This window comes from Trachypithecus francoisi, unplaced genomic scaffold (genome assembly GCF_009764315.1).
Source record: "Trachypithecus francoisi isolate TF-2019V2 unplaced genomic scaffold, Tfra_2.0 Lachesis_group16, whole genome shotgun sequence".
Classification (NCBI taxonomy): domain Eukaryota; kingdom Metazoa; phylum Chordata; class Mammalia; order Primates; family Cercopithecidae; genus Trachypithecus; species Trachypithecus francoisi.
In genome coordinates, this window is record NW_022681461.1 from 53,665,548 (window position 1) to 53,809,726 (window position 144,179).

The 144,179-nt window shown below is 38.5% G+C and overlaps 1 protein-coding gene and 1 pseudogene across 4 annotated transcripts; one reads left to right on the plus strand and one right to left on the minus strand.

Annotated features, from left to right (window-relative positions):
- The first annotated feature begins 19,494 nt into the window (after positions 1-19,494).
- Positions 19,495-20,004, plus strand: LOC117099247 (annotated as a pseudogene).
- A 7,367-nt stretch (positions 20,005-27,371) lies between these two features.
- Positions 27,372-106,594, minus strand: ELAVL2 (ELAV like RNA binding protein 2). Of its 4 annotated transcripts, none has more exons than XM_033237500.1 (7): positions 106,238-106,594; positions 103,234-103,477; positions 71,557-71,660; positions 41,955-42,108; positions 38,375-38,600; positions 30,719-30,757; positions 27,372-30,156 (listed from the first exon to the last, which is right to left on the minus strand). In XM_033237500.1, exons 1-7 carry the CDS (start codon positions 106,307-106,309, stop codon positions 29,829-29,831), a joined length of 1,167 nt encoding a protein of 388 aa, XP_033093391.1. In that variant the 5' UTR covers positions 106,310-106,594; the 3' UTR covers positions 27,372-29,828. The 4 variants fall into 4 exon arrangements, with proteins under 4 accessions (XP_033093391.1, XP_033093390.1, XP_033093392.1 ...); XM_033237499.1 differs by having other exon boundaries at positions 27,372-30,159; XM_033237501.1 differs by lacking the exon at positions 30,719-30,757 and having other exon boundaries at positions 27,372-30,159.
- Positions 106,595-144,179: the final 37,585 nt, after the last annotated feature.

Consider the following 144,179-nt stretch of genomic DNA (forward strand, 5'->3'; position numbering starts at 1 on the left):
CCTGAAGAGCTGAATCAAGCCAGGAGACAATCCCTGGAGAATTTAAATTAAAAAAAAAAAAAAAAAAAAAAAAAAGGCCATGTCTGAGCTACTGTCAGCACCCCTTTCCTTAACACTTCCTTCTGATAGTCTGCCCCTCTACTCTCAGGGTGCACAAGCCCTCAAACTTGTTTTCCCTCCAACACGGCCCAGCTGGTCCCTTCCAAGACAGAGGAAACCTGTGGAAACCCTCGCATAATAGGAGGCTTTGTTCATGATCATCGCTGATCACCTCTATAATCTCTCCAATTTTAGAAAATGGCTTAATTGGCTGCTGGAAAGGTCAAGGCTCGAAGGCTGGCAAACAAAGTGCTCCTTTAATAAGCTGGCTTTCTTCGATCTACAGAGAAAAGACAGAGAAATTCACACGTAGGACAGCATCCTTGCCAAGAGGTATCTAAGGGTTAGATATGCTGGACATGTAAACACCAGCATGTTTTTCCAGAGACTGCTAAATAAACTAGCACAGAGGTCAGTAAACCTTCTCTGTAAAGGACCAGATGATAAATATTTTAGGTTTTGTGGGCCATATGGTCTCTGTCGCAACTACTCCACTCTGCTGTTCCAGGGCAAAAGCAGTTATAGAAAATACATAAACGAATGAGCATGGCTGTGTTCCCATAAAACTATTTATGGACACTGAAATCTGAATTTCATGTAATTTTTGCAGGTCAAAAAATACTCTTGATTTTTCTCAACCATTTAAAAACATAAAGATAATTCTTAGAGTGAAGGCCATACAAAAACAGGAGTCTGTAGTTTAATGACTACTGACTGAGAAGACAACTCATATTCTGCATCTTACCACAGAAAATGCAAAGTGCAGAGCTTTTCCTCACAAGCTCGGTTATACTCGATTTATCCCTTTCCCTTCCCAAATCCAATCCTCCAAAATATTCCTCCAAGGGCGTCTGCTGTCTCCATCTCCTTTGTGTCTGCTCCCATCATCTCTCCCATGGCCTCCACCTCATCTGGTACAATAATCTTACCTTCAAAGTAGCCACATCCACCAGAGTGATGGGCTTTGAAAAGAAATGGCAGAAATGGCATCATCACTCCTTAAGCTCCTTCAATAGTCAACAGCCCAACCCCCCCAATATAATCAGTATAAACTCTATAATCTGTGCCAAGCCCTGCAAGGCCCTGCCTAACTTTGTACTCCTCTCCTTGTCTTTGACTCTATGTGATGGTTCATTGTATGTGTCAGCTTGATTGGCTTAAGAGATGCCCAGATATCTGGTGCAACATTATTCTGAGTGTGTCTATGAGGGTTTTTCTGGATGAGATTAACATTTGAATCAGCAGACTGAGTAAAGCAGATTGCCCTCTGTGTTAGTCAGGGCTCTCCAGAGAAAAGAGAACCAGTAAGATGGAGATTATACATATGAAATCTCTGTATATCTGTAATGAGATAAGGAACGGGCTCACATGATGACAGAGGCTAACAAGTCCCACAAGTGGTGCAAATTACAATCTGACGGCCTGAAACCCAGGGGTGCTAATGCTGTAAGTCCCAGTACAAGGACAGAAGACTAATGTCTCTACTCAGTCAGATTCATGTTCTTGTGCCATTTTGTTACAGTCAGGCCATCAATGGGTTGGATGATACCCATCCTACACTAGGGAGGGTAATTTGTTTTCTCAGTCCAATGACAATGACAATCTCTTCCAGAAACACCCTCACAGATACACCCAGAAATAATGTTTAACTAGGTATCTGGGCATCTCTTACTAATATTAGCCCAACTGACACATAAAACTAACCAGTACACACTCCCTAATGTGGATGAGCCCATCGGCTGAAGCCCTGAACAGAACACAAAGACTGGCCCTCTAGTCAACAGGAGAAAAATCCTCCTGCCTGACTGCCTTTAAACTAGGACATTGACTTTTTCTCTCCTTTAGACATGAACATTGGCTCCTTCTGGGTCTCAAGCTCTCATGTTCCTCAGGCCTTTGGACTCATTATTAGTACATCATTGGCTGTCTGGGGTCTGGAGCTTGCAGACTCACCTTGCAGATTGTTGAGATGTGCCCGCCTCCATAATCGTGTGAATCAATTCCTTATAATAAATCCCTTTATACATAAAAACACAAAAATTATATATATTCATATATATATATATATATATATAAATGGTATTTATCTAGATAGAAATGTATCTCCTATTGGTTCTATTTCTCTGTGTAACCCTAATACAACCATGAACTGTCACATCATTTTTCTCAAACTTCTTCAAACACATTAGGGCCTTTGTACATTTCCTTTTTTCATGAATGTTTATCACTATGCTGCTACCTTCTCATTCAAGTCTCAATTTCAGTATCTCCTCCCCTAATATTCTTTGAAAAATGGCTTCCTCTCTCTCTTCACCAATGATTCTCTATCTCAGCCTCTTATTTTTGTTCCCGTTGAAACACTTATCAAATCTATAATTACTTTTATTACTTATTCATGTCTGTCTTCCCCCACTGGAAGGTAACCTTCATGAGGGTAGGCCCCACCTGTGTGTTATTCACTGTATCCTGGAGCCCTAGGGCAGAGCCTGTCACAGCAACTTTTAATCAATGTTGGGGAATAAACAATAGCCCAGAGTTTACAGCCCCTGCCCTCTTCTTTGGCACTTCCATCCACTTTATCAGAAAAGGACTTTCGCATAAACAAGACGATGCTGATGGTGCTAAAGACCCCCCTGTACCCTGAGAGAGTAAAGTGATGCTTGCTCCCCTATACCACTACCACTGTGAAGTCCTCTGCCATCTTTATGCTATTCTTAGTCTCTGGACCCATCACTGAAATGAGGACTTACTCTCACAGGAGCTGTGCCTGACTCCTTAGCTGGGTATTCACACTGGTGACTCGGGTTAACAGTTAAGTCACCACCTCATGTGACTCAAAGCGGGGACCTTTTCCTACCACCACCACCAGGCTACATGCAGCTTGAAGTTCTGAGTCCTATGATAAGTCTTACGGGTTCGCTGAATGAACTGACTTATCCATTCCATTTCCGCAGCAGCACCTAAATCAGAAAAACCCTAGGTAACAATGGTGGATCAGTGGTGGGGATAAACATTAATGGGTATAAACTTTAACTAAAGAGTCTATGCTTAGAAATGAGGATTTGAGAGCTAATCAGCTTCACCTTTCCCTAATAAAAATTATTTTTGTCCTATTATTCATAGCTATCTTTGGCAGATTCCACTCCATCAGTGCTTGCTATCTGTTCTTCACACTGGACCCATGAGGAGAGCTCTTATTTCCACAGAGCAGTGAAAGCAGCACAGTAATTCACTGTGTGGTCAGTTCGTGAAGCTGATGAGCTTCTCACTGTTGTGGTCCCACTGGTCCTCTGATTCTCTCCTGTTTCACAAAAGGCAACAGGAGGAACATCTTTAACTCAGGTAGAATAATCTAATCTTTGGTGCATGCTACAACTTAATTGAAGATAAAATAACCTGTCAGCACTAGTTATGTGAATTTTGTCTCCATGTACCTCAAAGTCCCCAAATGAGGCCAGTCACAGTTATCTAAAACCTGCCAGCAAGCCAGGGAACTGGGTCCGACTAGAACTGCTGTATCACAGGAAAAAATCCAGAATCTAAAAAGATCTTCAGACTGTATATGCCTGGGATAATACTCTGCTCACCCAGTTCTTGACTGCATAAAATTTGACTGGAGTGTGAACTATGTTCATTTCTTGTATAAGTTTTTCTTACCAAGTAAGAAGTCCCCTCATACCTGCTCTACTGAAAAAAGCCTAATCCTTTTTACTTCGCCAATGTGAATTTCATGCTGTAATGGGCCAAGTTTTGGAAAAACAAAGCAGTTATTTTATACCTGCCCAACTTTCTGTTCACACAGGCGAACAGGACTATAAGTGGTGAAATCTCGCCGAGATCTCTTGAAAAAGATCTTTGATTTAACAATGACTGACATCTGCACACTTTTGCATTTGAATATAATTCTCTTCACAAGGCCACACCTTGTGGTATGAACTTTGAAAGAGCAACCAGAGCTAAACTGCAGGCATTCTTCTTTCCTAGCTCCAGATATCCCTATGTAGGCTGTTTATTCTTCAGCTTTCTGATATAATGTTGGGTTGATATGTCTGTCATATGATAGCAAGAAAACCAATTACATGAGTCACGCTGTAAAGTGATCAAGTGCTGGCCAGTGGAGCCAGAGCTGCTTTTGATTCACTAGGAATACATTTTCCAGCCCTGCCCTTTTACCAGGCAATGCAGTTCAGTTCATATTGCGGTTTTTATATAATACTTCTTTATTTGAGTCAAAGTACATATTTATAAGATATTGCTAAAAAGTCACAAAGGGAAGGAGGGCATTAATTGTGCATCTCCTAAAACTTTATTTCCACAATATGTGGTAAGTGCTAGAAATGAAGAAACATCTCAGTTTGCCTGAAAACCTCCAACATGGCTTTCTAATAAGTAGGACTACAGGGTAAAAGCATTCCTCAGCATTTGACTAGTGAAGACTCCCACAGCTGCTAAGATTAGGTTTCTAGCAGGACTTCCCACTCTCTCCTCAATTGCATGAGTGAAAAATACAATGGTCTCAGCTTGATTCCAACTATACTTTATTTCCTGAACTTACACTTTGGTTTTCTTTAGGATAGAGCTGTTTAGAGTCAATTGTAGCAATAAAAATAATGACAATGTCATGAATATTCTTACTGAAAAGCTGCAGCACCGTGCTTAGGCACTGAATATACTGTCAGTCTATCCAAAAATACAGGATCACAACAGCTGACTGATGTAGCAAGAAATGTCTATCTTAACAATCAGAAAAGGTGGTCATTTTCCAAAGTGTAATTCATTATGTGGATAGTAAAAAAAAGAAAAAAAAAAAGTTTTCTATGACCAAATAAGTACAAAGTGTACAGAGTTAAATGATGGTTAAATGAGTGACTTTTCCACGTTTCTGAGCTTTTAATATTCTGACATGTATTATGAATTTAAAATACTTTCTTATTGAATTTTTCCTATAAAGTACAACAGTTTGTAGGGCTAGTGTTCCATGAAGCTTTTTCAATCTTTGGAATAGGCCACTTAAAAGTGTTTGAAATATTTTACTGTCTTTCCTATCTCTGACATTCATATACACACTATTCCACCTATCATATGGATATTTTATATAGTGCCATGTATTTTATATACTGCTATGTGTATCACAACATAGTAAAGCACAATGAGTATGTTTCACAATGCTTTTTGGCATAATTACTATGTTTCCGACCTGGCTGATATTTCAGGTAATTCTGGTAAGGGCCTTTTACTTTCAACACAAGGTGATTTAACGAAAGCATGAATGAACACAAAGAGGGGCTGCACACAAGTGTGACTGCCACATCTGTTAGCAATGCATTTGGTAAGCCTTCCCCTGTCACCATCTATATTCAGAAATAATGACAAAAAATGTAGTTCCTCTGGGCAAATGAAACGGAGGTGCAAATTAGAATCACACCTCCAGTCTCATTTTGGTATCACTTCTTGTCTGGATAAACAACACTTACTCTCACTCTCCTACTCATGGCAAGTAGCCACTGTTAACACTTGCATTAGGGATCAGTCACAACAAATTACAGTTAAGTTTCACACCACACTGCAGGAGGCAGCCTGGGCCCAGGAGAGCATAAGAGTAAAAGCTGGGCCGCATTACCAATTTTGAGAAAACTAGCACTGGGGCTGAAAAGGCCCCTGTGCCTCAGCCACATGAAGTGGTTAAAATTCAAATACTCTTAAGTGGTATCTTAATATTTCTGTGTATGGTGATTCATTATTCTCTGTGGAGAGTAACAGTAGGTAGCTGCTTGCAAAAAGGGTGATTTTAATCACCAATCATTTTCAAGAACACAAGAGATCAGTGGTATTCAACTGTGAAAGCTTTATTATAATGGGAAACTGCCTGTGTGGATTAAAAACACAAACAGATTTCACTTCAAGATGATTGTGTGAGATGCTAAATTTTCAGGATGTGAAAAGTATCTACAGACTATGAGCCACATAAAAGTATCCACGGGGAAGATGAGAAAAATAAGGACTAGAGGCACAGTTCATATATGAATTTTCCCTACCTACTTGTGGGGCAGAAGATAAAAGGGGCTTTGTAAGCTGGATCCCAAGTTGGCTACTTTACTGTTTATTCAAGTAGGGCAAAGTCCACTTTTTTGAGTGAAATACACAGGTGAAATCTCAATAAAAGTTTATAGAATGCATGCAATTAATCTCCACTAACTAACAAAAAGTAAAATAAAATCATAAACCTTTAACAAACAGGGAGGTGCACGGTGGCTCGTGCCTGTAATCCCAATGCTTTGGGAAGCTGAGGTAGGAGGATTGCTTGAGCACCCAGGAGTTCAAGGCTGCAATGAGCTATGATCGTGCCACTGCAACCCACCACCCCAGATTAGATGACAGAGCAAGATCTTGTGTCTTAAAAAAAAAAAAACAAAAAACAAAAAGATTCAGCATAAATGTGAGAAATAAGTAGAGTTAAACAGTCTTTAAGTGAAGCAAATACAGATGAATTCATTCACCATCAGACTTGCTCCTTTTGGAGGCACATTACTTACTAGGGCACCTCTATGAAGTTTTCTGAGGGATCCTGACATCTCAAGATGAGGGAGGAATCAGGGTGCTTTGTGATATTGAGTCAGGTGGTTTTCTGAGATCTGGGAACAGGATTTGTTTGATAATTTAGTAAATTAAGGTGGGGGGATTTTTTTAATGTCCTTCAACACCAAGTGAAACATGATTGGGTTTATGATGACGTAGTTCTCTTTTCCATCAAGTTCTTGTTGATATGATTTAGGTATCTGCCAGCCCCTCCAGAAGCAGAAAAAAAATCATTAGAATCTATCATTTCGATGTCCCCTCATCCATACACTCTGGGACATCCACTAGTGTAGGTGTCCTTTGTGATTTATGAGAAATTCTTATGGGAAGGGCTCCTTGTAACCCAATATCCACACATTGCTATTAATAACTCTCAATAATGGCATCTGTCATGTGCCAAACATGACACTAAATACTGGATATGCATCATTATCTACCCCTTCACAACAAATCTCTAAGGTAAGTTTTATTATGTTCATTTTACAAATGAGCAATTTGAGGCTCAAAGATATAAATTAAGTTGTTTCAGGTAACAGTGCCAAGAAGTAAACAGGACAGATTTAATCCTGGGTGGTTTGATTCCAATAAGCATGTGTGCATGCTTTTATTGAGAAACTACTAGGTATAATGAGAAAAACAGGCACAAATAAACAAGACATATGTAGTCAACGTGTCAGAAGTGTGACCCGCTAACCATAATACAGGCACTACAACAGATTTTAGACCAAGAGGGAAGGATTCAGAAGGTGGTGTTTGAAGTAAAGTGTGGCGGAGAGAAAAAGGTTCCCTTTTATCATTAAAATCCTACTCTCCCTTCCAGGTTCATCAGGGATTCCTAAGTGCAAAAATGACATTTACAATAAAGAAAAAAATGTAACGGGGTGGAAAATGAAGCTCACATTTATGAAACTGCAGACTATCTAGGTTGGCTGAGGTGTAAGCATGTGAAAGGAACCGTATAAGGTAAAACTAGAAAGATGAGATTGAGCTAGTTTTGCAAGCAATAATTCTTTATAACTGTATTAAACCTCTCTGACATCACTGACAAATTCCATCAACATCTATACTTGCATTTTCTTGCAAGTCTCTTCATTCCAGTTCCATAGGTATTTTCCTTTCCTCTCACTTGGCTTACTCCAAAGTCACTTAGCATCCTAGTCCTCTTCCATCTTTCTTGAGTTCTTCTTCAAACACAGCTCAAACCAAGTCACTACTCCTCATCTGCAAACCTGCCCTCTCATTGAACATTCATGGACCTCTAACTTGGTCCCACGCCTTGTCTACCAAGGTCTGGCCCCTATTCATATCTGTGAGCCTTGCCTCTCACTACTCCCTGCCTTGTCCCTAACTCTAGTTCAAAGGAACTACTGGAAAGTTCTTAAACTCTCATATATTCTTTCTTACTCTAAGCCTTTACACAGGACCACCTCTGCACATGGCATGCCTCTCCTTGTTCTTCACATGTGCCTAGCTAATTCCCCCTTATCTCTGAGTATCAGTTGATATGTTACGTCTGTCAAGAAGACATGTCTGTCTTGTCTCCTCACATCTAAGGTGTGATCCTTTGCTTTCTACACACCCTGATACACTCACACTCACCATTCAGTATTGCAAATGCTTTTCTATTTGTCTTTCTCACTTGTTATCTTAAACAGCTATTGAGCGTCATTAAATCCTGCAATCTCACACATGAAAAAATGAACTACTTTCCATAACAAGCCAATACTACTGAATTCACTCGTATATTACTCATTTTTCACAACTCTTCTTCAGATTCTGAATAAAAATACTAAAGAAAAAAACTGTATCTTCATATTTTCTCTACTCTCTTTCATTTATTTCCCCTGCTCTTAGAGATACCTACCTTAGATATTGGCCCCTTCAAGGGCTTAACGAACATCCATCAGTATGAGAGTACAATAAGTGAGTCAACTTAATATACAAATAAGTACAACGAGCGACTGCTCCATGTACCATTTTTTGAGACTATTACATAAATTTCATTAACCTCAGTTGGTACCGAGAAGCATACAGTCCACTGGACTAATATGGGAGAAATTAAGTCAGTATTCATGCCTCTACGTCACTGCATTTCCTCACATTCTCTTTCTTCATTCAATCTTCTCTGTTGTTTGAGAGTAAATTCTCCCAGTGAAGATAAGCTCTCGAGTGCATAAGGCACCATGGCCTTTGATGCTTCCACATATCTCCAACAATGAGAGGTTTAAGTGGGGAGGCAACTAGTTGCCCAATTGTTGACTCATCCAATCAAAGAAAATTAAGTGATAAAGCATGTATAATGTTAATATTGCCCTCCAATCACCTGGCAAAGAGGTTAGTGCCTCTCCCTGCCACATATTCCTGATCACAAATCCAAAGGCAAATACTAGACATATCAAACAGGCATGCACCTCTTTAAACTGGGCAGATAAAAGCAGAACTTTCAGGTGGGCACAATTAGCACCCTCCCGAGGGAGAACAGAGAGAGGGGAAATGATGCAAAATAATGCAGAGACACTTAACTGGTATTCACATTCTAGCTTGCAAACAATTTCTAATTCACTTGCCTAGACAGTTAACCATCAAGTCTGGATGTAAAGAATTCAAGCTCAACCGAGAAACAGGAAGCATAAGTTCTGTCACAAGTGTGTTTATTTTGGTGGCTCACATCTGCAGCTTTTTCCCCCTCAATGTATTTTTTTCAGAGCCAAACGAGGAAGGGAACAAAGTTACTGGGCCTAAATCCATCACTGTGATTGTGATATGCTGAACCACCCACAGCATCATGAGAAGGAAGCTATTAGTTTCATGCTGAAGAACTCCAACCCACATAGGGGCAGAATCTAGAAGTAAAGGAACAGTCTATTCAGCATGATTAACTTTATTCAGTATACCCAACAATGTCTAAGAACCGATCTAGTCATGCTCGGTTTAAAAGCAGCATTATCTAAAGAGATGTGTTCTAATGGATGTTCCAAGGTACCTGGTGTTCCACTAGGAATCCGGCATCAGCAAGAGATCTTTTGGTGTCATCTTGTGTTGATAACATTACTGTTAAATCACTAGAACTGCAAATAGAGACTGAACACTGTGTAGGTGCAGGGCTAAACTATCTTAAACCAAACTTACAAAATCAAAGGGTGTAGACTTCACAACAGCAGCCTTGTTAACTGCATCGCATGAATCCAAATCCTTGGATGGGAAATCTCCTATACAGATTGAGTTCTTGTAATCCAGAGAAAGGGTCAGCAAACTATGGCCTACCGTAGGCCAATTCCTGCCAGCCACTTTTTTTGTAAATAAAGTTTTACTGGAACATAGCCACAGTAACTCATTTAAATATTATCTACTGCTGCTTTTGTGCTACACTGGAAGAGCTGAGTAGTTGTATAGAGATCCTATGGTCCGCAAAGCTTAAAATATTACCTGGCTCTTTACAGAAAAATTTTGCCAATCCCTGGTCTAGAATGGTGGAGCATTCACTAATTCTTGCTCTGCAAAACCTGGTTCTAGGTCAAAATTACTTTGTCTTGATGCTGTAATTCCTCACTGAAGATCCTAGTACTTAAGGCTTTGGGTTGGCCCACAGACATCCCAACCCTCTGCTTGGAAACACTATAGGAACAGGTCCAGGTGGCAACCCTGCAAATCTGAACAGATGCCTATTTTTCTTCTGCCCATGAGACAGATGGTCCTCAGAGAGGGGGAGAAGAATTAGTCCATGAGAGAGAATTCTCTGTGCAGCACTAATTTTGGAAATGTATCCCTGATCCATCTGGCCAAAGAGGATTCCTTAGGAGTACCTTTGCTATTCGGGTTTGCTGAACATTCAGGAGGGGAATCCTAAGTTCCAAGGCTAGAACCTCAGGTATTTGCTCTCTGTCAAAATGTTAAGTAAAGCCCTTGAGACAAGGAGTCTCAAATAATTATAAAAGATGATTATAAGGATGAAGACAAGGATAGCTGACTACTCATTCAGGGACCTCTTTTCAGCGAATTTCTTCACTTTCCTTTGACAGTAAATTTTGCCTTAGATGAAAAAGATGATACTCTGATATTCTGCTATGCACAGAAAGCAGGAAGAACAATACCTTCTGACCGGCTAACAACAGTAGCTCTCCTCTAGATATAACAATGTTTCTCCTTCTCATTAACCACCTTAACTCATCTTTGATATTCAGACCTTGTTATCCTAAAGAATATTTCCCCGCGGAACAAACCATAAATTTGCAAAGTTAATTAGGACTCTGAGCTTAACACATTTTCCCCCATTTCATTCCTAACGCTCAGCCAGGGGTGTCCACGGGAGAGGAATACAGTCGTGGGTTCTTGGTTTCCGTTTCTGGTTGAGCCAATAAAGCCCCTTCCTCATCCCTTTTTTCCGCTTATCACTAGAGATGTAATATAAAAACTATATAAAGATAGAATAGAATGTCTTAAACTCCTTCTCCCTTTTATAGTTAGTTGGCAGAGAGACATTTAAAGTGTGTACATACTTCGGGAAGACACCATGTAAATATGATTTTATCTAGGTATGACATGGCTTCAGGCTGCTAAAAGCCTAAAACAAAACAAAGCAAAACAAAACAGAAACAACAACAAAAACAAAATAAGACGGGTTGGACAACATTGCTAGTATAACAGGAGTGTCCAATATTTTGGCTTCCCTGGGCCACACTGGAAGAAGAAGAATTGTCTTGGGCCACACATAAAATATATTAACACTAATGCTAGCTAATGAGCTTTTAAAAAAAAATTGCAAAAAAAAAAATCTCACATTTTAAGGAAGTTTATGGATTTGTGTTGGGCTGCACTCAAAGCCATCCTGGGCTGCTCCCTACAGGTTGGACAAGCTTGCCGTAAAGGGCTGGTTCTGTTCAGCCCCAAATACGAAAGAGACAATATTAAGATCAGACACAGGGGGAAAGTTAGGCAACTAGAGGCAGAGGCATTAAGAAAAGCAACTGCTGACAGATTCTCATCATTCAATCTTAGCCAACAGGCTTTTGAAGTATGATGGGCTTCGTGTACGTGAAAGAGGTGAGTACTTGTATAGAGAACACGTGGAAACTACCATTTACTACCTGGATAATCTCAGAGTCCTCATCTATAAAACAAAATAATAACGTACTTACTGGTGTTATTATTGTGAGGATTGAATGAAAAATGCACGTAAGTCATTTAATAGCCTGAGTCACAACACAGTAAGTTCTTAATATGTACTTAACAATTATCACTGAGCAAAGGTCGTGCTAAAAGCATAGTTGCTGTTAGAAACAGAAACAAAGGTGGAGCAGAGAAGAAGTCACAAGGGAAAATATCTTTCTTGACTTTCTTCTGAGTCATATACTTGGAGACAAAGGAAAATTCTTAGTGCTTCTGGTCCCAAAACCCTGTGTGGCGATACCTGTGAGCCTGACAAGACCCTTCACCCAGTTTCAGCATCAAGGGGAAGAAGATGCTGCTTCATCTAATGCAGGTCTCTGCAGATGATGCTGTGCCATAGGAATCAATCGAGAGATAGTTACATCCCCAGCACTGCTCCGTGGGTTTTAAAATAAATGTTTCTTATACAAAGAAAGTATAAGTAGCTGAAACATCAGGAAAATAGTATCACTGATCCTAACACGGTAAAGTACTTGGCTTAAATTTAGCCTTACAACGTCTTCTTAAGAATAGACTATTTATTTATTTGTTTACAAAATTTAACTCAGTATTTTTCTAAATTTTTAACACCTTCTACGTGAGGTCCCCAGACACAGGCACAAATTGTAGGAACAGAGACCATGAGCAAATAATAAACCAGGAAAAAAAAGAGTTGATTTCATGATAACCAGGGTGGGAACAAAATTGACATAGGTTTTTATAAATGAAAACCAATACTTGATTTGTAACTAGAAGCAAACGGGCAGCCAGGACAGATGACAGAACACAGCTGCGATGACTTCTAGCTGCTGATAATCTCATAAAGCTCACCTCTGGGGCAACTCCCTGAAAGCAAAACAAGATCAACCCCGCTCCTCTCAGCAGATGCTTCTTTTTCCAAGCTCCATGGGTTTAGGTTATATCTGAGCTCACTTTCACGCATGTTGTGAGCTAATTACAAAGAATTCAGAAATGTGGGAACGAACTGGGAATATTGTAGGCTGCTTCAACAAACCTTAGCACCATCTGCTGAAATATTAAGATGCTCGTTTAAAAAGTTCGCTGTCAGAGAAGGAGGTCACAGCACAGACAGTGGGGAAGTTCTCTTAAATAACTACTCTTACTTCTCTTTCCTGTATACAAGCAGTAGGGCACTGAGCCAAAGGTGAACCGTCCGGAGACAGAAGACCATATCCGCTAACTTCTGGTCCAGGTGCCAACAGGAGATAACCTAAAGCACGTTGGTCATCAAAAGAGAAGAGATATGGTCAAAAGACTGTGGCATGTTTGTGCATTTCAGTGAGCAACAACAGTCATTTGGGAAAACAGAATGGAATGTCTTACACTCCTTTTCCTTTTTATAATTAGTTGACAGAGAGACATTTAAAGTGGGCATATACTTAAGAAAGACACCATATAAATATGATTTTATCCAGGTAAGACAATCCCTTAGTAATCTGAGACTTGTGAGATTTGGGGGTTCCCTTTGTAGATAAGATGTTTCTCAAACAGAGCAGCTGAAAAGAGCCTCAGGTTTGGAGACAATGACTAGGCTAATGGTTAGAGTTCCAAGGGGCTTAGGGAAAGCAAAAGAAAGCCTTGCATCATTTAATGCCAATGCTGAAAGGCCCCAACAGAATCACATATTAATAATAGTAACAGCATCAGCTAATATCTTTCAAGCATGTACCAAGCATTATGTTAATGGTTACATCTGTTATTAAGTCTTCCAGCATTCTCAGGTAGGTACTGCTGTCTCATTTTATAGAGGAAGAATATAGATGCTTACATAAATTAAGGAACTTACAAGAGCATCAGTTTGGAATGGGTGAAGCTGTTATTGAAGCTAAGCTGCTGACTCCAGAAGCTAATTTCACTTGGAACCATGAAACTATACTGACCATGGACTGAGATTCATGTAAGGCCACTTACCAAGGGAGTGTCATCATAAGGATATGAGCGGTAAATCAGAAGACAAGGATCTTATAAGAGCCCAAAAACCTGCTTCAGGGAGACAATAAGTGGAGCCAAAGTAACCAGAAGGATGTCCAGCAGCACAAGTTCATGGGTCTTCACTCTTGCGTATCACTATTACTGACACAGCTCCTCTGCCTATCTGCTTTCCCTTCTATTAACTTGTTTCTGTTCTCTGCAACTGGCCCAAGTCACTCATTGGCTAGGCTACAGATTGGTTGTCCTTGAGTTAGGTACCAATTAACCGAGGCCAGGTACAAGAGCGGGGGCCTCAGGGGCTGCTCAGGGCCCCAACTTTAGCAGAAGTTATGGGAAAGGCAGACACCTATGGAAGGGGCCATAGAACAGTGAGCCCCATGCTGCTCATGTAGTACAGAAAGCAATTCCGCATCCATGTTTGTGCTCTGCCTCACATTTTTGACTTTTACAGAGATTATTTACATCCAAAAGGGCACACGGGATTACTCTCAGTCCCAACAGTCTATGTGTAGTGACTACACGGATAAAATAGTATATACATAGTAGTATATACACCTGGTATATACATATGTGAAGATCTCTCCTACTAGTAAGTACAAAGAGTACTAACAAAAACAAGTTACTTATGAAAGGGTTTCCTCTTCCTTCTTCACTGTTTCAAAGTCCTGTTTATTAGAATTAGAAGGTGCATGGTCCTGATTTCCACTTACCAGGAGGCTGGTCATTTTTCATCATTACGTAGAGGGGTGGCTCCGAGTTTAGCTCAACCATCTGTCGTCCCTCGCAAGCCTGAGGGATTCACAGCAGGACCAGGAGAGTTTGCCAACCCTCTCAAGCAGGCTCTGAGGGCAGGGTTGACAAGTTACTTCCCAAGCCTGGGTGGACCAGACAGGAAGAACAGACCCATACATATGAGTAGACAGAGCCAGACACGCAGGGATAATAGGTCATCAAAAAAGCAAAGTTGGTCTCCAGAAAGAAGAAAACCCACCCTGTAACAATCACTATCAAAGTCACATGTATTCACACAAGACACTTCCATCAAACTCCAAATGTCTCTAGAGCAAAGAGGTTAAAAATGTTCTTGTGGTAAGTAAAACCTACTTTTCATGCAAACAAAACTTAATCACATAAACATTACATGGTGACATATCCCAGCCCTGGGGGCCATCCAACCAATGTGCACGATGTCCAGGGAAAAGACAACTCCTAATATGGGTACCTCAGGCCTATGAAATCAATTTTTGGGCCCAGGAATCTATGTATACATGTTTCAACAGGCCCTCTGGGTCAATCTTAAGCATGCTCAAGTTCAAGAAACACTGCCTCACATCACTTCTTCTCAAACTTTAATATGCATATGGATCAACCTGGGACTTCTGTTAAGATGCAGATTATGACTCAGTAGTTTAGGGATAGAAGCCATTAAACAATGAGTTTGCATTTCTAACAAGTTTCCAAAAGGTATCAATGCTGCTGATCCATGAACCATACTTAGAACAGCATCCAGTGCTCTTATTCTATGTACTATAATAATTTATTAGCAATCTTCTTTGGCAACCAGGATTATGTGATGTTGAAGGCGATAAGGTGGTAATTGGAACACTGTCTGAAATACTGCACATTTCATTTCAGGAAAGTCCATATCCTTCATGTTTATGCACTTCAATTTAGATGGCAAGTGTTACTATGAAATGTATTTGAATACTTTCAGGTATTATTTCACTCATATGATACTACTCAGTTTCTAAATCACAGCTTGGTATGCAGAGGTCTGTGGTTCTAATCAAACAGAGTGCTCAACATTAGTCAAATCAATCACCTTTCCTTTACCAGAGTTCCTCACCTGCCAAACAAAGCTATTTGCATCAACTAATCCACAAGGCTTATTACTCCTTATGTGTACAACCGCATGCATGAACAACAGGAAAGAGCAACAACAGAAATACCCACAACTGCTACCAAGATAATTTTCTACACATAAAAAGCAGTTAAGATCATTGCTTATCTTGCCACCAAAAGAACAAATGTTCTCTTGTCTCTGAAGGCAGAAAAATAAAGATTTTAATCAAAGATTTTAATCTGAACTGGGTTCCATTGAAGCTTGCAAGTTTTCTTACCTCTTGGAGGATCACATACCACAAAACAAAACGGAAACAATCTGGGTTCTACTCCAAAAAGTTTGACCCTGACCATGCTTTAGTCAGGATACACGCTTTAGTCATTTTCTTTCACTTACCTAGAAACAGATAACTCATCTTTCCATCTTGTTCTGTGATGACGAAAGAAGCTAAACCCTAACCCCTTATTCCATTAGGGGTTGCTTTGTCTTCCCAAACCTCAGGTTTTCCTATCTGTAAAATGGGGATAATATGTACCTTTCAGAACTATGAAAATTAGTAATTAGCTCACGGTCTACATTCAGCAAAGGAAAGCAATAATGACAAGACAGTTTTATATAAGAGTCTGACACTAAGTCAGAGAAATATCTGCCTAAGTACACCCAAGAATTCCACATGCACATAACCTCCTGATATTGTTGTATGACTCTTAGGATTCGGCTTTGGTCAGTAAGTGGCATTAGTCAAGCTATCAACTCTAAGTAGAGGATATTCTAGCACTAAGAGTAAATTCAAGCAGGTCAGGTTACTTTCTGGCTATTAACACCATAATATTTCCATCAAAAAGAGGAAAGTTATGAAGTCTTGTATTTATAAGTGTACACTAAATACCACTCACCTGGTCTCCTAATAGAACACCAGACATTTCAACTTTTCTTTACATTTGTCTGATTTATACTGATACACAAACAATACACACACACACACACACACACACACTCACAAACACAGACACAGTTTATATATTGCCCAAGATGGAAGACATTATAATTAACTGTTTATATCACTAACTTTATATGAGAAACATTCACACTTAGAAGACGTTTTTATCCAAGGAGAACAGAAACAACACGTAGCAGTTTACTGAGTGTGTACACTTGCACTTTCTCTTGAAACACAGTAATTCCTTTTCCATACTTTTCTTGGGGTCACTGTTTTATAATTTGGGCATTATTTTCAACCCTGACATACCCTCGAAACAAGCGAATCCAAAATGTTAAAAAACAAAAAAAAAACAAAAAATCCACTACGAATATTATGAGCACTAACGTTCTGATACAGAAAATAAATTTTAAAATGAGCCAGGCCTCACACCCTAACTGTGAGTAGGTAGTAACTCCTCACACTTCACTCTCACCTTTTATGTATCCTACATCCATTCTGAGTGCTCACGATGCTCAAGGAACTGTGGTGGATACAGAGGGAAAGAAACACCAAGCTGACCTGCAAGAAAGGTACTACTCTAAGGGATTTTCCAGTCTAGAAAGCTAAAACATGAGCTAAGTTATATATGTATTATAGACTTCCCCTCACACACACAAAAAGCCCACCTAGACTTTTTTCTAAGTGATGTATTTTCAGCAGTAAAACCAAACCACCTCGCTTAAGGGTAAAAGTCAAATAGTTCTATCAAGGCCACCTACTATTAACCACTACAGTATACTGTGTTAAGATCTCAAGTTTTGAAGTCACACAACGAGTTGCAAATCTAGCTTAACAATTTGCTAATTGTAGTCCTTGGACAAGTTTTTAAACTTCTTTCAGTCTCATCTTATTCCTCTGTAAAATTGGATTAGGAGTATCGCCCTCATAATGTTAAGTGAGACAATGTACAGAAAATACTTAGCACAGTGCTTGACCCAGATTATTTAGTCAAATATAAGTTTTCTGGGTGTCAACTGGTGTAGAAACAGACAACCACAGGGTTCCCGGACCCTGAAGAGAACATAACAGAGGAGGAGGAGGAGGAGGAGGAACGAGCAAAGTAAGAACACCTTAGATTTCCTATACCCTTTTCAGCTAACTCCAACCACTACTGTGTCTCTGCCTTGGCTGAAAAAGCCCCGTGTGTTATAAAACCTGTCTGGGACTTACCCTAGAGCCACTGAATCAGAATCCAGTTGTGTCTGAAGCATCTGTATTAATAAGTTCCAAATGTGAGTTATCATGCATACCTAAGTTTGAGAGCCACAGCGGAAGATAAAATGTTTTATAAGTGTTTCAATATTTGTTGAGACATGATTCAGCTAAGATCTGATGTTTTACTTTGAGCCCAATACACCTGTCCAGTCTTCAAAACCTCGGGAGCATTGTCCAAAATTTCATTCAGGAGTCTTCCTAATGGAGTTCTTCCTGATTTACCTCCACTCTTTGCCCAGGGCTCCTGCTCATTGTGTGGGAAAGGAGAGCATGACACAGAGGTGCCCTCTCTGATCCCTCTGCTCAGAGGTCTGGTCAACCCATCTATCCTCACTCACAGCTCCACATCCTTCTCATCTCACTTCCATATCTCTGATGGGTCCTTAACTAATTTATTCAAGATGATGTTACCACATTGCTTTCAAATACATTTATAATCAAGTCTGAGTATGAAAAAACATTGTCTAATAGACACACTTCAATTCTAATGATTCTAGTGTCCTAGTATGTATTGAATTGGTTTCCAAAGAGATAAAATATAAATTGTCTCAAAAGAAACAAAAAAAATCCATCAACAATTCACACTACTATAATTATTTAATCATCATTAGAAGGAAAAAGGGAAGAAAGTCTTGCATTTGCTGAAACTTCTGTGTGGTCAATTCAAAACACAAATATTGTAGGAGACGATAGTATTATTTAAAAATCGTTATCCAGAGAGACAAAAATATTCACAGAAAAAGTTTTATTAAAATTACTAGATAAATTACTAGATAAAATATACCAGCATTTATACCTCTCCCATTATATGAAAATTTCTATTGCAGGGAGGTGTGATTAAAGAACTACACTACTTGACTTAGTAACAGATCTAAGCTGGCTACTCAAACAGATTGCCATCTGGTCAATCAATTGCCATTTGAAAAGCTGCTCTAAAAATATCTTCATATAAGTGCCTAAATCTCATCAAAATGTAATGACTTCTAATTCATTTATGCTAGCTAGCAGGAAACAAACTTTCAATGTATACTTTAGATTCCCACTTATAATACAATTACCAAAACCCTCCAACATTCCCAAATTATTTCCCCAAAAAGAGACACGGTAACAGCTCCTGATTCCACTTACTATGAAGCCACTATGAACTAGTCCTACAATTAGGGCAATCTCTACCAGCCTTTTAAATGTAGGGGAGTCCATCAATTTACTTTAGCTACAGAATATACAAAATATGCCTTTTCTTATTTCCACAAAATGGCAACAGTGTACAAAAGGAAGCAGGTGCTGCTATTTACCAACTCTTAAGTTTACGTACGCTTCTGTAAAATGGGAACAATACAGAATTCTCTGCCTCACAGGTTGTGAGAATCAGAGGAAAAAACGTATGAAAAAGCATATTGTTTCCCAGGGCCCAGCAAAGGGACCAAGTCTCCAGAGCCCTGACGATAAGCGGTAACACACCAAAATATGGACTCATCTTCCACTCCACCTTCACTGGCCAAGCAGCTGTCAGGAATGAAGGCCGCATCTCCCGATACCTGGAAAACAATTGCAGTATTGCCTCGCAAATCAACTGCTTTGCTGAGGTACTCATGGGCGTATTTGGGGAGACGCTTCAAGAACAAGTTGAAGACTGTCTTTCTATGAGACTGGAGACATTCCATGAAAGAAACCAGATGTCATGAAGACAGAAATGGTTCAGGCAGAGAGAACTGCTGCTGAGATTATTAGGAGGCTGGAGAAACAGGAGTAGAAATGCTTAAAGGTGGAAAAGAAACGCTAGCTGCGCTTGCTGTCGTGTCTTTGGAAAATAGCAGTAGAACTCCAGAGGAGTATGCAAAGATAAGTGTGAAACCCAAAAAGAAGAAAAAGCAAAAGCCCCAGGAGGCTCCTCAGGAGAATGGAATGAAAGACCCATCTAACTATTTCTCCAAACCTAATAAAAGGAAATCTTTTTCCAAGGAGAAATTGGTTAGTAGCCATCGAGAACAGACCACTGGCAGCATCAGTCTTCCCAAGAGGAAGACATCTTCACCCAAGAAGGAAGCAGTTAGTGATCCCAAATTGGCAGGCAACAGGAGGGTCGCTAAGAAAAAGAGGAAATTCTCCTTCAAAGAGGAAGGAGCCAGTCAGTAGTTGACCTGAAGAGGCTGCTGGCAGCAAGAGCAGCTCCAAGAAGAAAGTTACATAAAGTACCCCAGGAAGATTAGAATGCAAATGGACGTTCCCTGTCAGGTGGGGCACATCCTACCCCAAGGCAACATTTCCCATTCCCATTCCCCAATAAAAAATTCTCACACACAAAGCATATTGTGAATCCTAAGGCAGTATGATTATGGATATGCACAGAAATATACACTCCTTCACCAAAAGGATATTCATAGGCAGAAGTACAGACACTAGAAAAATACTGAAACAACTCCTTCATGTGAGCTGCTGTTTCTGAAGTGTCAGCCATTAAACTGGAGCCAAGATTCTCTAAGAAGATACTCTTTCCAAAAGACATAAATCAATGGGCACCAGATTGTATCTGTGAATCTCTTTCTCATGCGTGCACATGCAGATTATCTCACAAAAGCTCTAACAAGTCAAAAGCAGCAAACAAGAAGTAAACACAAAAGGAAAAATTCTTGAGAAAACAGCATAATGTTTTGAGATGAGTCACGTCCAGGTTTGCATGAGGAGGATTCAGGAAAAGGAACACTACATGTTCTTTCTGCACATGCAGCCACAGCCATCCTGGTTTGCACAAAGCAGCAAGGTGTTTAAGTGACTCTGATCAACACAGCATGCTGATGATCCCATTGTACATTTGATTTGGCTCAGGATCGCCCAATCGAATTTGCTAACACAGTAGACTCCAGAAGAATCACCCATTAACAACAATCCAAATACAGAGTCTAAATGTGCATAAGGCCTTTTGTGATCTCCGCTGGAGCTTATAGTATCTAACAGCTGCAACTGTGACTGTTCTAGCTAATTGCTCTCAGCAATAAAAATAAACAATCGCTTCAGGAAGGAGACTGTATCCACCAAATATTAATGAATTTTTAAAGTCAGAAATCTCAAATCTTGGTTTAAAAATCTTGCTACTGCTAAAAAGTCTCAAACAGAGTTAAGGAGGCCCTGAAAGTCCTTATTTTGTAGTTAATCCGACCCTCCCACCCACCCACCTAAACCCCTCCCCCACAGTAAAAAAAAAAAAAAAAAAAGGGAAAAGGAATGTGCCTTGCGTTTGGAAGAATTTAAGCAATCTGAGATATTTTAACTCATGTATAACTTTTTAACATATGGGGGAAAAGAGTCGCACTGATTGGAGCTATTTTTAAAGTGCAGCTCTACCATAAAAATAGACATTTACTCATAAGGATGCTTGAATAGAGAACAGGCCCAATCTACGTCTCATTGTTAAGAAAGGGGTGAAAAAAGGCTGTCGTGCTTTCTGGAGAGCCGTTTATGGTCCGCCTGTGATGTCATGACAGGATCCAGGTGCACTCTAACAAGCAGCTTTCAGTCTCATCAATTCCTTTAAAAGTGCTCTTCTACCATCAGCTACTTCTCTGAGCACAAGCAATAAGGAGCCAGTATTTACCCAGACCCTTGCAAGACAGAACATCACCGCAATCACAGACCCAGGAAGGAGGAGGAAAGATTACTCACCCACAATTGGGTTCATCTTCGTCCTCTCCTCCTGTCCCCATTAGGGAAGGAAGCATTTTCTTTTGCTAAGAAAAGAAAGGACAGAAGTAGTTATCAGTACCTTATGACATCTACTTGCCCTCTGTCCATAAAGAGAAAAAATAGCTTCATACTTCTCTCGCTATCCATGACCCTACTGCATAGCTGATGCTTGCAACCAAATTGCCCACCGAACACAGTGGCAAGTAGTCATTTAGGCATCACTACCCCTAGTGTGGTTTGGAGAGATCTCAGTGTCTGGACTTAATTTGTCTTTAGCCTTTTTAAAAGTTTGGAGACTCAGGCCCCTAATCCCAGCACTTTGGGAGGCTGAGGCAGGTGGATCATGAGGTCAGGAGTTTTGAGACCAGCTCGGCCAACGTGGTGAAACCCTGTCTCTATTAAAAATAGAAAAAAAAAAAAAAAAAAAAAAACTGGGCATGGTGGCAAATGCCTATAATCCCAGCTATTCCGAAGGCTAAGGCAGGAGAATCACTTGAACCCGGGAGGCAGAGGTTGCAATGAGCAGAGATGGTGCCACTATACTCCAGCCTGGGCGATAGGGCGAGACTCCATCTCAAAAAAAAAAAAAAAAAAAAAAAAAGCCTGGAGAAATACAGTTGTAATAGGAAACCACACAGAACTCCTGATTTTTATATCTCCCTGACATATCAGCAACACTCAATATAACAAAAAACAGAAAACAGCTTTGACACGTCTTAAAAATCAGATATGTATTATTTTATGTCTCAAAAAATATTATCCATATACATAAAGAACACAATTAAAAAAGCAAAAGAACTTCATTAAAGAAAAAAGCAAATCTGAACATTTGAAAATGTTGTAGAAAGGATTAAAAATAAAGAGGCAGAAACAAAATGCACTAAAAAATGTTTTCTTTCCATGAAAGGACTGAGTAAATTTTGACTTGTATTTTTTTGTACTTTATACATTTTCGACAGTGACTATGTTATTATTGACTGAAATTATTCTTAAGGGAGGCAAATGATATTGAGCACATCCAAAAATGCTATATGCACTTACCTACGTCCAACTTCTAGATGTTACACATATCCTGAAGGATTTCAAAAATCTGATGTCATAAAAGGACACAGCTTATTAAAGTTAACTCAGCTTGTGTTTTAGTACTTTGATGGTAGGAAGGACAGAGTTCCAAGAGTGGGGAGGGCTGGGTTTAAGTGCCAGGTCTCAGGCTAGCAAAAAATCTTGGAGAACCTTAACGTCTTTGGGTCTGGCTCATATATCTGCAAAATAAGGTGTGCTGAACAAGACCACTGAAATGTCTTCCAACTCAAAACCAGACTGAAAAACAGAACACAAATTAAGTCTTCAGCCTAAATCTTACAACATAGTGACTGGTACAGAGCAGGAGCTTACGTACACTTAGTACAAGGATGGAAATTTTAAAAAAGTATTTAAAACAGAGCTTCCCACACATAAGCCCTGGTGTGCTGCTAGGCCTAGAAGTGGTTGTACGTGTGTGGAGATAAAGGTTCCCCCTCAGGACAGGCACTCATGACATAAAAGAGCTTGGGAGGCACAACTTTTAAAACGTACTACTATTTCAGCAAAAAATAAATTTTCATTATTAGGATTAGGATAAGTTTCAGACGAAATTTATGAAAAGTTCTCACCACCTTTATGTAGGAAAGATCGAATGCTTGGCTTATCATCTGGTCCTCAGGCCATCTTAAGACAGAAAACATAAGTAGTAATTTACTTATGCATTGTATGAATAGAAGGCAGGTACTTCTTTAAGACTAACTCCTGAAAAACAGAATACATTCAACAACACAGTTCTCTACATACAGACCACACACTGTAGCAACCATTCTCGAGAGATGAAATTTCTACTAAAGAACATTTAATACAGTAACAACTGCAATTTCTGGTTCGGCATTTATAGTAATATCTGCTTAACCTTTCTGATAGTAACTCAGGGTTTTTTTTGTGTGTGTGAAAATATGCATTATTTCTTGTAATTATTACTACCTAAAGCATAACAACATTTTTAAAGAAATAGATGATCGATAATACGGATGTAGAAGTACGGGGGTTTTCTTTCAACAAGGTGCTCAATGGTACTTCCTGATAGGCTGCTTTTTTCTTCAAGGTCCAAGGAATAAAGCACTACATCTTCTGGATGCCTACACAGGTTTATGAGTCATGACCTCCCTCCCCCATTCTCATGGCCAGCTGCTGCACCTCTGCCACACTGCAATCAAAAACCCGCAATCCAGATAACAAAGCTACCTTGCCAACTGTGTTTCATTCCAAACGGTGAGTCACCCTAAGAGTGGCTGCTGGTCTCATCATGTCTGCAAGAAAATCCACAGATGGGCGGGTGGCTTCTGAAGCATGCATTCAACAGGACGAGGAGGATTCTCAAAAGGAGCATACCATGAAAATCAGCATTAGAGATAGCATATGGCTATTGACAACCTGTAGGTCAAAGGGCCTTACAGGATTAAAAAACCAGCAAGGTTCATCATTGAAATGGTTACTGAGTTTCCAAGCACCAAAAAACAAAACAAAACAAAACAAAAAACAACAACAAAAAGGCAACCTATCAAACTAAAACCTCATCTTACAAATACCTGAGAAATATTTGAATTTTAATTTTCCCTTGCCTTCGATGAAGGTGATACTTGAGTGATACAGGTTAAGAAGAGTATAAAATACATATCCAAGAAAGAAATGAATCAGGTAGTGTAACATAGAAATAGTATAAATTCTAAAAAATGATCACTTTTATCATCTTAACAGTAGAGTTTAATAGGTATAACAGTGGGAGAAACAGATCAGTATTCCACTGCTGGAGAGATTCTGTTTTTCTTTGATCTTTTCACATATACTGACTGCCTGACACACCCCAAATAAATGTCTCTTTTTTAAAAGAGAGGAATGTCCCTAGCAAGTTCTATGGAACTCCCCAAACCACACACAATCTATCATGGCAAATAATTTTTAGTATTTCAATAGAAATGGGCAAGAAAGCAAAAAGTTTTGCTGTTTCGGTATTTTTTAGACTTAACTAGTCATGGGCACAAAAATGTCCAAGGAACTCGTAAGTCTACACTGAATATGACTTATTAATTCTCCAGAAATAATAGAAGTAGATAGAGGCTTGCCTATGTCTTTGATCACAGGGATCTCTTCTTGAATTGTCTCCCCTGGTATCTTTTAAAATCCCACATACCCTTACTGACCCAGCTCAACTGCTGCCACTTTTGGGTGACTCAGCATTCCCATCCCAGGAACAACCATCTCCCCTTCCTCCTCTTTTAACACACTTTGTGTCCAACACTTTACTGTAGTTACTTGCAGATGTAATCTTCTAGAGCATGACAGGCTCCAGGAGAGCAGAAAGGCGTGTCTTCCACACATTTATGTCTGCAGAAATAGACAGTTTTCTTTTATTTATAAGGTTGCTATAAGGTACTTATTTGAAAAAAACACCTGAGTGTTTTTGAGGCTGAGTACTAATGTAGTCCTCCCCTACATCTTCAGTTACTTAAACTAAAAGTAATGTTAATACTAAGTTTAAGATCCTAACATAGTGGTGAGTCTTAAGGTAGGGTAAAATCCATCAAGTATACTTTCAATATCCAGAGTACTTTACTATATTAGTACATTCAAAATGGTCACTCCATAGATTATGTTTAGAGAGAGCAAGACTATCCAGTCAGATACCTCACACCATCCAATTATTCAGATAGATAGTGTCTTATCGTGTATTAGTAGCTTCGCGTTTTTTAAAGAAAGGATCTGGACAACTTGAGTATGAGAGCATTCAAAGATTTGCAAAACTAAGTGATACCACTGTCAGACTGAAAATTAAACAATCAGCCAATAATTAGTCCAAGAAAGGGAAAGCAGCATCCATAAGAGGAGTAGAACAGGTTTTACTTTTGTGAGTTGTAACTGGATTTATAAAAACTACAGCAAACTAGCTTGACAGCTGCTCCTGGGCTCTCACAGCACTCAGGACTTTGCAGTCGTAACCTGCTGGTTTGTTTGTCCTCCTTTCTAGGTAGTATCCAAGAAGGTAAGAGCGGTATTTTGCTCACTTTTGTAGACCCAGGGCATAGTAGATAGTTAACTATGTGTTGATCAACCAAAAAAATCTGTTTATTTCTATAAGCCAGAATTCTAGAAAGGTTAATTTCAGTAAGGTCCATCCTATATCCACAGGATGCCTGTATTAGTGGTGTAAATATTCAATCTTTCCAACCTGAAGGGAAATGGGCTTACTTTTGGAAATTTTCAGAGGAAGAGTGTGAATATTACTAGAAGTAAAGAAATATGGACTATTAACTGCAATGACAGACTGTAAATGCTCTTCATCCAGTAATAAACTGTCATGATTTTATCAGTATTTATTTGATCCACTGTTTGAGGTGCCAGTATAATAGAGGCATCAAAAAGCTAAATGTTCCCCTTTTTTTCTTCTACCCAATAAAAGGTATATGGCATATTGCTCCATAAGTAGGTTAATAGGCCTAGGTACTACAATTTCAACAAACTTAATAAAAAACACATTTTCTTTGTTCTAGGTTAATGCTGTAAGCAAGTAGTTGGCAGTTTCCACTACAATTCATGCGTAAACCTCTTATAAAGAGCAGAAATCTTGAAATCTGTTTATCTTAAAAAATAGTAAGGTTAAATTGCTAACATTTTTCCTCAGATTAAAATAATTTAAAATGATGTTAACATTAAGAATTTCATGTTCTGACACTGAATTTCAATATTGTTCTGATAATTTCCAAGCACAGGTAAAAAAAGGGAGAAAAACGAAATTTCTCCTCAAACATACCCGTGGTTACTATATCAACTTACTTTGCTGAGAATTTTTCCACTATCTGCTCAATTATAAAAGAACTGCTAACATGCAAACCAATCAAAATACTGATAAAGCATGCAAGAGGAGACAGGTGAGGGGAGGATGTTCCAACATCACAAAATTAGAGTATTAAATTCATATAATAAGAAAAGACTAAATGCATGTTGAAAAAAGAAAGTGTCTTGTCACTCAACTACGCTCTTGACTAGTAGGTTGTGAATTCAGGACAATTACTTTTAGAATGGCTTCTACCAAAAAAGCCGACAGATACAATAAAATTAAAATAAGTCATTTAGTATACTTTGTTTAAAAAAAAGTGTTTCATTATTATACTCATTTGTCTGAAGTTCTATAGAAGTAGAATCCTTCCACAAAAGAACAGCAGGAAATCTTTTTTTCCTTCACAGATCTGTTAAGGGTGTATACAAGAACTCAACTTTTATGCGAAACACAGGGTTGGCAAAGTTCGTGGTTTGTAACCCGTGCAACACACAACAACACTAACTTAATAGAAACTAAGTTTCTGATTTTAGGAAAGAATATCTTGACAATCTAGCATGTGTGCAAAAAAGTTAACTTTTACACACCAACACTTAATCCCATGAGTGAATTAAAGATTGCCAGTGGAAGCTGAGTAAGCTACTTTCCTTCTATTTGGTTTTTAACTCATACAAATGTGTAAGGGTGATTATTTGTGCAAAAAGCTGAAGGTTGAATCCCAGCCATAAAACGGTGTTGATATCCAATTTACCAAACTTTACAACTAGCAGAGGAAAGTATGTTCTCCTGTGAGAATTACTCATTTAGTAATATTTGAAAACTAATCAGAAGGTGTCATTCAGTCCAAAAATTTTTACATGTTCTACTTCAATTAACTTGTCTTTTGGAATTCTAAGAGGTAACACTGCTTTCCACTGAAACTTTGAGGGAACTTCTTTTAACTCAAGAGAGCAAGTCTGCTTATTAGACTGAGCACAGGTGCGCCCGAATTGTGTATAAAGACCTACTCACCACACTGTTCTTTCCCTTCAACTTTGTTTATTGATGTACTGAACATGAAAAAGTACAAAGAATCCAAACACAAAAGAAAACATGTACAGCCTCTTAAATACTCAACAGAATATATTTTCTATTCCAACAGATGTGAATTAAGTCATACTGTACAACTTCAAATAAATACCAGCCTTACATTTTATTAAGTGCTCTGATAAACACTGTAAAGTGAAGCACAATTTGCATGCCCTCTCATCAATGCCTTGGTTTGCTACAGTAGTATAGGAAAGAAGCATGTAGCTGCTGTTTTCCCTTGAGGGAAACCTTATTATTTTTTTTTAAGTATATACATGTATTTTATTTTTTAGTGTTTTTTTTTTTTTTTTTTGTAAACGCAGAAGGTTAACTCTGACAATCTAAATGCACCTAAGGATATGAGAAAGTGCTAAGCCAATTGATTTCTGAATAGCATTGAGTGGGTCAGCATGAAAACTCGCTTATTCACTTTAGCACGCGCCTCACAGTATATGTACTGTACTATACTGAAAAATTTTATAACTACAATTTTAAATAATAAAAAATAAAACTCAAAGCAACCGCAAAGATAATGTACAACTATGTTATGCATAGCACATTGCCTGTTCTAAGGGGAAGCATGTGAGCATCTCAGTTTATACAAAAAGCAGGACGTAACTATATAGTTCTCAGTGCATCCTGATGAAGGCATTTTTGCCTTCAGCTTTTTTGAAAATTTATTATAAGCTAGATGCTAATCAGAAAATATTTTGTATTTTTTAAAATTTCTTTCATACATGGTAAAGACTTATTTTATTATTTCCCCAAATAGTGGTTTAAGCATCATACAAAGTTAAATTTCAATAGCATACAGATATTTATGATTTTTGTATGAAAAATGTAAGGAAATTTGTTCAAAACCTATGGTTATACTCATTTTTTTATACCACAAACATATTTATAAACGAAAATGTAGCATCACCATAAACAGCTGAAGCTAGACTATCTACAGACAAAATTAGCAACAAATCTGATGCACTGTAAATTCAAGTCCTCAGGACAACAAAAGTGATTAAGCAAGACCTCAAGTAACAATGTTAATGCCATTTACAAAGGAAAAAACTGATACAAAAACATTCAAAACCTGAACATCACTTGGCATGTAAGGGAAAAAAAATTAAATTAGCTGAAAGGTTCATAAACACAAGGTCTTATTTACATTACACAAAGCTCAGGTGTTAGCCTTGAACGTAACTTTCAAAATACCTTCAAATATATCCAACTCAGATCACTTTTGCTGATTTGCTGCAGTACAAATCATGTGCAATGTCTTTTTTCCTTAAGACAAAACAATTCTTCAAACAATACTGCAAGTACATCACTAAACACCATGAGCTCTATCTGAAGGGATTTCTTTAGGAAGAACAGATTTTTCCCCCATCTCTTGGTAATTTAAATTTCTTGCCTGCTCTTATATATTCTTTTGTAAATTTTTTTTATTTGTTTCAAAATCACAAATCAATGTGAGCCACCTATCATAATAACCAGGATGATCAGACGCTCCACTGGTGATTACAAAAATGAAACCAGCAGTGTTTCCCCCATTGATTCTACTCCTTTCATACAAAGATCTCAAAAGTATTTTCTACACCATAAATCTTTCTAAATTTTTCAACCGCTGCAAATTTCCTGGTAAATTTTAAAAGCTCACTAGGTGTCATATGAAGAGATTTCTCAAAGTATTCAAGTCAAAATATTTGTTCCAGGACCAGTAAAAAGTTTCTCCAAATTTTCTTTTTTATAAAAATAGATGCTTTTTTTAAACCCACATCAAAGAGGCTCTTATCTCTTTGGCAAGGTACTGCTTTACGAAAAGTTCTCCAGTATTCTTACAATAAGCGTTTATAATGTAGCCCCCCCTTCCCCAACCCAAATCATAATTACAAAATAAATACTGTTTTAAACTTCATAAATAAAAATGTAAACTTCAAAATACTTTTCTTAAACAGACATAACAGCAATGCTTTAAATGTAAACCAAACACAAAGCTAATTAGAAAAAGGAAAAAAAGGGGGGAAAAAAAGACACAACCAACTGAAGAATTACAACACAAAGCCTCAATATTTACTCACAGGTTCAAGGCAGTTATGTAAAAAGAAAAGAAATGTCTTCCCTTAGCTGAAACACTTTAAAAGGTCCACCTTCTTCAAAGAAGGCAATAGAATGCAATGTGACAGGTAAAAACCCTGTACCTCTTGTCCATATTCAAACATAAAAGATATTTAAGAAGTTTTAATTCAAATACTAGCAATAAAAAATCTCACATATTTCTTAGGATGCTAAGTAGTCGTTTTATCCCCATCTCAACACTGACTTACAAAGACATTTACTAATGTATAAAGTTTCTCTTAACTTGCCTTTGTTGTATAGTTTTCATATATAAATGGACTGAGGACAAGAGCTCATTAGGCTTTGTGCGTTTTGTTTGTCTTAAAGGAGACCTGCAGTACTCTGTCTCCCAGACGGTATCCATTGAGGCTAGCTATCGCCATGGCAGCCTCATCATAGTTTGTCATAGTCACAAATCCAAAACCTTTGCATTTATTGGTGTTAAAGTCACGGATGACCTTCACGTTGGTGACAGCTCCAAAAGGCCCAAACATTTGCCACAGGATACTCTCATCTGCATCAGGAGCCAGGTTGTACACAAATATACACCACCCTGTTCCAGGGTGCCCTGGGATATTAATTCCAGCCAAACTGGTCATTCCGTCAATGGTCATTGGAGAAAACCTACTAAACAGAAAGGAAACACACACATACACACAAAAAATAAAAACAGAGGTTGGTTATAGCAATGAACTTATACCTTTTCCATCCCCAATAATTTTAGTAATTCTCCTCCCCCAACAAATACATAAACTACTTGATGTTTTGACCAAGGTCTGTGTGTGGCTTTGCAGTGACATGCTAGACTACTGAGATATTAATCAGTTATGAAATGACCATTATTCACTGTACTAAATATCATCCACAATAGCAAAGAAATATATTTAGAACTGGCTTCATGAATTAAGCAGGATTGGCAGGGGAAGGGATCAACACATATGTAAACATGCTATAACATCATAACGCAATACGAAACAAATGATGGGTTTTTAAGACCAGGTGGCATCCAGTGGTATAAAAATTTCTTGAGTCAATTGTGCTTCTAAGGAGCAGCTTTTCATTAGGTTGCACATGCAAAATAAAACCCAACAAAAACTTATGAGGGGTGTGAACAGCACTCCCAAAAATCAAAGAAACCAATCAACTGTGGAAAGGGATTATGAGTATCATGAACCTCTATCATTACCTCTTTACTCCATAAGCCATATTGAGCAGATTGTCCAACCTGCAAAACACACATTTAGCAAACTTCAGTTTTTAATTTTTCCCCTTGATGTTCAAGAAAGCTGGGCTCATTACTGCCGTCTTCCGAGGGGATATTTGTACACTGATTATGTGTGAAGTCTCAGAATGCTGGGTCTTTTTACATTCTTAAGCTAATGGGCACCAACTGCCACAGGACAGTTCTTCCAGTGAATGGTTTCTCTCTCCAAGCGTCAGTACACGGGACACAGTGACGGTCATCTGAGGATACCTTTCAGAGAGGAAGTGCCAAAGCTCTGGGATAGTTAACTTTCGGGTTCTCATCAGGTGGGTTCAAAGTGATCAACGTACAGCTAACATGTACTTTATACGACTTTTGATTTTCACAACTCCTTTAGTCCCTGCAGATACCTAAGGCACACAGGGTTTAAGTGGCTTGCTCAAGACCACAGGGCTAGTAAATTATGGCATTGATATTCAAACTCTGCAGGTTATAGAATTTCGTAAGTTTCTCTTTCATTTCCCAACTTTGAAGGACTTTCATCTCTTAGAATCAAGGAGGTATAATTACAAGTAGAAAAAAACCTTATAGACAACCTGAGCTAACCCTCCTCATTTATGAAATGTGCTCAGCTGAGGTCTAGAGAAGGAAAAAAGAAAAACCCACCACTCTAATGTGCAACAAAGCCAGGAGTTCAGATCCTGATCTGGAAGCTATATTCAAATTACGCTACAGAAAGTGTCGTCCTACTCAGTTTTCAAACGCCAGGTAGGAAACAAAACAAGCCAACCTGAGCCTCACTTAAAAATGTTTAAAGAAAGTAAATAGGGGTGGGGGTGGGGGTGTCATTACTCTTTAAAACCTTCTACCTTTTTCTTATACCAAAAATTAGTTTTACAGTATTTGATTCTTCATCAGTTTCAAAACATCACTCTAATGTCCCAAAATTTCCACAGTGCTTACCAATTAATTACGTGTTTTGAGGAGGTAGGCATAACTTAATACAATACATAGCCCACAACCACTCTCAACTGCTACAATGCTCAACACTCTCCAAAGACATCCCAGGGTTGTCCCTCCAGGACTGGGGATGGGGGGGGCGGTGGAGAATTTTTTCTTTAACACCTGTGAAAGCTAAGTTTGAAAAAAGTCTCAACCTTATTGCCTAACCTGTGGCATCAAGTCACACTAAAGTATACATGCAAAAGCAACTCCTTTTAGTTCTGTAAAAGCCAAAACGCATCTCATCTGGTCTTTCAGAATGGGGAAAAATATAGTCTCCCCACATCCCTGCCCTCAATCTCCACTGAAAATTTTGTTTTGTAAAGATGAAAGGAACTGAGCTTATGCAAAGTTTAAGGAAAGAGAACAGATCACAATGACAAAAGATCTTTGTGTGTGTGTGTGTGTCTGTGTGTGCCTTGACTTACCACCCTCTCATTACACTACTGAGCACAAGCCAGGGTCACTGATAGTTTATAATAAGTATGTGATGATCAAAAAAAGACAATGAGGTTACCAAAACTGTTGTCAACTTAGTTCAGAATGAAAACTACTAAGAGGATTGGTTGGATGACCTTGTTTGCACGTTAAGTAAAAAGGGTATATATGTGGGGTTTTATTTTTTGCAGAGATGAGTATAGTCAAAGATGCCATGCCTTTATAGTCAAGAATAAGGGTCACCAATACCAGCAATAAAGACAAACACATTGTTAGCATCACCAATCATAAAGTAACAATACAATTTTATCAAATTGCTGGAATGATCAATAAAGAATGCATCTGGCATATGGTACCTATAGAACAGAACAGCATATTGAGGTCTCCAACCAAAGTGCTAGAGGGCCAGAATGCAGAGGCACCTTATCAACTCACTCAAAAGTTACACCATCTATGCCCATGAATTGCATCCAGCTAGGGACAGGTCACGCTTTGCTACCACCCACTCAGGACACCAAGCCCATGCCCAGAGACAGAATTTCCTAAATGAGTTTTCAGAATTTTCAAACAGGGTAGAAAGGAAACCTGCCCCTGAAATGAATTACAGTCAGGCATCGTTTAACAATGGGGATATGTTCTGAAAATGTGTCACTGGGTAATCTCATTGTTGTACGATCACAGAATGTACGTATACAAACCTAGATGGTATAGCCTACCACACGCCTAGCTATATGGTATAGGTTATGGCTCGTGGGCTATAAACCTGTATGTTATTGTACTGAATACTGTAGGTAATTCTAACACAATGCTAAATATTGTGTATTTAACCATATCTAAACACAGAAAAGGTAATGCATTGCACAATGTTAGGATGACTACGATATCACTAGGCAATAGGAATTTTTTGCCGTCTACTATATTATGGGACCATGGTCGTACATGTGATTGACTGAAACGTTGTTATGTGACGCATGACTGCACACGCAATGAGGGAGAAACATTTCGTTTTCCATTCTCCATCTCCCCCACTTCCATCTCTGGCATTTCCAGACAGGAAGTCTGGAATTTTTATAACAGGATCTCTGAGGACCCTCCAAATTATGATAGGGCATCTTATTTACCCTATCTATGAAGTCTTACATGATATCATGATCTTCACTGATTTCTTCACTTCTCTCTCATTTTAGGAAAAAAACCGTCCTTGGAATTAAGCCAAGTTATCTACTCTAATATTTCTTTTTCTCCCATCACCAAAGAGTGTAGGGAGAAGCACGGAACCTAGAAAACAGGGCCCAGGCACTGCTGAAACACCCCTGCCTGTATGCAGCTGGGCCCAGAAGTGTTTCCTAGCTTTCTCAGTGCCACACATCATGTTTCCCATGGCAGCTCAGAAAAGGCAGTGGGTGCTCCACATGGACACCATTCACTCCAAATCTAGTAGCACTTGGCAAACTGTAACGCAGGCAGTTGTAAGAGAAAATGGTGCAGCAACTAAGACACAAGGACTACTACAAGCCCCTAGAAATATGTCTTTGCTGGGTCTGTCCACTGCTCAAGGACATCTTTTATTTATGGTCATTTATAAATGGAAGTCAATTTTTAAATGGAGAACAAACTAGCTGCCTCCAGAGTTATCTCAGGGAGGAGTGTGGATGATAATGTACTACATCATGGAAGGTTAATATTAAAGTATCTATTAAATATATATTTAAAATAAAATATAATATAAAATATGTATTTAAAATAAAATATTTTTACTTGTATTTAATAGATGCACTGAACCCAGTACTTCTCAGTCCTGTGTATCACCTGCCTCCCTGGCAGAAGACTGAGCAATCATCGAAGGGGAGAGGTGGCCAGTGGCACTCTCCCCTGCTCTTTAGCCTGAACAAAATCCATTTTACAAGTAACACAGTAAGCAGATATGGAGGATTAGTCTGGATGACCCGCTTTAATTAAAATGACCTTCATTTAAAGAAAAAGTAACTTAAAAAAAGATTACTACAAATAAAAATCAGAGTAAAGAATGGTACCAGTAAGGGAAATACAAGTAAATAAGAAAAGGGAGAGACGATTATTTCTCCTACTCTTAGTACAAGCTACATTATGAGGTTAGACACAAGATAATCCAACAGGCATCACATGAAGTCAGATGAGAAATCTGAAATGATTTTATGGATCTCGCTTTAAAAGATATTTACTAAGATATTAAGTACATGGAAAATGAAGCCAAGCAGTATAGTAATGAGCAAGATATTTAATATATTTGTCCATCTTTATCCTTTTTTATGTTTGATTAGAGTTTACAATTTAATGAATAGCACAAGCCCATGTACATATGTAGTTTCCGAAAAAGGCACATACGACAGATATGTGTACAAACATTTTTCTATCAACAGGAACACAGCTCCAATTATAACTTGTCAAAATTTTGAACAGAACCATGTATCAGGCAGATCATTCCTATTTTAAAGCTATGTGTTTATAAGTAGAAAATAAAGTACCTGCCTAGTTTCTAAAAAATTTAGCTGAGGGACTATGGGAAGGCCTACATGTAAGTAAGGGAAAATGTGAACCCAATTAAAGTCATAAATAAAAATACGAAGTTATTGATGGGTAAGAAAATATACTTGGAATCCCACAAATAATGATTATCAAAACCTCTCCAAAGTACCAACCAAGAACTTCTTGGAAATTATCCATAACAAGACCATCTTCTTACTACCTTATTCAATTAGATGGTATCATCTGTCCTCTAAGAAAGGGGAAAATTATTCAAGGGGATTGATACCAGTTTCTTCCAAAAGGAAACTGTGATAATGTAACCAGCACATGCCTTAAAGGCAACTCAAGTGCTGATTTAAAAGGCTTTTTAAAAATTGCATAAAGGCTCATAGAAGCAGGCACACAGGCCGTTAGACTAGATCTTATTCAATAAAATTAAAGCGCTCCACAAGAAAAGAACACGTAAAAATTTGGCCTAAAGTTTAATTCTGATATCATGTCCCAAGAATATACTTAAGGGGCTTGAATTACACCATCCATCCAAATAAATAAGGCTTGTCCTATTTTGAAAGCTGCAGTCAATTAAATAAGCATATTAGACTAGCAGTGCTCATATTACAATAATTCTCTAATTATTCACATGGGTTGACTAAGCCATAAACCTCACAAACCCACCTTTAAACTTAACCCTTATTACACGGATTTTTAAGTTTTTTGACCTTAAAAGATATGGCTCATACTTTATGATTATTAAAAGTATTCTTGACTATAATACATATAACTTATATTCCTCAATCTCTCTCAACTCCCAAGGTACTATTACAACATAAAAAAATATAGTGAGAAATTTTCTACATGTCTGCTGAAAGGTGACAAACTCAAGGCAAAAGCAATAAAACACAAATATCAGGGACAAAATATCTGTGCGATGATTTAGACTCGAACTATATAAAACAGCAAAATACCAACAAAAGCAGCAAACCCTTAATTCAAGTGTCTTTATGAGATGAAAGAAGAAGGGGGAGTGGAGCGGAAATCAAGATGATGATAGCCAAGTTCAATACACCGTATTAAAGAGAAGCACCAAACGTCAGGTTAAACCTGAATTCTAATTTCTTCCAACACACCCAATCTAGATCAAACACTATCTCTGACCACGCTAACTCATTCATATTGTATTATCTGGACAGGGATCATGGGAGGAATGAGAAATGGGGTGAACGGGACAACAGTTAAAAATCTGAAGAGAGAGTAACAATTTCTCCCATTTTCTGAAACCAAGTTTCCCTTACAACTGACAATCTCTTATTCTCGTCTTCCAAAATGTTTTTCTATAGGAGTCAAGGAAAAAGAATTTTCAAGTTAATGATAACATATGGTACTAAAAGACAAAAACACAGAATGGGCCAGAAAAAGATAATTAAATCTGACCATCAGAACATCCTGTAAAGCTTTACCCAACCAAAAATAAAAAGCACAGAGCCTACAGAGATGGAGGCTAGGTAAACCTAAGGGCTGACACCCATCAACAACCTAGCACCTGAGTCACCTACAAGCCTTGCCATTTCAATAATCAGGCACTCTCCCAAATCCTGTCTTCTCAGTCCTCCTGCTCAATCTTCCTAAGAACTCAATCTTGATTTCAAGAATGTTGTTTCTTAATAACTATTAAACAAAACTATTGCTTCAATCAGGAAAAAAAAGTAACTAATATAGCTTTCTACTAACAGCAAACATTTTATAACTTCCCAATGTTAAAAACCAACCAACACATTTTGAAGAACTTTCCTCTATCTAAACTCGAGATCATTTTCAAGGCCCCAAAGAGCTCTGAAATTAACTGGACAAGCTGCCTAGGAAATAATCTGTAAAATTCCTCCAGGCTTGTTTGTTCTATGTTTGCAATTTAAAAAAGTATATTTACACATACATTATTCACTTAAGATGTCACAGAGGAAACCTATGTGCAGAGCTGAAAAAGGGCTTTCTGTGTGAGACTTCTTTCTCCACAAAGGCAAGCACCAAGCAGCCCCAGGCATCTCACTCTAGCCTGATCACCAACAACCATGGGAAGTCAAAGGTGGCAAATGTTTGTTTGTTTGTTTGTTTTTCATTTTAAACCAATGCCTTTTCCTCACAGCAGAGCATGAAGTACAAGGCTCAATCCACTGGCAACCTAATAACCCAGAGTTCAGATGTAGCCTTTTGACAGTACCACCTCTTCTCCCACAGCAAAGGCCAACTTAAGTTGAAATTTAATGTGGCATTTATAACAAATTTCCTTCTCATATCTCAAGCAACATAATTTACTATTTTTTAAAAAGAGCTACTTTGATTTTATCTTCACTCTCCTCAGCACTGCAAATATTCCAATGAAAAAAATAAATGCATAGATTTAATCTAGAAAACATAACTCCCTGATCTTATTAGGTTATATTTGTGATTTTTTTTTTTGGTAATTAACTATTCTGTCCCAGGAATTAAATAAAATTGATACACACTTGGAAATAATTTTTAAAAATCAGTGTGGGGTTAGATAGCATTCTGGGTGTAGTATACCATATGGCCAAAAAGGATATTTAAAAATGTCCTGGAAAATAAAAACTGCATGACTTGCTTATGAAACCAAAAACTCTCTGCTCTGCTTAACTTCTTAAAGTCATTGTTCTTCTCACATGCAGATTAGAGATTTTTTCAATGACTCCTGGTTTGTTATCCCGGGATCAGAATAAAACTTAAAAAGTTAGAATATTCATGCCTGTCAATGAGAGAGTGTCCTCTTTGGGCTAAAGCCATGGTCATTCTATGGACTATAGAAAGGTCAGTAAATTACAACCGACAGGCCAAATGGAGACTGCCTGTCACCTGTTGGTGTATGGGCTATATAAGAATGGCTTTTACATTTTTAACAGGTTAAGAAAAAAACAAAAATAAAAACAAACAAACAAAAAAAACAAGACAGACGCAACAGTGACCATAACCCATAAAGTTAAATATTTACTATCTGGTACTTTACAGAGAAAGTTTGCCAACCTATTTGTGAACAATTTTAAAAAGGAAGAGAGGAACTCATTTGTAGAAACTTAATGTAGTCACACAGATTATATATCCTTAACTGTGCACATACTATAAAGTGAAGTAACAGAAAGAGCTTGACCTAAAAACTGACACATGAGAATAAAATCTTTTAAGAAAAAAAAAAGGAAGAGGAAATCTGAAGCCCTGAAAACAATTAAGATGACCCTGGAAATCTACAGATTAGAATTTCTCAATCACAACATTATTGATGCTTTGGGCCAGGTAACTTCTTGTTGTTGGGGCTATGTTGTACATTGTAGGAGCTTAGCAGCATCCCTGACCTCTATCATTAGATGCTAGTAGCACCCCCCACAAGTTATGCCAACATGAATACCTCCAGACATTGCCAAATGTTCCCTGAGGGTCAAAATCACCCTTGGTTAAGAATCACTGCTGTAGGTTATCTCCTTTGGTCCCTACCTTCCAATATTAGCAAAAGACACTATTCCTCAAGTAGATTCTCTCTGTGCCCATGAAGAAGAAAAATTAATAATAATAAAAGCAACAACACTGACAAAAGCAAACCAGAGATCCTGTCAATAAAAGTACTGGACAGTAAACCTGAGGATTCTCTTTCAGTTTAGTAGGTGGGCACAAGAACCAAACCAGACTTACCTAAAACGCTGTGCCTGCTGAGCTAGCGGTCCTGGATACCTTCTGTTTGGAGACTGGTACAGCTGGGAAAGGATGGCCTGATTGGTTTTTTGGCTTGGATTATTAGCAAACTTTACAGTGATTGGCTCCGTGGCACCGGGAGGTTTCTGGCCATTTAGGCCTTTGATAGCTTCTTCTGCCTCAATTCTCTTGTCAAATCGAATAAACCCTACACCCCTTGATATGCCTAAGGTAGATTTGAGTAAAGATTTGGAAAAGAGGGGACAGAAGGAGAAGGGAAGGAGAGAAGAAAGGACACATTAATTTTTCCTTCTCAAGAACATGTTTTCACCTACATATAACATTTGCCACAAAAATCACACAAGGAGGAAACTTTCCTCTTAAGTTACTAGCCATTCAGTTTAGAATCACAATTTCACATTTTCAGAAAAATTCGTGTTGCTTATATAATCTGAGTACCCATTATCACATGCATTCCAATAAGCTAAGACAAGAAAGCACAAGCATGTCCATGTTTTCTCTCTCTCCCACCTCCCTCCTGTACACTCTTTTAATGTCAACAGTATACTGGAGTTCCATTTTTCAAATTGTGCTATTGGACAAGCAGCTCAGAAATGAGGGACACAGTAGCTCCTGTCCTTGAAACAAGGAGAACAGAAAGAAGAATTTGCTAAAAATGCTACAAAGCTATGCTAAAAATACATACACTGTGGTAGAAAGACGCTTCGGTTGAAATTTTAAATAATATATTCAGCTTAATAATATTGCACAGGATATAGGTCCTTTAGGGAAAAAAATGCCTGAGAGGCTCTTCCAGTACTCTGAAGCTCTCTTGTGCTTCTAACTAGCTGCATTTTATTACAGAAATAATATTATATGGAGAAAAAGACCTAGATTTTAAAAATAAATTTCTACAAGTAAAGCATCAAAGCTTTCTGACCTCAGCAGCATCACTCCTGACTCCCTGCCCCACATTCTCCCCAGTGTGAAAGACACAAATGGGAAAGAAGGCTAGCCAAGAACCTTTCCAGATTATGAAAAATTGTAGAGGGAAGCCCAGCTCATTCCATTTAATTAGCGTGAACAGGCCAGTGGGGTGGCCACAGCTGGTCATCATGAGATAAGCAGTGGTAGGGAAATTTTTTTTGGCAAGTAAATGAGTACTAGCAGGACCGGATTAGACTAGTAGCAAGAAAGTATAGATGATTCAGAGTATGTCAGTGAAGAAAAAATAACAGGATTACTAAGAAAGGTATGCATAAAAAAAGCACCAGACCATCATGCTTGGAGAAACTTAAAAAAAAAAGAAGGTCTACTTGCTTTAAAATTAATACTGTATAAGATCAATGACTTAGAATTTTCTAATGTAGATAAAGCATTTTTCCACATATGCATATCTAAGACAGCCCCTATCACTTTACCTTTTCTATTTAAAGTGCATGCATTGCACATTATTACCACCTGATGGCTGAATAAGAAAATTGCAGGGCTTCATTTTTCATTTCAGGTAAATTGAGTAAGTTCACTTTGAAAGTCTTAGGTATGAAGAATAAATAGTGAAATGATAGCAAATATACCCTTTCACTTATCTACTAGTGCCTATTAAGAATTAATAACCCCTAAAAGTTAGCTGTTCCATTAGAAAAGCATTAGATTAGCAAAAAAACAGCCTGTACACAACTTGAGTCACCTATACCAGTGGTCCTCCTACTTGAGCACACATAAGAACAACCTGTGGATCACCCTCAGAGATTTATTCACTAGGTTCTGAATGAAGCTCAAGAATGCATTTTTAGCAGGGTTCCAGAAGACTGCTGATACGGCAGGTGTGGGACATACTTGAGAACCGCTGACTAAAACAAGCTAGGTCCACCTGTGATGGACTATCAGCTAAAAGGAGATGCATTTTGTGTCACAGGTGAAACCTACTCTCAATTCACAATATCTCAGAACAAATGAAATAGAAAGCATGAATGAAATAAAATACATTTTTGTTGCTTTCAACAAATTCATCTGTATTTCTAGGCCTGGATTTCTATTTAACACCATTATTAGTCTATGTGATAACAACACAGGGTAGCAACGTATGAGTATTACGAATTAACTAACACATTTAAGGAAGCTGTATTTTACATATTCTCACTTGACTAAAATATTCTCATGACAGCAAAATCTTTAGGCTATTCTCCCAGGCACGCATATAGTGCAAGCTCTCTCTACTCAGAACTCTAAACGTGGTGCTTCCTATGAAGCCAATTAACAGCACAGAGGCAAGTACTATGGGCTCCTCTGATTACATTGAGATCAACTAAATGGATCTTCACTTGATGAATGAAAAATCTGGCTCGATTTTCTTCTGAAGTCATTTCTTTAAAAAATTAGACACTGTAATATACAACATGCCTCCAAGGTATTATCATTATGCGGGTTGGGAGAGCGAAACAAACAAATAGGAGAAAAGCTACCTTAAAAAAACAAAAACCTCACAAATCTTCATGTGTCTGCTTCAGTCTATGACACTACAGCTAATACTTCCCCCTCACGGTGTTTCTCTACTTTTTTTTAACTGTTTCCTAAAGAACAAGTATTGCTTTTATTTTATTTATTCATTTATTTTTTGAGATGGAGTGTCACTCTTGTTGCCCAGGCTGGAGTGCAATGGCACGATCTCGGCTCACCGTGACCCCGCCTCCTGGGTTCAAGCGATTTTCCTGCCTCAGCCTCCCGAGTAGGTGGGATTACAGGCAAGGCCACCACACCCAGCTAATTTTGTATTTTTAGTAGAGATGGGGTTCCTCCATGTTGGTCAAGCTGGTCTTGAACTCCCAACCTCAGGTGATCTGCCAGCCTTGGCCTCCCAAAGTGCTGGGATTATAGGCATGAGCCACCGCGCCTGGCCAAGTATTGCTTTTATAATAGAAAACTGTATCTGTATTTTATTTTTAAAATCCATAATCAAATCTACATTGCTGGCTTTAACTAAAAGATCTGGCAGAACAGCTCCATTACATTCAAAAGTTTTAATGAACATTTTAGTCTTCCCATTTCAGTTGGGTTAACAGTGGTATCAGAAATAAAATAAATTTTTAACATTCAAAATTTCATACTCTTACATATGCCCATACAGCACAGCATGAACCTGGAAAACAGCCTGAACAGCAATTACCAGTGTGGATGTAGTGTAAGCCTCCCTTGGAGAACTAGCTGCATACTGGTGCATTAAACTTCACTTTTTGACAAAAGTAAGATTGTTTATTAGTACTTTATAAGCAGGATGAGGGCTTTTATCACACAGTGGCTTGGAAATGAAGATTATAGCATCTATAAATTTATTACAAGCCATGAAACAGGCTTCAAACCTGCACCTTCGGGGTGGAAATGACTCAAGCACGCTCACTATACTCCACAATCTATTTTTATCCATGCATATTTATGAACAATTCCAGCAGAAAATTGCATTTTCTGGCCCACATATACCTTTGATATGTTCTAGAGGCAAGACTGCTACATGGAAAGACAGAATATTTCACAATCTGCTAGTCAGAGACAGGGAAAGACTGTCCAGAGTGGATGTCCTTACCAGTGACCTGGTCAACAAGAATACGAGAAGTAATAATGCGTCCATATTGTGAAAAAAGCTGTTCCAACTCCTTCTGGGTCATTGTTTTTGGAAGTCCACTGACATACAAATTTGCATCTCTGATAGAAGCTGAACTTGGGCGAGCATAGGAAACCTGGAAAAGGAAAATAAAATTAAATGTACATGCACGCTCACTCACCTCCCTTTAGAAACTCAAAAACTGCCTCAGAAACTTTCCCACAAAGAGCATAGAACACTGAAGTTCATGCAAGTCAGGTACGTGCTAAATGCTTTATTCTTTTCTGGGAAAATTCTAGACAAATGGGTAGTAGTATTCCCATTCCCTCTCCCCTGGGTGGAGAGAGGAGAGTATCTGTAATATGCTGGACTAGCCTTCTGCGAGGGACAGAAATTTCACAATATACCCCATCCTCCAGATTATTACTAAAAAACGTCAATCGGTCTGGGATCAATTTGCTGAGGTATAGTGATATGATAACGACTGCCTGCTCATTTTAACACTTGTACCCACCTTTAATCCAGTTTTAATTCACTAAAATTTAAAGTTCTTTAAACAGACCAATGGTGCATATAGCACAGTACTATTCACGATAATAGGTTGTTTTCTGTGGGGCCAACCCCCTAGAGCAGTGGTCCTCAACCTTTTTGGTACCAGGGACTGGTTTTGTGGAAGACAATTTTTCCATGGAATGTGGTGGGGGATGCATTAGATTATCATAAAAAGCGCACAATCTAGAGCCCTCACATGTGCAGTTCAAAATAGGGTTTGTGCCCTGATGAGAATCCAGTGCTGCAGCTAATCTGACAGGAGGTGGAGCTGGGACAGTAATGCTGGCTCACCTGCTGCTCACCTCTGGCTGTGTGGACCAGTTCCTAACAGGCCACGGACCAGTACCGGTCCACGGCCAGGGGTTGGGAACATCTGCCCTAGAATAGGGATTTAAGCCCAATCATTCTAAGCTTAAAGATTCCAGATTCATGGAGACATTTTTTGTTTTCTAGCCTCTCCTATCTGTGTGGGTGGTAGTGCTATATTTATTTTAAAAAATTCACCCTTATCATTGTCCATATCATTATCCACAAATTCCCAGAAATTTGAATGTGTGAACAAGCCCTTATTATCCTTTGTTTGTTGTTGTCTTCTCATCCACAGGTCTTTTTAACCTTGATTTTCAAAAGGTCTTAAGTCCCTATAACTAACTTTACCTGCTACTGAGAGTACTTTCAAAAGTTTCATGTCTTTTGAGATATGGTATACAAAATCCCACAAGGATGAAAGACAAAATAGGTCTACATGTACTTTTTTATAATCATCATTCCTCATGTAAACTCCATGAGGGCAGAAATCTTATTGTTCTTGCTCATCACTGTATCCTCAATGACTAGTGAGTGCCTGACATGCGACAGATGCTAACGTATTTGGTGAGTAAAGCCCATCCAATAATACCCCATTGATCATGCAGATCCACAACGGCTTACTGAACCAGAACACTTAAGGGTCAGTTCAAGTCATCCGGATCTCCTGCCCCAATTGTAATTGATGGCTCTCTACCTATCACCTACCTTTGCCAACACTGAGTCTCATGAGCTATTCCTGATCACATTCCCTTTGGTTTAGCTGTCATATTCTGTCTGGACTAGCTTACTTTAAGGGACAGATATTTCACAGCATACCCCATCCTCCAGATTATTCCTAAAAATGGTCAATGGGTCTGGGGTTGATTTGCTAAGGTATAGTGATAACTACTGCCTGCTCATTTTAATATTGGTACCCACCTCTAATCCAGTTAAAAACAAACTTTCCCAATTTACACTAATATTGAAATAACTTTAGGTATGAAACACCAAACATTTTCCCCATAATATGAATTGTGCCCACAGCTCTGCTGCCACTTTTTCTTGGCTTTCCAGAAAAAAAAAAAAAAATACAAGCCAATTTTTATACTACTTTATAAAGACCTTGTTAACTTTCACACCCTTGCCCCAATGGTGTTAACATTTAATATTCCTCTTTATTCAAACAGTTTGCTCATCAACAAGTGAAAATATACCTGTTGTTCCAAAGGCTGTATTTGGAAGTTATATGAGCTCTGTTCTGTACAGAAACAAGGAATTTGGAATAGTGGTGGAGAGAACATACATAACTATTCATATAGTACTTTTTTTTCTCTCTATGCCTAAATACTTAAGAACAATGAAGATGGGGGAACTCAAATGCACGTGAAAAACAAGTGGGCAATTTCAAGTGATATAACTTAGATGGAATCAAATCTTGGGACTGCTATAAACTGATGAAACAAGGCCAATGAATTATATATGCATTCAGCAATATGAATCAATGAAAATCTCATTTCTTTTCTGTTGTAAGATTCTCAATTATCCAGAAAAGCTGAAACCCCACCAGTTAGGACCTGCATCCCTATCTAGGATTCTATGGCTTTATTTCGAGAGGAGGGAGCACTCAACGAGTCAGCTGTTACTCTGTTCCAGATCATGCGACTAAAGTACTCCCATTATGAAGAGCCACGTCCCACGGGCTCCAAGGCAGGCATCTACACATTCTCCAAGGAGGCTAACTTCCAACGACTGATGAAGCAAGCAGCAGCAGGAGACAGGCTCTGCATGAGATAGGCTCTGCATGAGATCAAGTGTCACAGGAGGCAGTGAAAATGTGGTTAAAGGTAATGGCTGATCAGTGTGCCTGGGCTCAAAACCAGGTTTAATTCATCACCAGTTCTGTGAACTTAGAACTAAGTTCTTCAAGTCTATTACCACAATTTTACCTTCTTTATATCGCTATTAGGAATAATTAATTTATAATCCACATGAAAAGCTTCAGAATCTAAAAACCTATGTGACTACATTATAAATATTATTTACCTCTACATGCACCTGAAAATTTAGGTAAATATCCAGCCCATTAAAGTAGAGAGAAACCTGGGTCCATTACAGTGTTCTAGAACAATTTACTCATGCAGTGACATTCACCGCTTTGTACAATTCAGATGAGTGTAGGTGGTGTGTCTTAAAAGTCATCCTAAAATATATTTAGGAAAATGGGTTTATATTTAGTGCTTATATAAAGGCTTTGAAAACATACCTAGGTCAGTTATGTGATTTTTTTTTCCAGTGTCCACTCTTCAGTTTATATTGCATCTTTAGTTCCCAGTCACATTAAAAAGTCTCCAAGACAAACCTTCTCAAAACAGTGTCTTTCAGTAACATTGTCAAAGAACCATTTTCCACTACCAGAGGCAGCACAGGAGTGATTAGATTATATATAAACTTATGTTGGTAACAATGCTTAATGCTAAACTTACGTTTAGGGGATTATGAGACTTCACCATCTACAAGGCATTTTCACAAACTACAGTATTTTGTCTGTGCCTCACAACAACTCCATGAGGTAGGTAGCATACATTTTAGCATTTTTGCAGCTGGGAAAACCAGCATAGACAAGGTAAATAACATATCTAAGGTTATACACAACTAGTGTTGAATTCTTGGGTCAAACTCTGATCTTTCTCATTCTGTGTCCTGGTCTCCTCATCCAGTTTTCCTTCCATAATACTATGGTAAATGAATGTTTCAGTTCACTTTTTCTAAGAGTTAGGAAAAATTAAATGAATCTTGGCTGTTTCTTAAAGGCATACACAGAAAAACTGGCCGCAGACAGAAAACAGGATGTTGCTAAAATTAGTTATTTTATTACACTTTGTATTATTATTATTATTATTATTATTATTTTGAGACGGAGTCTCGCTCTGTTGCTCAAGCTGGAGTGCAGTGGCATGATCTTGGCTCACTGTAACCCCTGCCTCCTGGGTTCAAGTGATTCTCCTGCCTCAGCCTTCCAAGTAGCTGGGATTAAACGCATGCACCACCACACTGGGTTTTGTATTTTTAACGTAGACAGGGTCTCACCATGTTGGCCAGCCTGGTCTCGAAAGCCTGACCTCAGGTGACCCGCCCGCCTTGGCCTCCCAAAGTGCTGGGATTACAGGCATGAGCTACCATGCCCGGCTCCATTAATATTTTTAAGAATAACTTTTTCTAAGAAAAGAGAAGTGGCCACTAATTAAGATTAATCACACAAACTACATATCATCATTAGAATTTTTAAATTAATTTTTGTTACTTTCTAATCTCAGGAGTAAACAATGCTATTTCCACTGACTTTCAGGAAATAAAGATGTAAGAAAGGGTAATTGCCTTCTCCTTCCTCCCACACTAAGGCTCAAGGTTCCACCCCATCCCTTTATTTACTGTTCTTGTAATTAAAACAGCTTCCCTTCCCTTCCACTATCAAGGATATCACTGTCATCAACACCCTCCCTTCCTGGAAAACACTTCTTCTTCCATCTCAAAAGATAAACAAAAAATGTATTTACGCCAAAGTGAGAAGAAGGCTGATGGTGGAATAAGGACTCACACTCTGGAGACTCAAATCAGTTACCAAACTAAATTTTGTATCTGACAGTTATCAGCAACCTTCTCCATTCTGATTTTTTTTTTCCCCTATGGATTTAGGTCTTCTACAGGCGCCTTCATACGCACCTAGAGAACCATGCAGGGGCTATCTTCAGAAAGTGTTCAAGTATCTTTTTGGTTCTACAAGACTAAATTCCTTTGAAGACCCAAAAGACGGTTTGCTTTAAATGACAAATTCTATATTAGAAATGCTTAAATACAATGGACCTCTAGCATATGTCCTACTGAGGTGAAAATAGCCTCTTTCTCCACTGCAAGCTGTTCTCCATTCTACATTCGCTGGATTAATATACGGGTTTGGATTTTAAATTTTCACTGCCACTTAAACAGGTGAATATTTAATGCATGAGGAGCAAGGTTATGAAATGTCAAAACTACTAAGTGAAGGATCTAATTTAAGAGGCAGCCAAAGAGTCTGCAATTTAAATATTTAAAGATGATACAGGGAGTACAACACTGAACACCAATCTACTCCAAAGATAGCAATTTAAAACTCAGGTTTATTCTGGAATTTCTCACAACCCTACAAGTGATATAATAAACAAAGACAAGCAATACTGACATTATATGAGAGAAGGTGAGGGACAGGGAAGCAGTAAGTACTTGCTACTACAGGTAAGTAAGTAAATGGCCCATGGCTTCGCAAATTGTTCTTCACAAACAAGACTAGACTGGACAAAATAAAGATAGAAATCTATCTATCTAATTACGTCAAAATGGAACAGCTTGAAATAGTGTATTCCTTGAAATTAAAAGCGCATTTCTTCATCAGCAGCTAAAACTAATTATTCATTAAGCATGCAAAGATGAGTAACACATGTACTAAGAGTGGGCTATCAAAACAAAAGTTAATCAAAATATACAAACAAACAAAACCATCTTATGAATTAGTACTTTATTAAATATACATAGCGATGTTTAAAATCCCAGTGCATCACTTTCACAAGTCCCTCTACATGGTTTTGTCCAAACACACAACTGCTCTCGTTTCTCGGATTCATCAATGGAAAGATCAGTAACAGTGGACATTAATACCAACAGATTACAGTGATAAGGTCCATAAATGAACAAAAAAGTTCCCTCTTTTTTAAACTAAGAACACTTGAGAAGTCACCCACTGACAAGATCACCATCGAACAACTTTTATCACTTGTCAATTACTGACCCACGACTACAAACACTAAACCTGAAAATTAGATACTTGCCACTTCAGACTTTTTTCAAAAAGCTCCATTCAATCTCTCCAGCTGAAAGGTCACAGTTATGCCTATTTAAAAGGAAAGCTAATTGCTGTTCATGATGGAGTCTTCATGGGACTATCTGAAAAATGACACTATAACTGAATAAAAGTTAGCTCTAGCTCTAAGTAAGCAGTAGCAAAGGTCTTGTGACAGCATCATAGATATCTATATAGTTGGCTACATCGGACCCTCCGAATGAGCTCAGAAGCACAGTACACAGAAGAAGGGGATCTCTAACCACAACTCAGGCCAGAGACCTCAAAATTCACCCAGAAGAAAGATGTGTACTTTGATCCGCTTCTAAATACAAAATCCTACCAGGAACAAGTCTCAAACACACATCAAGGCATACATGTATCACAGTCCAATATTAAGTTTTCAATAAAGAAGGGCATATTTCATAATGGGTCAAAAATGACTAAGCCTAAGATAACAATAAGAAATTAAGTATTTGCTCCAGCAAAGTTGTTAGAGCTAAAAGAAACAATCACATCAAACAGGAAATTTTATAAAAGGTATTAAAGGTTAGGGCAGTTATCTTTAATGGATATTCCAAAATACAGGATTTAGGAAACTATCAGTGGAAAATACATACAGAACCTTAAGTTTTATTTTGACTGGATTTGTTGAATGTTTTAAGACTAAACAACTGCTTTAATTCAAGTGAGAAGTTCAGAGATACCATGGAATATATTTGATAATGTCATCCTCAACTTAAATTCCCTAAAGGGCTCCCTAAGACTTTCAGATAAATTTTAGAATTCTGACTCCTTTATGATCAGAGCACTGGCTACCTTTTCTATACAAGCATACAAAACCTTCAGTAGTTTTCCAAGCTTCCTGTTCTCACTCTTCTGTGTGAAAAATAAACTGCTCTCCTTCCAATCAGCTAAATTTCAGTCATTTCAGACACCTCATGGGTATCACCTAGTCCCTAAAGTCAACACTGATCAGTCCTCTCCACTAGAGTCTGAGTTAGGTACCTCTTACCCATACCCACACTGCATTATATGCCTTGTTCTCTTAAATACTGACTCTCTTAACCCCGTCTTGTGAATGACTTAATCCCTCGAAATAAGAAACCTTGTCATCATCCTACTTTGTACATTCTGGTACCTACCACACACTTCTTGTAATGAAGATGATTTATAATCACATACTAAATTGAGAGTTTATTTTTGAAATATTGTTTAAAAGAAAGATGGCCGAATAGGAACAGCTCCAGTCTCCAACTCCCAGTGCGAGCGACACAGAAGACCGGTGATTTCTGCATTTTCAACTGAGGTACTGGGGTCATCTCACTAGGGAGTGCCGGACGATTGGTGCTGGTCAGCTGCTACAGCCCCACCAGTGGGAGCTGAAGCAGGGCGAGGCATCACCTCACCTGGAAAGCGCAAGGGGGAAGGGAATCCCTTTTCCTAGCCAGGGGAACTGAGACACACAACACCTGGAAAATTGGGTAACTCCCACCCCAATACTGCGCTTTAAGCAAACGGGCACACCAGGAGAATATATCCCACACCTGGCCAGGAGGGTCCCACGCCCACGGAGCCTCCCTCATTGCTAACACAGCAGTCTGCAATCTAACCGCAAGGCAGCAGCGAGGCTGGGGGAGGGGCACCCTCCATTGCTGAGGCTTAAATAGGTAAACAAAGTCGCCGGGAAGCTCGAACTGGGTGGAGCTCACAGCAGCTCAAGGAAACCTGCCTGTCTCTGTAGACTCCACCTCTGGGGACAGGGCACAGCTAAACAACAACAACAAAAAAGCAGCAGAACCTTTGCAGACGCAAACGACTCTGTCTGACAGCTTTGAAGAGAGCAGTGGATCTCCCAACACGGAGGTTGAGATCTGAGAACGGACAGACTGCCTGCTCAAGTGGGTCCCTGACCCCTGAGTAGCCTAACTGGGAGACATCCCCCACTAGGGGCAGTCTGACACCCCACACCTCACAGGGTGGAGTACACCCCTGAGAGGAAGCTTCCAAAGTTAAGAATCAGACAGGTACACTCGCTGTTCAGCAATATTCTATCTTCTGCAATCTCTGCTGCTGATACCCAGGCAAACAGGGTCTGGAGTGGACCTCAAGCAATCTCCAACAGACCTACAGTTGAGGGTCCTGACTGTCAGAAGGAAAACTTTCAAACAGGAAGGACACCTATACCAAAACCCCATCAGTACATCACCATCATCAAAGACCAGAGACAGATAAAACCACAAAGATGGGGAAAAAGCAGGGCAGAAAAGCTGGAAATTCAAAAAACAACAGCGCATCTCCCCCCACAAAGGAGCACAGCCCATTGCCAGCAACAGATCAAAGCTAGTCAGAGAATGACTTTGACGAGATGAGAGAAGAAGGGTTCAGTCCATCAAACTTCTCAGAGCTAAAGGAGGAATTACGTACCCAGCTCAAAGAAACTAAAAATCTTGAAAAAAGAGTGGAAGAATTGACAGCTAGACTAATTAATGCAGAGAAGGTCATAAACGAAATGACAGAGATGAAAACCATGACACGAGAAATACGTGACAAATGCACAAGCTTCAGTAACCGACTCGATCAACTGGAAGAAAGAGTATCAGCGATTGAGGATCAAATGAATGAAATGAAGCGAGAAGAGAAACCAAAAGAAAAAAGAAGAAAAAGAAATGAACAAAGCCTGCAAGAAGTATGGGATTATGTAAAAAGACCAAATCTACGTCTGATTGGGGTGCCTGAAAGTGAGGGGGAAAATGGAACCAAGTTGGAAAACACTCTTCAGGATATCATCCAGGAGAACTTCCCCAACCTAGTAGGGCAGGCCAACATTCAAATTCAGGAAATACAGAGAACGCCACAAAGATACTCCTCCAGAAGAGCAACTCCAAGACACATAATTGCCAGATTCACCAAAGTTGAAATGAAGGAAAAAATCTTAAGGGCAGCCAGAGAGAAAGGTCGGGTTACCCACAAAGGGAAGCCCATCAGACTAACAGCAGATCTCTCGGCAGAAACTCTACAAGCCAGAAGAGAGTGGGGGCCAATATTCAACGTTCTTAAAGAAAAGAATTTTCAACCCAGAATTTCATATCCAGCCAAACTAAGTTTCATCAGTGAAGGAGAAATAAAATCCTTTACAGATAAGCAAATGCTTAGAGATTTTGTCACCACCAGGCCTGCCTTACAAGAGACCCTGAAGGAAGCCCTAAACATGGAAAGGAACAACCGGTACCAGCCATTGCAAAAACATGCCAAAATGTAAAGACCATCGAGGCTAGGAAGAAACTGCATCAACTAATGAGCAAAATAACCAGTTAATATCATAATGACAGGATCAAGTTCACACATAACAATATTAACCTTAAATGTCAATGGACTAAATGCTCCAATGAAAAGACACAGACTGGCAAACTGGATAAAGAGTCAAGACCCATCAGTCTGCTGTATTCAGGAGACCCATCTCACATGCAGAGACATACATAGGCTCAAAATAAAGGGATGGAGAAAGATCTACCAAGCAAATGGAGAACAAAAAAAAGCAGGGGTTGCAATCCTAGTCTCTGATAAAACAGACTTTAAACCATCAAAGATCAAAAGAGACAAAGAAGGCCATTACATAATGGTAAAGGGATCAATTCAACAGGAAGAGCTAACTCTCCTAAATATATATGCACCCAATACAGGAGCACCCAGATTCATAAAGCAAGTCCTTAGAGACCTACAAAGAGACTTAGACTCCCATACAATAATAATGGGAGATTTCAACACTCCACTGTCAACATTAGACAGATCAACGAGACAGAAAGTTAACAAGGATATCCAGGAATTGAACTCATCTCTGCACAAAGCGGACCTAATAGACATCTATAGAACTCTCCACCCCAAATCAACAGAATATACATTCTTCTCAGCACCACATCGCACTTATTCCAAAATTGACCACATAATTGGAAGTAAAGCACTCCTCAGCAAATGTACAAGAACAGAAATTATAACAAACTGTCTCTCAGACCACAGTGCAATCAAACTAGAACTCAGGACTGAGAAACTCAATCAAAACCGCTCAACTACATGGAAACTGAATAACCTGCTCCTGAATGACTACTGGGTACATAACGAAATGAAAGCAGAAATAAAAATGTTCTTTGAAACCAATGAGAACAAAGATACAACATACCAGAATCTCTGGGACACATTTAAAGCAGTGTGCAGAGGGAAATTTATAGCACTAAATGCCCACAAGAGAAAGCAGGAAAGATCTAAAATTGACACTTTAACATCACAATTAAAAGAACTAGAGAGGCAAGAGCAAACACATTCAAAAGCTAGCAGAAGGCAAGAAATAACTAAGATCAGAGCAGAACTGAAGGAGATAGAGTCACAAAAAACCCTCCAAAAAATCAATGAATCCAGGAGTTGGTTTTTTGAAAAGATCAACAAAATTGACAGACCGCTAGCAAGACTAATAAAGAAGAAAAGAGAGAGGAATCAAATAGACGCAATAAAAAATGATAAAGGGGATATCACCACCGACCCCACAGAAATACAAACAACCATCAGAGAATACTATAAATGCCTCTACGCAAATCGACTAGAAAATCTAGAAGAAATGGATAATTTCCTGGACACTTACACTCTCCCAAGACTGAACCAGGAAGAAGTTGAATCCCTGAATAGACCAATAACAGGCTCTGAAATTGAGGCAACAATTAATAGCCTACCCACGAAAAAAAGTCCAGGACCAGATGGATTCACAGCTGAATTCTACCAGAGGTACAAGGAGGAGCTGGTACCATTCCTTCTGAAACTATTCCAATCAATAGAAAAAGAGGGAATCCTCCCTAACTCATTTTATGAGGCCAACATCATCCTGATACCAAAGCCTGGCAGAGACACAACAAAAAAAGAGAATTTTAGACCAATATCCCTGATGAACATCGATGCAAAAATTCTCAATAAAATACTGGCAAACCGGATTCAGCAGCACATCAAAAAGCTTATCCACCATGATCAAGTGGGCTTCATCCCTGGGATGCAAGGCTGGTTCAACATTCGCAAATCAATAAACGTAATCCAGCATATAAACAGAACCAAAGACAAGAACCACATGATTATCTCAATAGATGCAGAAAAGGCTTTTGACAAAATTCAACAGCCCTTTATGCTAAAAACTCTCAAGAAATTCGGTATTGATGGAACGTACCTCAAAATAATAAGAGCTATTTACGACAAACCCACAGCTAATATCATACTGAATGGGCAAAAACTGGAAAAATTCCCTTTGAAAACTGGCACAAGACAGGGATGCCCTCTCTCACCACTCCTATTCAACATAGTGTTGGAAGTTCTGGCTAGGGCAATCAGGCAAGAGAAAGAAATCAAGGGTATCCAGTTAGGAAAAGAAGTCAAATTGTCCCTGTTTGCAGATGACATGATTGTATATTTAGAAAAACCCATCGTCTCAGCCCAAAATCTCCTTAAGCTGATAAGCAACTTCAGCAAAGTCTCAGGATACAAAATTAATGTGCAAAAATCACAAGCATTCTTATACACCAGTAACAGACAAGCAGAGAGCCAAGTCAGGAATGAACTTCCATTCACAATTGCTTCAAAGAGAATAAAATACCTAGGAATCCAGCTTACAAGGGATGTAAAGGACCTCTTCAAGGAGAACTACAAACCACTGCTCAGTGAAATCAAAGAGGACACAAACAAATGGAAGAACATACCATGCTCATGGATAGGAAGAATCAATATCATGAAAATGGCCATACTGCCCAAGGTGATTTATAGATTCAATGCCATCCCCATCAAGCTACCAATGACTTTCTTCACAGAATTGGAAAAAACGGCTTTAAAGTTCATATGGAACCAAAAAAGAGCCCGCATTGCCAAGACAATCCTAGGTCAAAAGGACAAAGCTGGAGGCGTCACGCTACCTGACTTCAAACTATACTACAAGGCTACAGTAACCAAAACAGCATGGTACTGGTACCACAACAGAGAAATAGACCAGTGGAACAGAACAGAGTCCTCAGAAATAATACCACACATCTACAGCCATCTGATCTTTGACAAACATGACAAAAACAAGAAATGGGGAAAGGATTCCCTATTTAATAAATGGTGCTGGGAAAATTGGCTAGCCACAAGTAGAAAGCTGAAACTGGATCCTTTCCTTACCCCTTATACGAAAATTAATTCAAGATGGATTAGAGACTTAAATGTTAGACCTAATACCATAAAAACCCTAGAAGAAAATCTAGGTAGTACCATTCAGGACATAGGCATGGGCAAGGACTTCATGTCTAAAACACCAAAAGCAACGGCAGCAAAAGCCACAATTGACAAATGGGATCTCATTAAACTAAAGAGCTTTTGCACAGCAAAAGAAACTACCATCAGAGTGAACAGGCAACCTACAGAATGGGAGAAAATTTTTGCAACCTACTCATCTGACAAAGGGCTAATATCCAGAATCTACAAAGAACTCAAACAAATATACAAGAAAAAAACAAACAACCCCATCAAAAAGTGGGGAAAGGATATGAACAGACATTTCTCAAAAGAAGACATCCATACAGCCAACAGACACATGAAAAAATGCTCGTTATCACTCGCCATCAGAGAAATGCAAATCAAAACCACAATGAGATACCATCTCACACCAGTTAGAATGGCAATCATTAAGAAGTCAGGAAACAATAGATGTTGGAGAGGATGTGGAGAAATAGGAACACTTTTACACTGTTGGTGGGATTGTAAACTAGTTCAACCATTATGGAAAACAGTATGGCGATTCCTCAAGGATCTAGAACTAGATGTACCATATGACCCAGCCATCCCACTACTGGGTATATACTCAAAGGATTATAAATTACTCTACTACAAAGACACATGCACACGTATGTTTATTGCGGCACTATTCACAATAGCAAAGACTTGGAATCAACCCAAATGTCCATCTGTGACAGACTGGATTAAGAAAATGTGGCACATATACACCATGGAATACTATGCAGCCATCAAAAAGGATGAGTTTGCGTCCTTTGTAGGGACATGGATGCAGCTGGAAACCATCATTCTTAGCAAACTATCACAAGAAGAGAAACCAAACACCGCATGTTCTCACTCATAGGTGGGAACTGAACAATGAGATCACTTGGACTCGGGAAGGGGAACATCACACACTGGGGCCTATCATGGGGAGGGGGGAGGAGGGAGGGATTGCATTGGGGAGTTATACATGATATAAACGTTATGCACATGTACCCTAGAACTTAAAGTATAATAAAAAATAAAAAAAGAAAAAAAAAAAAGAATGCTAACTCCCTTACTTTTAACTTCAGAAATGAGCCTGCATTTATTTGGCCACATAATGTTTATAAATATTAAGCAATGTGAATAGGCTGCAACTGAGGCAATCATGAATTAGCTTAGCACCAGGAAAAAAATAAAATAAAAAGCAGAAGAGAATACACTATAACTGGTAAAGTTCTGGCCACTACACAGCATACTATGAACTAGTGGTTAGGATGGAATGTTTGGACCAGAACCCTCCAATGTTAAGGAGTAAAAATGGTATGGAGTCACACAGAGCTAGGTCCAGGTCTTGGCTCTGTCACTTACCAGTTAATCATTTCCTTAGATCTTCTATCTCTTTATTTGTAATTTGATGTTAATCACAGTACTTACTCATGGAAACCTTACAAATATTAAATGGAACAATAAAACGATTAGCACAGAGCTGGGGAACCATAATAATGTTTTAATCATAATATCATTTTATATACATACACAGTAAACAATTCAGATAATGATAGCTCCTAACATTTATTAAGTGTTTACCATGTGCCAGACACTGTTCTGTATATGTAACATATGTTAATTCAATTGTTCCTCCCAACAAGTCTATGCATTGGGTATTATCATCATCCCTAACTTATGGGACAAAAACTCAAGGAATACTATTATCTTTGAGGTCAGGAAAGATGACACAGAGGAGGAGACTTGGCACAATAACAATGTATGCACTCTAACACCGAAACAGTGCAAAAATTACATATATAAGTGAGGCTTCTTCCAAATCCATGGTGATAATTATTAAAGTTAATTCTTGAATATTCCAAGTATTTTGTAAGATGACAGCAGATGAGCGTGCTGGGAAGCCTGCAGCCTGGATGGAGGGAACATAAGGAAGGAGCTGTCTTACTGACATACAGAGAACAAATATTCAACATCTTTAAATGGGCCAACAGTAAGGCCCCAAAATTTCATTTCTCCCATCAGGCTGTTACATATTAAACCTCCCATTACCTCAATTCTCTTTTGTACAGATCTATTGAACCTAAGCTAGTAAAGTAAATGAGAAATACTCTTTTGGATAGACAGTAGTAGAAATATAAATGAACCTCATGGAATAACTTCTATCTTCAGATGAAAGTTATGTGTATGTTTCTGCATGTGGAATGTGTTACAAGCTACCATGCAATTGGCCACCTGATGATTCAATATGATTTCCCAGTTAAAAAAAAAAATACTGAAGAGGCTACACTATCAAGTACCACTATAAAACTTTCACTTTCATTAAATATACTATGAATACATTCGAGAGACTAAAAGAAAAATCTCAGTACTCAGTAGTCAGTATTTAGATGGTTTTGAGCCTTCTTAAATATGGCCAGAGCACAAGACTGCCTCAAAGCTTCCTCCCAAGTTAATAGTATTCCCATTCAAAGCTTTTATATTACTAGGTTTTATACTTCTAGAGGGTTGAAACTAGTTTTATATGATGCCTATCTCACATAGTCCCACCCACCAAGTAGGGACTCTAATACCTGTTGAATGTATATATTCCATGGCCTTGTAAAGGAGGGTTTTTCTTTTTCAAGGCGGAGTGTCGCTCTGTCGCCCAGGCTGGAGTGCAGTGGCGTGATCTTGGCTCACTGCAAGCCCCACCTCCCGGGTTCACGCCATTCTCCTGCCTCAGCCTCCTGAGTAGCTGGGACCACAGGTGCCTGCCACCATACCCGGCTAATTTTTTTGTATTTCTAGTACAGATGGGGTTTCACAGTGTTAGCCAGAATGGTCTCAATCTCCTGACCTCATGGATCTGCCCGTCTCTGCCTCCCAAAATGCTGGGATTACAGGCATGAGCCACCGTGCCCGGCCAGGTTTTTCTGAAGTACCTCTCAAGCAAGATGATTAGAAGTTGTGGCATTTGCCCAAGTAACCTGGGCTTTTGCTGCTTCACTGAAAACAATGCAGGCTAAATTGGCTTACAGAAAATCAGAAGTACTCATCTAATTGTTAGAAACCCATTCTCCAGCAATGGCTTACGGATTCTTTCAAGATTCTGAAACTTGACCAAATGACATCTCCAACAGATGCCATACTATCAAGATAACCATGGCAACTTTATCTCCAAAAATATACTTAAGATATAATTTGTATAGTATCTGAATACCTAGTATGCCTAAGGCACTGTCAACAGATTAAAATGCTGAGCTAGAATGTTAAACTAAAGAAGGACTAGACACTGGCTGGCATAAATAAACTGCAGGTGTCTTAAAAACCAACCAGTACTGGTTGGTAATGTGAAAAAAGAAAAAAGGTTCTCATCAAGCCAATTTCAGTGAATTAAACATTCTAGGACTTTCATTCACTTCTTCATCCATAATCTGACAAAGAGAAGTACATGAAAAGGAGAAATGGATAAGAAGAGACGGGCAGGTGGACATTATGCAGAAAATCTCACATAAAGGGATACCTTTACTTAAATATTTGTTTTTGTATGAAACCAAAAAGCTGTTAAGTCCTTTACATATCTTTCATTCAACCGCATCTTCAATGTATAGTGACACCTACCAAGAAGTTTTGAAAAACACACCCAAAGTTAAAAATGGCATTAAAACAAAAACAAAACAAAACAAAAAACCTCCAAGAATTTCAACTTTTAATTTCACTTAAACTGTGACTTTTTCCATCTTTGAGCACATAGAGCAGGTCTTCACTGTCTCTTATAAGCAACAGACAGAAGTTTCCTCATATAGAGGTTATAAATAAAAACATTCTGTAAGTTGCTCTCCAAAGACAAAAATCTCGTTGCCCTCAGAGAGCAGACCACCAAATAGAAGAAAAAGGTAATGTATAGTGAATAAATTTTTATCCACTTTATTAATTTATTTTATGGCCAAATAAAACTTTGTAAATGACAGGGGTAGAGGGCCATGTAGGCAGAGAATAATCCAAGGCAGTGGAGAATTAGGCTTGTATATTGAATGATGAAGAGCCCAGGTAAGCCAGAATAAAAGATTTCTGTAGGACACTGACAACACCATAACAGTGAGTTGAGGGCAGAGTCTAGAGCCCTTGAATGTCAGGGCAAAACTTTCATGAGCAGAGGAGTAACAATCTAAATGTTTGTAAGTATTATCGGATAGAAATGTAAGGAAGGAGAATATAGAGACAGTTTTCCATCATAACCCAGGTGAGGAGAACAGTCAAAATCAGTATGGTAGTGAAGTTAAATGTAAATGCCATCTACAGTTAAGTTTCTGTTTGTACTATAACTAGAAGAAAAACTGCTTTGCAACAATGTTCAGAAACCCAAGTCTTCTTTGACCTACTTATATATACAGTAATGAAAATATAATGATCATTTCCTCTGTGTGTACACTAAATACTGCTTAGACAAACTTCATCTTGATATCATTTGTAAATACTTAAATGAGTCCCATAGGTCTCCATGGATCTTTGCATAGCAAGGCAAATATGTTTCTATGAGCAAATTACTTGATCTACCCAAAATTCATTCCTATAGATTCTCTTATAAATTAGGTCTTCACTAAAGGGGGATAAATGTAAAGTATAGGGCTAGGTTTAATCAAATTTTCCTGCCAATCATTTTTGTAGAAGGTTATTACTTGATAGAATAAGTATACTTTATGGTGTTCAGAGGTAAGCTTCTCCTAAAAGATACACATCACGTGAAGGCCTCTGTGCTTTTGGATGAGACATTCCCTTATGTGTAATATATGTCTTCTTTCTCCACCCCATAAAACCTAGCTTGTAAAACACTATCACCTCTGAAATCATCGCAGAGGCCTCTAGACAGCAAGTGGCATATCCATTTTCATTGTATTTTGCGTTCACTCATCATATATCCAAATAACGGTCATATAAACTAAGTGCTGTCTCCTCTACGACACAATGACATCAAGGACAAGGCTACCTCGTTTTATTTTAATGCTGTTCCAACATTTAGCAAAGCTAACTAGCCCACACTAAGCACTCATAATGTTTCTAAAATATTTAAGTACAGATACTCCCTGTCCAACACTGTATAGCCAAGATTACATGGTCTCAGTAAAACAAAAAAAAACCTGCAATTAAATACTTTTCAAAGATTTTTACATTTGTTCATCCTGGCCCTTTGTTTTGTGGGCAAGGTGAGGATCACATACATCTTTTAAAGCTACTGACCTTCCCTACAAACTTGGAGACAGGCCTATTAGTCTTGTACAGTTCCATATAATATAATAAAGTCCTAAGGGGAGGGAAGTCTTGAATATAAAATAACTGCTTCTACTAAATCTTTAATGTATTTAAAAAATATTAGTCCTCAAACACCCAGAGAGAAACTCCTAACAAATAATCTTCCTCTTAAAGGATGTTTTATTTCAACAATCCTCATTCAAACACCTGTTTTAAATTTAAAACACAATCTGCAAGCCGTATCTACATTACAAGTAAACCATACACTATCCAAGATTTAGTGTTTTGGGCCCTGATTTGACCCAATTGTCAGGGATCTAAGGTATGTATAGAGGTATACATATACAAAAAAGTTAGGAAGCCAGCTCACTTTCTTTCAAGGGCAGCCTGCCTTTGGTAAGCCTCAATCAGTAGAAACTGTACCAGTTTTTAAAAAATTTAAAAAGCAGTAACAGCAAACACTGCAGATTGCTTATGGCATTTAACAGGCTGAGATGGAAATTTGTGTGAGGCACGTATGATAAAGAAGAAAGCAAGGAAAAAGAATAACAGAAATGTTATTAAAAGCCCTCCCCACAGAGCCAAAGGAAGTTTTACCTACACATATTTTGTGGAGCTAAGTTATACAACTATGAAAAATTTATTCAATACATAAGGGGATAACCCCTGAAACATTAGTGAGTGTTTTATGACTTTAAGTCTACCAAGGTATTTCTCTCACAACATGATTAGACATTAGAGAATGACCACAGGGAAAGCTTTTTTTAAATGAACTGATTTGCAAGACTAATAGTCTCATTCAAAGACAATCCTTCATTCTTCAAGTATCTATTAGACACCTGAGCTGTATATTTCCCCTAACAGCTTTAACAAAAAATAATTACTGTATTCCTTAAACCCTTTGTGTGACAGTTGTGCAGATTTCAAAAGAAAGAGTTTTTAAGGAAAACATGGACAACCTTCACTGTACACAATAAAGAGACCATATCATTGCCATCTATACAACACCTGCAGAAATTCACCAAGACAGGCAGCAAGGAGGGGAACAACCACCTTTATCTTTGTTCTAAAACAAAGTGTTCTCCTGCAGAAGCACCTTGAGAATCCCATCCTGAGGTATTTAATTACACTGAGTGATTTGGCACCAGGCCCTTTCCCTGGGTCTTGCTGATTGACAGCATCAATAACACTCACTGGCTGTAATTAAACCACCAAATAGTATCCCCTTTGCCACTTGGCAGATCAACATTCTTTATACCGCAAAGAACAAAGTACAAAGGTGAGAGGGGTGTTTTTACCCCTCACCTTCACAGTTCATTTGACTTTGTGCACCAGGATATACTATAGACAATGCATATTTGACAATTCCCCCCAGACATTGCTTAATGAAGAACATGAAGAAAAACCCTTGGTTTCTTATTCATTTTTGCAACTCGGAGCAGGGGGAAAACATTCTAAGCCTTTGGCAAAAGTATGCACTGCTTTCATGTAGCTTTGGGGCAACATTCAGTTTACAGGTCAAAAGGTTTCTAAATTAAGGTTGCATATAGCAAAAAATTTTTTCATTAAAAAATTATAGCATAAAATGTGTGAAAGCTCTTATAACAGAGCAAATTCCCATTTACTGAGGCCCTGGCTAGAAAGTTCAAGTATCAAGACACTGGGTAGGGAAGGAAGAGGGGTTTGGTTGGCAGGCTATAAATGTAAGACAAATTTTTATTAAATTTTAAAAGCCTTTTTTTTTTTTGAGACAGGAGTTTTGTTCTTGTTGCCCAGGTTGGAGTGCAATGGTACGATCTCAGCTTACTGCAACCTCTACCTCCCAGGTTGAAGCAATTCTCCTGCCTCAGCCTCCCCAGTAGCTGGGTTTACAGGCACCTGCCTTTGTATCTTAAGTAGAAACGTGGTTTCACTATGTTGGCTAGGCTGGTCTCAAACTCTTGACCTCAGGTGATCCACTTGCCTCAGCCTCCCAAAGTGCTGGGATTACAGGCGTGAGCCACCGCGCCTGGCTCAAAAGCTGCTTTCACAATCTAACATCCTGGATCACAGAACTTAACTCCCAATCTCTATGAGACACTCCTTTTTTTTTTTTTTTCGAGACAGAGTCTTGCTCTGTTACCCAGACTAGGGTACAGTGGTGCGATCTCAGCTCACTGCAACCTCCACCTCCCAGGTTCAAATAATTCTCCCTGCCTCAGCCTCCGGAGTAGCTGGGATCACAGTCACCCGCCACCATGTTAGGCTAATTTTTGTACTTTTTAGTAGAGATGGGGTTTTGTCATGTTGGCCAAGCTGATCTTGAACTTCTGACCTCAGGTGGTCTGCCCACCTTGGCCTCCCAAAGTGCTGGGATTACAGGTATGAACCACTGTGCCCGGCCAAGACACCCATTTTAAATGGATGGGCCCTAAAGAACCATACTGAAAATTCTCCAAATACTCTCAGAAGCAAATAAATTATGCTAACATAATTGTAATGTTGAAGTATTTAATGACACACAAACGCTTTGAAAATGAGTAAATTGTGTGTGAGAGTATATATTATTTCTTAGGTAAATCCAGCACTATATTCATTAAAAACACATTAGTGAATCCCAGCCATTCAAGATAGCTTAATGTAACCTACAAATGAAAATCCTATTATTTACAAGTAGACTTGTTTTAAAATAAGCACCGCAGACCTACCCAAGTGCAAATCATTAAGATCCACTAAACAGTGCTTCTCAGGTCAAGCCACCACCCACTTAAGAATCACCTGTGGTGGCTGCTGAACTACAATTTCCTCAGTCTCTCTCTGCAGATACTCAGATTCATTAAGTCTTGGTTGGGGTGTAGAAATCTGCATTTTTTATCAACCACCCCATCCCACTGATTCAGAAAAACATTAAAGTGTTGGCAGTCTCTTGTGTAAAGGCATTTGAAATAATCCTCAAAACTATGGGCATATTAGGGTTTCCTAGATAGCTCATAACAATCACGGATGCCAAGCCCTTTTCCTTGCCATCCACTGATTGTTAGTTTATAAGTAAGACAAATGCCAGGTAGCCTGAAAGCAAAGCATTTAGGAATATAAACCACCTGCAAATGCAAAAATGCAGACGTAAAATAAAGCCCACGAAACTCATCCAAAGCTATTTCCAAGAACCCAGACTGGCTGGATGTGGCTCAACTGGGTTAGTCTCTTCAAAAAGGCCACTGTGCTTGATTCTATGAAGTTAGGAGCTTCTCTCAATGACTCTTTCTAGGAATATGAACAGGGTTATTTGGTTAAGGCAGGCACAAATTTCTAGATAGAAATTTAACAAAACCGGAAACTAAACTTTTTCTGAATTATCAGTTTCCAGGACTACATGCTTGTTCTATTTTTTCTTGTCCTTCCTGCAGCTCACCTGATCAAGAAACCAAGAACAGAACACAAATCCAAGACTTACACCTCTCCAAGTCCTATTGCAGCATTCAAAAGAGTTCCTCTCAGAAGGAAGGAGAGGAGGCAGACACGTATCAGACTGCCTGTACTGTTTTCAAAATACAGATGACCCTGGAACAACATGGGTTTGAACTGTGTGGGTGCACTTAATATGGGATTTTAGACCAACTCCTCCCTCTTCCTCTGCCTACTCAACATAAAGATGACAAGGGTGAAGGTCTTTATGATGATCCACTTCCACTTAATGAACAGTAAATATATTGTGTCTACCTTATGATTCTCTTAACATTTTCTTTGCTCTAGCTTACTTTACATTGTAAGAACACAATATGTAATACATGTAACATACAAAATATGTGGTAATTGTTTATGTTATTAGTAAGGCTTCTAGTCAACAGTAGGCTACTAGTAGTTAGGTTTTTGAGGAGTCAAAAGTTAAGACTTTTTGCTACATGGGGGCTGTTACCCGTAGCCCCAGAACTGTTCAATTGTCAACTGTACAGCCCTGTCTCATTGCCCAAAAGCAGCAGGTCGAGACACTTCTGGAAATAAAACATCCACAAGTAATTCTAATGTAGTACACACAGCTGAGAATGCACACTAAAAGTAATGATAGGAAAGGCTGGCAGAAGTGAAAGTAAAAGAGAATGTACCATCCATGCTTTTTTAAAGAGTCTGTGCAAATTTAAAAAGAGACCAATGTTAATGCACATTTCTGTAACTTTTAAACTAGCATCTAAGACTTATATGAATCTACCAGAAAAACATTCTTGAAAAATGGGTAGCTGCCGAAAAAACAAATTCAGGAAGTTACTACTATAATAATAATTTCACTGTTCATTACAACTGAAATAACTGAATCAATGTTAACTCACTTATCTGCTAAGTATGACCTCCAAATCCAGTTTTCTTCTCAAACTCTATGTCTGGCTGTCTCAAGAGCTCACCCTGAAAGAGGGCAGAGTTCTTCACTCCTAGGCAAAGACAGTTCCACTCCCTGGCACTAAGAGATCTAGTCCAGAAAGTCTCAAGACAAAGACACTCAAAGGCCAAATTAAGGCCTCTATTAGTTGGTTTATTTAGAGTGGTATCTGAACAAAACAGTTAAACATCAATAATGTGAAATGGAAAGAAAGCAACAAAAGCTACGGCATCAGCCAACATGATACTGCATTTCTGATGCCGGTAGTGCTTATTAGCTATTTCATTTTGAACAAATCCCTTTAACCTGAGCTTTATTTCATCAAATGGATTAAGTATTTGCCTACCAGAGACTACTGCTCTTTCTGCATGAATTCAAAACAGTAAAAAGATAATAATCATATGAAATTTGTTTGAAAAGTAGATACAACAAGGAATTAAGGGCTCTTTCTTGGGAAGTTAACACAATCATCTTAACTTTGCAAGCCAGCTATGTGGTAGAATAGACTGAAGCCAAACTGACCTAGCACCACTTTTCCCAGGTCATAAATGAAAGAAAAGCCCTACTCCACATTCCCCTTAAAAAGCAGTGGAGAAGTAAAGCAACAAGGGCTAGCGGTGTGATGTTCACGTAGAAAAGATTTTTGGCCATCCCGATCAGTTTCAATTTATCTTATCTCACTGTTACCTTAGAACTCAAACTCAAACAGATTTGAACATGTGGTTCAACTATTTTCAGTGTCTTCTATCATCATGCACATGGTTTGCTTGAATCTCTTCCTCAGCCTCATTATTATTAGAAAACCAATTTTGCACTTAACATTCTAGACCTGTGAATGAGGGTCCTGCCTCAATGACTCAAATTTCTGATAGACAGTAAGTTTCAATGACATCCCCACCACGTGAACCTTTCAATTCCACACGTGCACACACACACAGACAGCAACAATTTCCTAAACTTATACAAGTTATTACTTCTGTGGCTTTCCCCCTGCCTTACACAGAAGCAACACTCACAAGGAGGCAGTTTCCAATGAAGGTCTTCATGAAACCTGAAATTCTCCATGCTGGTTACAGAAATGAAAGAGCCAGGGTTTTCTGGTATAGACCTCACTTAGCATAAGTTTAAGCATCTGCCATGAAGGGCTATGATACCCCTGTGGAGCATGCTTAGGTAACAAAATGATCCATCAATTCCAATAAAGATGGGTTGAGACTCTTCCAGCATCACTACCCAGTGTGTGGCTGACAGGCAGGAAGTAAGCTGGGGACACTGCCACCAGGAACCCTGTTCCTCATCCTTCCCTCTTTGTGGGCTCTGCCTCTGCTCCAACAACTGTGAGAAAATCTAAAGGAAATCCATTGGAAGAATGCCTAGTTATTGCCCTTTGGGAATTCCAATTAACTCTCACTTTGGAGGTAGCTAGAAGGAACAGATGTAACACAAGCGGTCTGAGGACAGGACATTCAAGCTCTGGACCTTACTTGGGCTACCTACCCACATTCCCTAGATCACACTAGGTGAGTAAGAAATTTCTGGGGTTTTTGTATGAAAAAAATTAAAGCTGAAAAGAGAGTATTCTACAAAACACATGAAGGGCATTATACAAATAACAATAAAAAAGTCATCTGTCACTTCTCACTTCAAGTAAGGACTATGTAAATATGAGTCAATATAGATAGAAGAATTTTATCTAAATGTATTGAAGAAGTGCTGATAATAGATGTAATATACTGTTAAAACTTGACATGTGGCTGTGGAAATTTCCAGAACACAAGTTAACAATGAAGTTAGGAAAACATGTACTCCGTCAGTCTGTATTCTTTAAAAGGCAAACAAACAATTTACTCAATGTTTCCATTTTTACCCCACTCCTGATATCTTTTTCAATTTTTTTTTTTTTTTGTCCAGATAAATGACAGTTATTAGGCTAACATCTCATAAATAGGTCAATTAATTTGAGGCCTGGCCTTCAAACTATTACTTCTAAATTTTCCAAAGCTGCTCAAGGTAAAAGGGAAATAATGGTATATATCCAAGTTTTTAAATGAGGGGTACTTTGTAGAAGATGATTTATAAATTTCTACCCTTTGTACTATCACAGAAAATAACAAACTACACAAGCCAGAGAAACACTAGGGTGGGCTGAAATGCTCAGAAAGATGTGGCGTTTAAATACAAAGCAAATCTTCCTCTCCTAATAAACACTCAAAGTCAATCCCAACACTGCTCTGCTCAAAACCCTCCGGTGCCCCACCCTCACCTACAGAACAAAACATCAATGCCTTTACATGCGCACCCAGAACACACTTCTATAATCCATAACTCAGGCTCATTCCCATATTCGCCTCCCATCCTGCTTTCTTTCTGGGCAAATTCTGTATGGTTCCCCTATCAACTGCTTTAAACCTTCCATGCCCTACAAAAGCCATGAACTCTCAGCATTATGACTATTAAAAGAGCCACTCATCTCAAACACAAAATTGTGCTGCAGGTATTTTAACAGAGGACCTACTGGGTAGCAGGCCCTTAGCATAGCTTTACTTACACTCCTGCCTGCATATTCCCTTTCCTTCTTTACAGGGGGGACTGGTTTACACAGCATCTAAGAATATTTCCTCCTGGTCAGTATTAACTTTTATAAAAGAATAAATTATAATGATAAAGAAAAACCACCCCACTCCCAATAATCCTGTTGCAAAAGGAGTTTGCACTAGAAACTCAAATCCCAATATAAAGTTTACAGTGGCTGTTAAACTTTCAAGAGTGAAAGAGGAAAGCAGTTAAAATTATTCTCTCTTCAGGAGAGGGTGCTGCCTTTCATCAAATCATTCTATACAATAAACATGAATTCATTTAAAAAGTTACGTTTTTTCTTAATATGCAACTTGGCAGACCATCAAAAGCTTTTTTCCTCTCCTAAAAGGCAGGTAATGAACATTCTCAGTGATGAATAAATTATTTTAACGATATAAATGGAAACTTAAATGGTTAAAAGCTCTGTCCAAGATTATGCAGCCAGTTAAATCATTTTAGTAAGGTAATTTAGACAGAGTAAGACTTCAGAAATGTAGCTCTATATTCCTCCTATGTTAAGGGTCAAGTTCATGCTAAATAGAAAAAAAAAGTATAAATATGACATTTACTAATGAGAAAAGGATAAACTAGTTAGAAAAAGGTATAAATTTAACAAAAAGTTAATGGCAATACAGTAGCTTAGAATACAGGTTTCTTAGCTTTGCTTAATCACTCAAACTGAACACAACAAACAGATTATACTATTTATAATATTCTCATTTTTATAATATTTTCCAAATGTGGTTAAATTGTGGTTTAATTATTTCAGTATAAGAAATTTCATATGATTGTATACGAATTAATAACTTTTAAGCAAAGGTAAATTTTAGCGTGGTCTATAGCTGAGTGATCAAGGAAAATTAATCAAGACAAAAATCGGGCAGTTTTTCTACGGTAGTAGTTCTAGGCAGAATTTTTTTTTTTTTTCTTTTGAGGGGTTAGAACCTACCAATAACAATAAAACATTCTATTCCCTGAGATAATAGCTCCTTCTCTCCCGATAAATCAACCCCAGTTTCAGGAAAAATAAAGCATCCTAGGCCCATCGTAGGGGAGGGAAAAGCTGAGAGAGATGCTGGGAGCCATGCATCCATTTCACTGTTATGTGATAATCATCTATCCAGAGTTCTTTATGCAGAGGAGGGAGGAAGTCTATACATATTCTCGGAAATGAATGACTTTAGCTTGCTAATCATGAATTTCAGTCTGACACTATTAACCTAACAAGTCAAAAGTATTAGCTTTAAGCCATAAAAATTCCACATACTATTTAGATTTTTTCAATACTTAATACCCCTAAAAATAAAATGAGTAGAGAAAGAGCATGAAGACTGAACACAGTAGGTACAACCACTCGCCTCATGTATAATCCACCAAAGGAAGGATTCCCATAGGGACCTGAAGGCTTTTGGTGAAAAACCTCTCTTCTCATCAGCATACAATTTGACACTTCCATGAGATTACTCCCCCACTCCCATGCCTGAACTGTACACATATTACCTTTTCACTACCCTCCCTAATGAGAATTTTAAAACATTTTTGTAATATTCACACTTTATTTACCATGTCAACACTGGGGGACAATGTGGGCAGGCTTAACCCAAAACAGCTGCCTCCCATGCAGTACAGGGATGATGTGATTTCACCAGCAAGGTATGCCTCTGGGACATCTCCTTAACCAGGGAAAAAAGTGACCCTTAGGACAAGAGAACTACTACCTTGAGACTTTAACCTGTATCTGGTACTACTTAAAGAGCATCCTACTATGAGGTGAGTATGTTGTTTTCAATTTCTATGCCATGTTTTTTAAAAGCAAAGGCTGGTGAACCACGTTGAACTCTGAATGCTAAATGATCACCCAGCATGCTCAAGAAAAAATATTAATATTTTGGTTAATAGAATGAACCACAGGAGGATTATTAAGGTAAAATGCTAGAAGACAAACTGAACTTTGCACAAAAAATACCAAATGTATAGAGAACTGCCAAACATTTTTGGTGATTCCTAAGTGCTAGGCCTTAGACCTGCTGTCATAAATTACCTGGGAAGCATAATAAAAAAACAGAACCTTGAATCTCTCTTGTGGACAGCGATCTAGCAGATCTAAAGTGGATCCCAGAAACTGCGTTTCTAACCCACTTCTCTGGGGATTAAGATGCAACAAAAGTTTAGGAACAACTGCTTTACGTCCTCACAGAGCCTGAGGGACTTCACTCACCACGGAAATACTGAATATCTGTCATTTATTCAACACACCAACTACTGTACAAAACCCTACTGAGCTAATGCTATTAGGGAGCCCCAGGAGAAACTGCTACATAAACCACCTTTCTCAGCACTTGATTCACTGTTTCAATATCCCAATAACCAGGAATTTTACCAAATGCATACTAAATGCTAAGAGTACACAAACACTTGTATGTACTAACCAATCTTCTATACCTTTCTAAAGTAAAGCACAGTGTCCTGGCAAGAGTTTTGATATAACGATCAGAAGACAAGGGTTTGTTTTGAGTCACAGCTCTGTCTTCAACTGCCTGGTCTTGGCTGAATTGTATGACCACCAAGCTCTCCACTCTGACTGGGGACAGAGAGCAGTGCTTAAGCCTAAATTACATATGGGTCCCCCTGTAATTCGAAAATGTCTGTGATTCCTCAAGGGTAAAGAATATAGACTTCAAAGAAGGCGGAACTCAGCAGGAGCTGGAATAACCTGGCAAGACAGAAGCTGAAGGACAGAATTCCTTTAGATGGGCTCCAAAACATGAGATGACCACAGCTAAACTAAATATGAGTGTGAAAGGGTATACCAGGAAGTAGGAGTTGCAAAAGAATACGCATAGACATTGGGAATAAGATCAGCTTACAAGTAAAGAGTCAGTCTGACTACAGTGGAGAACAGCAATAGCACTGGCGTCACTGCTACAAAGCTCAGCCAGATGACAGGGTAAAATAGGAGAGAAACACCATAGAGTTTTGAGTGAGCAGTAACATGAGTAAAGTGGTGCTTTGTAAGAAAGTGGTGCTGACAACCATCACCAGTATAGACTAGAGGAGGGAAAAAGACTTATTTATGGAATAGTATCCCAGGAAATAAAAAGGCTTAACTCAACTTCCAAAACATTCTTAAAGCTGTGAATACTAGAGAAACTTGGCTCAAGACATTGTACAGGAACACAGAATCTGCCTAATGGAAATAAGTAAACACAGAAAGAACAAACAGGCAAAGGGGATGCTATATACTTGGGGGAAATGGTTTGCTTTGCCTGTTAGACAAATCTGGGCCAAACTGAGGATACCAGCTGTTATCTGGTATTTTTACAGGAACCAAATAGGGGCAGGGAAAGTAGTAGCCTGCTATTTACCCATTACCCTGACCCACATCTCAGAAAATCAGAAATTGATGTCACAGTATAAAAGCCACAAGGCTTTACTGTCCTTTCTTCCACATATTCAGCCCAAGCAGCTGGGCCCTAAAGAGAAAAGGCTGGATTATGAACAGTAAGGAAGCAGCTGTCATCAACTGTCTCCTTGAAGGCCGCAGGCATTTCTCCTATGAAGACCTATTTTCCCCTGCATTTCTCTCTTCTTTTGGATCTTAGTGCAGTGAGGATATATAGTAAAATAACTGACACATTAGAATGAAATAAGGGTAATTATTTCTGGAATGGAGAAAAGGATAGTTCCTGGGATAAGCCATCCTGACCATCTATTCCATTTTCTTCTCAACCACAACTCAGGACCTCAGAACTAGGACAAATTAGCAGCACCCCTGGAAATCAATATAAATTGAGGTAGAGAAATCTGCAAAAATCTGCTGTAGGATAGAGAGCACATGGTCTGAAGGTAACTGAACACTGGAAGTCTTTTTAAAGAACACTTGTTACTTAATAGTACTAGTAAAAGATCGCTGACACAAATAAAAAGTATGCAGAGAAATATAACCAGAAAAAGTAGTTCAGACTGAAAAAACTTCAAAGCAAACTTAAGGCTTTGTCTTAGACTTTATTGGAAATCTGATTTTTCCCTTCACATTTTGATAATATACAGTAACCAGTTCATTTTCTGATTGGTGAATCTTTTCATAGGACATTTTCTTGCTCAAGAAATATCTAGAATTCTTGGACCTCTCATACCCTAGTGTATTTGGGAACCACTATATACTTTCCTTTAGGTAAGACAGGGGTGGTAGGCATTTTTCTTAGGGGCCAATAAATATAAAGAACGATATGTCAAAACCACTCAGGGCTAATAAATTACCTTAACTGTTAATTCTAAAAAAGCAACTTTAAAGCACAAAAATGACACTGCATTTCTAGATACTTGAAAAAAATGAGCAAAAATCTTTTAGACGAGTCTCTAAGCAAGATGGATACTACAGTCAGCACTGACTAACTTCCCCTTACTACTTCAGGCTATAGCCTGAGCTGGTTTCTTAAATCAAGGGTGGAAAATAGGTTCACACTTGAGTCAATTGATAGAGGTTGTCTGGAACACTATTTTGAAAAATATTTGGGAGTCACATCTAGCCTCCGTGAGAAAGAGTGCCATGATTGATTGGAAATGTCTGCACTGGGCAGGAGAGAGCAACTTGATGGCACATGTACTAAGAATTTGCTAGAGGCAACATCCCTCTTATTTTCTAAAGGAAAAGAAATCTATGCTGTGAATTGGATTAGCTCCCTCTCCAGAGAGAATCTACATAAGAATTTCAAAGATTCACAAAAGCAGCAAAATATCTACAAAATTATTCACTGTATGTCTTAAAAAGGAAAACAGAAAAAATAACCTGTGTCACGTAAGTTCCTCCAGTCAGTCTCCTCAAAGCAAGCTGAATTTGCTAGAACAAGCTACAACTCAAGCACCAAATCTAACCTGCCACCTTTTTGTATAATCTATGAGCTAAGAATGGTTTTTACATTTTTTAACTTGGAAAAAATAAAAATATTTGTAATACATAAACATCTTATCAATGTCAAGTTTCACTGCCCATAAATAAAGTTTTATTGGACCACGGCTGCATCCATTTGTTTATGTAGTGGCTATTACTGCTTTCAAACTGTAAAGGCAGAGTTGAGAACTTGTGACTGACTGCATGGCTTGCAAAACCTTGCTTGCTTACTACCCATACCTTTAGAGAAGAACAAGTCTAAGGTTTCCCCAAGTTATAGGGCAAGTAATTCTCTATAAGGGAAGGAGATTTGATTCCATAGGCTTACTAAAATATTTATATAAGAGTTGTTGCTCTGTCCCTTTGCGAATACACGAATGATTATATTTAGTATTCTTGAACAGTTTCCCCCATCATGCAACAAACACCAAAATTCCACTATGTCTCCCAGGTAACTGTTTATATGGGCCCACAAGGAAGAAAGGAAAAAACTACCAGTAAACCTTAATTTTTTAAAACTTCTGTTCTACAAGTAGATATAAAAAGTTTTTTAACATACTTTTATTGTTTTGGTTTGAAGTCTCAGTCCATTCAAGGTGTTGATAGCTTTCTCTGCATCCTTGGGGTCAATGTAGTTCACAAAGCCATATCCCAAGCTCTGCCCTAATGAGAGGGAAGGGGAAAAAGGCATATATTAGTTCTAAACTGCTGACAGAGATCAACTTTCATTTTGGCATGTGGTCTTGTCATTAACACCAGCGTATTTCCTCAACAGTAAAAATAACTCTATTAATTCTAGAAATATACATGAAGTCTTTTTGTTTCCTGTCTACTACATTTGCAAGTTTTAGAACTCAGCAAGCAGTGCTGTTTAGGAAAAAAAAAACACACACACATCCCCAAAGAATTCCATCATACATGCCCTGCCTGAGCCAGAGTATACCAGCAGCAAGACAATGCTCAGCTCCAGAAACTGTGGGGATAAATCTCTGTGCTATGGAAAGGGCTTAAGAGGCAATACCTTTTCAGCTTCGGTTTCCTTAGCCATAAAATGGGAAGACAGAAAACATCAACCAAGAATCTGTCAGTGTTCTGTAAATTGTACCCTGACACATTTACAGCCTTTACGAAGTACAATTATGTCGGAGTCTAAAATGGTGAAGAACCATGTGTGGGCGTGTATACGTGTAAGTTTATTTTAGAGGAGGGTTTATCTTCAAATACACTCAATCAAATTTCTCCAAAGAGGGTTTTATGATCTAGATAAGAACAGGGAAACATGAACACAGAAGATTTACAGTGATGACACCAAAGACAATGAGAACATATAGGAAAAGAAGAAATAGAACATAAACAAAAATAACAGGAGAAAAAAATTCTGGAGTATAAGTTGCTTAAAAGTGTTTGTTGTTGTTGCCACCCTCCTCCAATCATCTAGGCCCTCTCACTCCTGGCTAAGTGATGCCCTAAATCTCAGAAAATAGGAGCTATCAAAAGCAGCTCAATCAATGGAGTGCAAAGATAACTAAAGTCAATTGCAAAGGTCTCAATTTTTCAACGAAGAAAGTTTCTCCATTTGAAACGGCAAGAAACATTATACAGGTGACAAAAATGGGCATAAGAAAAGTTTGGTCTACAAAAGTCAAAACAAACTAAATGATGATTTCCCAGATGCCCAAGGACAGTCCAAATGCTTTTACTAAGTTCTACTGTTGCATCAATTTCATAGGGAAGTGAGGTATTTGTTCTTGATGGGGCACCGTAGGTGCGAGTGGGTTTTTAGGACAGGTACTCTGGTTATCCTAATGTGGCTACTTGTTACTATGTAAACAAAAAGAGAAGGCTAAATATAGTGCCCAATATGAAAACTGGTGATTATATTTTGGGACCACAACCAGAATTTTGGAAAATCACTGCTTGTACTCTCTTACCAAAATGTATTTTTTCCTGTGTGTGTTTTTTTAAAGAGAAAGGAATAGAGAGCTAAAAACTAATTAGGTTAATTTTATCTCACACTAAAATTGAGAGGTTTTATTTTATAGTTCTAGTGAAGAGTCACATGTGAAGCCACTGTATTTTTAAGCATTTAGCTTTTCATTAATTCAGCATTTATCATGTGTCTACTGCATGCACTGTGCCCCTCTTATGAAAGTATGTTGCAGTCTATTGTCATTAAGTAGAATTAAATAGGCTGAATGTAACAAAATCTGCTCAAAGAACCAGCCTACAGTGGAAAGAAGACAGACTTCAATACCGGTTCTGGTGTTTACTGGCTCTCAGCTGTGCAACTTTGAAGAAGCTACTTAACACCTCTCTGAACCACAGCTTCCTTGTCTCTAAAATGAGGATAATTTCTACCCAACTAGGTTGCTGAAGCAATGATGAAAATACTTATTAATGATGAAAGTGGATCATCACCCTAGTCAAAAGATAACATGAGAAAAAAATAACATGCTTACTGTTAAAGATTTTAAGTGTATTCATTTAAAGTTAAACAAAAAAGATGCTACAAATATAACAGAAAAAGAAAAGGGCAATACAAACATATCATAGTTTTGCCACACTGCTATTCTATGACAAAATAAATCAATTATATCCGCATAGTCTAACTGCCCTTTCTACTGATAGATACTACTACTCCTGCATCTTAGCAGCTTCTAATTCCAGTGCATTCTCAACCCTGACTGCAATGGAATCATCTAGAAAGCTTTAAAACAAAACAAAACAAAAACACCCTGATCCCCAAATCCCACTTCCAAAGATATATATACACACACATACACACACACACACACATGTCTACATGTACATGTATATGTGTATGTATATGTATGTATATGAGATGAGATCTCACTACGTTGGCTGGGCCATGCTTGAACTCCCGGGCTCAAGCGATCCTCCCACCTTGGGCTCTGATTTTATCAGTCTGTCATGAAGCAGTGGTACTAGCTTTTTAAAACCGTGGTGACTAACGTACAGTCGCCATGTTGAGAAATCACTGCATTTAATGGTGAGAACCACGGTGGGGCTACAACGGGGCTACTGGGAGGTCTAAGAAAGGTCTTGTAGGGATGACTGCCGTTTCATAGCCGTGTTGTTTAGATACATATGGATGTGTTTCTTCTAAAATCTTCAAGTTACCTATTACTTCAAAGAAACAGTTTACTGGCCTCCTGAGGTCAGTCTGGGGCACAGGAGTGCCCACTGAGACTAGATCAGTGGGTAAAGTGAAAAACATGTCTTGCTTACTTCCTACTTAGCCATTTCCCACTCTGGCCTCTGAACTCTTACTCGGGCCTGTTGTAGGCACGCTAACGTTTGCTAAATGAAAGAATGAGAAACTTACTGACGTTATTTAACCAAAGGTATTATCATCACCACCACCACCACCAGAGGACCCAACCTTCAGATGTGTCTTCCACGTGACACCCTCAAGCAATCATGACTGGCTATAATGAGTCAAATATCTAATATATGTTAAGTTGTTTGTACTCAGAAATATGTATCCCCAAATGACTTTGCCTCCTTGTAAAAAGTTTCTTATTTGCCTAGTGGTATTATTAGGATAAGTGCCACTCAGAATATGTTTGAGGTAAGCAAAACTGTATTATTACCCTAAGCAAAATAATATGAAAGGGGGTGTCTGCTATTAAAAGACTATATTTCTAAACCTACCGTCGTTGGTGTATTAAAATGTTGGCACTGTAACAAAAGGGAGTTAGAACTTTAAATTACTTTACAGTGAAAATCTGTAGTCAAGGCAGCAAATATTTATTGGATGTTTAAAATATATTAAGGGCATCACAGATGATACCAAGATAGGCAAGCCTCCCCATTCTCACCTTTTAGCTACATGGTATTTTACTGTTTAATTGTAGCTTCACATTAACCATGTTCGGTATTCAGATTCTTCTCCTACAAGGTAGAAATGATATCTGAAGCTTGGCAAGGTCAATCAGCTTCTACAAATCAAAAAGGCAGGGAGGAAGTAGTAAAGTCAGGACTTAAAGTCAGGACTCTCAAATGCTGTGCTCTTCTCCACTCAATAACTAGTTTATACCTGAACTGAGACTTCAGGCATATTACATATAAGCCCAGGACTAGTCTGTACCCAATATGCCTGAATAATAATGTAACCAGGCACTTCTGACACTTTTACCGCAAAAGATGCTTCTTGGCTATTATCTCAAAATTCTGTACCTTTTGTACAAATACCACTTTTACTATATATGAGTTTCTGTGCCGTTATTCATTCCTATGACAACATAAATTACATCTTATTTATATAGTGCATATTTCTGGTTATGAGACCACACAGTTTTTAAAAATAAAAGCAGTAGCAAAGCAAACATTAAAAAAAAAAACCTAACCTACCCCTTTCCCACTCTTGTACTCATCAGTAACAGTCATGGGCCACAATGGAAGGCTTGGAAACCAAGCAACATTTATCCTTATCATCCAAACCTATTTTTCAAGTCTCTCTGAATTTAGAATGTGCATACTGATAATCCCCAAACTAAGACTCATTTCTGTAAAAAATTTTTATAAAATGCTCCATTTAAATTCCAAGTGTAACCATTATGGAAACCAACATGATTAAAAGACTATTCTGACCAAAATGACAAAGCTAAGGCTCTTCAAGAAAAAAAAAAAAAAGTCTTTAAACGCCAAAAAATTTGCCCGGTAACTGAACATAAAGAATAGGGTCAACGCCATGTGTCCTCAGCTATTCTCAAAAGCTACCTGTGGTCACGTGTTCTTAAGAATTTTCGAACCATTAATCCAAATATTTTTTCTTTCGAGACAAGGTCTCTCTCTCTGTCGTCCAGGCTGGAGGGCAGTGGCACAATCTCGGCTCACTGCAACTTCTGCCTCCTGGGTTCAAGCGATTCTTCTGCCTCAGCCTCCCAAGTAGCTGGGATTACAGATATGCATCACCACACTCAGCTACTTTTTGTATTTTTAGTAGAGACAGGGTTTCGCCATGTAGGCCAGGCTGGTCTCAAACTCCTGGCTTCAACTGATCCACCAACCTCGGCCTCCCAATGTGCTGGGATTACAGGCGTAAGCCACCGTACCTGGCCCCAAGTCTTGATTCTAATTGCTTTGGTACAGATTCTAGAACTTTGCTATATTCTGTGCTGCACTATCGTGTATGAATGCCTTTGTTTTACACCCTTCTTTTTAATCTAACATATATGCCACAGCAAAGAAATCCTTCTTCACAAGAGATAGAAAAATGGCTTATAAAATGCTCCTGGCACAAGGAGAACAGTTATAAACAGGCTGATAGAAATCATGGTCCAGGGATCTGTATCACAGAGCTGAAGCACTCCACAGGCCTCTGAAGAGGACCAAAGACTACTGAGAACAGGGGTCAGAGCAAGGAGAGGAAAACAGGAAGACAGCCCGTTTAGTGGCAGAGTGCTACTGTGGGAAACCCAGTAATCACCAATTTATCCCAAACTGTGCGTAATTCAAAGCATCAGCCATTCCCCTGCCACCTACATTGCTTTTAATACCCTACTTTAATTAAAATTTTAATTGTGTATTTTAATTAGAAATACACAATCTTCTGGACCTGTTTCATTCAAAGGTCACTTTATTTAGTATTTTCTATTTTAAATTACTACCAATGTTCAGAAAAATCAAATTACCCCCTCGGGTTTAAAGGTAAAGGCAATAGACTACCGTCATTTTATTTTATTTTATTTTATTTTTTTGAGACGGAGTCTTGCTCTGTCGCCCAGGCTGGAGTGCAGTGGCCGGATCTCAGCTCACTGCAAGCTCCGCCTCCTGGGTTTATGCCATTCTCCTGCCTCAGCCTCCCGAGTAGCTGGGACTACAGGCACCCGCCACCTCGCCCGGCTAGTTTTTTGTATTTTTAGTAGAGACGGGGTTTCACCGTGTTAGCCAGGATGGTCTCGATCTCCTGACCTCGTGATCCGCCCGTCTCAGCCTCCCAAAGTGCTGGGATTACAGGCTTGAGCCACCGCGACCGGCTACCGTCATTCTTGATTAAAAGATACATTAATTTTATCCAACCAATATTAAACGAGACCCTCAACACAAAATTGTGGAAAATAAAATTTTGTATTTAAAAAAAAAAACAAAAAAAAAAACAAGAGTCACCCTACAAATTTCTCATCTAAAATAAGCATTCAATAACTATGGGAATCATACTTTTTGCTAGGCCCTGAGAATTCAAAAGAGAGAAAGTTCTTTCTCATAAAGCCTATATTCTGACAAGGGGAGATACAAACACATTCTACAGGGTATTAGAAGAAAATAGAGCTAAGGAGAAAAAAGCAGCAGGGAATGACAGCGGGGAGGGGAGGGGCAGGGCTGCTGTTCAAATACAATGGTCAGAGAGGGCCCCATTCTGCAGGTAACATTTGATCCAAGGCTTGAAGGAATTAGCTCAAGTCGGTAACAGTGAAGATGTGCAAGACTTATTCCATTCCAAGTTCTGCCACACATGCATCACATTCTGCCAGTTCTACCATCTAAATCAGTCCTTTGTCTGCATTAGCATTGGATCTGTATTATCCTGGCCCTGATTATTGCTACACTATCCTAATAGGACACCCCTTGCTTAGACTCCTGTTAATTCCAAAAACAGCCATCCTCCACCAAAATATTGTCCAGGAGAACTTCCTAAAACACAAATCTAACCATACTCTGGTTTCCAGTCACTGTCAGTTTTGTGTTCACTTCTACTTTTGCTCATCTTCCACCACTCCTAAACATACACCCTAGGTCTGGAACACAGCTCTCCAACTAGCCAACTCCCATGTATCCTTTGAGACTCTCTGAAGTCATTTCCTGCCACAACTTGCCCCTTCCCCGATGCACACTGTTCAGTGTTCCTCCTGCCTAGTCCTCCCACAGCTTCTTATATTATCCCGTTATCTTGTTATGTATATCTGGGGTTTTGGATGCTCCCTCACTAGACTGCTGAGCAAGGGCAAGCAGAACATAGTTCCTCACAAACAGGACCCTAAGACAGATCATTAAATGTTCTGTGAATGACTGAATGAACAACAAATGAAGGAACAGCAGCACCTGCCTTCCAGGAGCCTGTGGTTTAGGACAGAGTTGCCCTTATAAACATGTTCCTCATGTCCCTACATTGTACCAGATGGATTACAGAACATGTGGAGGCAAGATGCTGAAATGTTATAGTATTCTGCCTTCATAAGGAAGTCATATGAGTTTTAAATAGTTCCTGTAAAACTGTTCATATGAAAAGTTTCTACAAATACCATTAAGATGAAGTCTCAATTTTAAAAAATGTCATCTAGAGTAATTTGATAGATTTACATAAATCTGTTTCACAAATCTGTAAGTATGAATTACGGGATGTCAGCATATAATTTTGTTGAAAGTACTTTTTCACTAATATAATTAAGTCTGCCGAGACTATTCATGTACAAGTCAAATAAAATGCAGAGTGAATTCTGTAAAAACCTGGTAGTTGAATCAACAATAAAAGGTGACTACACTGATTGATGTATATCTATTATTTCATTTAGAGCAGTAGTAATGTTTTATGAAATAGAAGAATAAAAGCAGTGTGGGTCTTTTTCAAATCCCACAGTTAGCAGAAACAGGTCACTATGGTCCTCTCTGTCAAGCAAGACTTGCAACCTGAGGTTTAAAAATGCAATACTTTTAAAAGCAAAATGGAAAGATTCACTTTCTCCAAACACAGCCCTAATACAGCATAAAACTGTATGCCTTAACAACAACAACAAAAGCAAATAATTTGATTTGCAAAACAAGTTTTCATTACAAGGGGAGAAAATTTTTGTTTTTAATAAAGACCCTGTTCCTTCCTAATATCCTTCTCTCTCCTCCCTCAAACACACAATAAAGTTACAAATATGTTGTATTTCTTCCGATGGACTTACTGTTCTTGGGCACTCATTATGTGTGTCTGTTCAGACAGGCTGTGCACTGCAACTCTGGCACCAAAGCAACTTGCACCAGACTTTGCAAAGGAGCTTTCTTAATATCTCAGATTTGATACACAGCAAAATCATGTGGGTATCACAGAGCAGGGAAAAGGTTTGAGAGAATCTTAGAACAGAGGGATGCAATTCTCTCTAGACACGTTTTTCTCCACATTTTAATTCCTGACTTAACCCGAGTCTCCTCAAATGTAGCATGCCAGATGCAGCAGGTCCTTCCATTTAAACACTCAAGTTAACATGGGTCAAGTTAAACAGGTCCCCCTTGCTGCCCTCTGATGAGTAAGATCAAATTGTGAGATGGAGGGCTGCTGAGATCCTATTACTACAGTCCAAGCCAGCCTTCCTGAAAGCTGGGAGCATTTCTGCCAGCTTCCCAAAGGACATTACCAGGGATTATCACAAGGATGGAGAATTCAATCTAGACGCTCACATAATACAGAAAACAGATGGCTCACTCGAAGACTCATCTTCTACCCAAATGCTAATAAAGCTGGCCTGAGACTGAAAGGCCCCAATGTTTCTAAATGATTTTCAGGACTTTACAGACACACGGAGCTAATACACAAGAGTTTAAATCATAACTTTTCTGCTGAAATCAAAGTTGTAAATAGTGATCGTTTGGTAAATATTACCTAGGCAGCCTAATTCTAGAGGGAGCGGTTAACGTCCTCAGCACCAGGGCATTTTCCCTTCAAGTTAATTTTCATAGCCGTATCTGTCCCGATTATGCAACTGGTAGAGCTCTATTTTCCTATAGTTCCAGTCCCAGTAATTATGAATCTGCTGGCAATGCAGCATGACCCTGCTTAAGTTGGCGAAACTGTGGGTTCTTAATATATCACATTTTCAGACAACATTAAGAACTCCCACACAATTCAGTCTTAGACTATTGAGAACAGAAACAGCATATTAAATCCTCTAAATTCTTGCCAAGTATTACACCGGGTACACAAAGATGTCTTGCATCCAAGACCAGGAAGATTCGGAAAAATTATCTGCAGTAGAAAAATAAACCAATTCCTCTACAATACACAGGATGAGACTCTACCTGAAGGCAGGTTTTCCAGCTTGAAAGGAAGTGACTGAGATAGCGTAAGCTCACCACAATGAAAACAAAAGGCGGTTCTCATTACTTATTGATGTAGGTAGTTTCTCTAAAAGGTCAGCAGTTCTACCTTCAAACACTGAAGCTGCCACCAGGATAGAGCAAATGCCAAAATACCTTCAGATAGCCTGAAAGTCACACCCGACAGTTCAAAAAAGGCTAGAACATTAACAACTCTGGGCTGGTCCAATCTACTTTCAGTTAAAGGTTTGGGTCGCTTCAACTTTCTCATTTCTTTGTTAATTATAATTGACTCCATACAGATCCGCCACCACCCCCAACACCCCCCCCCACACAGAGTCTTATATTATCTGCTTTATCTTGTGTTTACTTAAAAGACAAAGGAGTTGTTCAATTAAGTATCATTTGGGATGAAGGCAAAGGAACTATATTCCTCAAAACAGTATTGTGGTAGAGGAAAACGTTAACTGGGGTAGTAAAAAGGGCATCTGCTGTTGCTTGTGCGACCAGCTGGTGTCAATCTTCACAAACATGCACTCTTGCTTGTGCCTGCACACACACACCCCACTAAGCAGTACATCAAGAGGCAGTATGGCTTCTTAATGTATTTTTCTCTCTGTAAGAGATCATTTTTTAATTCAGATATGAGAAAAAAAAATTAAAGGCCCTATGCACTATAATTAGATCAGCGCCTGTTTTAAAACGATGTCAGAGTCCTGCAAGCCACCATGGAGAGCTCCCCATTTTATCAAGAACGGAAAACTATAAAATCAGACTCTACCAAACTCATCAAGTCCACGTGATAAAGAAAATTCTTGTTAGAGATAAATTTTCTTCTTGAACACATTTTTCTTAAAAAAATCACTTTCTCACCCAAAAGTTAAAAGTTCACCAGTCCAAACCTTCCAGTATGAAAAGGCAAGTCTGTTGGGGAAAAATGCCCATTCCCACTGCCCCATAAATGCTATGTCTACCTGTCTGGAAGTCAACAGGACCACTGCCAAACTAAACTATCAAGCAACTATGAGCCTTACATTTTCATATATCACATTTAATTCTCACCACAAGACTACATGTAAATACACCTGTATCCATTTTACAGACAAAGCTGGGGGTTCAAAGTCACTAATTCAACTTGCTCAAAGGCACGCACAGCTAGCGCAAGGGAGCAGTTAGGTTTTCACACCACAATCAACCTTTCCAAACTCAGTCTTTCAAAAGTGTACACTTTACTGCCTTCGGCCATGTGTGGAAATTACTTTGTGGCAGAATCCTGTACATCCAAAGCTTACAACTTTCCAATCAGAATATTTATAATCTCCAAACACATCTGTATTTTTTCTTGTTGTCATGAAATAAATTGACTGGAACTTCAATTCTTTCTTAAGCCATCCAAGAGACTATGAAAGGGAAAAAAAAAAAAAAAAAAGACCTGAAAGAAAAGGAAGGACATCCTGCAGGTGCACAAACCACTTAAGCCCCCCAAACAAATCCATCATTACAAAACAGATAGATGAGAGGTATCTGCATTATAAAAAGATCCATTTAAAATGGGCCTTGATTTACATACTCCTTTTCCAAACTCAGAAAGCAGTTCTTATGGCTAAAGCCAAACATGTTTGCTACTGCCAAAACAGTCTCCCACACAAGACACTTCTCTCCTCAGCAGATTGCATTAAAATGCTTTCATACGCATAGCATGATTTCATAGCAGTGGAAAAAAGATGGGATCAATACCACATGGTCTCTGCCCTCTAAGATGCTCAAAAATTTTAAGCCCTACACAGTAAACAAGGGAGACACAGGCACCTAATGAACGTGAAATACGTAAAGTGCATTGCAGGGGTTTCAGGCTTAACCAGGAGCAGCCTGAAAAAGAGAACTCTTTAGTGTGTTCAAACAGAAAAGATGAAATTCAGGTGTTTCCTGACAAACAAATTAAGGAAATAGGAACATGGAGAAGAACAAATATGTAAAGAAGTATAAACGAGACAGACCAAAGACGTACTACGCTGAACATAAGGCGTCTATGTAGAGGTAAGCAAGCTGACCCCCTCATCCTGGGAGTAAGGCTGGCCCATGTGAAGGTTTATAGCAAACTGTAGGATGCACCAAGCACTGAGGCACAATGAGGAAAGAGGCACACAAGGGACCCAGGGACAGTCACCTTAGTGGCCTGGTACAATCACTGAGCAGATGCAGATGTAGGACTATAACTAGGGACACCTTGGTGTTAGATATCACCTCCTTTTCTTTCTTCCCTCCCCTCTCACCTCTTCATTCCTTCCCTCTCTAGACACTCCCCTCAGGCAATCCATGCTTATCTACCACACTCTTAAGAAATCTCAGAGGCTGGCCGGGCGCGGTGGCTCAAGCCTGTAATCCCAGCACTTTGGGAGGCCGAGACGGGAGGATCACGAGGTCAGGAGATCGAGACCATCCTGGCTAACACGGTGAAACCCTGTCTCTACTAAAAATACAAAAACTACCGGGCGAGGTGGTGGGCGCCTGTAGTCCCAGCTACTCAGGAGGCTGAGGCAGGAGAATGGCGTAAACCCGGGAGGCGGAGCTTGCAGTGAGCTGAGATCCGGCCACTGCACTCCAGTCCGGGCGACAGAGCGAGACTCCGCCTCAAAAAAAAAAAAAAAAAAAAAAAAGAAATCTCAGAGGCTAATCTTAAAACAAACCAGGAAGAGAGTCCCCACTGCAAAATCCTCATGATTAGGAGGAGTCATAATTAGTCCACCACAACGAACCAAAGTCAAGATAATGCCAATCAGACCCTCAGACATCCAAGAGAACCACTGAACAAGACACACAGTCTTCTGCATGTCTCCCATACCAAATTTCCCTTTGAAAGCCCTATGGTAAATTTTTAAACTGAAGATGGTACTTTAGAATGTTAGTCTACCATCTTCTCAGTTTGCTGGCTCGCATTAAAACTGCTTTTCCTTCCACCAATCCTTGCCTCCGGTGTTCTGGCTTTTAAGTGGCAAGCAGCTGAATCTGGGTTCGGTTACAGACCTTCTAGAGTAATGGCCAGGATTGAAATCTAGCAACTCCTTGCGTCCCAAGAGGATCCATATTTTCTTGGCATGGTAATGTCTTGCCTTTGTAAAAGTAACTAGAATGCAAGAAACCCTTTGAACCATAATACCCAGAGATTAATACAACACACCAACTCAGCAGCCTTGCAAATATTCTTGCACTATAAAACTGAGATGGATAACTCCAATCACCAAAAAACTACACCCAAGATGACTACATCAGGGAGGGCTTATGATTTCCTGAGACCTCCTTTACATAGCTGTAAAAACAAGTACCTGAAAACTCTTTCTGCCCACCCCCTCACCCGGCCCAGTTAAGCTGCTATTATGAGTGGACAAAGTATTAATGACTACCATAAGTGGGGAAAAACTACTGCAAGTGTTAACGAACCTTATTGTTAACTCTGAGCTACAACTGCAAAATTACACATGCCTTGTGAATGCACGCACATACCCATGTCCTTCACATATAATATGGTGACATCAAGTTAGAAAGGAGTGAGCAAGGGAGGGAAGCTGAGTCATTAAGAAGGGAATATTGGGTAGCATAACATGATCAGATGTTTCAATAAAGTAAAAACACATCACCTTATGTGTACTGATCATAAAGTATCTGCTATAAAGTGGTATGTACAACCCTTCCACTGGGGGGAAACAGTCCACTGTAATTCCTTTTATATCAAAAAGAAAGAGCAGAATTAAATTAGAGATATTTTTAGCAAAGACAAAGAAAGTAAATTTCCAAAGGACATCCATCGTCCCCAGTCGACACAAGGATTAAGTATAAATAAGATTTTCCTTCTCTTGGTACAGGACATGTTGCTTAGTTTATAGTTAATGAAGAGGTAGTTAATCAAGAGGGTATGAGGAACATTTTTCTGTCCTTCCTCTAAACTTAAAATAGTCACACACAGCACTGACTTTTATATGCTTAGGAAAAATCCCCAGACTGATGGTGTTTGGGTTGGTGGGGGTATAAATGCTGAGCATAAAGGAAACCTATTTAAATACTACAGACACAGCTTCAAAAACCTCAAGAACACTCACTCTGAAGCAATAAAGAAAAGGAATCCCAATGGAACACAGTCCACAGAGAAAACTGAGCTGTGTATGGTTAAAGTTGTAAAGGCTGTGGGTCAGATGGGAACCATGGCTACGAATTAAGTCAAAGAGGTACCCTGACAGAAATAAACATCAATTTTGCTTTTGCTCAGGGACAGCTTATGCTACAGCAAGCCACTCTGAGACCACGGGGCAACCTGCCCACCAATGAACAGATGGCTCCTAAAGAGAAGTACAAAATGGTGCAGCTCCCACAATTGCCACATTCATATCACACATGAGCATTTCTTCCCAAATCACCTCATTTAAAAGTTGAAGTGATTAGCTATTGTAATCCTCCAAATTTAAAATTCACGGACACTTTGAGGAAGACTTTGCTAAAATGATTTTACCTAGACAATGCTTCACTGCCAAATGAGCAGAGCACAGAGGCTTGTCTTTTACCACTGACTTTAAAGTATATTAAAAACAAACTATCTAAATCATATACCCAGCAACTTAGTACACCTGACCATTGCTGCTAATTCTGGATAGGTCTTTCCTATGAAACAGGAAGATCCTAAACACAATTTTAACATATTACCATTTTATTATCTCAAGTGCTCTTAAATGTATATAACAGGGTAGAGGGTTAAAAAAATCTTGTTCAACAACACTTCAATTTTAATTCATCTTAAAAACTTTTAATGTGATGCTTTCTTTAATCTGCTGTGACTGAAGTTACTCAATTTGCTTATTCACATATCTGAGACCCACTCTTGGGGAAGGCGCTATGTTTTTATGGCACCAGATTAAACAATATGAAGGACCATCTGATGTGGGAAGTAACTTCTATACACAGAGCTTCTCAGCTATTTGGGCCACATTACATGCCCACTTGGCAAACACATTTTAAGATGAAGGCAAAGACAAGTAGATTAGAAGAATCCATCTTATTACCACAAAGGAGGCCCTAAGGCAAAGGAGGTTAGGAGTTTAAGGCCTCCAGCTAACTAGTCTTATGAATTTGAGATTGATATCTCATCTGTGGGAAAAGAAACTACACTAAAGGTACTCTCTGATGCTCGCCCCCACCTATGATTCCACCATCTCCACCTTAAGTTTCACAAATAGATTTGGATCTGCGTGTTAGAATCAGTCTTGTTAAAGAGCTTCCTACAATGTACAATGCCATACAAAATGTTAGGTATTCAATTACAAGTACACCACTTGAAGAAATGAGAGTTTCACTAAACAACTAGTTTTTCAGCTCATTCCAATATTGAATAGTCTATGCTGTCAAGAGTTTTCCTATTTTGTTGCTGAAAACTTCTTCCTTCCTATTTATAATGAAGGAACAAAATAGTTATATATTATAAACTAATCTCCTTTATTTGGGGAAAAACTTGAAATATGTATGCTGCCAGATCACTTACTAGCCCCTATACTCAAATAGAATATAACCTATTAAGTGCTTATTCTAGTTATCCTAATTGACAACAACATCATTAAGGTATTCTACTTAGATTACTAAACTTATTTTTCTCAAGCAAGAGTTATTTTCTAGCAAGAAAACATATATATACTGAAATGGATCTTAACACAAAAGCCTACTATACTATTTTGGGCTTCTTTATCCTTCTTGTGCACCTCCTTCCAAAAAAAAAAAAAAAAGTAATAATTAAATCTAATACTAAAGGAATTAGAACTTATTTGATCTCATTATTCCCTACAAAGCTAATTTGTTCCTTTATTTGCATTCTCTGTCATTGTAATCTAAGACTTAAAGAAAATGAAGCAAAAAAATTATTTTAAAAACAAACAAACAACAACAACAACAAAAACAGGCCGAACACAGTGGCTCCCAAATACCAGCACTTTTGTAGTCTGAGGCTGGAGGATCACTTAAGCTCAGGAGCTCAAGACTAGCCTAGGCAACAACAGGGAGAACCTGTCTCTACAAAATAAATACATTACTGGGCATAATGGCACATGTCTGCGGTCCCAGCTACTCGGGAGGCTAAGGTGGGAAGATCACTTGAGCTTGGGAGGTTGAGGCTTCAGTGAACTGTGATCACACCACCACACTCCATCCTGGGGCAGTGACAGAGCAAGACTCTGTTTCAAGAAACAAAATACAAATCAAATAACCAGGAGCTATGGTAGATTTTTACAATCCCCAAAGTAGTATGTTTTCTGAATGCAGAATCTATAGCTATATTAAGATGTTATACAAAGATTTTCTGTGTAATCCTCTATAACCTGGTAGTATCTTGGCCGCGTCATTCCCTTGCCCTACCCACCACCACATTTTCACTTACAGCTACCTGAACAGATATCCCATTCAAATCCTTTAGGTGTACACAAATATCTTAATAGGCTGCAGAGAAGAACATAAAATTGACTAGATTCTTTTCTGAACAATTACATTTATGATTCACCATCAATGACTTACTTGCTGGGGAAAAAAACAAACTGTAAATAAAGGTAAAACAAGACCCTGAATCTCTTCAAGGAGAACCAAAGACTGTCCAAAAACCTAATGATGACATATATTTCTTATCCCATAGGACACAGAAATTTAATGCCTGTAAGCATACATACGTCCCTACATGGCTGGAAACCAAAAGGGTTTTAAAGAAATGACCACTAAATAAGCAGAGGAGATAAACGCAAGTCATTCACAGGCAAATCTGTTTTTCCACAAGATATATGGCTCTCCGTAGTTACTAAAAGCAATGGGAGTCGCCAAACATTACTGACCTCTAAAGATTAAAAGCTAGAGACGAAACATCCAAAAAGACCTGCTGTGTGAATGCTACTGCTGGTGGTCATTTCAGTCATTCTTCAGGTTATTCTTGCTCATACTCAGGGAGCAAAGTAGTGCCCAAGAAACATAATCATAAGGGGGAGGAAATCACAAGAGGTGACTTGGAAGGGAGGATCAGTATCTTCACTGTACCTACTATTTTGCATAATTAAATTCAAACTTTGCTTTCCCCCAACATTAACAATGTGACACAAATATGAGTAAATTGTTTGAAAGACACTGACAAGTGACTTTATTTACAAAATATGCATACATACGAGTACATACTCTCAAAACAAACTCCTTTACCAATAGCTATGGTGAGTTCACAACAGGGTCTTCTAACTAATTACAAAAGTTATTCTCTTATAGTCAAATTGAGGCCAATAAAAATTAATAAGCTTACTTTTGAGTTGAAAAACATTGATAGAAAAAGATAAAAAATATGAATTACATAAAAATTGTTTCAATGGAATTCTAGATTGTACACTGACTGTAGCTAACTGGCACAAAGAAACACATTGGAAGAGTCACAGAGGGTTTTCAGAATGAGTAAGGGCTGGGAACCAGACTTCAAGGAGTTAAGTAGTAGGAAGTAAAACTACCCCCACCTCAGAACAGAGAGGTGAGTCATCACCACCATCTTATCCTTCTGTCACTTCCTTAAAACCCTGGGTCCTGAGAGAAAATGCCTAATTGACTATACCAAAGAGTTGCTTACTGGCTGCTTGCCTATAGGAAGCCAGGCAGAGAGAGGACCAGCCCCACTGGCTTCCAGAATTAGCTTTTTCCCATCGGCAATATACTAAGAGATTTCCCCAATACAGAAGGACCCTAATGAAATGAAAGACTGAGATAAGTTTGTCTTGGATCCATGAACATCCTTAGAAATCTTTCCATGCAAACCGAAAAAAAAAAAAAAAAAAATGCCTCTCTTTCTGTTCAAATAAATGATTGCATCACATATTAACCATCAAATGAAATCATCAACAAATTAGCGAACCAGACTATATTTCTACATCTTAGCTCAACAAAACAAGCACCAATTTAGAACATCTTGCATTCCACCTTCACAGTATGACAATTCCCTCCTTCTCTACCTCCCTTGAACCATGAGGTGCACCACAAGAAGTTCCACTAGCCGAGTACAGTAGTCCTCCACCCCGGACCTTATCCTTGGGGGTTACAAGACCCTCAGTGGATGACTGAAACCACAGATGGTACTGAATCCAATATAACATACACCACTTTTTTTCCGATCTGTTAATCAAGATGGACTCTAAGTGACTGAAGGACAGGGAACATGTACAGCCATGGATAATGTGGACAAAGGGATGATTCACATCTTGGGCAGGAAGGTGCAAAATTTCATCACGATACTCTGAAAGGTGAGCAACTCAAAACTTATTGATTGTTTATTTCTGGGATTTTCCATTTAATATTTTAACACCATGGTTGATGACAAGTAACTGAAACTGCAGAAAGCGAAACTGTTGATAATGGGAGGACTACTGTATTTCATGACATAGGTTCTCTTCAACAGTCACCACTTGAAATCAAGAACTTAACACTGGCTGATATTCTCCAGCACACCCAAAGCTCAAAGACTGCTTAAGTTAAGCTTGAGTCATCTTTAGTCAAGACAAGACCTTACAGCTCCAGAGGTAGAAGACCTTCCTCATCTCAATCACAGGCTTTTGGAAACTCCCTACAAACATGAGTGCAAAGTAGGCAGTGGGGAGAAGTCCACACAAAGCTTGCATTAAGACTTTAACCACGAAGTATTCGCCTTTTTCATTATTTTAAACTCTTACAACCCAGGGGAGGCTTTCTGTTAAGCCCCAACACAGGAAACTGCTATTCAGTTGTCAATAACCAACGTCTGAAAATAAATCCAGTCACTAAGTGTGGAATGATGTACTTGCAGCCAACATGCATTTGGCTGATGCCAACAGAGAAGGCAGGAGGCCAAGATATAAGACCTAAATTTTTTTTTTTTTTTTTAAAGGACTGTTCTACTCAGTAACAGAATCTGAAATAATGCAAAGGCAGAAATAGGCCACAAACCACCTGCCTCTAGCTTCAACATACATCAGCATCTGTCTCCCAAGGTTGCTTCAGAAAGATAATTAACTCTTCTCTAACGACAATAATTGTTCTAGTGGTCTAAAAAAAATGGCTCTGTCCTGTGGGTTTTTGGTTGGGTGGTTGACTGTTGTATTCATGGGGGGTTTCTTTGAGGGGTAGGGGGAAAGAGTACTAGGGAAGGGGGAGAAAAAAATGGAAGAACTAAAACTACAGAAGAGAATTTCTAACTCTTCGCTCTTTGACTCTGATTGAGGAATAGCTTTCTGCCAAGATTTTCTTCAAGTGCTCAGCAGAGGATGAAGTCAGGTAACAAGAAGTCTGGGGATGCTGCACACTGTGTCCTGTGTCCCAAGACCCCACAGGGATGTTTGTCCCTGGATGCTCTGACTCTCTGGGAGAAAAGAGCAGAAAAGTATGAAGGCAGGGGAGACTTCCAGGGAGCAAATTACCTGGGTTCTTCTTTCTGACCTACCATACTTACACCACTGCCTCTTCCTCCAGGTGACTTGCCAGTAGATAGGGAGTGATATAGATTGAAGGCAATTTTCAAAAGAAGAAAATAAGCCTGAAATCAGGCTGAACAACTACAAAGGGGGTAAGATGAAGTCCCTGCAAGTAGTCAGCAATCTGGCAAAATATTGTACAAATTCAGTATTTTAATTGGATGTTTCTTTTATAGGGAATGTGGCATGAACTAAATTTCAAGACAGGCTATTTATTTCAGGGGGAGGGGTTGGTCGCTAAAGCCACTTAGGGGAAGGGAAATAAAATATACAGAAGAGTCTATAGCCCAAGGGGAAAAAAACTAGTATCTCCTGAGAACAATCATCATAGTTTACTTTCAAAATACTTTGGTACATCAAATGTTGTATGATTTCATTTATATGGGGTACCGAGAATAGGCAAATTCAGAGAGACACAGAAAGTATAATGGTTACCAAAGGCTGGGAGCAAAGGAGGTGGGTGAGGAGTTACTGTTTAACGGTTACAGAGTTTCTATCTGGGATGATGACCACAAGGTTCTGGAAATGGAAAATGGTGATGGCTGCATAATACTCTGAATGTGCTTAATGTCACTGAACTGTAAACTTGAAAAGGTTCAAATGATAAATTTTATATTTTGCCACAATAAAAACATTTCTTTTTAAAGTTTAGAATTAACCTGATGACATGTGTTCAACAGCCATTTAGGCTTTAATTCTGGGTCATCTAACATACTATCATTAATGCACAATCCAGGATTAGTTAGTATAATACAAGTAGGCTAAAATTCAAGTGACTAGTGTAAGCCTATATATCATCCATACCTAAATCAACAATCAATTCTCTGCTGATTCACCTAATGGACGTCAAAATACGGTTTTGTTCTGTCAACCAGTTATTTGTTAATTAGTATAATGCGTGTTAGAAATGGGGTCTTACTGGTAAAATTAAAGGAATTCAAGACATGCAGATGGGTTAAATTACTTTAGAGACACTTCCCACCTTTGTATAAACAGGGCACAAAAATCCAAGGTGGCATAATCCAAGGTGGTTATATCTTTACGGAAAGAACCCCTAAATATTAAATGGTCCTGGGTTTCAGTCTTTGTTTAAAGGGATTTCTTTTTGCATGATGCAAAGTGAGGGTGCAGAACACGACTTTTGGGATGTTGTCAGCCTTCGGTGAACATTTCATGTAAGGTGTGTTCAAAGCACTTAAAAGAGAACAGAGAAGTGGAACTTTACCAAGCTCTCAGAAAAGGCTTATCCATCACTTTGGTCCTGCTTGCTAGATAGAGGTATCTATGTGTGGTGGGATCTGGCCTGAGACCTTCTTTCATTATAACCTATAGAGCAACTAAGGTTCACCCCTCCTCCTTTGGTGCCTACTAACAACTACCCAAAATTATCTAAGAGCTGTTATTCACTATACTAACATAGGTCCATTTAATACATCCAGTCTCAAGCAGTCACTGGTCATGAACACAGTGGCCTCCGAGGGTTCTGTCTTAAAAAGGGGGAAAAAAAGAGACTCTTTAAAAGTTCGTTGTCCAGCTATGAAGGCCAGGAAAGAATATTAGACATCCTCCTTACTTTGATGGCTATGTCCAAATATACTGTTTTCTATAAACCTTCAGAGAACTAAAATATCAAATAGAGTAAGAAACTAATCCCAGAAGATTCCCTATTCCACTTTTAAGTATCACATCAGGATTAGTTTTTAGTGTTCTAGAGCTGGGGATATAACGGAATGCTATCATGCCTTTTTGCAAAGGCTCCCAATTTCCAGCACTTAAAAAATACATATATTAATATAAAACACAGTAATAAATCGGTATTAACAGTTCTGTATTTTAATTCTACTGCAATATGTATAAAAGGGTTTACCCCTATAAAAATAAAGGTCCACAAATAAAGAATATAAGAGTCTAAAAACAAACCTGGTATAACATTGTGAGATTTTAAGATCATTCTGCATGCACTGTCTGCACCATATACGGCAAAATCACTTGGCACCATGTTTAAAAAGAGCTCACCTAATACTCAGGTTCACAAAAGAAAGAAAAGTCACAATTTTAGAGGTAGGATTTGGGAAGTCATTTAGGCGAGCCCTTGTCTACATGAGAAGATGCCGATTGATTTGATACACCATAATCAGTCTCTCATTTCTATTCACCATGTTTGGATACATTTAAAGTAGAATAAGAGCAAACTACAATTCATTTAAGTGGAATGAAAAAAGCTCCCATGGCCTAGTACTAGGGTTAGAAAGAAGGATTCATAAGACAGTACCCTTGGAGGCAACTCCTTAAGACTGGATTTAAAGCATTAAAATGTTAGGAAATAAAACTGTTCTCTCAGGCTCCAGTGACCTTGAAAACAGTGCAATGATCCTGATTTACCAGTTTATATGCAGCTATGCCTCCCTTAAACTTTACTTTAAAAGGAGGATTTGACTTTCTCAATATTAAGTCCAAAGGTCAAACAGGTTGTAAAGAGTCAAGGACACCACCAGATCTCTCTACAAGGTAAAAAAAATTTCAAGTCTATCATCCCTCACCAAGAAATGCAAATTTTTGTTGAGCTAGAGAGTTGGGGGTGGTGGATAGAGGACTTGTACGCCATACACATTTTTCCTACAAAATCGAAGCAGTATGTACAAAACAGAGTTCCAACAAAAAGTACAATGATGAGAAAAGAACTCATTAAGAGCTAAAAATAAACTCTAATTCACAATATGCATAAGGATTTAACAAAAAAGGAAAACAAGATGTAAAATTGCATCTGCTAAGTTAACCTACCCTCATAGAAACTGCCCCCTCCCCCATACACACAAACTGAAATCTGTAAAGTCTGTGATGACTGAATGAAGCAATGCTTTAAATGTTTTCAATGACTATTTCAACAGAAAAGAAAACAAAGGGAATTCTTTTCCTCAGCCTTCTGATCTGCTAACACTGCAGGAACACTAGGTTTCTGAAGATCCCAAAACACAGGTTTCTGTACATCTAGACTTGAACATCTTATTTGATAAAATGAGAATATTTAGTATAGTATTTGCATTTTATATTAAAGGGATATTCATCTTAAGGAAGATGATGTCAATAAAAGTAAAAATAAGCCACAGCTTTTATCTAACCAATACTTCATGGCTCAATTTAACAACTTGCTGACCTTCGAAGCCCAGTAATAGTTCACCAGGAAGCTCACTTGAGAGTGCCTTCATATATTAAGTCAAGCTAATTCATTCTGAAACATTCACACAATACCACATAGAGCAATAATTCCACACTCCAGTGCTCTAATTCATAAAGGCTGGTGTAATATCATTAATCATCATTCTGGGCTCCCAAGTCTTGCCTTGTACTTTCTATTCTTACTTTGTTCCACCCCTGGAAAATCAATTATGTTGGTCAAATAACCTAGAAAGCAAAGAATGGAATATGAGCTCTGCATTCTTCCCACATCATGACAAACTCTAAGAATTCTAGGACAACAGATCTACTTCAAGATGTTTTTCAAAAACTAGTTTATACCTATGGGGGGAAAAAAAAGTCTGCAACAGTCATGCAACTCAATGGATATTAACTATTAACTGGTAAGAAGACAACAGGAAAGAGAGACAGTACCCGTGTGCTACGTACTTTATGAAAGAAACTGAAGTTTCATAAAGTTCACATAGGCCACGACACAAATTAAGTGGCTCAGCTGGAATCTGAACCCAAGTGTAACAATACTCTAAGCTAAAAGCTGTAAGATTACTTTCAGTAGGCTACCTTCCTAGCAGGAGGAAGCAAAAGTATTTTGATTCAAACTTAATCCCAAGAACTTATTCCTAAACTAAGTAACAAACCTAGTGTGCATAGGGGTTTAGTAAATTCTACTACCCACTTAAGAAACCTTTTTTGGTTTTTTTGAGATAGAGTCTCACTCTGTCACCCAGGCTGGAGTGCAGTGGCTCACTGAAAACCTCTGCCTCCCGAGTTGAAGCGATTCTCCTGCTTCAGCCTCCTTAGGAGCTGGGATTATAGGCACCCAGCACCACACCCAGCTAATTTTTGTATTTTTAGTAGAGTCCGGGTTTCACCATGTTGGCCAGGCTGGCCTCGAACTCCTGATGTCAGATGATCTGCCCACCTTGGCCTCCCAAAGTACTGGGATTACAGGCATGAGCCACCACGCCCAGCCAAGGAACTCTTTTTTTTTCTTTAAGGAAGGAAGGGGTTTATTTGGCCGGGGGCATCAGCCAAGAATTCAGTCTCGAGAGCCATATAAACACAGCTTAAATACTTCCGTCTTGCTTTTTTCCCCCTTAAAGGAGGCATAAGGTAAATCTTTGTTCTAATTTAGAACAATACAGAATGATCATCCCTCGATTACCTAAAGATACACGGTGTCAGAGATCACCGAGTAGAGTCTGAAAAGATGGTTTTAACTGAGGATCTGTTTCTTCACAATACTTAGAGCAGCAAATGCTACTCTGTAATTTATAGCCCCTCAAAAAATATTTGACTACATTTACCATCACCAATAAAAGTGGCATCCAAGGGTGTTGAAATACTGACATTCTAAAACTTTAAAGAGCCAAAACAAATACCTTAAGGACTAAAACATGCTAATTAAGCCACTGTATAGACCTGACAAATCGAAAGACACTCACAAGTAAAATGCCAGAAAATATCTGTTAAAGTTGACCTTTTGAGCTGGAAAAGCTCGCTCTGAGGGTTTCCACAGCTCTCAACATTCTGTAGCAGCTGTGTACTCAGCTGAAAGTCAATTAACTTAGAACAAGCTCAAAAGAAGTTGGCAAATTTTGAAGCACAGTTTTAGCTCCAATGATCAACTATTCTGTTCAGGAATATTTGAAAGGAAATGTTCCAACAGGTACAGAATAAAAGTGTTTCTCTCTATTCTCAATTTAAACAAAGTAAAAAAAAAAAAAATAAATAAATAAATAAATAATAAATAAAAGGCTGGTGGCCAAAGTTGTGCAATACTTACAGTAGTGAAATAGAATGAAAACTGTCAAAAACAGGTTGATTTTGTACATCATAAAATTGGGGGGTATAAATCATTTTCATACCAGAGAAGAAACTATTTTAAAATTCTATAAATTACAAAAAAAGAAGCAACAAGTTTTATCACAATTTAACTTTTTTATCTCCTAATTTAACTATCTTCATTTTACTTCACCATCTTCTTTCTCATCTACTTTTTCCATCATTCCTATAAAAAGCACTTAAATTGAGAATGGTTTCTCTTCTATACCACCAATCTCCCGATGCAAAGTAAACAAAGACTACCCCCAAGAAAAGGTCTAGAACAGCAAATAGCACACATGCACTCTTATGCTAAATTATAAAGGGGCAAATGTTACAGGAGACTTTCAACTGTAATTTTATTTTCTATGAATTTGAATGTATTTACATAGTTTGTGTTTTCTGTCAAACTAGCAAAGGAACAAAGAGAAAGATACTGAAGACTATTCCTCATCTGGTAAGGCAAACATGGCTATTCTAAAAGTTACTCTGATAAGGGCTAGGAAAGCACAAAATCAAAACTCCTAAACGTCATTTACACCATAGATTCAACCTTATTTTCCCAGTAAACATTCTAAGAAAGCTGTTGGAAAACTGTGTCTCCTGGGAGTGACACATTTTTTTTTTTTACATTTTATTCTAATGGACCAAAATACCAAGTAACACAAATATCAGTATCAGGAAATCAGAGAAACAAATCTGGATGATTAACAAATTACTAGAGAAGAATACTGTTTCATATTTTTCTGTATCCTCAAATAGATGTTTCGTCTTCCTAGCAACTAGCCATTAAAGGCTTCATTACCACTGCTTATCTAAAGAAGCAGCTCTTTGATTTATGAAGAGCTGTTAACTGGGAATTAACTTACTAAATGGTGAAGAGGTCCAGATTTGCCACCCCAAAATATTCCACTTTGGCGGTTTAAGTTTTTTTTTTGTTGTTGTTGTTTTGTTTGTTTTGTGAAACGGAGTCTTGCTCTGCCGCACAGGCTGAAATGCAAGTGCGGTGGCATGATTTCAGCTCACTGCGACCTCTGCCTCCCGGGTTCAAGCAATTCTCCCACCTCAGCCTTTTGAGTAGCTGGGAATACAGGTGTGCACCAGCACATCCGGCTAATTTTTTTATTTTTAGTACAGACAGGGTTTCACCATGTTGGCCATGGTTGGTCTTGAACTCCTGACCTCTGGTGATCCACCTGCCTCGGCCTTCCAAAGTGCTGAGATTACAGGTGTGAACAACCGCACCTGGCCAGCATTAAGTATTATTTTAGACTGAGGAAAATGAAAAATCAACAGATGCAAGAAGAGTTCTCTGCCCTCCCCTTTTCTCCCTAAAAGCAGAGTATTAATTTCCCATAGGAAGGTGTCCCTCTGTCCTGCACCAGTTCAGAGGTAAGCGACTCATTACTTGAGACAGTTGACACCAGATTGTTTATGCATACAGGTCTGTATAAACCAACCTTGTTAAAATTTCTCTTATCTGTCCCCTTACTATTTTCTCAACACTTCCTCACAATTTTCTATTCCACAAAGTCCAAACCTTTCCTTTGTTAAAATGGTATGTAAGTCCCCCAACCTTGACCACTTGAGTTTTATAACACTTTTCTGTCAACTCCCAAACATATAAAATACTAACAAAAATTGTGCGCCATTTCTCCAATTTCTAAATCCCCAGGTACTAAAGAGGACGGAAGTTGTTTTTCCTAACAATGATAAAGAACTGTACTGTATTTATTTCTTAAAATGTTACAAATTTCTAGTTTCATCATCCTGTAATCTTTCAACTAAACTAATCAAGGCTCACACTGAAAATTGTTCTATAAAAATACCCAGGTTCAAGCAAAAAGTGAACCTAGAAGAATAAACTTTAATGTCTTTCTCCAAAATTGTATATGAGGCTTCTAGAGTGGTAACACCAAATGTTTTAAAGGACTGCATGACCTTTGGCAAAGAAACAAGATATAATGAAAAAATAATTAACTTTAAAGACACATCAGTTAAGATGCAAATAAAGTTTCTCCATTACCTTTTACCTATGAGAGATGTTCCAAAAATAGAGGTTCCACAAACTTGACACAAATTTCATTTTATACAAACCTAGCCACTAAAATCTTAAAACAGATTCAAACGTTACTATATTCCACAGCTAAGGCACTGGGGACCAAAGCATTTTACGTATCTTCTTTCCTACAGACCCTAAGAACACACACAGCCTTTCTGCCATCTTTCTAATTAAATAGCATACAGAGTTTGCAAAATGAGGTGTTTATTAAGTTATAACCCACTCACCCACCCAATCGCCCTGCTGTTTCCAACTACTAGTCTGCAAGAATCAGAATTCTTGACCTCTTGATACTATGGACATTTCACAGGCTCACTGTATAACTGTAACTGACATACAGAATCACATTTTCAAATTAATGTTCATCAAAACAACTTTGTGTTCACTGTGATTGACTCATAGGAAATAAGTGCTATTAAAGTTGAAGGTTCCCATTAGTCTAATAAAATCCCACTTATCTGTTTCAATCCTGAGGAGCTAAGATTGTATTTGTTTAAAAAGAAGAGAATTCTATGCCATTAAAATAAACTTTGGAAATCACATTATTTTGATAGATAAACAAGGATCAAAACTAGCTTTAAAATTCTCAGCAAGCAGAGACACAAGACAAACCTAGCTAAGAACACTCATATATTAATAAAAATGATTTTAAGATCCTAGCCATAAGGCGTGCTGGGGCATGGCAGGAGCCTTATCATGCAAGGCACTACCTTGTAAATCAACATCTCTTTGAGCCCCCTGGAATTTATATTTGGTTTTTTCTTTTTTCCCCTTTTGTCAAAGCTTCTGGTTAGCAGTTGATGAGATCAGTGCAAGACCTACCTCAAATAACTCAAAGAAAGAGTGAAATACTCATTACCTGAAGTCTTCCACTAACTACTACTGTAGCCATTCTTTTAGAAGGAAAAGTAACAGTGAAAGAACTATCTACCCTGGTGTTTCAAAAACCTAATTACTATCAGATCAGTAAAAACACAGCCTAGTGACTTAAACTCAACATCTCTAGTTCTGAACCCTAGGAATTAATTCAGAGACCAATGCTGAGGAGGGGAGAGCACTTTAAACTTAAACTTTCCAAGGAATAAGTACTGCAATTGTTAACACCTCTTTAATAACCCCCTAAATCTAGAATTCAGGTAAACTTGGAAATCCCTGGTTCAATCTCCCTGTGTAATGTTCAAGACTGGATAACTCCTAGTTAACATTCCAGGTCACCCCTACAGATTCTGATTCAGTAGGCCTGGACAGGGCCCAGGACCATGCATTTCTGGCACTCATTACAAGTGATTCCAATGCAGGAATCCTAATGACCATACTTCAAGAGACACAGTCTGATTCCCAAAACTTTTTGGGCTTCAAAATCACCTAGGAAACTCTCTGACAACAGATTCTAAAACTCCCTTAGGTGAGGATGTAGAGCCAAATTTGGGAACCACCAGGCTAGAATATCAACTCCACAACCATTGACTATGTTTCTAGAGAAGGACAGATGTTCTTGTTCATTTGGTGTATTCGTCAGTCTTTGTCAAAAACCTTCCACTCCCCTTCCAGAGAAGACACACTTACCAGAAGACGCCCTCTGGATAACTGTAAAAATTACCTATCTCTCTATAAATTCATCAGCTGGCCCTGTGCTTAATCTTTAAAGAGTGAGGTGAGGTCTTGCCTCCAACAAGAGGCAAAGAGGAAACATCCAGGTAAAGAATAAGATAATCAGAATTCTGGTCCCTACTCTACCGCTTAATAGCTGTGTGGCCTTGGACTAGTCATTTCACAAACCTAGGCCTCTCATCACCTATGATGTTTGGTGGAAAGAAGGGAGAGGGTTGGTTAAGGTCACCTCTAGGGCTTTTCTGACTGTAACGCTTTATTATTCATTCCTTGCATCACAAAATCCATTTTGCTCATCTAGAATGCAACATCAGCAGGTGTCAAGGACTCCGAAGTCCATTTAAGAATGCAAAGGGATGGACCAAAGTCAGCTAAGCTGTACAAGCAGCAGAAGCTTCTCATGATGAATGCCTATAGATAGGAAACAGGCTGAAGCATACAGCTGGGCAAAAGCCCAAAGAGACGGACCTGACAAGAAACATAATAAATAGAACTTAGTCTAGAGAGATTATTGTATTTGCTACTGAAGACATTTCTTAATGTACTTCCGTAATCCTCACTCGATCAAAATAGTGACATTAATTTGCTAACACTGACAGTCTAAAAATTATACACTCTCTTCAAGGACTTAAGAGGCACACACTTTCCTAACTACATATTTTTGTTCCTCAGATACACTTTCCTAATTCAGCATTAAGTAAGATTTAAGAAAAGGGAAAAGGAAACATTTCAAATCTTCCTGCAGAGTGACTCCAGAGTTTTCCTGTAACCCAATTAATGCTCATGCTCCTACAAAATCAGAATACAGAAATGGGTCCCAACTGCTCCCCAGGAGGCAGAATAAGCTGGTAATTAGAGAAGGACCAAAGAACTCTGGTCTGTACCTAAAATGCTTACTGAGAAACTGCACAAGAAGTGCTACACATCACAGGGCAGCGTCCAAAGCTCCACAATTCTTTCAAAACCTTGCTAAGGATACATTAATACTACTTCTTAGGAAGTGTGCCTACTTTTCAAAGTACAACCATTCAGAACCCAATTTTAGATACTACTATTTTCTAGACTATTTTACTCAATATAAATATTTAGTGAGAAATTCAGAAAAAAAAAAAAATCCCAAAGCAGTTTATGCTTAAGCTAAACGAGTGAGATCCTTCTAAAAGCCATTTTAACCCATTTTATAAATAAGATGTCAGTAGTCCAAATCAAACCAAGATTACCAGAAGTTGAGGTACCTAGTGTTCAGATTTACCTACTCCACTTTTGACTTTATTATCATGTATGTTTCTTTTAGGAAACATGCTCATATGTTATTGATGTGAACAGGTTAAACTGGTCTGATAACCAGTTAATAACAAATGATTTCAAAAGCTTTTATAGCACCATGTTCAGTGGAATCTACTGGCAGGGAGATGTACTTACCCTTCCAACAGCCCCCAAATAGGTTATATGATCAAATAAGACTGGGGACTATAAATCAAACAGATTTTCTTTACTGCTGTATTTTTCATAGTTCTTAATACAGTGATTATCGAGTATGGATCTTAAAGAACTACGGAGTGCAGCACTTCCTAAACTTGTCTGTCAATACAATACTTAAGAAATAATTAGGCCGGGCGCGGTGGCTCAAGCCTGTAATCCCAGCACTTTGGGAGGCCGAGACGGGCGGATCACGAGGTCAGGAGATCGAGACCATCCTGGCTAACACCATGAAACCCCGTCTCTACTAAAAAATACAAAAAACTAGCCCGGTGAGGTGGCGCGCGCCTGTAGTCCCAGCTACTCGGGAGGCTGAGGCAGGAGAACGGCATAAACCCGGGAGGCGGAGCTTGCAGTGAGCTGAGATCCAGCCACTGCACTCTAGCCCGGGCAACAGAGCGAGACTCCGTCTCAAAAAAAAAAAAAGAAATAATTACTACTATCTCACAAATCGAAGGTTGAAAAACATCTTTCAATCTTATATACTATTGTGGGAAGGCAATTAATACACTAAATACACTAGGAAAAATGGTATGAAAGTTCCTCAAAAAATTAAAAACAGAACTACCATATGATCCAGCAACCCCACTACTGCATGTTAACCCAAAAGAAATGAAATCAGTTTGTCAAAGAGATGCATTTTTGTTGCAGCAATGTTTACAATAGCCAAAATATGGACTCAACCCAAATGTCCATCAACCAACAAATGGATAAAGAAAATATGCTCTATATACACAATGAAATACTATTCAGTCACAAAAAAGAATGAAATTCTGTCATTTCCAGAAACATGGGTGAAGTTAGAGGACACTATGTTAAGTGAGGTGAGACAGCCAAATACCACATGATCTCATAGGTGGAATCGAAACATGCTGATCTCACGGGAGCAGAGAGCAGAACAGTGGGTACCAGAGGGTGGAGAAGAGAGGAGGAAGGAAGGAGGGGGCTAGATGGTTAATGGGTACAGGGTCACTGTTAGAAGAAATAAGTTCCGGTGTGCTATTCCACAGAAGGGTGACTACAGTTAGCAATATTGTATAGCATACTTCAAAACAGCTGGAAGAGAGGATTTTTGAGCACTCTCAAAGAAATTATGAATGTTTGAGATTTGGAAATGCTAAATACCCTGCTTGATCATTACACAATGTATATAGCATCAAAACATCTCACTGTACTCCACAATTTGTTCAATTATGCATTAACTATATAAAAAATATATACTATATATAATATGTAGTGTATACATATGTGTATATATCATATATAATATGGTGTGTATATACATATATGTATATATGTATATGTATGTATAGATATGTATATATACACACACATATATAAAAATGTTACATCTTTATAAACATCTTTCAATACTCATGCCCACTGTGGAATTTCTTGGGGACTCGACTTGCTTACCAAATATTTTTAATAGAAATTTTACCACAGTGGACACCTCCATTACAGCCTTCCCCTCGAGCCACTGAAAAGACAATAGGCAGGGGTCAGAGGTGAAGGAAATGAACGAGAAATATTTACACAATTTTTTAGTATCTAGCCATGTATTAAAGAATGCCCATGTGTTGTGCTTCTATTACCACTGTCTACCACACTAAAGCTAGAGAGGCAAAGGAGATGAAGATAAAGAACTCAAATTTATCCCATTTTGTCACATAACAGCTCTAAAGATTTACAAAAGAATAAGATTAATTCATGATTGACTAGAGGTTAGATGTGAGAATCTGTAAGATGTCTCCTGCGGCAAGTGCCTAATATGAAAGACGTATGATTTTTTAATATTTTCATCTTATAAAATGATAAAATGTATCATAACAGTTTCATAACAAAATATGACTTTCGTGCTCTGTTCATTCATCTTTCTTTTTAATGGTTAGGGGAACTCTACTAAGCAATCAGAAATCACATGACTTGTGTCACAGTCCTCAAGTCATTTATCATATTTTATCTTTTATATTAAAAAGGTTGCAAAATCCACATGTAAGGAATGTTGTTTTACTTTAACAAAAAGAAAAAAGATAAAATTCAACATCAGGACAGAGACATAAGAGCAGCCTTTTGTTCTTCACCTTTTTTAACTTATTAAAAACTCTATTAAATTTCACATATGCCTATCACACTCATTTTGGAAAAGAAACTCAAAAATCTCATCCATCTGATTATCAGACAGATGATCTTATGTTCAGGAACATAAGAACCACTTTCCTAATATCATAGTGAACATTTAAGCAACATAATTAAAATAGAATGGCCATTTGATATGGATCAATGACAATCAGTTTGTACTTAGTTTTTAACTTGATGTCAGTAAGTTCTCTCTGTGAACCTCAATCTGTAGCTTGAGGAAGTACAATTATGAGGCCAATCCCAGGGGCTGGCTCTAGAACTCACCTGTAGCGCTAATAGAGAATGAGCCCTAATGATTAGCAGAATAGCTCAAAGTCCCATGTATGAAAAAGTCAAAAGTGAACTTAGAAATGGCCCAGTGTGAGCCCCTTTTTCTCTGCCTTTTACCTAATTTTGCCAATGGAAACCAGAAGTCTAGAGCTGACTTGTCTAAGGTCACATGACTAGGTGAGAGTTCAGACTCCTGGTCTCATTCTTCACACTGTCTTTAAGTATATTTTACTCATTTCAAATATTCCATTTTACAGTTTTGGTTATAAGCTTTGTAAAGCAATTTGGTATACACCATCAATCAAATTTAATTAACATGAAAAATCCTCGGGGTTTGTCTACCTTCATATATTTTTAGTGTTTAACTTCATATATATGTCTAACTTCATATATTTTTAGTGTTTGAAAACAACTCCTGCAGGAAGCATTAACCTTTCTATCCCAAGCACATGCTCCTTAAATTAGGTTTTGGCTTACTCTAAAAATTTAGTCAAATCTTAAAAAATACTAAGAAGATTGTCAACTACCTAATATTCAAAATGTACTATAATTAAGGCCTTATCTTTCTGACAATAAGGACAATCATATACCATGTCATCCTTTCCTTGTTAAGGAACAGAAAATAAGATCTCATTACACTCGGTATTGTATCAGTGAAAATGTTTATACACTGACAATGTGAACATTACCATTTATTTTATCATATATAAGCAAAAGGATTATACTAACATAAGAAAAAGACACTTCAAGATTTTTTTTCCCTCTCCCAAACACATATTGTATCTCACTGTTGAAATGCTAAATTAAATACACTCTGGATACTAAAAGATAAAGGTTAACATGACACTTGCTATCCCAGATATACATACTTTTAGAACATTTTCCAAAGATACTGTCCAGATCAGAGTACATTAAAGTCCAGTTAAAATATATACTATACCAAAAATAGTTTATGCTTCAAAAAGAAAATTTTAAACTAAGTTTCATATTGCTGATGTAATAACAGAAAGAAAATCTAGGTAAGTAAAATCGCAGCATGAATTATTTACAAGCAGTAATCTTATTTTCTCATATCTTGAGACACGATCCTTTAAATATGAGTCATCTACATAAAACTGCTTACCTGTTATTTTGTCTCTTACAAGCTTACAGGACTCTATCTCACCAATGCTCCCAAAGAGACTCTTTAGTTCCTCCTGTGTCATGTTCTGAGGAAGGTAGTTGACTATTAAGTTGGTCTTGCTGTCCTCTGTGTTCCCAGAGTCAACTGGTGACGAGCAGTTGTTGTTTATGGTAGTTGGACCATTGGCTGTGTTATTGCAAGTTGGCCCATTAGACAGTTGTGTTTCCATGGCAGCAATTACCTGCTAAAAACAGAGAAAATAAGAAATGTCAGAATTCATATTTCACAATCTATTAGAGACTCCATCCAAGAATTTAAACACTTGTCACTAAACACAGTTGTTCTACTGAAATTACAACAATGCTTCAACAAAAAGTATAACACCTACACTAATTTTTACTTCCTATTAACCTATTCATCTTAAGGTTACAACTATATTTCCACATACATATTCCATACATGCACATAAGCACAATTTAAATCTTAAACATTTTCTAGAATCACATTCTGCGTCTATTCACATATCCTTACTCACCTGCAGTGTCCACAGATGAGAAAATTAAGTATCAAAGGGCACAGAATTGAACCCTAACTAAAAATCATACTAGAAAATAAAAGTGCTTAACATGCTACAACAATGAACAAAAAAATGACCTACCTAACTCTGAAGAGATTTTCAGTTAGCCTAAGAGGTTCAATATTCTAAAGCTGACAGATATCCATTAACTTAAAAATCAAAGAGCAAGAGTACTTTTAAAAACATAAATTTGTCAACATGTACTGTTTTGGTTACATATTGAAAATGTTTTTGATGGACAATATCATCTACCATTGGTAAGAAAAAAATAGATGCTATGTTTTAGGGAGTGGAAAGGAACTGTAAGGTAACTTGGGAATGAAGCTATGAATACTTTGTCTACCTGGTAGAATCTAATAGGACACTCTCGTCAACCTTGGCAGCTAAAAATCAACAAGGCAACTGATCTACAGCATCGAAATAAAATCCCCAAACACTTCGATATGGTGTTTTTCCTTGACTCTGCTTTTTTATGAGAAAAAAGAAAACCTATCCAGTCAATGAAAACAACAATATGAATATATCAACTTTTGCAAACAGACCAGCCCAAGGAATTCTCATTTGAGCACATAAGCCTGTTGAAAATGCAAGTAACAGGGTATCTATAAACTCCAAACACCAGATAAAGAACAGAATTGGGGAAAATGGCCTCAAACTGTTCAGGCTACTCTAAAAATCACTTATTAAGCAGTTTTAATTCTAGTTTCCTTAAACCAATCCTATGCCAAAGAGTCACAAACCACAGCCCCATATTTTCCAAAAGCATTTTCCAGTAACTACCTAACTTTGGACGGCCAAGACTGTGGTGGAATCTAAAAATCAAAGCATCACTGAAAGGATCATCCTTCATATTGCATACATCTCTCACCTCCACAAAGAACTACTTCTCAAAACTGACAATTCTGAATTGACGGGATGCTAGCTTTAGGGAAGTTTTAACACAGAAAAGGCAAAGAACTTGAGGCAAAGAAAAAAAGCAAAGTAAAGGGAAAGAGGGTTACAAGGAAAGAGAAAAAACTGTCTTTTAAAACGCATATTGCCTAAGAAAAACAAAAAGGCACATTAGCAGATAAACATATAGGAAGAAATCTCTACTGCCAGATGTTAACAAAAGAAGGCAGTGTAGGACAGATTGAGACTGGTCAGACTGGACAAGAATCAGTGCTGTCATGATTAAAAAAAAAACAAAAAAAAAAAACAGGAGGCAAAATCCAGAACAGCTTTTGAAATATCCAACAACCTGTAACCCCTTCATGACTTCATTTCCTTGTCAAAGAAGTGGGTATTTATTCTATAAGCTGCAAGCTGTTTCTCTTGGGTATGTAAGCTTTCTCAGGGAATACTTAAAGGGATGAGGGAAAATAAACCTTTGGAAATCTGTATTTAAAAATCTTAAATCAAGATATGGGTTTTATTATAACTAACAAATCTATTTGAATTTGAAAAGGGAAGTTTCAGATTTCCTAATTAAACATAACTGTTCTGGTTTGTAGAATATTAGCTATGGGTCACTCTTTTCACAGCAAAATTCTTCTGGGGTTAACCCTTGCCCAGCAGTTATGGAAACAATGAGCTACAAGATTCAAGTGGCCAAAGACACATAAATCACTATTGAAAAGTTTGGATAGGTGTAGAAACTATGAGAGCCCCAAATGGGAGATTCGGTCTAAAGCTCATTGGGATAGCATTTGAAATACAAAGTGTTCATTGACTGAAATTAGCAAGATTTAGAAAGGACAACAAACACTCCTCACTTAATTGCACATTTATTTCCATGTTCAGGTGGCAAGAATGAGCTCCTAAGCCAACATTCAAGTGAACAGCTGCAGTAGGCTGTGTGCGCTGAAAATTACAGCATCTCTCTGCTATAGGACCATCTGCTCAGAATAAAATGATACTAATGTGCTATATTTTACAAATAATGCATATTCCATTGATAGGCTCAACACAACTGTTCACAGAATGCAAACTCTTTCAACAGTTACTGGGCAAATAATTTTCAGCTAGATTTACAATTTCAACTTTTTTTTTTTTGGAGCATCAAGAATTTTAAGTAACTTCAAAATTTAGTAACCAAAAAAATACATAGTAAACAGAATGTATAGAATTACGGTAACTTAGTATTCAGACCATACCAAAACTTTTTTTGTTTTTTTAAAAAAGCTTGTCACTCTTTTGAGTCTGCGCTAAATCCTAATTTAGATTATAAAAAAATTACATACGAGAGCATGGTTCTGATGCTACGTATACCACTATAGTTAAAATTGCAATGTGCTTTAAGTCCTAAAGATGGCCATACCACAATAGGTTAAATCTAAGAATAATTAGTACGCCAAATGAAAGATTCAAGTGTTTGGTATGGCCTCAGCACTCCTGCAACATGCTAAAAAAAAGTAGCCTACAGAATTTAAGAAAAATCCCACAGACCCCGGTCCAAGGCTCTGCTGCCCACGAACCACTTCTAAGCAGAGAAGCCACATCACACAGTCTGACTGCCATGTTAGTTTGGAGTTGCCGTCTGCAATATGGACACAAAAAGTACCGTATGTTAGATGAGCAAGATAATGCAACAAATCAGTTTGTACAAAATTTACAGTGATTGTATTGATATTCCCAGCACGTCCATGCAGTGTGGCTTAATTGACATTGAGGCAATTCCAATCTAATCTTTCCAAATTCATTTCAACATGTAGTTTTCTTGCACAAATATAAGCATTTTAATTAAGAGCCTGATTTTAAAACAATATTAACTAGTTATCTTGGCATCTATTCTAAAGAACTAATTTAAACCACACCTCAAAAATTTAAAAAATAAAGTAAAATAAAGCAAAATACTGCAGGCTATCTTATCTCTTCAGGATGTGGGAGAAGGGAGGAAATGTGAATGAAATTTTATAGTGGGAAAAAGTGATCATGCAATTCCTAAGTGATTGCTTTGCATAAAAGCACTCTTTCCCCAAAATATCAGAAGGACATTAAGAGAAGCTATATTTGCCCACACTGTTACATTATACTACAAATGATCCTTAGTCCTGGGACTTAAAATTAAAAGTGAATCGAAACCCTGTGAGGTTATTTTGCCACTACAGTCAAACGATTTCTAACAGTTTCACTGAGAATTGTTCAGATATACTAAGAGGCAGTAAACCAGCATCTTTCAATTGAAATAATTGGACCGATAAATAGGATTGTTTGTAGTAATGCTTGCATAGGATGTCAGCTTTGTCCCTGAACAAAATCAAGTGAACATTTTTCAATATGTAAATTGTAAACCCAGCACGATTTGAAATTAGTGCTGCTATGAGGCCTCCAGTATAGTTAATGGGCCATTTACCATTTATTGCAACTTGCCCAAATACCAAACAGAGCCATGATATTGGCATAAAAGCCAAAGTTTACTTTTTTTTGCCATATATGCAGATGCTTCAAATGGTCAACATAATAATCAGAAAACTTAGTTTCTAAAAATAGACAGTGAATAACAGAAGAGGTCCGAAAATGTCTTTTATTTATTTATAATTATAAAAATTTTACCCTGAGAGGCAATCCTGGCTGTAAGTGATTTACTCTTGATATTAGCAATGCTGCCAGTAACAATGGATTCCACTTTCTGGCATCTACCAAAAGTGGTTAACATACTTTTTTTTACAGGATGCCATGAAAATGTTTTACTCTTCTTCCGTTCTCCCACTGTAACAAGAGAATTCGGTCTGATCCTATGTTCTTTATTTTTCAAAAAACTACTTATAGTTGAACTGAACCTGTGAAAAAGTGCTTTACACCCACGTAAGACTTTTTATAAGAACCCAACTGTAGTTAGACTACATGAGCAGGACCACACCCAGCAGGGTAAAGCAGGCATAAATGTATGTCCTGAATACCCTCAGGAGTTCAATCTAGACATTCCTCAATACATAAAACAGATTTTAATTTAACTGCCTTAGTCCCTTCTATTCCATAGGAGGAGGACACTAATGAGCTAATCTGTTGACACTCCTCTTTTTGAAAGCCCCAGGGAGGTGAACAATCACTTTATTGCACCAACTAGATAGGAAGGCTGTGTATGAAAAATGATTCTACTGCACTTTTACATTTCAAGCACCCCAGACAGTCTCTCCGCTTGAGGCAGACACATACCTTTATGAGAAGTTATAAATAAGTTGCTCACATGGCCCTTACCTTTATGCTGGCCAACAATTCAGTTACTAAAAATGTAAAGCTACTTCCCCTTCACTTAAGGACAGGCAATTCTGTTCTACTCAATCTACCACAGACAACTGGGCTGTGCACTATTTATAGATTCCACTGGCTCTGAAACTCTTCGGAAAGAAAAAAAGGCCATATTCCAGTGAAACAGAGCCATTAATTTTAAGGCTTAAAAAACATAATGTTTCAATATATATTCTCCTCTTAATTTAGACATCATTTGTGCCAATTCAGACTGCTTTTCCTCCTGTTATTATCCAAGTAATAATTTATGAAAAGGCACTTTAGCATAGATGAATCCAAAATATTCTAAACTTTGACTGGGCTCCAAGGTAAAATGGTTGTTACTTTGGTGAAAGCGTAGGTTTTATTGGGAAATAGAAGATGGTCTCTACTTTTAGGCACACAAGTACTTCCAAAAAGCCATAAAGACTTTTAAACTTTTTATTTAAATGGTTCTCTATGAATATTAACATCTACTGTTTTCACAATAGTGGAATTTAGAAAATAAATGCTTTAGTTCTCGTATCTGGGAAGAGTTAAGAATCTGAGAAGTCAAACTGATCCAATAGTTTCCTGGTCACATGAGAGAAAAGTAGTCTATATTTTCTAATCTTACAATTAAAAAATTCTGCAAACTAAGGTAATCAGTTTCTTCACTATTTTCAAACCTCTTGCAGACAGTCACCAAACCAGATAGTTAATTAAAAGCATCTTAAATAGGCCGGGCTTGGTAGCTCACGTCTGTAATCCCAGAACTTTGGGAGGCTGAGACAGGCGGACCACCTGAGGTCAGAAGTTCAAGACCAGCCTGGGCAACATGGTGAAACCCCGCCTCTACTAAAACTACAAAGTATTAGCCAGGTGTGGTCTGTAGTCCCAGCTACTCAGGAGGCTGAGGCAGGAGAATGGCTTGAACCTGGGATGTGGAGGTTGAAGTGAGCAGAGACCATACTACTTCACTCCAGCCTGGGTGACAACAAGAGACTCTGTCTCCAAAATAAATAAATAAATGTATCTTAACTATATTCTGAGAATTTTTATGAGGTTCACTCAGTATAATGTTACTAGGAGGTAAAAAGGTACCATAGCCTAGAATAGAAACCACCTGACTTAGGGGACAGACTTCTGTGGGTTAAAGTCATAGCAGGGCTGCTGAAAGGGCCAATACAACGACCCCTGGTGAGGCTGGTCCTGTTGCTCCAGGCATGGTCACCATCCTGACCTGGACTCTCATCTTCTTCTGGACCACCAAATTAAAGCCTCCAAAACGTCCCTCTCTCCTCATCCTAATCTACCCTAACACTGTTACTGTTCCCAGGAAGACTTTCTAAATCCTCCCACAGCTCCCTGCTGCCTATCAAATTAAGTGTAAACCACTAGGTATCAACAGAGATCCTGTACAACCACTTTTACCAACCCACTTATTCAAGCACCTTAAGATCTGAACTACTCCTTGTCCCTCAGACAGTCCAATACCTTCACTCTTCTAGCTTTGTTTATGCAGTCCCATCTCCCTTATTCAAGGCTCCATCCAAACCCACCCCACCTCCATTTCAGGAGTTTGTACAAACTAAGCATTTAAAAAGGAAAGGGCAAGAACAGTTTCTTAAAAATTGGAGAATGAAAGAGCAAATCCCCTCCCTAAATGTGTACAAACTTGGTAACTTTTTTTTTTTTTTTTTTTTACTTTTTACAAATAAATTTAAACTACAAATTAGAAGCACAAATAATCATGAGTGGCTCTAACTTGTTTTTCTATCCCACCAAGTATTTCAAACCAGAATTATGAAAGCGTACTTTCAAGTTTTGGCGCACTCCATCAGCCACCCTCACCCACTGAAATTTAAATTCCTGTTATATGGCGAAACAAAGGAAACCATTTACCTTTGTGAACAGTTGTGTACTTTTATTTCAACAATCTATCACCCCAACTACAAAACCCTGGAAGACAAGACAAATCCAAGCCTCTGGCCAGCAGGGTTATAGATACGGGCATGTGGAATTTGGGTCCAATTTCAGGAAAATAGCAAAACCAAAGGTAAATGCAGGAAAATTAAACAGATCTTGAAGAAGACATTTAGAAGCACATCATGATTAAGTCATGGATCACAAGTGATCTTGATAGTAACTAGAAAACTTTAGGTAAATAGAAACGATAACGTCTCTAAAAAGAATCATGGCTAGCAGTTAGAAGCACATCATGATTAAATCATGGATCACAAGCAATCTTGATACTAACTAGAAAACTTTAGGCAAATAGAAACGATAACGTCTCTGAAAAGTATCATGGCTAGCAGCAAAGACAAGCATCTCTCTCAAGGCTGGAAAGGCCCAGCTTGAATAGAGTGAACTTGGTCTCTACACTTATTGGAAACTAGAAGGTATGAATACCCTGAGTATTCAAACACAGCACACCAGCACAGAATCAGCCCAGTGCAAAGGCCTTCCTTCTGACCATGACAAATCTCTCCCTAAATGCCAAGTTACACACGAACAGAAGACATTTGTCTCTAAAGTTTTAGAGCGAAACCTGCCAAAAAAAAAAAAAAAAAAAAAAAAAAATTCCCAGGCAGCACAACCTTTACCACACCATCCTTTGGGGAACTTGCAGCAGGGACAAAAGCACTCAAAATAATTGGTGAAATAAGTAATACGAGCTTATAGATGACAGCTGGATAGGCAGTCAATGGGGTCATCTGCCTGAGACACAGCATTCCTACAGCAAATGCTTTATCTTTCCCATTCAAATCACTAAGTGGTATTTTCAGGATATGTTTCTGGCTTCACTTAATTAAGCAAGAGAATAGCCAACCACGTGCTAAAATCACAAGGCTAACTATGTCAGTTACAGGAATAAGCCATTAGTTTGTTTTCTTTAACTCTCTTTGCTTTGTGGTTCCTAAAATAAAGGTTTGTAGCTTTAAATGTCAAAGGATTTCTTCAATCTAAAATCCCTATCAATTCTCCAGACCACCCACATACCAAGTTAGCTGTCTCACTAGCTCTACGAATTCCTCAAACCCACATTTTTGGCCTTGGGGCTAACAAGGGCCCAAGAACTTGCAGAGACAATGCACTGAACAGCTGCAGGCTGTCATAAGGAGAATGTTCTTTGGCAGCAAACACTAACACTTTTCTGTCTCTTGGCCCTTTATGACTTCTACAGATGAAGTACAGAGTCTCCTTCATGCCAGTCTTTCTGAGGTTTTGTAGTCTGAGAGCTGCCAGGTTTAAAAGCTTTGAGGTTAGAGAGGTAAGATAATGAGTTTAGGGTCCCAAGTCCTTCTCTTCAGTCTAGGTCCATATAGGTACCCAGGTTGAGCAATGGGAAAGTAAAGATCTGGCAAAAAAGATCTGCTTAAGTTTCATGTTTTGTTCATTCATGCATTCAACGAACATCTCCATGCAGCTCCCACAAATTCAGGACAGTCCTGAGGTACAGCAATGAAGAAGTATCTTGGAGTGCTGATTTGCTGTGGATGGTGTGTGCAGAACATATACAAGTATGAACATATAGAAGAAAACAGTAGATTAGCAATAAATAAGTGTGCTTTGGAATACATACAGAGAAGAATAAGGGGGGTCGAAAATGTGAAGATGAAGATGGGTAGTTTCCAGCATTAAACAAGCAGGCCTCAATGAAGAGGGTGAGCTTTGAACCAAAGTTTGAAGGAGATATGGGCTGGCTGCTGTGATAGGTAGAATAATCCCCTTCCCCTCAATGTCTACATCCTACTCCCAGAAGTGTGAATATGTTATGTTACATTACAAGCGGGAATTAAGATTGTAGAATTAAGGCTGCTAATCAGCTCACCTTGAGAAGAGGATTATCCTTGGTTACTGAAGTGGGCCTAATGTAATTACAAGGTTCCTTATAAGTGAAAGAGGAAGGTGAGACAGTGTCAGAGTGATGAAGCATGAGAAGAATCGAAAGGACATTGCTGGCTTTAAATGGGGCCACCAGCCAAGGAACATAGGCAGCCTCTAGGAGCTGCAAAAGGCAAGGAAACAATCTCTTATAAAGACTCTGCAAGGACTGCAGCCCTGCTAATACTTTCATCTTAGCCACTGAGAACCACTTTGAACTTCTGATGTTCTTCGGAATTGTAAGATAATAAGTCTTGTGTTGTTTTAAGCCAATAAATTTAAAGTAATTTGTTATAGGTCTAAGAGGAAATAAAAACAGCCCCCATGGAGATATCTAGAAGAAAAGATTCTAGGCAGAGACCTGCCAGTGCAAAGCTTGTCTGTTGTGCAGAATGACAAGGAGATAACAGGGAGAGTAGGAGGAGATGAGTCTAAGAGGTAATGAGGCCAGAACACATAGGGTCTTGAAGGCCACCATAACAAAAAAGGAAACTATAAAAGGTTTAGAGCAAAAGAGTAGCATGTGGCTACTGTGAAAATAAATTGTGTGTGGGTGTGCAGGAAGACTCAGTGAGTTTGGAAACAGACCAGTTAAGAAGCAACTACAGTAATTCAGGTGCAGGATGACAGTGACTCCCACCAGGGTGAAGTTGGGGAGAAGTCATCAGATTCTGGATATACCCAGAAGATAACACATTACTAATGTGCTGCACTTTAATTACATCAGTACACTGTTTAAATCCATTGTCAAGAAACTGGTTTAGATTCTAACTGCTCACATTCCTACAAACCACCAAAACATTTACTATGCTCTGGACACTAAGAACACATGATGAATAAGCAAAGGAAGGTATTTTATGGACAGTTGTGCCTTAAAAGAAAAAAAAAAAAAAAGGAGATATCTATATCTATAGATATATAGAGGAAACCCAACATACAAAAATTTGGAGTTTGTAAATATTAAATCAGAAGTTATTCACTTCATGGTTGGATAGTCACTATTCACTTTGTATTTGCTACTAAAAGAATCCACTGCCAGCTTCTTAAAAGAATCAACTGATTCATTTAGGAGCAAATATAAAGTCAAAAATCAGTAGCCTAAAAAATGCAACTACTCAACATAGTACGTCAGAAAATTGATTTGTAATCTATTTCAGCCCCCTTAAAACTTTGAGAATTCAAAATAAAATATCTCAAAGCTCCCCACACTGAGAAGTTTAAAAAAAAAAGTGGATGAAGATGAGATTAAGTCACATTTTGTGAAACGGGATTAAAGTTTAAAATCTGTATTTTTCAACAGGGTCATTTACATACTTCTACAATAGTAAAGGTTAAGCCATGGGTTAACTCAATCTTGGTTATAGGCTGGAATACACTAAATCATTACCTTCTGGTGATGAATCATTCCAACCTCAGTAGACCTAATTAATTTCCATGCCATTATTTGGCTATAGAATCTAAAAAGGGATATGAGTACAATAAGAATAAAATCAACTACTCCCTCAGTTTTGTAGCAGAGGTTTTGTTTGGTATAGGCAGATAAATCTGAATTGCTAAATTAAGGCAGTTAACATAGCAATCAACACAGAAACTGGATTAACTTCACATGCTTCTACAAAAGTTACAGCTATCGGGAACCCCCTCAGGGTAGTATAAATGGTGAAAGGCTGATTGGAAATCCTCAAATTAATCCCAGTAGTTGAGTGTTTTCATTAGGTAGGTTAAAAACACAGCTCCTCTGTTGGATACAGACACTAAAATACTGTCATGTACAAACTCCAAAGCAAAAAGAATGACTCATCTTAAAGCGAATATAAAAGACAAGGAAGGTTTATGGATACAAATAATGTTTTTTTAACTCACAAATGTTAGAAAGTGCCACAATACTCCTCCTGGCCACTTAGGTTAACATTTTATTTTTCACTGTTATTTAGCAGGACTTATGAGATAGAAAACCAAATGCTATACTGTTTAACCTCAAGCAGCTTACACAAGAAAAAAAAAGCATCTAAAATGTCAACTAACAAGACTACTGTCCTTAGTAATGTCAGGAGGCTACAAATATTTCTACAGAACTTCAGAGAAACTGAAAATAAAGGGATGCCATCCCAGGGCATATAAATATCTTATAATTCATTGATGTATTGTGGAGAGCAAAACAAGGAGTCTAAACTCTGATCAATACAGACAGCTTCCTTCTGCTCTGAACTGTGGATCATCTCAATTACTGGTATTCACCTATGAAATGTATTTTTCTTTACTGTTGATGTGTAACATCCTGAGATTCCCAAGACATGTATACTTGTGATTTAGAGACGTTAACTATGATTTATTTACTATGGAAATTTGAGGCATCTTATAAAAACAAAATTCACACACTAAGATAGTAACTTTATTTTCTTTGGTCCACCTCTCTTGCTCCCCCAAAGACAGCTTTCTTTAAGAACAGACATCCCAGCTAGAACAAAAAACACCTAGGTACATCTGTGACTTTTTATGGCAATTAAGCTTCTAGTTATTCACTACATTTCAAGAAAAAAAAGTTGGGGAGGAGGAGAATTTACATTCAATGCAAGTGTTATTTTTATTCGGTGATTCCAAAGTGAGGAAAAGGTTGATAAGGGAGAGTAGTATCTCAGGGAAATTTCTTGTTAATCTGCTACATAAGAATGTATTTAAGAGTTAATAACGTTTTTCAAAAAAGTTAATGCTATACACTGTAGAACAGGTAAGGCCCTTCTTAGCCTCAGACCTTATCCACTTACGTCCACAGCAGGCACATACACCCAATCTCGAATAACCTCCTAACAGAGAAAGGGGTCAATATGCTTAGATTGATGACCTCTCACCATCTCACCCAGAAAAGCGCTTCCTCTCACTCCTACTTTAGTCAGACTTCCCACTTTGCAAGTTATCTTAGTATCATTCAAGTGAAGCACATTTGAAACAAACATTTAAGGGTTTCAAAAAGTACGTGGGGCAAGTACCCCCATGTTAGAGATGAAAAATGAAGCAAGTGTATGAGCATATATGTATATATAACCTGTATATACATATACATACATATTCCCAAGTGTTGATGAGAAACATCTATCCCCCATAGGCTGAAGAGGAGAAGGGAGCACATACGCAATTACAGGCTACATTTTTAACAGGTAATTATTCTTAAGACTCAAACCACAAAGGCATTAGCCTTTGAATTATTTCCACTCTGGGAAGGAAAAGAGCAGGTAAAGGGGTCTGTTCTCTTTAAAAGCTTTAATTACATACACATATTTTGTCTGATAGTGTCAAAGCACTTTACAAACTCTAAGGTACCAAGTGAATAGAGGGTATTATCATTATTGCTGGACAACGAAGATGTCTCTTAAAACGTTAGTATAGAAAATTTGCTTATCTGGGCCTGGTGCAGGGGCTCACACCTGCAATCCCAGCACTTTGGGAGGCCGAGGCGGGCAGATCTCGAGGTCAAGAGATCGAGACCATCCTGGCTAACATGGCGAAACCCCATCTCTACTAAAAAAACAAAAAATTAGCCGGGCTTGGTGGTGGTCACCTGTAGTCCCAGCTACTTGGGAGGCTGAGGCAGGAGAATGGTGTGAACCCGGGAGATGGAGCTTGCAGTGAGCCAACATCGCACCACTGCACTCCAATCTGGGCAAAAGTGCGAGACTCCGTTAAAAAAAGAAAGAAAGAAAGAAAAAAGAACAAAGAAAATTTGCTTATCTGTCTTTTGGATTAAGCCTATCAGTTTTTCTTCCCCCCGTATCTAAATGGACAGCAAGGCTGCAGAGTTGTGTTGCAAGCTTTTTAACATGGAAATGAAATGCTGTGGACAGAAAGTACAGTATGCAGACTTTTCCTAATCATGACTGTTAGTTCCTGTCCTGGACCACTGAAGCAGATGCTATGTTAAACTACATTTAGCACAGTCACAAACGGTGACTAAGGAAGTTAAAAATTTTTACTTGCAATGCTGCCATTTTTAACCCCAGACCTCCAAAGACTATGTTTAAATATACATAGTACCAACAGCCCAAGCGTTTCACATTAGAATTACAGCCTTGTCTATTTTACCTTACTTTTAAAAGTGTGTGACCCCCTCTCCAACTCCTCCAAAAAATATACATCTCCCATCCTCTTCGAGTCATCTTATGCTCAGGCTCTTGGGATTTGAATAAGATTAGAAATTGTGACCTCCCTATTCTTGCTAAAAACTCCGAAGATGATCCAGGCATCTTCTACTTATATTCAGATTTACAATACAGAGAAAACAAGAGTGTAGAAATCTAACCCACGATTATACCCTAGAATCTCGATTGATAATGTGCACATTATGAGATCACATGGGATCAAGTTTCAGCAATTAATGGATCAGGCAAATGATCCATGTATGTACATTCATACAAAATCATACACTCTCCAATCATCTTTCTCCTATCATGATTTTCAAAATGACCTGAATTTAAACTGTGGCCTTAAAATCACATCTAATTAAAAGAAAAATAGAAAAGGAACTCTCCATGGGATTTGAGTATCTTTTGCTACAGTAAAGAAGTTCAGATGATCTCCCTGCCTTCTGTAGAATCCAATGAATCCTACAACTAAAAGAGAGTAAAAATAAATAGCAAGGGAAAGAAACTAGCATTTATTGATTCCTCATTCCATGCCAAGTCTTAAGCTAGATATTTTACAAAACAAAATCTTATTTGATCCTCTTGTGGGGCAGGCAAACTGACTCACGCTTGTAATCCCGACACTTTGGAAGGTTGGAGGTGGGATAATCACTTGAGCCCAGCAGTATGAGACCAGCCTGGGCAACATGGAGAAATCCCATCTCTACAAAAAATATGAAAATTAGCTGGGCATGGTGGCATGTGCCTGTACTTCCAGGTACTCCAGAGGCTGAGGTGGTGCTCTGGAGGCCAAAGCTGCAGTGAGCCATGATTTAACACCACTGCATTCCCAGCTTGGGTGGCAGAGCAAGACCCTATCTCCCAAACAAATCTTATGCACTATAAGCTATATTACATTCTCTTTAATTTACAAATGAGAATTTCAAAACTTCAGGAGTTCATACAAGTATTAGTGAGAAACTGGGATTTGAAATCAGTGCTGAGACCCCATCTAGAGCTTCCTAGCTGACCTCTCTGCTTCCAGGCTTGCCCCTTTCTCCAATCCTTCCTCCATCCCACGGCTGTGGAGATCTAACTAAAAAAAAGGTCAGCACTCCACTACCATCTCTTTTAAAGCTCTGCTGACTTCACGAGGCCTATGAAGTAACATCTCAGGTCCCCAGTGAGGCAGCTGACAACCAGCTCCTACGTCTTCATCCACATGCCCAGCACTCCCCATCACATACACAACCTCCAGTAGTTCTTCCCACTCCCAGTGCTTCCCAGTGCTACAAAACCCGTTTTCTCCACCTGCAACAGCCTCACTACCTTTCATCTCCTGCCTCATGGAAACATCCTCAGCACAGGAAGAGAGCAGACAACACCTCCAGGAAGCCTCTGTGAACCACTCAGTTGGACCAGATAACTCTGTGTGCTCCTATATGCCTGACTTACCTTTATCTCCCCAGTAATAAATATCAAGACAGATCCACGAAGAGAATGAATGTCACAAACTGTGATTCAAGGTGGCAAGTAAAAAACATCCCCTTTACTTATCCATGTGGTTTTATGTTCCCTGCCAAGTGGTAAAAATTTCCATTGCAACCCTGTATACCTGGAGAAGACGGCCAAAGTCATCTCAGGTTGTTTATAAAGAGGAAGGCAGACGTCAAGGTTGTTTATAAAGAGGAAGGTAGACTGTCAAGTGGAAAAAGGGGAAAATGGGCTGTCAAGTCCTACCGCTAACACACACCTCTTTCCACATATAGCTACTAATTCTATATTGTAAGCTCAAACTTCAAGTGGAATCAGCACTTTAAAATTCCTAGCTACAAGACTTTGTTAAAACAATATAAACCTCAGGGAGGAACCAGGGACAGTTGTGTTCCATTGTCACCACCTCACAGTTTAAAATAAGCCAATCTCATCACCAATGTGTAAAATCAAGAGGAAACTTGAAGTTTATACTCTCTCCCCAACACAGTCAAGGTCTGGTGTGTAGAATAACACCAAAAAGAGAAGTAAAGAAACTCCCCAAGGCTAGAAAAGCAACATTCCTGATGCACTATAGGTACCAGGCGCTGTGCTCAGATGCTGGAAAACAAAGATGTACAAAACCCTACTCATTCCACCCCTCATGGAACTTCTCCAGAACATACCTGTGCCCTAAGAAGGTGTCCAAAGAAGTCAAATGCACATAAGGAAAGCTTTAAGAACCCACAGCCAGAAATAATCACTTCTCTACCTGACCTATGCTAAATATTTTGCTATCCAAAAAAAAAAAAAACAACAGGCAAAATCACTGCTGCTATGGAAACTACCACTTCTAACCTCAACCTTTGAGTTTGGACACGTATTTGAAAAGAAATGAGGCATTTTGCTTCCCAATGTTTAAAATGCTAGACAATAGGAGACTGCACAGCATTGATACTGAACATTAAAGTGGACTTCTGCCTCACTAAGAAAATTTTAAATTTTAAAGAAGAGCAGGCTGAAGTTTTCCTGATTTAGAATTGCTCAGCGTTTCTGGGTACCCATTTCCTGTTACAACTTTATCCTATGTAAAGTTCAAGTTTCTTTAAAAGAACTCGCAGAGTAGATTTAACATGTAAATTGTTTAGCAGTAAATAGTCTTTGTTGTTCAGACTTTCAGGAAGTACCTACTAAGTACCAGGCAATATAGTATAGAGCAGTTAGGACTGCAATCTCTTTCAGATCAAGCTAAAAAGAAATTCTTACTATCATCCACTACTTTAATCTGAGACAGGTATGAACAAAAAGATCCTTAAACCACTCTTCTAAAGGGAACCATGACCCTGAACCCAAAGTTTTCAGTTCTTCTGTGAAGAGTGTAGATCTACTCAAACGCCACTCTATCACTCTGTCTTAGACTATTTTAAAGAGTTCCTTGACGATTCTGAGCACCAATCTCTAGTTGAGAATCACTATAAGGGAAGTAGATGGTTTAGAAACGTGCTCTTTCTATACCTTTCTGCCCCACCCAAGCATGCTTTCACATCCATCCTTTGTCAGGCTAAAACCCAGGATTCACAACAAAGATCTAGAGACTACAGGCCTTGGAACTGAGTTGAATCATCAAGACACTATTTTTTATTCTCCATTTCTAAGGAGCAAACGGGGGAAAGGGGGAATATCATGAGGTAGAAGCAAGAATAAATATAAACTGAAGAAAACTTCCACTGCATTGGAACAGTAATTAGACCAAATTTCACTGCCATCAGAGTAAGAAAGAACAACTGCTCTGCATCGCTGGCCACCAACACAGCAGTATTTCTCTGAAGTAACTTCTTGCTCTAACTGGAAAATGACCCATACCTTTATTTGCCAAGAGTAGACAGCTGGCCTCCTACATTAAAAATTACCAAAATGGAAACAAGTGAATCTTCTTTATCCACCAAGGTTGACTACACATTAACTAAGACCTATTCTAATAAACATGGCCAACATAAACAGCAGCAGCCAGGTGGCCACTCTGAACATTCTTCCTGATACAAAGTACATCATATACTTAATGGCATGGTGAACACGACCCCCCAGAGTGGCTATGACCAGCATGAAGAAAACATTGAGGGGGTGGGAGTAAAAAGTTTACTTAAAGTATTAAGCATTCAAGTAAATGGCAGAATCTGAGGGCCAGCTGGTAAAAACAAAAAAATAAAAAGACAACAATGGATTCTAATTAAATAAATCATGTGGGAAGCTGAAAAGAAGGACAAAGAAAAAGTGGCTACAATAGACAGAAACAAGCAGACCTGTAACACTCCTCAATCTCCAGGCCAAAGTTCCGACTGGCAGCTAGAGGGTAGATTTAGTCTGAAAACACGTTATGTGGCCTCTCCAATGTCCTTTTAAGTAAAAAAAAAAAAAAAAAAAAAAAATCAGTAGTGTTCAACATTTAAAATTTCACCAATGTAGCAATTTCACATTTATAAAAATACATTTCTGATTTTGCTTAATAAAGAAAGTTTGCCAAGAGTTCACACTCCCAGAGCTGCTAGCCAGCAGGTTGCCCTATAAACGGGGCGCCTTCTTTCCAGTTCTCCCAATACAGCCTTAATGTTCCGGCGCCTGCAAGGGCTGGATTTTAAGTAAAAGAATATCATAGCCTAAATGTCAAATGTGCTAAAGACTATATGCTTTTCTACCATGATGGAGAGGTTCAGAATGTCAGAGTACTGGGGAAGGGAGGGGGTTTTCAAAGGTCATCTAAACTGAGGATCTTTAATTGTAGACCTAATCATCTGTGAAAATATTCTAATGAATATGCATAACAAAAAATGAGGCAAAAAAGCATCAAGTCTGTGTTACTAAACATCCTAATATGACTGACTGCCACAGACATTCAAAGCACTCTAACTCATTCTGTCCTGTTCATACTACTAGGGATTTGGATTAGAAAGTCATCTTGTCCACAAAGAATTGGGTATATCCTGTCTTTTCTGGGGGCTGAGGAGAAAGTTAATTCAAACCTAATCAAATATTTTGCTATGAGAAAGAAGAGGAGAGGCCCATTAAGTGCTTTATCCCCAGGATGAGGCAGGGAGTAGGGCGGTACACAAAAAAGATAAAAATCACCTGGCATTATACCAGAAGCCCTTGAATTAACATTAAATTTTCAGGTTAACACTCTAAAAACTGTCTCACGACAAATGACAAATTATATTTTGGAGGTAAAACAGGAGGTAACTGGGGAAGGAATGGAAGGGTAAATAAGAGTAGTCTTACTTCACACTCTTTCTGCTCCTTTTGGTTTACCCCAATAGAATCCCATGAAAACCTGCTTCACACTGGCAAAGTGGGCAGGCAGAGGAACAAAGGCAATTCCAGGGCCTGGAAAAAGTCTTTAAAGGCAAGGGAAGAAAGCAAAAAAGCCCTGCCTAAACACTGGCTATTTACAGCACAGCAATGGAAGATCTGGGAGGTGGCTGAGGGAATATGAAAGCTAGAGAGTGGGTGGGCGGGCTTCCTTCTGGCTTCCTTAGACTCAGAAACTAATGCATTCTTCCATGCCTCCAAAGCTGCTATTTTGTTTCCTGTGTAAGTTTTCAAAATACTGCAACACTGTCCCTAGGCACATTTGCCAATATCAGAGCAATTACAGTTTGGTTTCAATCTGAGGATAATCAACTCACCATTTTTTCCTATTCTCTAGCAAAAGGGGCCTGAACTCTCTACAAAAAGAGGCCTGAACAAAGAGGAGGAGACACTACCACCCAATTCATAAGGATGGTCTCCCAGAATCCCCTGAACTTTCACAGTGTGGAAAGTTTCTGTGATTTCAGGCAGAGACCAGGAGAAACTAAACTTCTCATTAACTAAAAGCAACAGCTAAAAATAAAAAGTTGGAGCAATTCCAAAATTGTGGGTTTTATAGGGCACATTAAATCATTCCTTATCAACTGCAAACCCTTAAGGTTGCAGAGTATTATGTTAATACTAATGGCTTTTTTCTTTTTCCCCCAGAATTGGTGATAATTTTCCTCAAAAAATAAAAAAAAATAAAAATAAATCCCCATGAACTTTCAAGTCCAATCTCTATTACAAGGTGAAGTACGGGTTCCTAAATCTGCTGAGCATATCATCTATTCTACAAAACCTCACACATAACTGAGGTCGACATCTTTTCCAGGACTGTATTATAAAACATTTTGCACTGAGAACAGACCAACAATTGGTATTAAATAATAGTAAACTATAATAATCACTTTACACTTGTTTACTAATCTAGTGCGTGAGATTCAAAAATAAGAAAACAGTCTCACAATAGAGAACTTTCTAAACAGAATGTGAAGCTCTCATATTTACTTAAATATAAACACTAAAAAGTGTTTAGGGTTCCCCCTGGACATTCAATTGTTACTAACTCTTAAGATAAATTTCCAACTTAATATACTTGGAAAATTGCTTTTTAAGCATATTTTCAATTTGTTGAAAGTTTATAATATTGAATCCTATGAGTCTTTTTATAATTATTTTCTTAGGAAATTTGTGGTCAATTTCCTGTGACCTTGGTAAAACTTAAATACACCTCTTAGCTCACATCCATAACTACGGTGGCTTACACCAATATTCTTATATTCTTCATTAATGGCCAAGTTCCAGAAATAAGAGTATTTGGTCTAAACTCAAATCAAATGATCACGTGTAATACACAGCAGCACCCAAAACACAGGCACTATTTTCCATATCTAAAACATCAGAACCTAAGGCATCCATTTATACTAAAATGAAGATTTCAGTTCAGCTCTTCAGGAGAGTAAAGACATGGCCAGGTAAATTAAGGCCAAGAAACGACAAGTTGCAACACTATGTAGCATTCAGGAAATCTGGAGCAAATTTAAGCTTTCACATAAAACAGAGTCAGTGTTAGGAGTGGCCTCAGAGAGGCAATTATCTCCTTCCCAAGTCCCATGCTAACAAACTAACAAGGATATGGAAAAAAAGACCAGAATGAAGGTAAAAGCCCACATAAAGTCCAAAGACAATCACTACTGGTCCTAAATCTATTTCCTAATGGTTCTGTGACCCTTAAAAAGTTTACCTTCATAACTTCCCTCTTCTATTAAGAACAGATTTTTCTCACTTTGCTAGCAAACAGGGTTATTAAAAGAAATAAGCTATAACAAATTACAGATAAAAGAATGGCTTATAAAAAATTTCGGGCACTATACAAAGTAGGGTATTGTTCTCAAGGCACTAATCTTCTTGAGAACTGTTTTCTGCTTTCATGCTCTCCTAAAAATACATCTCTAATTTATGGTAAGGTCAAGCTGCCATTATCACTGCAACCTGAGAAATTCAAATTAATGGTCAAAGACACACATACACACACACACACTCTCTCCAGACTTTGCTTTCTTCTTTCCCTCAAAAGGTCATTTTTTCAACAAGCAGATCAGGAACTCTACTATATACTATGTTCCAAGTACCAAATATTTAAGCCACCAAAACATATAGCAAAATCGCATATTTAAGAGAAGTTTCTTTTTTTTCTTTCTTTCTTTTTTTTTTTTTTTGAATACAGGGTCTAATTCTGTCACCACCCAGGCTGGAGTACAGTGGTGTGATCACAGCTCACTGCAGCTTCCTGGGCTCAAGGGATCCTCCTACCTCAGCCTCTTGAATAGCTGGGACCACAGGTACACATCACCACACCCGCTAGTTTTTTAAATCTTTTGTGGAGATGACATCTTGCCATGTTGCTCAGGCTGGTCTCAAACTCCTAGGCTCAAACGATCCTCCCACTTCAGCCTCTCAAACTGATAGAATTACAAGCGTAAGCCACCACGCCCAACCAAGAAGTTTCTTTAACATAAAAATGTCCAAGCAGATAACCAAGTCAAAACACTTTATTACTGAACAGCAGACGGTGATGTTTAGTTGGCAATTTAAGAATCACACACTATAGCTATTCCTAAAAAATCAAAATCGAAGTACATGGTGAGCATTCGCTCAGAGGCTAGCACAGTGCTTAATGCAGAGTCTTAGCATTCTTAAAATGCAAGACCAGCATTTAAAAACGTGCAAGAGCAGCCTGGGCAACATGGTGAAACCCCAGCTCTACTAAAAATACAAAACTTAGCTGCATGTGGTAGTGCACACCTGTAATTCCAGCTACTCAGGAGGCTGAGGCATGAGAATCACTTGAGCCTGGGAGGCAGAGGTTGCAATGAGCCAAGATCCTGCCACCACACTCCAGACTGGGCGACAGAGCAAGGCTGTCTCAAAAAAAAAAAAAAAGCCCAAACCAAACCAAAAAACCATGCAAGAGATTAAGTCCTCTTAAAGAGCTGCAACCATGAACTAAGATTAAGCCTGAAGACAATTAGTGTATGTTCCATCCCATACCAAGAAAAACACTTTATATGCTCAAATACTTCTTGGTATATTCTTCCAAAAAGGCAATTCTACCTGAATTTACTAATAAACTATTTACCAGTCTGCTTGACCACCAAGATCTGGTAAATAGACTTGGGCACAATGTGGAAGCATAGCTGAGGATGGAGACCCCAGGGCACAAGAAGTGAACTGATGAGAAAAACCAGGAAGGAGGTTAAATTTCTTTGATAGGCCCTTCTCTTTCCAGTCCTAGCTTCCCATCTCAATTGCTCTTTGCGCCCTCACCCCCTTCTCCCATTTGAGAGCTCAGCTGAGTCCGCAGATATCCCAAGATACTAACTGGTAAATATCTGGCTAGAATGAGAGCCCACTTTATTTTCTATGCATCCAATAAACTCGTATCTCAAAAGGGCAGTAAATATACCTGGAATTTATTCTAATACCTGTGAAAGGTAGCCAAACTCTACTCTCCGGAGGGGTGAAGTCGTCATACTTCCAGATAAGATAATAAGCAGAATTATCCTTACCTCATCTGTTACACTTCAGTCCCCCAAATTAAAAACAGCCAAAGAGAAACTAGCTTGTAAAAAAAAAAAAAAAAAAAAGGAAATATTCAAGGTGCCAAGGCTGCAAGACAGCAAGATCTCACTGAGCTCACAGTCTGAAGCCACTTAAATGGAGTAACTCCAAGCAAAACCAAAAGTTAAACTGTTTAGAAAAACACATAACTTCAGAGAGCATGAAAAACTGGTACAATTCTGCACAACTACAAAGTGGCCATGCACCAACCTGAAAACAACGAGGCTCATTATTGAATAAAGGCAACAGGAACTCTTGAAGATGGAGCTTTCAAATAAAGCTTTAGTCACCACTAAAAGGACACAGAAAAAAATAGATATGCCTCAAATATCAACACATTCGAAGGACAGACATCTGCATTCATTCTAATATGCAAATCCTATGTGCAGGGCACTGTGCTGTATATCCAAGATGACTCAGATAAGGAGTTCCCACTTACTGTCTAAGCAAAGAAGGGAACACATGCAGAACCACAACACAGGACACAATCTGGTAAGTGTGAGAAGGAGGGATTATATCTGGATGACAGATGAAAAAAAAATCAGGCTCAGAACAGAAAAAAGCAAGTGCACTAGGTTCTCTGTTGTCATAGGTTCAAATAAAGGGTGAAGTACACATAGTTGCAATTTTTAAAATGCTGGGCAGAGAGACTATAACATAAACAAGACAGGTACTAAGGGAACTTAGTAGGAGAGACATATTAAACAAGCCAAAGGATAAAGCTAGTGTTTAGAACTGCAGTTCATGCCATGAAGGAAAAAAGGATGCTGTGGGAATAAAACTGGGACAGTAATCAGAAGAAAAGCCTTCTGCAGATTAAGTGACATTTAAGCTGAGCGCTAAAGATAGACATGACTAGATATATGTAATACCTGGTCTTTGGAAGGTAAAGGAAGGTGCCACACACATACTAGGTAGTGTGGGGGGCAGTGGGACTGGTGAATAAGACACAACTTGTACCCTGAGGAATCTTATCCTAGGGATGCAATTACATGCAGTATGTGGAACCCAGCAGGCAGAATTTTACAATTACGGATAAAACTTAAGCTACACAGATCTTGAAACCCATCTATCCTCAACCATTCCTTTTATCAAATGAAGGAAATGAAACCCAGAGACTGGCTCGGTGTTTCTGAACTAAGTAGGTGCAGAGGTGGGGCACAACCTGTAACTCCCATTACATCACACTGCCAATTAACTTTTTAATCAGAATTTATTTGGCATGTCAGAATTCAGTAAATTGATCACATACAAGAAACAATATCCACAGGGAAAAATAAGTAGACTTGGGCCTAAGTGCCAAGCACTTCATTAGACATTGTGGGGAAAATATTATTTGGTTCCAGGCAAAATAAGAAATGTAATGAGTATTTTGTAAAGTGAAATATATTCAATTTCTCTTGGGAAGTTACGTGCATCCTAGTGTGGGGCATCTAAGCATCCAGGAAATGACAGTGATAATAGATAATGTGTCAGATGGTCTTAAATGCCTTTCCTTGGCAAAATAGAGTTGACAAACCTATTAGTTCCCTCCCACAATGTACAGTTTTATTTCTTATTGTACTTCCCTGAGAAATACATGTATCAAGGAACGACTGTTACAAAGAGGGTTGAGGCAGTAGGGGGAACCACTCACAGAGTTCACAGCAGCACTGTTCATCAAAGCACAAGAAATGAAAACAAAGTGTTTATCAAGGAAGATGAACAAGAAAGATAGGAAGATAAAAAGTCATACAAGTTCACACAATTCAATGTTCTTCAGCAACCAAGAGCCCACAGATAGACCAAAGCACATTATAAAATGAGCATTTTGATGATTTTAACTCAGTGTTCTGGAGGATAAAAAAGGACTTATGATCTTTTAGTTATCACAGCTGCACCTACAAGTCAAATATAGGCAAAAGGAAACATTTTTAATCAGATGTCCCAAACTTTGCATTACTTTAAGGATAGTGTGAAAACAAAAACAAGGGAGGAAAAAAATCCCCTTCAAATTGAAGCCACTATAGCTCAATCCTGTCTCATGTCTGTTAACCTAAAACTCCCAGTATCAGTACTCATTAGTTACAACATAGAAATCTAGACCTATTCTGCCAATGAGCAGCTGCTCCAGGTCTGCATCAACCTGAAAACAGGTATTTCTTAAGCATATGACCAGCTCCAGCCTGAGCAGAATAACAGATCAAAACTGGAGAGGACACACAATGGGAAAAGTGGTTGATCGGTTTGATAGAGGAGGAGACACTGGGTCCCTCTCAAAAATAAAGTATCTCAGCCTTTTCACTGAATTTCTAGTCCCAAATAATAGATTGTACACTAAGTAAGAATTCCAGACTTGGGTACTTGAAGGTCACTAGGAGGTCACCTGGAATAGTGAGCTATTGGAAGAACAGCCTGACGTGTTCACTGATGCTACATTCTACTTTGTACACTGTCTCAAGCTAGCTGAACTTGAGAGATTTCTAAGTCTTTCCAAGGATATTCGAAACATTTGTGATAAATGCAGAGTATTTATCTCTGTTAACAATGAAGAAAAGTCACCTTCCAGAAGAATTGCAGTGAAAGCCTACATCATGTGCACTATTATTTAAAAAGTAACATAGAAAAGCAGTTTAAAAACAAAATTCTATTATATACCAGGAAAGCCGAGAATTGTAAAAAAAATGATAACCGTAATACCTAATTTCATCAAAATGATGTAAGCAATAAAGATCTAATTTATATTGAGATAAACTATATAGGCTCACTCAGATTATCCAGGCAAGGAACCAGTAAATGCTTATTTCATACTGAAATTTACAGGACATGAATGATTTAGCAATATACATTGACCCTAAGCTACTGAAATAATGACAACCCGGCCGGGCGCGGTGGCTCATGCCTGTAATCCCAGCACTTTGGGAGGTCGAGATGGGCAGATCACGAGGTCAGGAGATCGAGACCATCCTGGCTAACACGGTGAAACCCCGTCTCTACTAAAAATACAAAAACTAGCCGGGCGAGGTGGCGGGCACCTGTAGTCCCAGCTACTCGGGAGGCTGAGACGGGAGAATGGCGTGAACCCGGCAGGCGGAGCTTGCAGTGAGCTGAGATCCGGCCACTGCACTCCAGCCTGGGCGACAGAGCGAGACTCCATCTCAAAAAAAAAAAAAAAAAAAAATGACAACCCAAAGGTGATTACTGATATATCAGAAGAATAACAATGAAAGTTGAGGGTCAGAGTCTCTTTCACTCTTTAAAAAGCAAAAAAAATGCAGTTCAATAAAAATGTACCTTTTAAAAATAGAAAGACAGTTATCCTTTTCAACTGGTGTTGATCTGTCCTTTATTATTGGAGACAGAATGTATCACCCAGAAAGTTACCCTGAAGCTGTAAGAAGCTTGGAGGAAAATATTAAACTTCAAGGTAAAGATAGGACCAGGAGTCTGTTAAGACAGAAAACGAAGACATTAGTGTTCAAAAAGTATATAAGCAGGAAACTTGTAGTCTCAGTAACAGACTTCAGTGGCCAAAAGAGAGAGAGAGAGAGAGAGAGAGAGAGAGAGAGAGAGAGAAAGGAAAGCCTTTTAAAAATCTAAGCCACTGAAATTTTAAAGTGACACCCACATGACCCAGTTTACTTTTCTATTCAAAGAAGTTCTGATGCTGTTTCTCTGTTTCTCTTTGGAAGTTTTTCATGTCTAACATATCGCAGAAGGTAAAAGGTACACTTTTATTTAAGCACACAATGGAATAAAGCATCACAGAGGACCTTGGACCTGTAAATAAATTTTAATGGGAAAGACAAGAATTCAAACATAAGGAAAGGGCAACAGATATATATACGGCAAACGTGAGGAATATGAGCATTTGGAAAAGGAAGACAATATTGTTGGACAGGGTAGGATGACAGCTATTAATTTAATTTAGGATGTGCTAGGCCATGCTCTAAGCCCTTTTCAGGGGTATTACCCCCCATGTGATCCTAATAACTTAATAAAATGGCCACTTCATCCCTTTTTTTCTTTTTGAGATGGAGTTTCGCTCTTGTCTCCCAGGCTGGAGTGCAACAGCATGATCTCAGCTCACTGCAACATGCCTCAGCCTCCCAAGTAGCTAGGATTATAGGCACCCGCCACCATGCCCAGCTAATTTTTGTATTTTTAGTAGAGATGGGTTTTCACCATGTTGGCCAGGTTGGTCTTGAACTCCTCACCTCAGGTGATCCAACTGCCTCAGCCTCCTAAAGTGCTGGAATTACAGGCATGAGCCACCACGCCCGGCCTCATCTCTATTTTTCAAATGAGGAAATAGGCTTAAAAAAAAAAAAAAGATTACCTTGTCCAGAACTCACAAAACTTGCCAATTTGGGTCTAACAAACTCCAAAGCCCATGCTCTTCGCACCACACATCAATGAAGCAGCTAAAATAACCAGTATCTTGCTGCACTCCAGACTAATTAAATAAGAATCTCTCCTAAGGCAGATACTGGCATTTTTATAAGCACCCGATTTCATTCTAATCTGCAGGCAAGGATGAGAGCCACTGTAAAATACTTTCGTAAGACAAGTGGACTATCAGTTGGGTAGTGCCAAACAAATAAGAGTCAAATAATCAGAGCCTGGGGAAGTCATCCAACTTTTAGGGGGAAAACAGAAGTTCAAAAACAGTGGAGGTGCTGAGGCAGAGCTGATCCAGAGTAAGTTCAAGGAAAGTCTGAACACAGGCTTTACTCCAAGTTGTGATTAAAAAGGCAGAAAAAAAAACAGGTTGGAATCATTTTGCCAAGAGAACAAAGTACAGGTTAGAAAATCTTTACTTTTAAGACTGTAGGTAAGAAGGGAACACAAAATGACTTTTACAGCTAATGTAATCAATGGGTATGAATTTTAGAAAAATATGGAACAAATAACAGTTGACTAACCTAAAGCCAATGAACCAGGACACAAAATGTAAGAAGTGAGCGACAATAAGCAGGGCTTGCTGAGCAATCAGATATAGCCTAGTAGTTACAACTATCAACTCTACGGCATTTGCCATCCTAAGTCTTGATTTCCTCATTTAGGAAATGTAGAAAATAATCGTGTAATCTCATTCAGTTATTGGAATAAATCCATGAGATACGGCAGTCCCTTTTCAAGCATCCAAAAGCCCCAACAGATGCCTGAAACTTCAGATAGTACTGACTCCTACCATGTTTTTTCCTACACATACTTATGATAAAGTTTAATTTATAAACTGGGCCCAGTAAGACATTAACAATAACTAAGAACCGCTGTAACAGTACATTGTAATAAAAGTTATGTATATGTGATCTCTCTCTCAGCATATTTAGTTTTCTTTAAATAGAGAACTTTCACCTTTTTACTTAAAGGGAACATGGAACACTTTAACACCCTCTCTTTGGCATATCAGAATTGCCAGCATCACTACTCTTGTGCTTTGGGGCCGCTGTAAGTAAAAGAAGGGTTACTTGAACACGAGCAGTGCAATACCTCGAAAGTCAATCTTATAACTGAGATGTGTATACTAAGCGACTAACAGCATGGATACACTAGACAAAGGGAGGATTCACATCCTGACCAGTCAGTATGAGGGTACATCACACTATTCAGAAGTACATGCAGTGTAAAACTTGTGAATTGTTTATGCCTGGAATTTTCCATTTAATATTTGTGAACCATGGTTGACTGCAGGTAACGGAAATCATGGAAAGTGAAACTGAGGGTAAGGAGGGACAACTGTCATCCAAGCAAAAGAAAAGAGACCAAGAGCTTCTTTATTCTTATACAGGGCAGTGTAAGAATATAGTCCCCCAATTTTTTCCTTCTTACCATTAAAACTTTAGATGGCCTTCTTAAAGACTCAGTAAATGCAGAATAGAAGTTTTGCCTGCTTATTCAGTTCCTATTTTCAGTAACCTTCTACACATCAGTCTAGGCCAGTGCCCAGACAAGATGCAGCCACAAGAAATAGATGCAGACAAGATGAAGTCACAGGAAATAGCATATTTCCTAAGTGGTAAGGTGAAATGTATGTCCCCTACCCCTACTGAAGTGACTGTCATTTCACAAACAGAATTTATATATTAAGTGACTTATTAAACTTATGTTATATACAAAATTATACATTAAATTGCATAGGTGTCCTCAACTGAATTCTTGGGACCTAGTATTTAGGAAACAGTTCAAAATAGTAATAGAATTCGGTAAAACTTTTAATTATTACTCAAAAGAATCCACACAACTTAAAATCTGACACCTGCTGAATGATAAAGCTTGGTCATCTGCACAACTTCCTATTCAACTTTCATTTTCACAACCCTTATTTTGTCTTAAGATGATTTCCACACACTCAGTAGGGTAATCTTTTAGCTAAATGATCCGAAACCCACAATCTGAATGGCAAGAAATTGCTTCCTAAATAATTTATAGTATTATACAAGCTATCATGTATCTCCCTTCCCCCAGAAAAATAAACATTCTTAAAGGGAGCCGGGAGGAACAGAGTACAGTTGTAAAAGAGTTAGCTTCTTATATCTTTCAAGCCTTTACTAAATATCACTTATAAATGAGAAAACATATTTAAAGTTTTAAAGTGTTCTATGCTCTTTAAACCCTTTCCTGAATGTATAGAGGTAGAACACTCACAGGTAAAGTAAGGGGTAATGTAATGTAAAGTAAATTACATTAATTTCTAATGCCTGAAACCAAAGTTTTCAAAGGGCTATAAATGCTTGAATAATCTATTAAGATACACACAAAATGACAGTTGATGGTAAAAAAGGAAAAAAAAAAAAAACAAAAACCTTTCAACAAATGACAAATTTTCTCCTAAACCATTCTTTGGTTAGAGGACCACTGTAAAAGAAGTGGGTCCAAGTGCTGTTTTGTACTGGAAACAAAACAGATGTAACAGGTGTAATGAATACCAGCAAGAAACGAGACAGAAAATCTTAAAATTAAACTTCTGTGGTTGAAAAAAAGAGAGGGGGCACAAAAATATACAGAAATACCTGGTTGGATGAAAGGGCAGTAGATATTTTAACCAAACCATTTAAATCCACATTATCAGAGACCCCCATACCCCCTTTCCCATTCTGTGACTGCACAGGTAAGACCAAAACATATTTTCTGCTTTGGAGTAGATTTTCTACTTAGGATTAATTACAGGCATATCAGTTGCTCTGGGAATTCACTTTCAAATAAAATGAGGCCACACTAAAAACTTGAAGGAACTGAAATAATATCCTTCATCTCATCTGTCACCCATAAATCTCAACCTAAAGAAAGCTAAAAGGCTCACTGCAGTCCCTCAAGAAAAAGTTAAAGGTTTGGCTCTTTGATGATCACCTTGGATAGACAGCAAAATTAGGCTGGAGCCAATAACTATAAACTGACTAGCTAATGTAACTAGGCATTAGCCATTCATCTCAGAGCTTTAATTTTATGTTTTATATATTAGGGTTCCCCTGGTGATTTTCCACGTACTTCATTAAGTTCTGACTTGAGGATGTCTGCTCTGGATAAGTACACATAGCAACACAACACAAAACATCCTAAACCTCACATCTCTTAGCATTGCCAACACAAACATCACAGGTTTTCTGATGAACACTTAACCTCTACATGTTCTCTAAGTAGAGAGTGCCTAGAGTCTCAGAGCTGCACAGACACCAGCAGACATTCTATGAAAACACTGTCAAGACCCTCTTGACATCTGTGGCAAAAGCATCGTGTCTTCTAAATATACGTCCTGTTTAAGTGGCTTTTAAAGCATAAGCATGGTGCCTTTAAAAGCAGTTAGAAACAAGAGGTCAAACTATAAAACTGAAGAGGTTAGAGAAGAAATCAATTGTGTATCAATTGTCAAAACTCAACTTTAAAAGGCAGAGGTGCTCAGAAACTACGTTACAGACAGGGTAAATGGAAAAGAAATCTCCAGGTTGAAAACAGCAAATGCTAATCGTGGGGGTGGGAGCAAGGAGTCTTGACCAATCGTAAAGATGAGAAAGCATTTCCCTTCTGCAATGAAAAACTAAAACTGTAGATCAGGCATTCAGGGGAAAAGAATCATTTCTGTTCATGCCTGGAGAAATTAAATACCCTTACCCCTGTTAGAGAACTGAACTGTGTCTCCCAAAATTAACATGTGGAAGCCATAATCTCCAATGTGACTATATTTGAAAACAGCATTGTGTAGTTTCAGTAGAAACAGTACTTCAAGTAACTACACAACCACTCTGCTTTTCACTCTCAATATTTCCTTAATTATTTCAGGAAATAATTAAGGCTAAATGAGGTCATAAGTGTAAATAATTAAGAATAAATGAGGTCCCAAGTGTGGGGCCCTAATCCAATAGGATTGGTGTCCATATAAGAAAAGGAATGGATACCAGTGATTTGTCCTTCTTTACATACCCAGAGTAAAAGCTAAGTGAGGACACAGTGAGAAGGTGGCCTTCTGCAAGCCCGAAACAGAGGTCTCACCAGAAACCAACACTACCAGCACCTTGATCTTGGTCTTCCAGCCTCCAGAACCACGAGAAAACAGATTTCTGTTGTTTTGGCTACCCAGGCTGTGGTATTCTGTTATGGCAGCCCAAGCAAACTAATACAACCGCACACCAATTCTTAATCTCTCAGTTGCCTTTTCTTCCAATTGCTGCCACCCAATCTTTTCCTGGAATCTGAACTTTAGGTATACAGATAGTCCCCAACATACACGGTTTGACTTAACAGTTTCTAAACTTTGCAATGGTGCAAGATTGATACACATCCAGTAGAAACAGTACTTCAAGTAACTACACAACCATTCTATTTTTCACTTTCAGTATTCAGTAAATTACATGAAATATTCAACACTTTTATTATAAAATAGGCTTTGTGTTAGATGGTTTTGCCCCATTATAGGCTAATGCAAGTGTTCTAAGCAGATTTAAGGCAGGCTAGGCGAAGCTATGATGTATAGCAGGTTAAGTACGTTAAATGTATTTTCTACTTAAGATATCTTGAACTTAAAGATGGGTTTGTCAGGACATAAGCCCCATCATAAGCCAGAGAGCCTTCTTGTAGCCATTGAACCATGCCCCCTTGCTTTTGAATCAACACTGTCAGCTATCCATAACTGCTAATTTACCTTCACTAAAATGAGTGTCTACCAATATCTACCCCTCGTCCTCCAATTCCGATGACACCAGGGCAAGCCTTTATCATCACATAACACACTGCTTCAAATCTGTCTCCTCCACCAACATGCTCATCTTTATATAATGGCTAGCTTCATCTTCCCAAAAACATCTCATGCTATCGCCTGCTCAAATACCATCAATTTTGTCTACAGACAGACAGATCTTCATTTAAGGGCCTTTTCAACTTTCTAATCCATCCTAATGTTTTCTCCCAACTTCTCAAGCCAAAACCCTGCATAAGGTCAAAATGACCCATAACCATTCTCTCAATCTGTCACATTCTTTTATTTCCTTTTTTCATATTTTTATTTTTTAGACACAAATTCTTACTTTGTTGTCCAGGCTGGAGTACAGTGGTGTGGTCACAGCTCACTGTGGCCTACAACTCCTAAAATCAAGCAATCCTCCCCTGTCGGCCTTCCAAGTATCTGGGACTACAGGCGTGCATCACCAAACCCAGGTATTTATTTTTTACTTTGTGTAGAAACAGAGTCTCACTATGTTGTTGAGACTGGTCTTTAACTCCTGACCTCAAGCAATTCTCCCCCCCAAGGCCTCCCAAAGCGCTGAGATTATAGGAGTGAGGCACCACAGCCTAGCCTGTTTCCTTGCTTTTATTCTTATTGTTGTGACAATTTGGAATTTCCTCTCTGCTTATTTCCTTTCTAAATGGGAGCTGGAAGAAAGAAGTTCTGAAGAACATTACACAATCACAAGGGGCTTGTTATGGCAAAACCTTCTGCCCTCAAATGATGCTCTGCCACATACTGATTTTATTCAAATAGGCTTTTAGCTCCACCAAATCAAGCCAGGTACTTACACAGTATCTGAAAGATGGTACCAATTTCAGCTCCATATAAACAGAAAATGGGAAGATCTGACACAAATGAAATTGAGTGTTCAGAGGCTCTCATTTCCCCCTAAATATTATCATCCTAAGTAAGGTCTAGAGACCATGAGACACACCTACAGAATTGATCTGAGCTGAATCAGTTCTTCTCTCAAACCCTCGACTTTTTTTCTAAAATTGCCACCTAAATCCCAGCAACAAAACTAATAGAGTCTCTCGGATTTTCCCAATTTTCAACGATCCCCTCCCCTATCATTCCTCCAAAGAACATCGTAACAAGCCTCTTCAACACTCTCTTTATGAGAGCCTAACTGAGCTTCATAACGTATACTGCATCCTTATTGATTTTCATCATGTGAGTGAGAAAACACAGCAATATACTACGATTTCCAACAAACTGAATACCTGGCTCTTGATTTTTTTTTTTTTTTCGAGACCCAAGTCTTGCTCTGTTGCCCAGGCTGGAGTGCAGTGGCGCGATCTCAGCTCACTGCAAGCTCCGCCTCCCGGGTTCACGCCATTCTCCTGCCTTGGCCTCCGGAGTAGCCCGCCACCACGCCCGGTTAATTTTTTTTGTGTTTTTAGTAGAGACGGGGTTTCACCATGTTACCCAGGATGGTCTCGATCTACTGACCTCGTGATCCGCCCGCCTCGGCCTCCCAAAGTGCTGGGATTACAGGCTGGCTCTTGATTTTTATATGCCCCCAAAATAGTCTCTGTCTCACTCAGTGGACGTTCCACCTCCAAACTTTTCTAACTATTTTCTCCACTCATCATCTTCTCCCTACTATTCCAGTTTACACACATGCTCATTATAAGCTTTGCTCACCTTCTCTAATAAATTTTGCTTACCCCTTTAAAAATAGTCCTCCAAGAGCTCCGTCTTGGTAACTTAGCATGCACTGTATCATACAGCCATTTGTAAGGCCCCATCAGTGACTCCACCTGTATGTGGTCATCTTTATATAGAAACCCAACCAGAATGGAGACTTAAAATTCTAGAAGAGCTTTAGTTCTTTCATCACTCTGATCTAAATCAAGGGGCACTGCAGTCAGCAGCACCCAGAGATACTCCAATGTCACTAACTAGCATACCAAGAGCATTCAAGCTGCTTCGTGAGCTTATCTTTCCCCTTCTAACTTTATGGGTGGTAGGGCAGAGAAATGACACCAAGCACATCTACAATCAGGCCTGAAATCAGAAGCAAACTGATAGTGTAACATTCAGGGACTTCAGTGACACTTTCCTGGAACACTGAGTGCCCAAAAGGGCTGGGCCATCAGCTTCCCCTCAAGAGGGGAAAAGAACCACCCACTTTCTACAACAGATTGAGTGTTAAACACATGTACAGCAGGCCTCTTGCAGGAGAAAAGGCAAGCTGTCCTACCAGAGTTCCTAAAAGCTTCTGAGGATAATTTTTCTTAGGGAGTGAAAAGATATATCCTAATCCATACTGGATAGATAGTCTCCATTTTTCAAATTCAAGGCTGAATAAGATACATTCAGTTTTAAACATTCCTAGAATTTGAGAATTCCAAAGTATCAACCATTTTTACATCAAATAACTACATTAGTCAAACCAGACTAATTATTAAAATTACACAAAGCTTGTACAAATCAATCCTTAATGTTTAGGAAAATCATTTAAAAATTTGTGTGGCTAAACCAGTCTAATCTTTCCAGAGCCAGTACACCAACCACTTGGCAATGCTCCCTACAATCTGGAAAGATTTCCTGACCAGTAGAAAATACAGATAAAATATGGCAGAGTATGCATTAATGTTCCCATATTCTCTTGTTTTAATAATATGTAGAGAGCCAGGACCATATAAATTAGGTATATACAGCTCCTAGAAAAATAAAATTTAACTAAAGCTAAAGATTAACACTTCTTTAACCAAATTTCCCGCCTTATTTTATCTTATGCACGCCTACAAAACATCTGTATACATGCCTTATAATAGCTTTTGATCAACTGCTATCAAAACAAACCAAAGGAGTAAAATAATATTACTGCTCCTTAGACATTAAAAAAAACACATTTCGAAGCAATATTTTCAAAGTCGACAACTTTGAAAAATTAAGTCCCTACCTTTATAGGCCACAGGCTCGTTATCATCAAGTGGGTAGTTTGTTTATATTTTATATAAGACTCCCTAAGAACCTAAGATCCTGCCAGTGACTAAGAAATGGAGAAAATGTTGGGCGTGGTGGCTCATGCTTGTAATCTCAGCACTTTGGAAGGCCGAGGCGGGTGGGTCACCTGAGGTCAGGAGTTCGAGAACCGCGTGGCCAACATGGTAAAATCCCATCTCTACTAAAAATACAAAATTAGCCGGGTGTAGCGGCACATGCCTGTAAGTCCCAGCTACTCAGGAGGCTGTGACAGAAGAATTGCTTGAACCTGGGAGGCAGAGGCTGCAGTGAGCCGAGATCACGCCACTGCCCTCGAGCCTGAGGGAGACAGAGCAAGACTCCATCTCAAAAAAATAAAAATAAAAAATAAATGGAGAAAACAATATTGTAAGTACTGGAAAATACTATGTCCATAGTCATTAATATATAAAATGCCTCAAAAATAGGATTGTCATAAAATACAGAACCTCTTACAGAGAAGAAATTTTAAGTTGCCAATATTAAAACAGAATTTAAAATCTCAAGATTCCACGTATTTAAGAGCGAATATTCCTTTGTTCATCACAAAGCTGAGACAAAAACAAGACATTTAATGGCAATGTATCTCCTCCCTCAAAGCTGATTTTATTGATATTTAGAATTTCCAGGAAATAATTTCTAAGAGCTAAACCATCGTTTTTAATACTGACTCCTCTTCACAGCCTGCTCCGCAGCACATCACCTTCTTACAAACCAGGGTAAAAAGCGCATAAGTGTATGTTTAAATGACTTTCTTGATCAATATCGTTTCCCACCAGATTTTGGAATATTATGAAAATGAAGTGTACCCATTTTGGTCCTTGGACCTTTGATTGTTTCATAATTTTTATGAGAAACAAAAACTTTAACAGTAACATACTTCGGCAATCCAAAGAAGAATTAAACCAAAAGACAAACGAACTTTCTAGGGCCTACTATAAAACACTAGAGTTCAGAAGGCTGATCAATGTTAACATATAACTCTGGGTCAAGCCCTGGTTATGGGGCTTTCACTGGGTTATTACAGTTCCTGTTATTTACAAATGTGGAAGCTTATTACATATAAAAGCTCTTAGTTCTAATAAGCTTTGGATAACTTGCAATCTCCATTTAAAAAGCCTCTTCCTCACAATTACCATCCATTTGAAGAGCGATTTGACCCATACTCTGTCCTTTGAGACATCACATAAAAGGACTCTCACCTACTCAAAAATCAATCTTTTCAGTCAGATGAAATCTTAATGAAAGCTGAGATCATCTTGAGGAAAGCAAAATACTGCCAAAAGGCAAAAACGGCTTCACACTCTAACGGTAAACCCACAAAGTTGCCAGATTATAATTCTGCTGCTTAGTCATTATGATCCAAAGATGCATGATTTGCCTCACTAGGGCGATGGCTCTCTGTAAGATATCCAGGGTTTACCATCCTTACAGAGAGCCTTGACACTATTATTGCCAAATCTGTATGTAGAGTTAGTTCCCTGCACAAGAAGGTATTTAATCATAGCTCTATAATTTTTTTCAAAACAAAGAGTAATATCCCAAATATGTAAAAGATATTCTGAGAACTGCCCTTGCCCTATGTCCTTTGTATAGGTTATTCTACTGATGCAATATCACAGTCATGGAATATACTAGAGAAAATAGATTTGGACTTGCTTATCTATTCATTTTAACCCCATTTTCTTCATTCCAAATAATAAGGATGCATTTGAGAGATAGCTAACTATAAAGAATGAGGACAGGGACAATGGACTGCAAAGCTGGTTGATGCAGTCTAACTCACAAGCATGACATGGTAGCCAATTTAGCTAAATGGACACAGGTTGAATTAACCTGACCTTTATGCTTCAATGTCCTAATTTGTACAATAGCTACCATCTGCCCAGCTGAGTCCTGAGCAGCTAACAATAGGATTTGAAGAGTTTAAGATTCGAGACAAAAACGAACCAAAATCCAGAATGAATTCTACTAATTCTACTTAAGCCCAAAAGTAAACTTCTATCCTCTGTTTGAAAGAAAAACACAACTGTTTTCAAAAAAAATACAACCAGTAAAGGCACTACAAAAAGAGAACGACTTTCTAAAAATCATTAAACTGATCTTAAATTATAATACACGCTAAGTCCCTAGTACATCACAGGAACAGGGTAAATATAAACACAAACTAAATGAAGAAATGTGTAAGTCATCTTCATGTTATCTGGTAAATCTCATGTAAGATACACTTCAATAAAATCCCCAAAGGCCATGTATTGGGAATTCAAAACAGAAAGGGTGCTTGGTAGCAGGGGGGCATGGGTGGCAGATAATGACAGAAACAATTAAAGGTAGGGACTGAGAGATTTTTTAAAGTGCACCATGTGTAGGATTTAGGGTTGCCATAATGATATACTTGAGTGAATAAAAAGTATAGGATGCGGGCGTGGTGGCTCACGCCTATAATCCCACCACTTTGGAAGGCTGGGGCAGGTGGATCACCTGGGGTCGGGAGTTTGAGACCAGCCTGACCAACATGGAGAAACCCCATCTCTACTAGAAATACAAAATTAGGCGGGCGTGGTGGCACATGCCAGTAATCCAAGCTACTCAGGTGGCTGAGGCAGGAGAATTGCTTGAACCTGGGAGGCGGAGGTTGCGATGAGCCGAGATCATGCCATTGCACTCCAGCCTGGGCAACAAGGGCGAAACTCCACCTCAAAAAAAAAAAAAAAAAAAAAGGTATGGGATAAGAATTCATGGGCCATGATCAAGAGAAAAAGTTATTTGGCTACTTCATGAAGTAAACATTGCATCTGGCAAAGAATGGAGAACTCTGAATGCCTGAAAGTGTTTGAAATCTGTTCTGTAAGCAATAGGGAGCCGCTGAAGGCTTCAGGCAGGAAGACAGAGCCAAAGCTGTCCTTTATCTGTCTCTTATAAGGTTCCAAGTCAAATGTGCCTAAATTCTGCAAGGTTCTTTATCTGAGGAGACAGTTCATAACATTAGTGCAAAAAGGTCACAACAGCAAAACAGAACTCTTTATTTGATTCAATAATTTAGTTCTAATACCTGGGCAGAGAGAATTCTAGTATAGTTGTTACTGTGCCACTCTGAAGCCAGACTGCCTGAGTTCTAATTCCAGCTCTGTCATTTACTGTATCTTTGGGCCAGCAATTTAAATCACTCTATGTGCCATTTCCTTATCTATAAAATGGCGGGGGGTGGGGAGAGATAATTATACTACCTACATCTCAGAGTTTTGTAAGAACTCAGGTGAGTGAATCCACGTAGACTGCTTAGAACAGTGCCTGGCACAAAGAAGCAGCCTTCAAATTATGCTGACACAACCACTTCTATGCCATACCCTTTGACATCTGATAAACGTTATTATAACATTTCATATAAAGTAAGAGAATATTGATTCTGCCTTTGTAGGGGGTGCATGAGTGTGGGAAGGGAGATCAGGGAGGCGTCAGATTCTTCTGTTCCTATCCTTCAAAACCACAAGCCAAGAGCTATATACCTAGGTGAACACTTTCCATTTCCAATAGGCCTTGTCCATTTTTCCCTTCTCGATGGTTTAAAATAGTTCCCAGGCACATGTGTAATTAAATTCATTATCTTAAAAAACTGCTTTAGAAAATGCAGCAATCAAACCTGCTACCATCCATTTTTTATAGATAGATATAATTACAACCTAATAGGCATCATTTAATCAAGATTTAACAATTAGGTTCTTAAATTCAAAACTTGATCATTTTCTTCCTTGATATGTGTACAAAATTTTCTCCCAGGTGGGGGTCATGTAAAGTGAAGGACGGAAGAACTATTAAAACCCTTATCATAATGGCCTTCCTAAAGTGCTAATTATTACACAATTAAGACAGACATAATCTAACTAGAGAACCTCCGAAAATCTAATACAATCTCACAGAAGCTTTTTAAATTTTTTTTTCCATCTGTCTCCAAACTACCGACAAAAAAAACCCCAAAATACAAAGTAGGACCTCTCGCCTATGACTTCTAAACAAGCAAATAAAGTCAGGAGTAGCACTAACCTTTCCCCTGGTCCTGACATCACCCTCTCAGATCTTTAGAGGAGAAAAGCAACCCTGTTTGTTACCTTGTTTCCCATCCCACATTTTAAGAGATAAGAAATCCGGGCCCTGAAAAGTGAGTATTTTCCTAAGGCACTCAGGGAGAAACCCGGACTAGAACCTAGGTGTCCCTCCATACAAAACAAGATTTTGTACTCTTACCCCACCCCACCATGTGAGTGGGGAAAAGTAGAATTTTGAGGGCCTACTATCTTCAAGTCTGATCACTGGGTCTCTCACATCTAATTACAATATCCAGCCCCATTTCCAACTAAATAAGATTCTTAGTCACTGATGCTTAATAGTAACTCTTGCTACTCCCAGCAGCCAACACCCTAGTTTGAAAGACATGCAGGTCACTAATTAGTGCATCTTCTATTGAGAGCCCCTAATTGCCTTACCACACCCAAGGTGCTTCCGGCTAGACTAAGCTTCTTTACAGACCTAATACACCACACAAGAGACACATAGTTGAGCAAGAAATCTATTAAGAATTAGAAAACCCTGAAAGGGCTCTATTTATCACTGAAAAGAGAAAATCTTAAGCTCTTTGTAGTTTCCCATTCTCTTTCCTTTCCCAAAAGCTGTAAGAGGTCTCCCAGCAAATCTAAACCAAGCCCTCACTTTTAAACATAGCTGTCCAAGGACTGTGTGGGTGGGTGCAGGGGACAGACCTAATCTTTCCCTATGCAAGATTGGAAGAGCATTAGAGAAACAAAGCATTAAAGAAACAAAGCCTTAAAGTCCAATATTTCTCCTAAAATAGCCTCATTAAGGCAAGTTTTCTTCGGTCTTCCAAAGAATTCCAATTTAAAAATGAGAAAAGAAAGTAGCTAATAATGAGAGCTGCACCATAAAGCATCCCAATCAACCTTTCATTATTACCATTCTGTAGGTCTGACATTTAAGGTTTGGAAAGGTGGAGTAACTCAGAATAGGGACCACACATTCTGAACCTGAGGTGTAACAATCAAGTCCTAAAACAGTAGAGTTCCTATTCCTCTCCTCAGCTTATTTTAACACCAAATGTGTAACCCAGGCTATCTGCTCACGCAGGGGCCTAAGTGCACCCCTCACAACTCGGGATGGTAGAGCCCAACCGCAGCTCTACTAAGCCAGAATGAACAAATGGCACCATGCTTCCATGAGAAGAGCGACCCCACAAGCTGCAGAACAGGTCCAGCCTAGCCCCCTTCCCTCTCATTCAACGATGAAGTGAAATGCACTACAGCCCCATATGCCTAAGACATTAGATGGACATTTTAAGAATTCTTTCAAAGAACATAGGTCATTATTCCATACTTTGCAAAACTACTTCAGATTACTTGGTTTTGGGGGTAGAGAAGCAGTATAGAATGCTTCTCAGGCAAATGAATCTACAAAATTAGAAAATTCGACTTACTTAAAATAACTTACAGTAAAAGTTTAAAACTAAACTTTAAATTTAGTTTGGGAAAGCAGATGACGTATGAAATTTTTTATTCAAACACTAATTTAGATCTATCTTCATCCAATATGGGTGCCTTCAAGGGCAATGAGTAGCTTTTTAAATCTCCTCAGAGGATCGCATTCACATTAAACAGAAGCCACAGGAAAACTGGCATTAACATTTCCTTCCTGCTTGTTGGAAAGAAAGGCACCTTATTTGAGGGCTTTCCAGATCAAGAACACATTTTATACCAATAAACTTTACAGTTGGACCCAGCAGAGACCTATAAATCAAGGCTAATTGTGACCTGTATAGCAACCACCCCCTGCCTTCCATTTTTACATTTTATTTCAATTTGGAGCTACCTAACAGACACAGAAGCCCTCCAGACTATTTCTCAAAACTTTCTGTTTCCAAGTAGGTACACTTACCCAGGAATAGCTGACGTATGAAATAAATATTAAGAGTCTAAAAAAAATACAAAAACGTTACTGAAAATAGGCTCAAGTTTAATTTAAAAAAAAAAAATTTAAAACTCAACCTCTGCCTTCTTTTAAGCTCGATGAAATTTTCTCAGGTTGAAGATTTTTTAAATCTACAAGGGATTTCAAAATTAAAAACTAGTATTTCTTCTCTCAAATGTTGTGCTTGAAAGCAAAAGTTTTATTGTCATTCATTCAACAAATATTAAGCTCTATGTACAGGAACTGTCGGAATATAAAGCGTGTATCTGCCTTCAAGGGCTACACAGTTTTCAGATGAGTAAATTTCTTGCAAGCAGAAACTCCAGAATATCAATGGTCCTCACCAACATAGGTGTCGTAGCTAAAGGACTTTAGTTTTAAACAGAAATCAACATCATCAAGAATGCTAGATGTCACTGTTACTGACATTTCTTGATCCAGTCAGGGCATACAAAGGTCAACATCTGACAACAGAATGTTCAGGAATTAGTTATCCTAACAAAATGCAGAAAATGTCTAAATCAGCACATGTGAAACTAGAAAAATTAACTGCATTAGAGTATTAAATGTGGAATCACACACAGAAAAATAAATGGGCACCCCTCACCACCAACACCCTATTTTGCATTTTAAAGGGGGAAGGGACTCCCACAGAGTTTTCTTCTAACAAGCACTGCAAACAGGAACTGACAGGTGGAGCCCTGATTGATAATGGTGGTTTTAGATGACATCTCACCTCCCTCCTCTTTACCCACCTAATCCCACGACTAATGGGGGGAGGGGAAATAAAAACAGTGGAAGATTGTTTATCTGTTTTGTTTTGTTTTTTTCTTAAGTGGAGGTGTGTTCCACAGTTGAAGAAAGAGGTGACGATTCTATACACACCCTGGGTACCATTTAGGCAATGTCTACTTGAGCAACAAACTAGGACAATGAAACCAATACAGGAAAAAGAAAATGCATGGAGTAGGTGAACTACTCTACTCCAAGATGCATTTTTAGCTCACGTGATCTTCCAAAGTGCTCCAAGAATGTTGCACGTAGATGTTTGGGCATGTGTGTATTTATAGAAAGTGTCAAGAGCGCTATAAAAGAAATACATGCATAAATCATAGAATGTTAGTGCTACAAGGGACTTCCAAACACTAGCCCACAGCCTCAATTTTTAGACAGAGAAAGCAAGCCCCAAGACTTGGCCAAACTTTCTAGTGATAGAACTTGCTAGTGACAGAACCAGGTCATAGCATTCAAGTTTTCAACTCCCAAAGACAATCTTACCTCCAAAGTACTCCAATTCCATGACTTTATTCTTAAATTTACCCCTCCCCTAGAAAGATGACTGTCCACTCCTCCCTACAATAGATTCCAAGTTTTAAGACTCAGATGGGCCTAGCCCTGTCTTCCAAGAATCCATTAGTCTAATCCAGTGGTTCTCAAAGTATGGCCTACGAACCCAAGAGTCCTCTGAGACTTCCTCATACATCCGGGAGGTCAAGAGAATGCCTTTTTCTCTCATAAATGTACAGTAGAGCTTTCTAAAGGTTACATGTGACACCTGCTTCTGCATTCAGTCTGTTGCAATGAGAATACA

What these genes read in the sequence shown, in the direction of transcription:
- ELAVL2 (XM_033237499.1), bottom strand. Translation starts at nt 106,309, where the DNA reads ATGGCAGTCAGACTGTGTGATGTGGCTTCTCTGCTTAGAAGTGGTTCG. An exon ending in TTCAAACCAAAACAATAAAA is followed by an intron (nt 42,109 to 71,556) that starts GTATGTTAAAAA and finishes TTCCTTTTCCAG; the next exon opens with GTTTCCTATGCTCGCCCAAG. An exon ending in CAGCAGGCACAGCGTTTTAG is followed by an intron (nt 30,758 to 38,374) that starts GTAAGTCTGGTT and finishes TGTGTTTTGCAG; the next exon opens with GTTGGACAATCTGCTCAATA.